The sequence below is a fragment of the Carassius auratus genome, chromosome 27, assembly GCF_003368295.1.
Source record: "Carassius auratus strain Wakin chromosome 27, ASM336829v1, whole genome shotgun sequence".
NCBI lineage: Eukaryota > Metazoa > Chordata > Actinopteri > Cypriniformes > Cyprinidae > Carassius > Carassius auratus.
Genome location: NC_039269.1, coordinates 29,071,946 through 29,202,502, shown reverse-complemented (window position 1 = coordinate 29,202,502; position 130,557 = coordinate 29,071,946). Strand labels below are relative to the sequence as shown.

The 130,557-nt window shown below is 38.1% G+C and overlaps 4 protein-coding genes across 6 annotated transcripts; 3 read left to right on the top strand and 1 right to left on the bottom strand.

Moving 5' to 3' along the window:
- Nucleotides 1-9,270: 9,270 nt before the first annotated feature.
- Nucleotides 9,271-23,420, bottom strand: LOC113046152 (laminin subunit alpha-3). Of its 2 annotated transcripts, none has more exons than XM_026207062.1 (31): nucleotides 23,210-23,420; nucleotides 22,264-22,374; nucleotides 22,055-22,173; nucleotides 21,097-21,177; nucleotides 20,702-20,796; nucleotides 20,049-20,102; nucleotides 19,786-19,937; nucleotides 19,318-19,428; nucleotides 18,674-18,785; nucleotides 17,330-17,497; nucleotides 17,038-17,231; nucleotides 16,839-16,955; nucleotides 16,575-16,729; nucleotides 16,283-16,424; nucleotides 15,694-15,793; nucleotides 15,465-15,581; nucleotides 15,055-15,225; nucleotides 14,826-14,968; nucleotides 14,440-14,643; nucleotides 14,179-14,327; nucleotides 13,387-13,549; nucleotides 12,892-13,019; nucleotides 12,602-12,758; nucleotides 12,370-12,480; nucleotides 12,136-12,278; nucleotides 11,609-11,726; nucleotides 11,188-11,325; nucleotides 10,380-10,510; nucleotides 10,007-10,138; nucleotides 9,787-9,892; nucleotides 9,271-9,703 (listed from the first exon to the last, which is right to left on the bottom strand). In XM_026207062.1, the coding sequence occupies exons 1-30, from the start codon at nucleotides 23,396-23,398 to the stop codon at nucleotides 9,805-9,807; spliced, it is 3,993 nt and encodes a 1,330-aa protein (XP_026062847.1). In that variant the 5' UTR covers nucleotides 23,399-23,420; the 3' UTR covers nucleotides 9,271-9,703; nucleotides 9,787-9,804. The 2 variants fall into 2 exon arrangements, with proteins under 2 accessions (XP_026062847.1, XP_026062848.1); XM_026207063.1 differs by having other exon boundaries at nucleotides 16,839-16,952.
- An 8,087-nt stretch (nucleotides 23,421-31,507) lies between these two features.
- cacna1eb (calcium channel, voltage-dependent, R type, alpha 1E subunit b) lies at nucleotides 31,508-110,534 on the top strand. Of its 2 annotated transcripts, XM_026207060.1 has the most exons (46): nucleotides 31,508-32,149; nucleotides 38,512-38,617; nucleotides 39,606-39,745; nucleotides 46,800-46,903; nucleotides 47,056-47,214; nucleotides 50,344-50,534; nucleotides 53,300-53,403; nucleotides 58,032-58,147; nucleotides 60,394-60,447; nucleotides 61,137-61,217; nucleotides 61,493-61,702; nucleotides 70,606-70,718; nucleotides 71,206-71,318; nucleotides 71,999-72,130; nucleotides 72,948-73,017; nucleotides 73,218-73,335; nucleotides 73,526-73,593; nucleotides 73,879-73,940; nucleotides 78,153-78,890; nucleotides 80,318-80,592; nucleotides 84,479-84,650; nucleotides 84,763-84,892; nucleotides 85,001-85,060; nucleotides 85,883-85,989; nucleotides 88,731-88,742; nucleotides 89,544-89,640; nucleotides 90,983-91,143; nucleotides 91,785-91,922; nucleotides 95,041-95,242; nucleotides 95,415-95,579; nucleotides 96,580-96,690; nucleotides 96,851-96,931; nucleotides 97,067-97,186; nucleotides 97,327-97,392; nucleotides 97,728-97,819; nucleotides 98,040-98,214; nucleotides 99,066-99,193; nucleotides 102,958-103,054; nucleotides 103,218-103,323; nucleotides 103,439-103,546; nucleotides 106,219-106,319; nucleotides 106,431-106,477; nucleotides 106,707-106,812; nucleotides 107,065-107,155; nucleotides 107,532-107,677; nucleotides 109,127-109,681. In XM_026207060.1, the coding sequence occupies exons 1-46, from the start codon at nucleotides 31,941-31,943 to the stop codon at nucleotides 109,679-109,681; spliced, it is 6,537 nt and encodes a 2,178-aa protein (XP_026062845.1). In that variant the 5' UTR covers nucleotides 31,508-31,940. The 2 variants fall into 2 exon arrangements, with proteins under 2 accessions (XP_026062845.1, XP_026062846.1); XM_026207061.1 differs by lacking the exon at nucleotides 88,731-88,742 and having other exon boundaries at nucleotides 109,127-110,534.
- Nucleotides 110,535-111,194: 660 nt separating this feature from the next.
- On the top strand, nucleotides 111,195-113,822 carry polr2d (RNA polymerase II subunit D). Its single transcript, XM_026207129.1, has 4 exons — nucleotides 111,195-111,398; nucleotides 111,884-112,064; nucleotides 113,235-113,330; nucleotides 113,642-113,822. Exons 1-4 carry the CDS (start codon nucleotides 111,329-111,331, stop codon nucleotides 113,718-113,720), a joined length of 426 nt encoding a protein of 141 aa, XP_026062914.1. The 5' UTR covers nucleotides 111,195-111,328; the 3' UTR covers nucleotides 113,721-113,822.
- A 3,016-nt stretch (nucleotides 113,823-116,838) lies between these two features.
- abcf3 (ATP-binding cassette, sub-family F (GCN20), member 3) lies at nucleotides 116,839-129,075 on the top strand. Its single transcript, XM_026207072.1, has 21 exons — nucleotides 116,839-116,973; nucleotides 118,063-118,204; nucleotides 119,495-119,571; nucleotides 119,729-119,784; nucleotides 119,860-119,960; nucleotides 120,042-120,164; nucleotides 120,284-120,550; nucleotides 121,045-121,125; nucleotides 121,288-121,347; nucleotides 121,487-121,543; nucleotides 121,699-121,721; nucleotides 121,808-121,863; nucleotides 121,973-122,173; nucleotides 123,256-123,332; nucleotides 123,460-123,504; nucleotides 123,582-123,714; nucleotides 127,072-127,160; nucleotides 127,238-127,329; nucleotides 127,745-127,877; nucleotides 128,270-128,357; nucleotides 128,658-129,075. Exons 1-21 carry the CDS (start codon nucleotides 116,898-116,900, stop codon nucleotides 128,814-128,816), a joined length of 2,136 nt encoding a protein of 711 aa, XP_026062857.1. The 5' UTR covers nucleotides 116,839-116,897; the 3' UTR covers nucleotides 128,817-129,075.
- Nucleotides 129,076-130,557: the final 1,482 nt, after the last annotated feature.

Genomic DNA, 130,557 nt, shown 5'->3' with positions numbered 1-130,557 from the left:
ATTGATGGCTCAGAGAGTGGGGGTACCATCTCGAGCGTATATTTAGGCCAATTATTACCCCAAAGTTGGGAAGAGCTGAGTTAAACGCAAGATTGGTTTGTAGATGGCCTGATCATACGGAGAGGATGCAGAGGCTAAATAGTTCAGGCGTTCAATGGTTAACGCAGGTTTTTGTTTTCGTAAGCCTTTATTAGTATGAATGTGTGAGAATGAGAGTAAGCTGTGCAACTGGAGCCAGTGATTGTTCATAGAAGTTGATTCTTGACAACTATGTTTAGAAACACACATGTGGACCTTAGGAAGGAACGACCGTCATAGGAAAAGTTGCTGCTTTTGACAGAATGTCTGATGCGAAGGATTTCCCTTGAGGAATTATCTGGATGGCATTGTTAAGGTGGCCTAGAAGTCCTTGTAGCTGACGCTTTGTACATCTATCTAGCTCAGAGGAAGTGTGAGGCTCTGAGGTTTCTACTGTAATAATGGAAAGCACAGTTCAGTGAAAACCCAGATTAGTGTGAAAATCCTAATATGGTGGTGCAGATGAAGGTGCAATGATTGGAAGTCATTGACGAGATGAAGGACGTAAAGGAGTCTGTGGTTTTTGGTAAAAATCTATCGTAGCTTCAGAAAGAGAGTCTTAAAATCCTAGAGCTGCTTCTGCAATAGAATATGGCTTACAGTCAAGTAATGGCACCTTCCCAGAAGACTCGCCAGATTCTTGATGGATAGGCAAGACTTGAAGGCATTAGTGGTGTTGGCTTTGGCGAGCTAAGCTCCGTGGCCTGCTAACTGAATGAGTTTGCTGGGATGATCGACAGTAGTGTATGGCATGGAGCATTCTGGGGCTGTGATGATACTGTTAATGGTTGGAATTTGAGTGTCGTGGGGAGAAGATATGTTGATGAAAAGTTATACATATATGGCTGATAAGTATGACAGAATAAGATTTGTTGAAGGGACCTTTTGTGAATTAAAAAAAATAATTTTTAGATGGTTAGATGACAGGGAAATGATGACAGGAAGGGAGGAAGAATGGATGTTGGGGTGAAAGGATGTTTGTAAGTGGGGAGTGTTGCATTATGGTAGGATGAGAGGGTATTGATGGAGTGAGGGAGGGGAGAACGGATAGATTATTTTGGAAATGGAATTGGAGGTGAAGGAGTCCACACTGGCCCATGTGAGGTAGTGTCTCTAGGCAGAGAGTGTCTTGCTAGGAGTTGCCAGAAGTGCTTAAAACTTGGAGTCTGTTGATACTGAATAAAGTTTGAATAATCTTGCTTGTTGTGAAGTGTATCTATCTTCGTGTAAAATATATAGATATATGAGTAGACAGTAGATTGTCTTTAACTCGCTTTATTTCTGTCATGACTTAGGTCTGTGTTGCTATATTTTTGTCTTGTTGTCTGTGTGTCTAGTCTCAGAACACATGGGTTTTGTTTTGACAGCTCATGTGTTCTGCTGTCAGTGTTTCTTCCCCCTCCCACTCGTTACCCTTAATTCCCTGTGTTCCGTCACACCTGTAGCCACTCCTTCCTCATTAGCTCTCCTCTATTTTAGTTCCTCTCGTGCTCTGTCTTTTGTCAGACCGTTGTGATTGTTTTGTGCTTCGAGTGTGATTGTTTCAACCTGTCTGCCTAGTCCTGCCTTGTCGTGTTTTTGGATTTGTGTTCTTTCCCCGGGTACTGCTCTTGTCAGTCTAGACTGGTTCTGCCTCCGGTCCCTGCCTCACCTCTCTTTTGGATCTTCTGAGACCTGACCCCCAGCTCCTCTCTGCACTCTGTCCTTTCCTTCAGGGATTTTGGTGTGACTTGACGCTGCGTTCCCCAACGACGCTCTGGTGGATGAGACCTGACGTTGCGTCACAGAAGACGCTTGGACTGGTCCCCGCTGAGAGGTTTCTTTTGCTCTACTCTGAGGAGTAGCCATTCTTCTGTTTTTTCCTGTTTGCCCAGTGTGGGCTAATAAACTCTGTTACCTGCATCTGAGTCCCGCGTATCCCTGACAGAACGGTCTGACCACGATGGATTCAGCAGGTGCAGACCAAGTAAGAGTCGCAGTCAGTCAACAAGGCATTCTTCTGGGACAGCATTCCAGCCAGTTGACCACCACCTCTAGGGAGGTTGAGGGCCTCACAGCCCAGGTAGCGGACCTCAATCTCCAGATTCAGAGGCTCCAGCTTGAAGCCTTGGCCAGCAGATCGGCTACTCGTTCTGAGCCTGAACCCCATGCCAATTGTCCACCGCCATATGATGGGGACCCTAACTCCTGCCGTGCCTTTCTGTCCCAATGTTCTCTGGTCTTCGCCCTCCAGCCCCGGCGCTATGTTACTGAGGAGTCCCAAGTCGCATTCGTGATCACCCTCTTGAAAGGAAAGGCCCGGGACTGGGCAACAGCTGTGTGGGATGCCCGTGCTCCATTCTGTGCCACTTTCCAGGACTTCAGGGCAGAGATGATCAAACTGTTTGACCGCTCTGCTCAGGGCGATGAGGCAGCTGCCCAGTTAGCGCGGTTGAGCCAGGGCAGGCAATCAGTCACCGATTACTCCATCCAGTTCAGAACTCTGGCAGCCTCCTGTGACTGGAATGAGGCAGCGTTGCGTGCAAGGTTTCGGGAAGGTTTGGATGATGACATCCAGGATGAGATCGCCACTCAAGATCTACCGCAGAGTCTGGACATCCTTGTGGATCTGGCCCTCCGTGTGGAGGGGCGCCTTCAGCGTAGACATCAGCGGCGTGGTGCTCAGTCCCCCTGGATGCTGGTGGAGGGCGTTCCTAGTAGTGCTTCCAACTCCTTGTCACCATCAACAGACCCTGAGCCTATGCAAGTGGGGCGTCTTCGCCTCACCCCTAAAGAGAAGCAGGATCGTCTGACTCGGGGCCTGTGTCTGTACTGCGGGAAGCCGGGCCATCGAGCTATCCAGTGCCCGTTAAAAGCCAGAGCCCATCAGTAGTCCGGGGGATCCTGGTGGGTGCTACTCCTCATGTCGACTCCCCCATCTCTCGTACCATGTTAAAGGTCTCGATTCAGCACAAGGACTCCTTTCATTCCTGTTCTGCACTTGTTGACTCTGGTGCTGAGGGCAACTTCCTGGATGCCTCTGTTGCAGCACGGTGGGGTATTCCTACTATTCCTCTTCCTTCTCCTATTTCTGTTCGCTCCCTAAATGGTCTCCTCATCTCTTCCATCACCCATTCCACTACCCCTGTAAGTTTGACTGTGTCCGGCAATCACTGTGAGGTAATTGAGTTGTACCTCCTAGATTCCCCGGGTGCTCCTGTTGTCCTTGGGCACCCGTGGCTGGTGCAGCACAACCCTCATGTGGATTGGTCCGGCAATTCTGTGTTCTCTTGGAGTCAGTCATGTCTTGCGTCTTGTCTTGGTTCTGCTTTGTCTCCTGGCTCTGTGTCTCCTGTTTTTCAGGTTGAGGAGGGTGATCTTGCTGGGGTCCCGGAGGGGTACCGTGATCTTTGTCAGGTCTTCAGCAAGTCCCGGGCCACATCCCTGCCTCCTCATCGGCCGTACGATTGTGCCATCAACCTCCTCCCAGGCACTTCTCCGCCCAAGGGTCGTTTGTATTCCCTGTCTAGTCCTGAGAGAGAGGCCATGGACAAGTATATTCAGGACTCCTTAAATGCCGGCCTCATCCGGCCCTCTTCCTCACCTGCTGGGGCTGGGTTCTTCTTTGTTAAGAAGAAGGATGGCTCCCTGCGGCCCTGCATTGACTACCGTGGCCTCAATGACATCACTGTAAAAAAACGGTATCCTCTGCCTTTGATGTCATCAGCCTTTGAGTTGTTACAGGGAGCCAAGGTCTTTACCAAGCTAGACCTCCGTAATGCCTACCACTTGATCCGTATACGTGAGGGGGATGAGTGGAAGACAGCATTTAACACCCCGACGGGACACTTTGAATACCGGGTCCTACCCTTTGGGCTTACTAATGCCCCAGCTGTCTTCCAGGCCCTGGTGAACGATGTGTTGAGAGACATGGTGAACAGATTTGTCTTTGTGTACCTTGATGATATTCTCATCTTCTCTCCCTCATTGCAGGTCCACACTCAACATGTCCGTCAGGTGCTACAACGGCTGCTGGAGAACCAGCTGTACGTCAAGGCGGAGAAGTGCGTGTTCCATGCCAAGTCGGTTTCGTTCCTGGGGCATATTATCTCGACGGAGGGGATCAAGGCCGATTCCGCTAAGGTAAGGGCCGTGGCCGAGTGGCCAACCCCTGACTCACGGAAGGCGTTGCAGCGGTTCTTGGGGTTCGCCAACTTCTATAGGCGATTTATCAGGAACTTTAGCCTGGTTGCTGCACCCTTAACTGCACTCACCTCTCCTAAGGTATCGTTCAAATGGAATGTACAAGCTCAGGAGGCCTTTGGTGCTCTCAAGTCCCGTTTCATCTCTGCTCCTGTTCTTTGTCTCCCAGATCCGGAACGGCAATTCATTGTTGAGGTGGATGCTTCTGATGTCGGGGTAGGCGCGGTCCTGTCCCAGCGGTCCCCCAAGGATGGGAAGGTGCATCCTTGCGCCTTCTTTTCTCACCGTCTGAGCCCAGCCGAGCGAAACTATAACATAGGTAACAGGGAACTGCTGGCAGTCAGGCTGGCCCTGGGGGAGTGGCGCCACTGGTTGGAGGGCGCAGCGTTGCCCTTCTTGGTCTGGACGGATCACAAGAATTTGGAGTATATCCGTTCGGCCAAGAGGTTGAATGCCCGCCAGGCCCGCTGGGCACTTTTTTTTGGGCGGTTTAATTTCTCCCTCTCGTATCGGCCAGGATCCAAGAATGTTAAACCTGATGCCCTTTCTCGTTTGTTCGAGAATCCCGGTGAGGAGGTGAGCCCCAGTACCATTCTCTCCAGAGAGGTGGTGGTGGGGTCCCTTTCTTGGGATGTCGAACGACGGGTAAGAGAGGCCGTGCGGGAGGGGGAGGTCCCGGGGGGTGTCCGGGGGGTCGGTTGTTTGTACCGGCTGCGCTGCGTCCTGAGGTCCTTCGGTGGGGTCATGAGTCCAGAGTTGCTTGTCATCCAGGGGTTCGGAGATCGCTGGCTGCCATCCGTCAGCGATTTTGGTGGCCATCCATGGCCCAAGATGTCAGGCAGTTTGTGTTGGCTTGCTCAGTTTGTGCTCAGAATAAGACTTCTAACCAGTCTCCTGTTGGTCTGTTACAGCCTCTACCCATTCCCTCTCGTCCATGGGCACATCTGGCCCTTGTTTTCGTCACTGGCCTTCCCCCGTCGAGGGGTAACACTGTTATTCTGACGGTGGTGGACCGCTTCTCCAAGGCGGCCCATTTTATCCCCTTACCCAAACTCCCCTCCGCCAAGGAGACAGCTCAGGTGGTCGTGGACCACGTCTTCCGGATCCATGGTCTTCCGGTTGATGTGGTCTCCGACAGAGGACCACAATTCGTCTCCCGGTTTTGGAGAGAGTTCTGTAGACAGATCGGGGCCTCTACGAGTCTGTCTTCAGGTTTCCACCCCCAGACCAATGGGCAGGCCGAGCGAGCCAACCAGGATCTTGAGCGTGCTCTCCGCTGCCTAGCATCACAGAGTCCGAGCTCCTGGAGTCAGCAGTTGTCGTGGGTTGAATATGCCCACAATTCCCTCCCGGTGGCGTCTACGGGTATGTCTCCTTTTCAATGTTCTGTTGGCTATCAACCACCCCTTTTCCCTGCACAGGAACCCGAAGCTGCGGTCCCGTCTGCCTTGGCCTTTGTCCGTAGGTGTCGGCGCACCTGGAGGAGGGCTGAGGAGGCCTTGGCCCGGGCTTCCAGACGGATCAAATTGGCGGCTGACCGTCACCGGACTCCGGCTCCCCGGTACGTTTGCGGACAGAAGGTATGGCTTTCCACCAAAGACCTGCCCATCCGGGTGCCTTCTCGTAAGTTGGCACCCAGGTTTATTGGGCCATGTCGCATCACCAAGGTCCTGAGTCCGGTGGCAGTGCGGCTCAAGCTTCCTCCCACGCTTGGTCGGGTTCACCCTGTCTTTCACGTGTCCAGGGTTAAGCCTGTGTTTAGATCCCCCCTTAATCACATTGTCTCTTCCCCCATACCCCCTCCCCCCCTTCGTCTAGTGGATGGTACTCCTGTTTACACTGTGAGAAAGCTTTTGGATGCTAGACGTCGTGGTCGGGGTTTCCAGTATCTAGTGGACTGGGAGGGCTACGGTCCTGAGGAGAGGAGTTGGATTCCGGCTCGGGATATTCTGGACCAGACTCTGATTGAGGACTTCCGCCGGCGACGTAGTGAGACCCTCCGGGTTGCGCCTGGTGGCGCTGCTGGAGGGGGGGGGTACTGTCATGACTTAGGTCTGTGTTGCTATATTTTTGTCTTGTTGTCTGTGTGTCTAGTCTCAGAACACATGGGTTTTGTTTTGACAGCTCATGTGTTCTGCTGTCAGTGTTTCTTCCCCCTCCCACTCGTTACCCTTAATTCCCTGTGTTCCGTCACACCTGTAGCCACTCCTTCCTCATTAGCTCTCCTCTATTTTAGTTCCTCTCGTGCTCTGTCTTTTGTCAGACCGTTGTGATTGTTTTGTGCTTCGAGTGTGATTGTTTCAACCTGTCTGCCTAGTCCTGCCTTGTCGTGTTTTTGGATTTGTGTTCTTTCCCCGGGTACTGCTCTTGTCAGTCTAGACTGGTTCTGCCTCCGGTCCCTGCCTCACCTCTCTTTTGGATCTTCTGAGACCTGACCCCCAGCTCCTCTCTGCACTCTGTCCTTTCCTTCAGGGATTTTGGTGTGACTTGACGCTGCGTTCCCCAACGACGCTCTGGTGGATGAGACCTGACGTTGCGTCACAGAAGACGCTTGGACTGGTCCCCGCTGAGAGGTTTCTTTTGCTCTACTCTGAGGAGTAGCCATTCTTCTGTTTTTTCCTGTTTGCCCAGTGTGGGCTAATAAACTCTGTTACCTGCATCTGAGTCCCGCGTATCCCTGACAATTTCAGCATGAAGCAACCGCATACACGTGAATCTCTCTCTTGTGTTATCTTCCTGAATCCGTCACGCATACGTAAGCTCTGACGTATATCCAATCACAGAGCATAACTGGTTCACGTGACATCTCCCCCCTTTTAGTCTAAGGATTCATACAGTATTAAACAAAGCAACTGTTTCTCAGAAACATACCTTGAAATTACTTTTCCGTATAAAACACAATATTTTCCATATTCTCTTTTTTTCAAAAATGTATTAAATAAACATAAGAACTCTTATTCTATTTATCAATATTATTTTTAAACTTGCTGTTTAAGTAGACATTAACAAAATACATCTGAACAAGCAAATATAAACAAACATTCTTCTCAGACCTTCCCTTTTGTCCTTCAACATAAGTGGTCTGTACTCATTTGTGAACATCACTAGTTAACTCATTTCTTCTGACTAGTAAGTTAACTTGACGGCAGGTTTCACAACACGTCCAGAGCGTGTTCTCAAAACTCTGTTATGACGATGTTATGCTACCAGTCTCTGAATTATTTTGAGTTGGACAGGTAGCTGATGTTATGCTGCCCGGCGGGTTGGACACTTTTGGTGATTGTGTTGGAGAGTCGTTCCTTTCTTGGTGGACAATCTGCAGGTGCCTCCAGTTTCGTCTGATGGTGTCTCCTTGTGGCGTTTTCACCACAAACGAATGGGGAGTGGAGGCCGCTATGTAGCCTCATTTATTATTGTCGTGTCAGCACCAGAATCAATCTTGAAGCTGACTGGAGTGTGGCATAACACTAGTGTTGTGCGCCATGGTGGCTCTGTATCTGTGATGACTTCATCCACTGTAGCCTCATTCTTGGTCATAGTCTCATTTATTGATCCTAAGAATAAGCTGTCAACTTCTTCAGTCACTTCTTGTATCATTCTGGTTTTGCATTTGTTTGCGAAGTGACCAATTTTGTGGCATTTGTTACATTCTCTGTCTTTAGCTGGACATTTGTCTCTTGCATGTCTGCGCCCACATCTACCACAGTTTTTCTTTTCATTTTCTTCTCGTCCTCCTGCTGCCTCATATTGTTTTTTTCCACTTATTTTTATAAACTTTTGATTTCCCTTCATCAACGTGCCCTGATGCACCAGCTTCGCTGTTCTGTTGCTACACTAACTCAGAACGCCTGGCCATGTCAACTGCTTTTTTCAGAGTAAGGTCACTTGTCATTTGCAGCTTCAATGAAAGAACTTTGTCTTTAATCCCTATAACAAGTCTATCTCTTATTTCCTCATCCTTTTTATGATACCGTCACGCACACATAAGCTCTGACGTATGCCCAATCACAGAGCATAACTGGTTCAAGTGACACTTGTTATCTGAACGATTGAATTGGATACCTTTAGATTTAAGTGCACGTTGAAGGTGAGCCGTGGTTTAGTTTCTGGTGTTGACCTCGGCTCTGGAAGGCCTCAACAGGAGCGCTGGAGAAGGCTAGCGGGAGTTGTGTGCTGGGAAAGCAGATCACAAGGATTCTGTTCCATGTCTACTATGGATATGATGATCTCTGTTCGTAGATCTTGCTGACAGAGAGAACAGAGCATGGAAACTGCTCTGAACATTTTGTTGAGATGAGTTCGTGTTAGAATGCTCAGAATGTTGAGAGGTATCCCCGAAGTAGTGGGACTGAAATCAAGCAGATGGTCATCTGGACCAGTTGAGTTTATCGGTTTCTCTAGATCAGTTGTCTTCAAGAGAAAGAGACAACCAGTACGGTATGAGGTGACCCAATATATGGACGTTTTGGGAAATCAGGTGATCGTTTGGGGCGTGGCCATCTGCTCCCGAATGTCAGCTCACAAATTAACCCTCTTTGAATCCATAAACAACCAAACTGAAGGCTCAAGATTATCTAATTTCTCATATTTTGCTCAGTTAAAAGTCTCCATAGGATTCTATAGGCCCCTCTAGAGGCTGTTACTATAAAATGCAATTTTATGCCATTGTTTCCCACCAGATGGCATCACAGACACTCAGTGACTCAAAACCCAAGCCATCTGTTCATTTTTCATAAGAGATTTTGATAAAAAAAATATATATATTTTTTTTTGGTGAAATAATGAAAAAAAAAATGCTTATTTGCTTATATTTTCTTAAAGAAATATTCAGACTAAAAGGTAAAAATAATAAAAATCACCTATATATATATATATATATATATATATATATATATATATATATATATATATATATATTATCATTTATACAAGTTTATTAAGTCTTGTCGATTGAAACATTCAAGCAATTTTTCACCATTCAATTGCAAGAGCACACAACAGAGGTAACTTTAACCCTGAATTCAGTTTTATTTCACATCTGCTTAAACTTAAATAGACAAATACACAAACAATTGTCCAAAAAAAGCATGTCTTTGTCGAGTTTTCTTGTTTACACTTTTATGTCTCTATCGAATGTGAACAGTTACGAAATAAACCTGATGTGTAAAAGTGCAGGCAAACATTCTGAAGCCAATTTAGATGAGCTTAAAAACACAGCAACCCTTTACAGTACTGCAAAACTGTTATTTGTTAAATGCAATTTTTATATCTCTATTGGAAGCATGGAATGAAAACTACCATAGATATGCCATGAAAATATCTTTATTTTAAATCAAACAATGAAATGCAGCAGCAGGTTAAAGTGAGTTGGTTACGCTGTAATATAACAGCATTTCTTCCAAAGATCTCTATGTGGAACGTCTGCATCAGATACTCCTCGCCTCTGGAAGCAAAGAACACAAAACAGACACTAAGTTCGCTGTCAAATCCAGACACTGTGTTGTTTACTGGTGATGATAAACCCACCTGCTAATAGCTGCACTGCTAGATACTCCGTGTGCATGTGTTCAACAACACGTCTCCTGTGGAAGAGTAAGCGCCCAGATCTTCCACTCTGTAAAGAGAATCAGGTCTGCAAACACACAAACACACACATGAGCTGACACACTGGTGTAAACCAAGAGACCATGTACACATAGGTTTATGAGGAGTTTAAGCAAGCGGAGGCATAAACGTGAATAATGACCTCCTCAGATACAGGTTGGAGATGCAGCCCTTGAAGGTGTCTTTGCCCAGGATCATGCTGGAAGAATACGGTCCAGATGAAGACCCTGTCACTATCTTGCCAAGATCATCTTCATTGATGCGCAATTCAATGCTAAAACCAAAAAGAGAACATCAGTATGAAAAAAAAATTAATGAAAAATGCTTAATTACATGTGTTTTTGAAGTCCCTCAGTTCATTCATTTAAACGAATGAGTCCCTACTGGCTGGGACTTGTTTTCATTGCTATTTTTCAACAAAAGGCAGTAAAGAATAATTTGAGTAAATGTTATAAGATGCTAATTATATTTTTTATAATCATATTAATAACTGCAATCAGGCAAATGAATCTTACTTTTGGCCCTGATTGAAAACAGTGAGATAATGCCATTTCCCATCCTGGTACTGCTTAGTAGATTTCCAGACGCTCTTCTGGAATCTGAGGAGCACATATCCGTTCTCCATGGAGATCTCCATGTCTTTACTCTGCCAAATACACAGAGATATATACAACAATAAAGCCACCAGTGGAATGTATTGGATTATGTAACTTAAAACTGTATATTAAATAGAAATCTCAATGAAATATACAGTATATTGTATATTTCTTACTGAATGTTATTCAAATGTGTCAAATGTTCACATTTCCTATAGACGACAGGTATTTCTTCAGCTGTGACAAATTTGAATACATTTTCTTGGACTGAAATATATGGAGAGAATATATATATTTTTTAATGCTTTAAAAAAGATTTCTATTTTTTAAATATATTTTCAGAAATACATTTTCTATTCCATATTTCCATTTTTTTTTTTTTTTAAGCAAATGTATATTTCATGTATTTTTGTGTATGTACTTGTTTGTTGGTTTGCTCTTCTGAACATTTTAATTTCCTCACAAACCACTAGAGCTCTTCACAATGAGAGTTAAGGTCCTTGCACACTGAGTCTCAAATATTCGCATCCGTTTTTCGTATTCGTCATCTTTCCGATCAAAATGCTTGCTATGGATGCGAAAACCCGGAAAATCTAACCTTTTCCGATTAAAAAAAAAAATCGGACAAAAGTTTTGGAGGCAACTTTCGGACTCAGTGTGCAAAGGCATTTCGACTTCTACATGCTTTTGACCATGTAGTGTGTGTGACTGTGGAAGAGATACACACGTTTTTGCTGTTCTGCAGCAGGATGCCGTCTGGTTCTGTGCTCCTGAAGCCCAGAGAAAGACTGACGCTGTCTAAGCTGAAGTCTTCATAGAGTTTCTCCAGTGCACCGCCGAGGCCGAACTCCGCTTTCCTCAACATCTGGAAAATAGCATGATGGTTAGGTGCCTTTCTCTTGTCGTGAATGGTGAAGAAACCAAGCTAGCATATTACATGCACATTTAGTCATTTAGCAGACGCTTTTAGAATAGAAGCAATCAAAATCTGACTGCATAACATGTTTACATATAATTAACTCAAAAATGAATAGAGAAGCTAGAGTTAAAGGGTCAAATAAAGATGGAAGAGATGTGTTTTTAGCCAGTTCTTGAAGATGGCTAAGGACTAAGCGTGTCATTAAATGTAAATCTGGATGATTGATTACCTGCAGCTCTTTAGTGCAGCCTTTTCCGACTCCCACTTTCTCCAGGACGTTCGGGGTGAGGGTGGCCGCTGTGCCGATCTTCACACAGCCTTTCAGAGCCGGGGTACTGATGTTGTATCTAGAGTAACATGACATCAGGAAACTTTAGAAAAGAGCTCCAGACGATAGAAACGATACGATAGACGATGCAGCGCTGAATCGGACTATATCTGATTCAGTGTCGCATTGTGAGTAGCTGTGTTATTGACTCTGTTCCTGATTGTTTGATCAGGGTTGATTTTTAACCCAAATGACCCAAGCTGATTGCAGAGTACATCACATTATATTATTGTAATATGCGAAACTGTTAGTTGAAATTACAAAATTGATATTGAAATTTGTGAGTAATCTACCCAGCTCTGTCTATTACTTCTAAATGATGATGTTTTATGGTTTATAATTCTTGCTAACATTATAAGCAGACTTTAGAGAATGCTAAAAATGTGCAGTTCATGATCACTGCAAAGGGAAGACATTAAGACACGGACCTCTCACGCAAAGAGTCGGGAATCCCGCCGATGTAGAAGTGCTTGAACATTTGTGGAATGACGTCCGTCCTTTTGACCTCCACCTTCCCTACTCGGACTGTAAACTCTCTTCCTGCAGAAATGAAAACTTTCACATCTGTTCCCTGAAATGCAAAAGACAGAGTGCGATTTATTTGTCACCGCTGTGACTTTGGACAACATCTTAAAGAAAAAGTCAACTTGGCTCTTCCTTACCGGAGGAAGGCTTGCTTTATCTTGACTCATGACGGGCTCCAAAATATTAGTTTTGTCTTGGCCACGCATAACGACGTAGCCGTTCTCAAGAGAGATGCTGTAGAAAAAGTCCTGATATAGGGCATGAAGAAAACAAGTGTGAAAAGTGTGAAAAAAATAACGAACTAAAATAACAATTACTTTTATGGGAAATTTGTATGAAAGACACATCAGGAAAGGTTCAGACTCTTACATCCTCCTCGTCTCCTAAATACAGCAGAAGAGCATCCTTAGCTCTCGTTTCCACTTGCTGTAAGATCGACAGATAACTGGGGAATTTTCCAAGCTCCACTTTGGCGTAACCGGTGCCTTCATAGTATTCTGAGTCTGAGATCAACAGTGGGATTTGTCTGAGCCAAAAGAAACAGATTTTACTGAATGTGATGTTCAAAGAAACATCTACACACAAACCAACAGTGAATGTGAGTATATTATTACTCATAAGTACATCAGCATATCTGCAGTCACGTGTTAAGAGCTTACCTCTTGCAAGGGGTTTCTAAGTTAATATCAACCGCGTTCTTAAAGTTGTACAGACTGATGAATTTGTCATTGAAGGTGGAAAACTCAATGCAGCCGTTGTATTTGCCGTAGTTGAGAGAGTCTGGTGGCTACAAAAGACAGAAATGCTCTTTTTAAAAAAACGAATATGTATTTAAAAATGCACCAAGAATTAAAGAGCGTATCACCAGTTTTGGGTGTAACGCTTTGGGCAATTAACACGAGTCGCGTAATCAGATTTCTTTTTCAAGCAACTAGTAAAGTATTGTATTACTTTTGAATTTACAACAAGTTGTTGTTATTAAAAACAAATAAGCAAACTCAGCTCAAACAGAAAGTAATGCAAAAGTAACGTAATACATTGCTTTCCATAAAAAGTAACTAGTAATGTAATCAGTTCGCACAATATCGTATGCATTACTTTGAAAAGTAACTTTCCCAAACAGAATCCTACAGAATAAAAGCATGCATATTTACAGTGAAGTCATCTGGATATCCTCCGACATAGAAGACCACTTGATCTGGGCTGAGGTCCAGCAGGTTTTGTGTCAGTTCACCCAAGTATTCCTTCAGCTGTGAAGGCTTCGGATTAATTGACGTGAATTGATTTGTTTGATTGACTTGTGCATCTTGATAAATTCTAGATGACATATGGAAAAAAAAAAAATAGGTATGGTATATAAGATATAGTTCAAGTACTAATTATATAATATAATGCAACTATACTAATTTAGATGCACCAGTGGCTCCAGCAAACAAAAGCCCCAAAACGGGTAAAACATGCTTTATTCCTTTAAATAGGAGCAAACTTTAACATGTTTAACAGCAGCTACTTGTGACAAAACATTATGCACACACGCAGCTGTTTGCATATAAATTAATGCACACATGATGCATTCAGCATATTACCAAGATCATAAACCTTGCAGATGCTTTCGGAGATACTAACAGATACATTTACTGTACATTCATAACATAAAATATATTGCATTTGTTTTTTCTTTGTTTCTTTTTTCAAATGATTTGTAGTACATGTGTGGCAAAGTGGATGCAATAATACAGCAGCAACTCCACCTTTACTGCATCTAAATAATCACACTTACTATGCAATACTGAAAAAAAAAATATATATAAAAATAAATCCTTTTAGTGACAGCGATAGCACACAGTTTTCAGGAAGTAATGGAGAACGACCGGAATTCAAACCAAACCTAAAATAAACAATCTTAAAACAGCAGTGTTTTTTGTGATCGATGCATGCTACTATACCTGTAAAGGTCAATTTTGTCGAAGAAAGACACTTCAGATGAGGACTCGGTGATGCTGGATGCCTCGATATCATACTCCTTTCCACTGAGCTTATAGATGACGTGCAGGATGTTACTGCGAAGAGCCATGCCGATGTAGTCTCCGAATGCCTGCGAGAACATTTAACGAATGCATGCATGATGCTCAAGCTAAATAAAACCCTGATGTAGCCTGGAAAGATCCGAATGAACTGTAGTTGATGCACAGTTAAAGCACACTCACGTCCTTGTTTCCGAGGTACATCACAAACAGATTGTCATCAGCTGTCTGCCGCCGCCGCCGGCTGCCCCCATCGAGCCGATTGGGGGGTTTCTCGGGCCTCTGGAGCGACAGGCTGAGAGCGGTGTACGCCCGCAGGTCGTCCAAATCCTGTGGAGGACGCAGCTCTACGTACCCTTTCCCCGTGAATTTCATCGGCACAACAACCTGCACCAGATTGAAACATTAAGAGGAGAACCTGACCATTTTTTCAATCCACGTGTCCTGTCACAGTAATTTCTACTCTAGTTGATTTTTCTCAATTCTAATGCGATGTCGCTTTACACTTCAGCAGTTATGCTTTATTTTCAATCTACTGTTGATTGAATCTATAAAATGAATAGCCTTACTCTGTTAGCAGCTTCCCTCGCTTGCTCGATCAACTCCTTTATCTTTTTAATATTATCAGTCACGTTGTTCCCGGTGCTTAACTCAGAATTTATCTCATCTATTTTATCCAGCAGGGATGGGATGGAGCCGCTCAGGTTTCTGACTGTCAGACGAGAAAATAGTGCATGGGTTAAAGATGTACAGTAGATGATAAAGAAACGGATTAAAAACTACGGGTGCAGCGCTTACCGGTCATTTCGACATTATTGAGAGCACTGTCCATGTTAGGGAGAGTAGGAGTAATGGAGATATTGGTAACTTCTGCTCGGATGTTGTTTAGCTGGTCCATTGTGTCATTCGTGGAGCGAATGGCCGCCGCTGCCGTTTTCTTAGCCGCGTCGATAATCTTACCAATATCATCTGTGATAGGACAGAATGAAAACATATATTGTTCAACTAGAGAAAGAAACTCAAGCAGGTTTGGAACAACTTGAGAATGAGTAACTGATGAGAGTTTTCATGTTTGGGTGAACTGTCTCTTTAAGACTAAAACAGGGCTTGTAAATCAAACGTGCCAGCACTTGTCATTTCAGAAAGCAAAGCTCTCTATGAACGCGTCTGTGTGAGGAATGGGCTTGTTTTGTGGTCTGTTCTCTCACCTCTCTGAATCCCCTTCAAACCCTCCTGAACCGCGAGCAGATCCTTTCCCAGTGCCTCCTTCTTCTTTTCTGCAGCTTGCAAGCGTTTCTTCTGATTTTTGAGGTCTTTCGTTGCTCCTGATGAAGACAGAATACAGTGTTTAAATGACACATGATTGATTATGTAAAAGCAGATTCAACATGTAGCTTGATCTTCACAGAGTTAGGTTTTTATTGAATTCACACATACCTTCAAGATCTTTAGTAGCAGTTTTGGCATCTTCAAGGAGGTTATTGCTATCGTTTTTCAGATCTATCGCTCTGTTGAATAAGTCCCCTTCAATGACGTCCTGGAATAAAATTATTATAATAAAAATCCAAACACATATTTTTGCCATTGTGCATTGGCCCAAAAAAGTCCTTAAAAACTTTTGAAAACAGTTCCTCAGATGATGACCACATTATTTTATTTTATTAATTAAATATAAATTATTCATTATTTTTTCAATTACATGAATGAACTGTTTTAGTTAATTTATTATTTAATAATTTATATTTGTAGTGTATTTTATTGTAGTTCTGATCCATTTCACAGCTGCTAACAACTTTTTAAGCATAGACCAAATAAAGTTTTCAATGTAAATTGTCTTAAATCTTGATAGTTTAACACTCTAACTTTAACACTAATCTTTGTTTTATTATTTGAAGCTTATTTTTGTGGATGCTTGGCTTGAAAAGCATGCTTGTGCTATCTTTTTTTGGCATCAAATGCAATGATATCCAGTCATTTTAAGCACACAGATACTTAACATCCTAACTTTGACATGAATGTCTCCTACATTGAGTGCTTTGTCAGCCGCCTCTTTGGCCCTCTTCGCCATCTCCTCTGCAGCGTTGACGGCGTCGGTGATGTTTTTGTACGCCTCTATCCCAGAGAGAGCGGTCTGCACACCAGAGCGTCCACTCACATTCTGTACAGCCCTGTCCGGGACAAAAACAGCACTTACATGCCATATATCAGCAATATATCAGCAGATTCTCAGCCCTCTGGGGGAAGGAATATGTATGAACCAATGCAACTGGAATTATATTGAGATGACAATCGAAGTGAAAGCGACACAAGTGTCTTACTCTTGCAGCTCTTTGGCCAGTCTGTGCATGTTTTCTGCATGTTCTTCTGCCTGTTTCACGATCTTCTCTTTGGCTGCTGCTTGTGAGAGGATTTGGACTCTGTCCTGGAGTTCAGTCTTTGATCTGTTGAGCTGCGCCGCGAGCTTCTCGTATTCCTGTGGGATCATGAGAGGCTTTGTCACCAGCGAAATCACTAAAACTGGAGCTGATCATACCAAAAATACCATATCAAAATGTACCGTCTACGTGTTTCTGAATGCTCACCGTTCTGCTGTCATTGAACATATTCAGAGCGTCTTCAGTGTCCTTCAGATGTTTGACTGCAAGAGCGATCTGATCCTGTACGCGGTCTCTCTCACGCTCCAGATCCTTCACTCGCTTCTGAAAGATCAAACCCGAATGTATTCTCTGTTGACAGCATGTGTCTTTGAGTTTCCAGGATTGTGAGGTTCTTGATTCTCACCAGAATGTCTCGGAGGCCTTCTGCGTTGATGTCGTTCTGACCGCTGGCGTTCTTCAGCGTATCACCCGCCTGTTTGAGCAAATCCTCCAGCGCTTTGAGTTTGTCCTCGTAGCTGCTCAGCAGACTGTCCACACGCTTCGACGCCGCCTCGTTCTCATCGCACCGCTTTGTCATGTTTCTAACATCCTCCAGAACTGCAATGAGAGCCAAACATTAATACGGCAGCTGGCAGTCACTGTCAATACAGATCAGCAGCTGAGACGTGCTCAGGATGAATCCACAGTAAATGTACATTTGTTAGCTTCAGCTTGCTCTGTCTTAGCTGCGTCCTTCTGCGGCGTGAAGCTTCTCTTCTGCATCTCCTTCACCATGCTCTGAGCCTGCTCCAGGAGTTTGGCTAAATCAGCGTGAGGCAGAGTGGATCCACTGCTCTCGGAGTCCATCAGCTGCTTCAGGAGCTCTGAGGAACCAATCATGTACACACACGTCACCCTGGAGCACACAACCAGTCATAAGAGTCCATGTTTCCAAACTGAGATTTATACATCATCTGAACGCTGAATAAATCATCTCTGCATTGATGCGTGGTTTGTTAGGAGAACAATATGTGTCTGAGATACAACTATTAGAAAATCTGGAATCTGAGGGAGCAAAAAATCTAAATATTGAGAAAATTATCTTTAAATCTGTCAAAGTGAATTTCTTAGCAATGCGTATTACTAATCAAACATTAAGTTTTGATATATTTACTAAATATCTTCATGGAACATGATCTTAACTTCATATCCTAATGATTCGAAAATTCGATTTACAATCGAATACAATGCACAATACACATATCATAAATACATTACTGATTTCTTTAGCATTAATAAACACTTTCTTTTTTATTTATATCAATTCTAATATGTATTATTATTATTTATTTTTTTAATCTAAAAAGACGATATTTGCCTATTATAAATGTAGTGTGGGTGTTTAACCAGCATAATGTGTTAACAACTGGTACACTATTTTTGCACTATGGGTCCATTTGGACCCGAAAAAACTATATTTTATAAAACATTAATGACGTAATACTATAAAAACAAATAATAATTGTTTTAAAAAAATAGTAAATGCAGTAATAACATGGTAATAACATAGTAACATTCAAATCTTTTAAATATTTTCACATTTTTCAAATTCATGAATTCATGAGAATATCAATAAGAAGTTGCTTATTAATGAGTGAATGTTATGGGTTTTGAATGTTTGAATGATTACCATGTTATTACTACATTTATGTATTTTAATGTACTAAAAAAAAATTAGTTAACCCCACTGGAACAAATATAAGTTAATTCAATTCCTTTGAATTTATAACTCATGATTGCTACATATTTTTTTAAACAAAACAACAAATAAAAAAAATAAAAAATATTTAATAAGTTTTATTTATTAAATGATTTTACTTGACTAAATTATTACTTTCAGATTAAAAACAAGTGTTTAATTTGTTATGCTGCAATATCTCATCAATAGGCAACAAAAGATTCAGTTCAAAAAACATCTACAAAACATCTGCTTTCATATACCACACAGAATTACAGGAAATTAATATTATTAAAAAAAATCTGTTTGTGTTCCTTCTTACCCTGTATTTTTCTGAGGAGGTTCTGTGTCTCGTTGTCCAGATCTTTTGCTCTTTGGTGGCTGTTTTCAGCGTTAGAAAGAGCCTTCTGTGCATCCTCAGATTGCTTTCTGACCTGGACATAAAACAGTGCATGAGTTATTTGATCCACAGCAGCAAATATCCCATACGAAAAAGTGAATATATATATATATATATATATATATATATATATATATATATATATATATATATATATATATATATATATTTGTCCAAAATGTATTTTAAATATATGTTAAATATGTTGCAAACTTTGAAGCTCAATGAACTAAATTTTTATTTAATATATTTAATTTAAACATATACAAAAAAAGAAAAATAAGGAATAATAATATAATAATATTATATAAAATTAATAAAAATTTAAACTGCAAAAAAAAAAAAATAAATAAATAATTGCTTTAAAAATATGAACATATTCCCCCAAGGGAAAAGTAAAAATCTATGTAAATTTATTTTTACACATTTAAACAAATACAGTTTGCGGCCCTTTTTTGTATATTATGAAATTACTTGCAAGAATATAGATATTTTCTCTCTGGCTCATAAACAGTATTCTTTATGAAACCTGCATATTGTGCATCAGAAAACACATCTTCTAGTACCTGTTCTTTCAGCTTGTCCATATTGTTGGTCACACTAATAACATCTTGCTCCAGCTGGTTAATTTTAGGCACCTGGCTGTCGACGGTGAAGCTGAACGTGTTCACCAGATCCTGAAAGAAAGCCATCACGGATATAAAGAGCAGAAGGAGATGTGTTCATGTGTGTTCTTCCAAACATTGGATGACAAAACAGACACTTGGCCATCAGATTCTGGGTCCATCAGGAAAACATGATATATTTAACTGATAAACGCTATGATATTTTAAACTACATTCTTATTTCATGCGACAGCAAGAAGAAGAGAGTGTGTGTGTGTGTGTGTGTGTGTGTGTGTGTGTGTGTGTGTGTCAGACCCTTAAAATGTGCATGATCACACTTGTTTTATGTGCAGTAATAACTGTTGACTTGATATAACAATTTCATGTGACTACAGGAATAAGACAGAAGGAAAGGAGATGGGGGAATACCCTTGTGGCAGTAATGGCTTCTTCAAGCTTCCTCAGATGCTCTTTAGATGAAGGTCTGAGAGAGTCGACATCCAGCTGATCTTTAATTCTTCTGAGCTCAGCATCAAACTTTTCCAGATCGTTCAGCAGTTTCTGTGCACAGTTATCACACTCTGAAAAAAATCACACACACACACACACACACAGTTACAAAATAATAAGATAATAAAATAATGAAGACATTCAGAGCCAGAGGTTTGTGAGATGCTAGTAACATCCTCTACCTTCACAACGCTCCTCTGTGTTTGTGTCCTGGAGCTCCAGAGAGTTCTTGCACACTACATCGTGAATGGAAATATTCTCTGATTATTATGAAACTGATTAGTTCAACCCTATTATGATTTCAATATCCATAAAAATCTACTCATTAATACATTACAAATCTACCGCAGAAAACAGTTTAAATTAGCAAAAAGAGAGAGAGAGAGAAAGAGAGAGAAATAGTTTATGGGTGAATTTCACATAGAAGATGTTCAGGTCTTATTTGATATTTACTATAAGAAATAAAATGCTACTTAAAGAATCAAAATATTTATTTATGTCTATTTTTCTAATGTATCTGCATTAGGACATAGCAGAATTTTTTTTTTTTTTTGTATTATCATTTGGTTTACATGCTAATTAAAAGTAGCTATTATTCTAATAACAATAATTGTTAAGAATTATGAAAACTTAAAAAGTAAGAACTTAAAAGTAAAACATCCATATCCATTATGATGTTTTTTAATATTTTTGCAGTGGTATTGAGAAATAGTTTGTGTTGGGAGTTAGAATTGAATGTTATTGTGCTATGTTTTTGCTAGCATTTTGAGTCGAAATGTGATAATCACCCATGAAGAGCTAAATGCATATAATACACACACACACACACACACACCTCCAGTGTTAGAGTCACACAGGTTTCCAGGACAGCTGCACAGACGACAGCGTCCACCGGAGACCAGAGGATCGCCGTAATATCCCGGAGCACATCTGAGGAGACATGAGCACAGACAGATTCATCTCTGCAGCGCACAGATCCGCACAGGTTGTGTATTTCCTCTAGGAGCTGATCGATCGCAAGCTTCAATGATCTGATATCATGCACTTCATTTTTTGAGCAAAATAACATCGTTTGTGGATCATTTTTGGTCACATCCAGCTGGAGTAGAAAACCACGCAGATTGACCAATACCTGATCAGCATGAACCAGCCTGGACAAGCACAGAAATGCATGCTGGTTTGAGCTTGTCTTTTCAGCTCTGATGTGATCTGTACATACTGCAGACTCACCGCTCACATCTTTCGCCGGTGTAACCGTCTTTACACAGACACAGAAGTCTGCCATCGCTTTGAGTGCAGCCCAAAGCAAAACTGAGGAAAGAGACGCCACCATTACTTCACAACATACATCGACCGTTATTTACATTTAAATAAACAGTGGGCACAATATATCACCGTACTTCCTCAGCTGATCGATTACACTAAGGATTGCAAACATGTTTTCTGAAATGTTATGTCTGAATATGCAAATAAGGCATTAACCCATTAAAACAAAACAATATGAATTATTTTATTTTTTATTTTTTATTTTTTATTTTTTTTTTACAAAGGGGATTTTGGATTTCTCCTTTTATCACTCCATAAATCTCTCTCACACACACATACACACAAACACACATTTTTTAAAGGTGAATGCTATATGAACAACCCCCTCAGTAAAACCCTTCGGAAAGTCACTTCTGCTCACAAAAGCTGCATTTATTTGATCAAAAATGCAGTGAAAATAAATAAATAAATGTGAAATATTATTAAATTTTAAATTGTCTGTTTCCTGTGTGAATATCTGTTAAAGTATAATTTATTTCTGTGATGCTCCGCTGTATTTTCAGCATCATTCCTCCAGTCTTCAGTGTCACATGATCTTCAGAAATCAGAATAATATGATGATTTACTGCTCAATGTTTGTGACGATGAATATTTGAGAAATACCAAAAACACACACTTCCAAGACGGAGAGAAGATACCCAAGCCATTTGTATCAGTGTTGTTTTGGTAGGATGTCAGTGACCAATTCTCACCATTAATTATTAGCACGCGTAGCCTACTAGCATACTGGCTGTAACTGAAATCTACAGATGCATATAGCTAAAGTGCATGAAAAGGCAAAAAGCCCCAAATATTGAAACGTCAATGTTTTTGGCGGCAGTGTTTCTGTCAGGGCTGTGTCCATCACAGATGGGACTCTTACTTGTTGGCGAGGTTGCTGAAGGGACATGGGCATGCGCTGCATCTCCTCTGAGCAGCGTGTGAGTAATATCCGTCTCTGCAGCGCTCACAGTGATCTCCTGCTGTATTATCACTGCACTTCTGTTACACAGAGCACTCGTGTTACTGAACTACACACAAACACAGGAGACTAATCCATGGAGCAACACTGAAGACCGAGCACATTCTTACCAGACACCGGCCGGTGTTCTCCTCACACTCATCAGAGAAACCGTTACAGGAGCAGCGAACACAACGAGCAAACGCACCGCTTCTGTCCAGATAGAAACCAGCAGCACATCTCTGAGGAGAGAGATACTGAGTTAACAAAACAAACCACCTCCACAAATCATGACATGATGAAGATGAAGTATTTGGACATGTCCAATCCAGTGTAATTTGAGTTGCCTCTGAAATATTGTTTAAGTTATATGTATAACATATTGTGAGATGTGGCAATGTGCATAACAATTATAGTTAGATGAAAGAACTCTGTTCAAAAGTAAAAGCACCCAGGCAAAGATTAACTTACAAAAGTGGAAAAAAAATAATTTACTCATTAAATTAAATCACAGTTCCCAATGCCAGACTATCAGATATTGGGTAATAATCTCAATAGCAAAAATAAATGTCATATGAGCATATCTGACTGAAAAACAAAGCATATAGTTTAAGTCACGACTTTGATACTCAAGTGTTTTAAATAAAATACCTCCTATTTAAAATAGTTTTTTTTTTTCATTTTAATTAGTTTTTTTTTTTTCTAAAATCTAAACGAGTGTCTATATTGACGTATCAACGAGTAAAAAAAACACTTATATTTGACAATGTCTAAAATATGTGAAAGGTTATTTTTCGAGTTTGTAAAAAAAAACAAAAAAACAATTGAGGTAACATTGTTTTACTTGCCATTTCTTTGTAATTGTTTATGAGATTTACTAGCAATTTCTGAGTGAAAACTGGTACTACACTATTTTTCCAGTGTCCTTATACTTCATACCTCTGTATACAGTATAGAAATGAAACAAATCGGTTTATAGCAATTATGAAAGCTGAATGAAATTATAGACAAAACGCATTTGATTTAGGCTAATAAGCTGTTTTCATTCACACAGATGCATCAGATCTGTCTCTGTACCTGTGGGTCGTCCACCGATGGAAACATGACGCGCTGAGCGTCGTCCACCGCGGGATACTGAACTCTCTGCGTCCACTCGGCGTGCTCTCTTCTGTTCTCGGGTCTGGGTCCTCCATAAACCAGTCCCAGCAGGGCCCCGAGCGCGAGGGCCCTCAGCGTCCCGCTGCTGCACGCGACTGATCCTGACATTCCGTGAAATAACGTGCGTCGCGCTCAGGTGCGCTTTTAAAGACGGAGAGAAACGCCCCAGACGCGCGCTGACGCGTCAATCCTCAGATGCACCAGGATCTGAGTCAGACGTGTGTACTGTACTCAACACCGGAGAAATACCAAAAACACACGCTTCCAAGACGGAGAAGACCAATTCTCACCATTAATTATTAGCACGCATAGCCTACTACCACACTGTCTGTGTATCAGTACTTATAAACATATTAAACTACTTTGAAAATCTGGAGTCTGAAAAAAAATAAAGACGGATAAAATCTCCTTTAAAGTTGTTCAAATGAAGTGCAATGCATATTACTCATCGAAAAAAATATGTTTTAATATATTTATAGTAGGACATTTACAAAATATCTTCATGGGACATGATCTTTACTTAATATCCTAATGATTTTTGACAAAAAAGAAAAATCGATCATTTTGACCCCTACAATGCATTGTTTTATATTGCTATGAATATACCCCGGAGACTTCAGACTGTGTTTGTGCTGCAGGGATATTAATGCATCATTCTTCATGACCATATTCTAGATCCATATACTAAATTAAGAGTTTATTGAGGGAAAAATCATAAAATAATAGTGAGAATTGTTCCCCAAACTTAAATATGCAGAATAAGGCATAAAAATGTGCTTAATAAACAGCCAATGTTGTTAGTTGTTAATAGTTCTTGCATGTTAATTCTGAGAACTGGTCCCTAAACTAAAGTGATTTAATATTAATATTTCTTCTCATCTCCCCATGCAAGAAGCTCTCACAAATGCTATTGTTGTTATGTCTTTCATTCGTCAGCTGTTTTAACTTATCATTGTTCGTAACGATGACAAACAGTGAGTGTTTGAGATGCCGCACACTGATCAGAATGATTCACGTGTGTTTTCTCTGCTTCCACACCCAGTCTAGAGAAGTCTCCACACGTCCCGTGCGTAAGAAAGCATGTCCTCCGGTTACAGACTTCAGCTCTTCACTTCTCTTTATGGACATGTCACAAACACTAAATGTGTTTGGGTGTGGTGAAGGATATGCATTCGGACAGGACTCTGGAAATGCAGTACACGCTCGGAAAAAAGGGTCAGCTGTCAGTGGGGCAGTACTTATTCAGAAGGTACAAATATGTACCATTTAGATACTATATATCTAATACCTTTAAGGTACTCATATGTGCCCTATAGGGGTTAAAAAGGTACAGATGTTTAGCTTTTGAGAGGGTTCCGCCCCGGTTTGTACCTTTTTTTTTTTTTTTTATGAGAGAGCTAGTTGCTTAACAATCTAACAAAACAAGTTCTTATTTTGCTGTGGTTAAAGCCTATTAAAATGGGATTGTTCCACTCGTTCTGAATTAACTTGATGATATGTATTCAACAACTTGAAGGGCTCTTATTTATTGAATAAAAAAATATGATTAATGTGGACAATGAATTTAATACAATGTAGCTCTTTATTGCTGTTCTGGACAACTCTCACAAGATTTGCATTTGCTGCTGTTGAAGCTAGGTTTAATACACATTTAATACACATTAATTTAATAGTGTTTTACTTAAAAATAATCACATTCTTTAAAAAATACAATGGAACAACATGTTGATCCACAATGAGTAAATGCATAATTTTTTTTTTTTTTTTTTTTTTTTTAATTGTACATCCCATACAGTAAAAATATATAGAGAGGCTATGTATATATAAAAAAATAATAATAATAATGAATAATTCCTATAGGCCATTGTAATATTGGATATGTATTTTCTTGCTGCTGAACGACATTTGGAAATATATTTTTTACTGTATTTACTTTGTATATGAAGATTAAAATAAAATATCATACATGATAAAACCAATATTATATGTGTGTTAAAGAACTAATAGGCTACTCATTTCTGTTGCATTTCCAGAATCCTGTCATAAAGGAGTATTATTTCTTTAACAAATGGAACATCATGTAAACACAATAAGTAGCCTACAGTAATCCAATATTTCCTTTATTGTAAATGCATCAAAGAATGTATTTAGAAGTGGCCAGGCCGTATTGTGTATGTAACCGCTGACTGTTACATCCGCTGTGTGTGTGATTCAGATAAATGTTGTGCTCAGTATCTCAGAATTGCTGTATGATATTAGTGTACATGGGTGTGATTGGGCATGTCAGTACAGCAGACTGTAATTACCAAACCTAACCTGTAATTTCATACAAAAAATACAGAGTGTTTTGATCTCCATTCAACATTCCTGCCAAATACATAAAATTATTCAGCCATCCCTTAGCTTTCAAATTATTTTAGGTAATAACTGGTTTGTATTATTATATATTATATTATATATTAGTATTATATATTAGTATTCTATATATATTATTATTAATTATTAACTAATTATTATTATTAGTAGTAGTAGTATTATATAAGATCAAGGGAACCCACAGGTGCTTAAAAAGTCTGTTATGGACCTCAGTTTATATACACACACACAGTACAGACCAAAAGTTTGGACACACCTTCTCATTCAAAGAGTTTTCTTTATTTTCATGACTATGAAAGTTGTAGATTCACACTGAAGGCATCAAAACTATTAATTAACCCATGTGGAATTATATATGGAATTATATACATAACAAAAAAAGTGTGAAACAACTGAAAATATGTCATATTGTAGGTTCTTCAAAGTAGCCACCTTTTGCTTTGATTACTGCTTTGCACACTCTTGGCTTTCTCTTGATGAGCTTCAAGAGGTAGTCACCTGAAATGGTCTTCAACAGTCTTGAAGGAGTTCCCCGAGAGATGCTTAGCACTTGTTGGCCCTTTTGCCTTCAGTCTGCGGTCCAGCTCACCCCTAAACCATCTGGATTGGGTTCAGGTCCGGTGACTGTGGAGGCCAGGTCATCTGGCGCAGCACCCCATCACTCTCCTTCTTGCTCAAACAGCCCTTATACAGCCTGGAGGTGTGTTTGGGGTCATTGTCCTGTTGGAAAATAAGTGGTCCAACTAAACGCAAACCGGATGGAATAGCATGCCGCTGCAAGATGCTGTGGTAGCCATGCTGGTTCAGTATGCCTTCAATTTTTAATAAATCCCAAACAGTGTCACCAGCAAGCACCCCCACACCATCACACCTCCTCCTCCATGCTTCACGGTGGGAACCAGGCGTGTAGAGTCCATCCGTTCACCTTTTCTGCATCACACAAAGACACAAAGATCTCAAATTTGGACTCATCAGACCAAAGCACAGATTTCCACTGGTCTTATGTGCATTCCTTGTGTTCTTTAGCCCAAACACGTCTCTTCTGCTTGTTGCCTTTCTTTAGCAGTGGTTTCCTAGCAGATATTCTACCATGAAGACCTGATTCACTCACTCTCCTGCCAAGAGTGTGCAAAGCAGTAATCAAAGCAAAAGGTGGCTACTTTGAAGAACTTTTTTGTTATGTATATAATTCCACATGTGTTAATTCATAGTTTTGATGCCTTCAATCATGAAAAATAAAGAAAACTCTTTGAATGAGAAGGTGTGTCCAAACTGGTCTGTACTGTATATATATATATATATATGTGTGTGTGTGTGTGTGTGTGTGTGTGTGTGTGTGTGTGTGTGTGTGTGTGTGTGTGTGTGTGTGTATTTCAATGAAACTACATGGAAAGAAAGAAAGGAAAGAAAGAAAGTGCCGTTCTTCTTATGCATTTAAAACATACTCAGTTGATTCTCATAAAATAATCTAATGTTAAATCTAATGGAACAGAAGAAAAATATATATTAGATTATTAGGTTACTTATTAAATAAGTACAATCTACAATCTATTTTTTGATAATGTGTAAAAAAAAAAAAAAAAAGCTCTGTCCAGTTTCACCAAAATTCACTTATGCACTAGCGTATTGTTTTACTGTTTTCTGAGTAAACCGTAGAACATGCAAATTGTAATTAGCTAGAGTGCACATGAACTTCAGTAGATGTAGACCCATCAACCACCAGATGTCACCATATCATCACTTGGACACTAACACCTCTCATCTGTTGCACCACACCCAAACTACATCTCTCATGAGTCACTGCCTCACTATCACCTTGCCACACCTGCACCTCATTCATCAACTAATCCCCTTGCCACACCTGCACCTCCTTTACACACTCATATAAACAGCGCTCACACACAGTCACTTTGAGAAGTCTTCTTTAGCCTGTCTGAAATTTCTTAGAGTTTTTTCCCCATGTTTGTTATTCCTGTGTTTGACCTTTGGACTGTGTATTCGACTCTAATTTCTCTGCTGCATGCCCCGATCTCCACTTGTTTCTGTTATCGATTCTGATTATCCTACATACCTGACACCCTTACTGATCATTGCCTGTCTGACCATTCTCATAATTAAAGTTCTGCATATGGATCCGAAAATCTCTGGCTCATCATTACACAAATCATAGGCTAGTCAACATGTTGTTTGCTCATATCAATAAAAACAAAATCAATTAATATTAAACATAAGTCAGTTTTCCCTGCAACCAACAGATGTCCTCATTGCTTCAGTTCATTCAGTCAGTTTCCATGGTAAACATTACTGGTCATAACTTGGTTAAATCTGTTAGTTAAGTAAGAATCTGTTTTAAATACAGTTTGTTCTGAGAATGTCTAGGTTTGATACCAGACTGTGCTTTGATTTATGTTTGTCCCATCTGCCTTTTTGGATCAGAGCTTTTGGACCATTTGTCCTTATCAATCTATTTATTTTTTATTTGACAGATGAAACTGAGGCTACTGTATATAGGCACTGAAGTACAGTGTGTTCAAAGGATTGTACTATTGTTTAGTAACACACTAACTGTTCAGCTTTTTGTAATTATCCTAGACTTTAGTATATTTTTGCATGAGTATTAGTAATTTTTTGATTTACACTTTACAGCTTGAATGTGTCTTTTAGCACAGTACGTGCGTGTTAAATTGCACGTTTCATCTGAAACTGGATCAGTGGGTCATCGGTGTGTACTGTACCTGTCGCTCTCATACAGTCCTCTGTTTACCATCAGTGAGGAAACCTCTGAAAGACCACACTAAAGCAAGCCTAGGAGCATTAAAAACACAAAGGAAAAAAAAAATTATCTGTAAAGTTAAGGTGTGACTATTTTTCTGTTAACTGGTTTACTGATATAACTCCTGTGGATGAAGATTTTCTCCTTTAAAAAAAGTGCTAATAGATGTTTTTATGAACTGAGGGATGACTCAAAATAATTGTGTGTGGTAGATGACAGCATGCTAGAGATGCTGTAAAAGAGAGCGCAGCTCAGAAAACAATGGGGCTAAAGCCTGTCGATTATCTTCAAAAATAGCAACAAAACCCACTGCAACACTGTCCTCAATACTTTGTCAATGTGAAATGAATATGTGATCCTCCATTAACATATTAGTATGAATATTTGGTGTGTTATGTGTTGAAAATTCACAATAAAATCAATAGGTTTTCCTCAACTGTTAAAAACTGGAAAATGTGGTACTTGCTATGATATGTTATTGGGGTCAAAGGCCATTCGTTAAAAATATAAAAGGAGGAAGATGCAGGATACTTTTACTGTAACAGTTATTTAATCCAAAATAATTATTCAAAAAATGACAGATATGAGAAGGAAATTGTGAATTCGGGGGTGATTTGTGGAGCAAATGTGTCTTTTGATTGTGGATTAATCTTATTTTCAGATTCTTGTGAGCACTAGAATATAGTATAATATAACAACTCCTACAATAGTGTCTTTAATAAAACATCACGCTAATAATAATAATAACAATAATAATAATAATAAATATAGAACTCTAGAAAAGAGGCTTAATGTTCTGACAAAAATAAAAATAAATGAATAAATAAAACCCAATGTAATGCATAATTCAAAATGTGGGTAAAACACCTTTTACAAAATCGATACAGAAAATGTTTTCATATTAACATGATACATTTGTCTGACTTTTCCTAGAGTGAATAAATTAATGAAAGTGAGCAGAATTACAGAATATTAGTATTTTCCAAACTATCGTTGCTTAAATTCTAAAGCTGATAACATTTGTGAGCCTGTGCTTTCTGTGAATTTTTTTTTAAATATGATATCTCATATTTAATATTATTATTCATGATGTTTTATTATTCATCATGACAATTTTAATATGCAATACTTCCTGTTTGAATATTATTGTTTCCTCCATGACTGTATATTGCCCTGCGATAAGCAAAGGAAAATAAAAGCGAACAGAATGAGAACAAACTGTAATCGGTGATGTACTGTAAGCACATGGAGAGAAAGCCTATGATGCACATCAAAGAAGATGCCTTATGAACTAACAGATGAAGCTAACTGTGGTTCTATGGCAACAGAATAATAATAATTTAAATGATTGTAAGTTAACCTGAAATGTTTGCAAATGATGAACACCAGTATATGAATTAGGCTTTAAGTCAGTGTTGTGACAAATAGTGTCTTAAAGCTTTGGCCATTAAAATATGTTGCTGACCGTATTTTTCTTCTTCAGTGTTATTCATGTAAAACATTATATATATGTATATAAGACAAAGTATGTGTGAACTGACTACTTTTGGGTTACTTTTGATCAAACTTAAATAGTTTGGGATGGGATCATTGTTATTATAGAGAGAGATAAAATATATTCTGTTCTTTGTTAGCAACATCATGGAATTCAACAGACATTATATCACCTCCAAACTAGGAAAAAAAATTAATGGATGAAAATCTAGTAATTAATAAAAGCATAAAAATGTAAAAAAAAAATTAAGATGAATAAATTAAATCACATCTGAAATACTTTATTTGTTAATCAATATCAGAAACTGTAAACATGCAAATTTGTCAAATGGTTGAAATATGACTTTTACATTTCAGTAAATTCAATTAAACCCTTCAATTAAATATTTTAGGTCAAAGGAGATTGACTGACAAAAAAAAAACCTACATGAACAAGAATTAATAAATGTGAAAACAGCGGTGACATCTACAGTCAAAGTATTCTAGGGATTAAATATTTGTTTCAGTTATATACCAGCAATAACTTTATTAATTATTCGTCTGAATCGTCTCATACATGAAAGGTGCTCGTGTTTCTGAAGGAGTTTGTATGACACTGATATGTTCTATAAATACTGTGAACATTCGAAGCTAAACAATATGACACTGTACAGATTTATAGAAAGAAAAAAATAATAAAAGAGAAAAAAAAAGAGTTAGGGAGAACCGATAAATAATGAATCATTTACTGCCACTGTCTCAATAATTTGCAATCATGCAATCCATAAAGTGAACTGTAATCAGATGATGTGCATGTTATAAAATGTAATCTAATTACATACTACATTGTTGGAATATGATGAAGTAATCCAGATTACATATAATCACTACCCAGCACTGAATATGAATGTAGTCAGAATTATCAAGTGCTAAAATGAGAGAAAGGCATTTAGACAAACTCAAGCTGAGACTTTCCAGGACGGCTGTCACAGTTTGAGTACGAAACACACTGTGCAAATGATAATACTGCCAAACGCCTGAAATTAACCTACATTTAGCCTGTTTCAATCACGTGATCACTGTGAAGTTACTGTGACACTTGTTCCAGGGTAAGATGAGCAGAAATTAATGTAGATTTTCCATATTCATTTATGCATACTGTGAATCAAATTATGCATTTATTAGATGCAGGTGTGAGAGCAACATTTCAACTTTAAGGGACTGTACCTTTTATAAAATTAAAATGACAAGGAGCTTCTCATTTCATCCTGGCCATGATTTCGTTTTTGAGTTACTCGCTGATGATCGAATGAGGGAGACAAATATATTCATTGTTGAGGTTACAGACGCTTTAACTGTGCTACAAATCTGTTTCAGCTCATCATCTGACAAACTCAATGATAAGCCACTTTCACAAGCACATTATAAGATGTAAAATACATTTCCATGGTAACCAGTTTTCCTATGTCCTGATTTCCCATAGTGTGTGTGTGTGTGTGTGTGTGTGTGGGAGGGGGAGCATTGGGGCAGAGAGAAAGAGAGAAAGAAAGAGCGCGAGAGAGAGAGAGAAATGGGGGCGGGTGAGTGTGAGAGATGAGGCAATATGTGATGGTTAAAGACCACATTCACTGTTATAGAGCACAGTCCTGGTGTAACAGGTAGTACACACCATTCATCTGCGCATCGAGAAAATGGGCTGCTTTTTGCCTATATTTCACATTTTATAGCCTAAGGTTTAGAAGTGTCATTTGAAAAGAATTTCATGATCAAGAGAAACATGGCAGAACACTTCCAAGAAAAGGATACAAGGCTTCGGAAAAGACATGCAGGCTTCTGAGAAACAGGACTGTATTTTTTAAAACATTTTTATTATTTTTTTTTAAATCACAAAAAGTTTCTTTTGCAGCGCAACAGGCAGGACTGAGCAAACCTCGTGAGATATTCTCCGAGCTGGTTTGCCGTTGGAAGCATGGAGTAAAGCTGGGATCGTCTATGAAAGCTGGGATTGATTATTCCAGATCTTGAGACATGGCTCAGTCTGAAGAGATGCCTAAGGAGGTGAGCGCCGAGGAGAAGGCAGAGATCGCGTCCGCCGGGGAGATCAAACGGGCTCGGACCATGGCTCTCTACAACCCCATCCCAGCCAAACACAACTGTCTCACCGTCAACAGGTCTCTCTTTATCTTCGCTGAGAATAATATGATCAGAAAATATGCAAAGAGGATTATAGAGTGGCCATATCCTTTCATCAGCCTTTCGTGAATAATACAGTTCAGAATTGCATGCCATTATCACAGATTTATTGATTTGTTTGATGGTTGTGTTGTCGTACCTGTTGTGTCTTTTGATTGAAGTGACCGGATTCATTTAGTAAAAGCCAGAAAGAAACATTTACAAAAAGCATCTATTGGCATCTAATTCTGTATTAAAAGACACACTTGCTTTTTCTAGGCTTCTCTATACTTTCTAGACACTTAGATAAATGGTTAGCATTTGTACCGTTAAAATAAGTAAGACTTTGTAGTAGAGACTCATTCTGGGATACAACAGTTTAATAAATTATAGTTCATAGTCCAAACAGCTTGTGATAGCTTTACATAGTTAAATATTGTATATTGTATAGTTAAATATTGTATGAAATACTAAAATGAGTTGGGAACATATACAAACATACAATTAGTACATTAAAACTGTATTAAAATATTGATATGCTTGCCACTAGACAAGTTGAGTGAACAGATCAAGGTTAATCTAATCTTTCCGAAATGAAATGAACAAGATGAGATTAATTGAAAGCATGTGGAGATATTCATCTTCTCAGGTTATTATTCTGAAAACAGAGTAATTATCATATTTGCTAAGCATTTAAAATAGAGACAGTTATATACAAATGCAAAAATGTCTTGTTCTTCCAAAACCAAATAATCTGAACTATCTGTACATCTGACCTTGACGTGAAAATGTGAGAAATGTGAATTTATTTGTGTGCTGGATGAATTCATGTCCAATAACAAGACTAGATTAATCCATAAAACCTACAGACTAATTACCAATGACAAGACACACCTAAATATATTTATATACCAAAGAACAGAACTTTAAAATGACAAATCAACAAAACATTTCTTCCCCAAACCCTCAGAAAAAAAGGTACATGTTTGCATCTCATTTAGCCCTAAAGAGTGCATTAGTACATTAAGCATAAATATAAGTACCTATCAGTTGTGTATTAGTACTTTAATGGTACATGTAAGTATCGTTTTGAAAGTGTAGGGGTGGATTTTTTATGGCCAAAACATAGCATAACAAACTAAACTTAAAAAAAAAATACACAGTCTCAATGATGGCTTAAGGCTGGTGGATGATGACAGCGGTGATGCTAAAGTGGACCAGGACCACAGCCATCTGACATCTGGACCGGGACATTGTGCTGGTGCTGGATAGTGCTCCACGCTGACTGTAGAAAGTGACTCTGTGATTGCAAACACAAGCAGATGGACTGCGGTATCAATTATAATGACATGATTTGACATGCAGAACCGCAGTGCCTGCGACAAGCCTTTGTTCAGAACTAGCTGACAAGAGTGCATGGGCAGGAGAGATCCATTGGTTGATTAAGAAGCAGTGGTGGAGATGAGAATGGGTGGATGTGGTGACATGAACACAGTCTATAGCGGACTGCAGGGTTGCTCTCACTTTGACCTGGGACAAGAGTCGTCACATGTTACCCAGGGACATAACCAAACTACTTCTGAACCACAAAATGTGCTCTGATTGGTTAGCCGGCCCAGTGTGTCGTGATTGGCGAACTGCTTAAAACGTGTTGCAGAAAAGTCACGGCCTTATCATAACGGCGACATTGCGACAACACGCTACTAAAGCAGCTGCTCTTTATCATCTTCTCTAGTGCAGCTCACCCAGGCCCCGCCCACTTTTACTGTATACTGTGGGTGGGGATTATTTAAATTAGATACTTTGTGTCCAAACATGCCGTTTGTTGGATTTCTTGAATATCTCCTTTCAGATTGGACTTTGAGCTTTGGGTAACCTTCTTAATGCCCAAACAGCAACATTACACATTAATGCCGAAAAAGCATAATAGGAGCTCTTTAAGTTGTGTTGTAGTCAATCCAATCATGAGTGGACAATGCTAAATACAGTGCAGGTGGAAATGGGATCTGAAATGTTTTGAGCGTGTCCACTTATGCCCATGTTTCTTAGATGGTTGAGAATGCATTCAACCGGATTGCTTTCTTAGTGGAAGTGTTGAATGTGTAAGAGCAGCCATGAAAGACCACATCCTCTCTGCCTAATGAGTGTAAACATTAGGGTATGTTGTTGAAGCACACTAGCCAGGTGAGTTTTAAACTTTGCAACTGAAACTGTAAGGTTGGTTTGATGGCCAAAAATGTAAAAAGTGCAATGCTCTCTTACCAGTCCTGATTCTAACACAAAGCCACGGCGTTCCACGTAGTTTTGAGGCCATCAGAAAATAAACGAAAGCTATTGCTGTCTCTTGTCATTTTCTCTCGTCTTTAGTGAACATATGTAAACTGCACAATTGCTTGTTTTGCAATATTATTTTGAAAGATCAGGAAAAGTCCATTCATAGACCCTACCTTCAAAGAATCAGAAAAGTGCTTTAAAAGAGAGCGATTAAAATGGGAATGTGTCTGTCTGGTCTGGTTATAATCCAAATGAACGAAATGCATCTTAAAAGACATGGCTTACGACAAGGAACCCATAACATAATCTTCTGGTTTGAGGCAGGGAGTTTGAGTAGATGTGAACAGCTTGGGTGCTGATAGTACACCAGTTTGGTTTGAGATGGAGATGAGCTCATCTGTAGCAGATATGGGTGCTGATTCAGGGTCTGTGGTGGGCATGAGCGTCGACTCGTGGCTGTGAACGTGACAGCAGATGGAAGTGAGAAATCTGACGTTCTTGAGCCAAACTGAGGGAAAATTGTGATCGTGCCTGTAATTAGACTGGCTCATTTAGTCAAATGTTTTTGAGAGCAGTCTCCTTAAAATCTATCAAATGAGAAATCTCACAAAAACCAGACCCATTGGAAAAGCATGCCTGTGGTGCCCCAAAACAAACAGTGCTGAGATTAGAGAACATATTTTAACATCAAATTCAATTAAACTCGGTACTATAACAAATAAAATCCATTTATGCTATGCAAGGTGTTTCCATCATGTGACCTTATGTTGCATTGCATAAAAAAATACAATTTACAGCACATTAAAGACTTAAATAAAATATATTAAAACCTTTATTTCCCTGAAGAAGTGCACCAAATTGCATTTTTAGAGTGTACACTAAACCTAAACGACAATACTAACATAAGCAATTCTGAGATTAAAATGCATTTGCTGAATCTACCATGCCATATTATCGTGCTTCTGCAAGTCTTTGAACTCTTTTATCTGGATTTGGGGATTCATGGGACTCTTCACATCATAAGTGCAATGCTGTACCAGGTGCACTACCAAGCAAGTTTACAACATTAGAAAAAGCATACAAATAGAGAAGGTTATGTGATACAGATATGAAAATGTGTTCATTTATAAATCACACACTATGGTGGAAGTATCATTCAAAAACATGCCTTTATTTATGGATAATCTGACCCTGTAATTATAATTTGTGTGAGCAGGAATTAAAGTTGTTGGTGAAGTATTGCCAGTAGTCTTAATTTCAGAAGGAAACTGCACCGAATTTGATGTATAGGTATTTTTTTGGAGCGGTAGAGAAGTAAATATCCATTATGGTACATATGTCTCTCTGTCCTTGACTAAGAAGAGAAAAAGGTTTGCTGGATAGTTGATGGTTATGAATTGTTCTGTAGAGTGACATGAAGTTGGAGTTGAAGTGCAGTTTAGTAATCATAAGAGCCAACACAACTGTTAAAGCTATCTGCATTCATTTTAACGGCACTACATTCTTATTGAATGCAACAATTATCCCATTGGGCTATTTTTTAGGACTTTTGGAGAAACATCTGAGAAAAAGTTGTTATTTAAATAAAAAGAACAAGTTCTGAATGAAAATAAAGATTGCTCTGGGCTATAGTGAGCATTTCATTATGATTGTAACAAAGCCTCTGAGATTGTGTTTGGGGAAAATAAATCGCAAATGTCTTTCCATAGCAAACTATTTTGGACAATTTATTACACGACTACATATTGCATTTATATTTTGAACACAGACTGAAAAATGTCTGTTATGCAACGGTAGGACAGAACCAAAGACACTGTACTGGTATTACACTCAAATTCATGCTGTTATATAGTGTATGCGGCGTATTACAGCCTATGCAGCATGTTAGATAGCTGTACATTTTTTTATTTTATACCAGTTTTAGGTTCAAAGTGGATAAATAGGCTACAACTCACAAATAACAGTCAGTTACCCCAATAAGAAACAGACTTATGGATATGAGGAAATTATAACATTTGACTACAGTTTTTCTGCTGCTAATCTAATAGTAATTGTCACTAAATTAGTTAATATTTCTTGTACATGTATAAACCCATCCTCTCTGTGTAGTCTATGTCTTCGGTTACTTGTTCTTTTAAACACTTGTTGAGTTGTTGGCCATCATGTCACTCAACAAACTGAACACATTTCATGTTTCCTGACATTCCTTCAACTTTAATGAATTAAATCCAGCTTAAATCAGCAGATTTCAGGTCATTATGAGGAATGCACTTGTTCATACTTCATCCTGAAAGCACATGACAAGCAGCACTTGAGATAATGTTTGGATGTTTCTCAGGTGAGCCAAACTCACAGTCAACCCTCCCTAGAGGAGGTTAAGTGTAGAAAGAAGGTTGCCATGGCAATCCTGGCTGCTAGAGAGATGCCAAAAATAAAAAAGCTGAAAATTCTAGGTTAGTGCATTCCTGACTGAACTGACATTACTATGCTTGTTACTTTATAATGTGTGTGTGTGTGTGTGTGTGTGTGTTTTTTTTTTTTTTTTTTTTTTTTTGTGGCTGTATTATAGCTTCCAAGTATCAAGTATTTTACCTTGCAACCATATTCTTGCCTGACATGAATGTTAAAATTAGCCATCTGGTTACATATATATATATATATATATATATATATATATATGGAAACACTTTAGTATAGGGTCCAACACACGAGTCTATCATAAATTGCTTCTATAAATGTGTAGTTTATCTTTATTATCACTTGAAACGATTACTAATTACTAATAACTTATATTTTAATTAATTATTTTATACAGTGCACGTACTGTGTATATACATGTTTTACATAGTACTTAAATTTAAAAATACCTTTCTGTAATTACATTTCTAATCAAGTTATGTAGTTACATCTATACTTACACGATCAACCCTACCTTAACCGCTTAAACCCAATCATAACCCATCTCTAAACTTACTCTGTCACCCCTCAATAGCTTCAAAAGTCTATTGCATTTCAACATGAACACAACATTGTACCTTAAATATTTTTGGCTGTAAGCACACAGCAGTTATAAAACATCCGCATATAAAGCAGGACACATTTAATTAAATAATTTGTCATTTGTGATGGACGCCACCATTGTCCTTCTGTAACACCCACATCTAAAAACACACCACACCATCGCTATATGATAAGAGTTGCATCTTAAATGTTGTCCAGTCCAAGAATGGCTGCAGTAAAATATAAAAGATCGTATTACTGTGCTAGTTGAGAAATGCATTGAATACATACAAAAAAAATGTACATTATTTTTTTTTTATGAAATGAAACTCTTAATATGAAACTAAAAGTCACTGCAAGTTGTAATGAGTGAGTCACTGAGTCATTCATTCAATTGATTCATTTAAACAGCTGATTCATTCTGAAACAATGTGACTGTTCTTATGAATGGGTCACTGAGTCATTGACTCACCTGATTCGTTTAGTGAAGTGGAATCATTCGCTAACAAAACGCTGCTGTGTGTTACTCAAGGCACAATCAATGTAATTTATGCTGGCTTACTTGAATGTGCTGTTCGGGGTGGCACCAGTCAGTAATTAATAACTCACAGTAGGTCGGTGGACAGTGAATGACATGTTGGGTCACAAAGCTTTTACAAGCGAACCGCACAGCTGGTTCTACAGATATTGTCTGTTAATAAGAGTGTTCACAAATGATCCAAAATACAAGGGAAATCAGGGCTGACAGGAGCTAAAGCAATACAATACAGCTATACAGCAGTCTGTCAGTGAAGATACTGTATGCACACTTCATCCACTCACACTCTCCATTAATATAGCACTGACTCATTTACATGAGCTAAACTGAACTGGTCAATACATAGACATCAAGGAAACACAGTGTATTTGCAGAATTAATGCAGGCAGGTGTACAAGATTTTTGCATGAGTTAAGTGAAGTGTACAGTAAAGTGTGCCAGTCGTGAAGAGGAGAGACTTCAATGCTAATATGTGAACTTTTTTTTTTTTTTTTTTATTCAGTAATTCTCATTTTGTCACGTCAGAGATGAAGATGCATTGATGAATTATTTTTATTTATTAGTCTTTTTTTTCTTTCACTGATGTAATATTATCCTTGACCCCTGTGCCATTACTCCATTTGAGTATATGATCCTGGCCACCATCATAGCCAACTGCATCGTTTTATCCCTGGAACAGCATCTTCCTGGTGAAGACAAGACACCTATGTCCAAAAGGCTGGTAAGCTTATTTTAAATAAACATAACTAAACTAAATTATTGGATTCCCAGCATCCAGAGAGTACAAATTAAAATGCATACTGTTTCCCAGAAGATATTGGCAAAAGACAACACTGGGAAATCTCCTGTATCTCTGCTACGGTTTTGCAGTTCGCCCCCTCAGTTTTTTTAACCATACTCACAAATTCTTTGCAATCCATTCCCACGTTAATGCATTAATGCATTATAATACAAGACAAATCTCAGTATACTATATCTTATTGACACTACACACTATATACAGGCAGAAACACTTATGTGGCTTAAAGGACAAAGACAGTGATATAAAATAATGTTTTTATAAAAGTTTTTTTTTTTCATCATCAGTAAGGCGTATGCTGAGTTTTAGTATCACTATCTGAATGCAATGAGCCATGTAAAGCGTTTTCCTTATAATGATTGTCTATGGAAGGAAAATGCTTAACATGCAACTTTGCACATTGCATTAATATTCTAGCCACATCTGCTTGTCTGTATATAGTGATTAACATCAGTAAGGTGTATAGTGAGTGGTATTTTGCTTTATATCACTTTATTTTGTGACATTAAGCGTTTTCTTGCAGTTTTCTGTGGAGGTTTAAAATTATTTCCTTCACACTTGGGTTATGGTGCTATTGACTTCGAGTAATGAAGTGTTTATGATGAGAAATGTGAAAGAAATATACCAAGAAATATATCTGCTTTAAAGAATGAATGATGTAATGTATGCAATTTGTTATAAAGTAAGCATACTTTATAACTTTACTGAAAAGAAGACCATTTTTATTGTTTCTTTATGGCAGTGAAAAATATAAATCTAATGCCATCTCTACAAACCTTAATGCGATTCATATTAGAGTTTGATATCAGTAAAAAATCTAAACTAGAATTTGCATTTTTTTTAATGAATATTTTCTATTGATTGTTTTGTTGAATTATTCGATCTGTTTCTTTCTCTTTGGGTCTGTTAGGAGAAGACCGAGCCTTATTTCATTGGGATCTTCTGTTTTGAGGCTGGTATCAAGCTGGTGGCGCTCGGTTTTGTTTTCCATAAGGGTTCCTATCTCAGAAACGGCTGGAATGTGATGGACTTCATTGTTGTGCTAAGTGGGTAAGTGACATTTATATTTTCCTTCTCCTGATTTTTGATACTTCATTGCTTGAGATTAGAAGCGTGTGCTACGGCTGTGGAAGGCATGGCCTGTACTTGCTATCTGCTCCTTGGTTTCCGCTTGCACAATCAGAAGTTCCCTAAGCACTTCTCCACTTCCTTCAGTGGGCGAGGAGCGTTTCTGCTGATCGTCAATCATTCCATTCTGAAGCCTTCAGGCAGCTCTGTATCCCAAAATTCATCTATTTGTATGTCGTACTACATGCTTTATTGTGGATTATTTATTTATTTATTTATTTTATTATTTATTAGTTTTCCAAGCATGCACATAGGTATGAAAGCTTGTTTCCTCTACTGAGTAACAAATAAAAAAGGAAATTGCAATCACATATCTTGCATTTTTGAATTATAAACTCACAATTGTAAGAAAATAGTCTTTATTGTCCCTCAGAATTGGAATTATAATTATTATTTGTTTTTGGTTTTTTGCCCAAATATGAGAATATATTTATTTCTTGCAATTCTGACTTTATTTCTTGTAATTGCAAGTTTAGATCTTGCAGTTCTGACTTTATAACTCACAATTGTGAGTTTATCTGAGAAAATAAGTATGAATTGTGAGAAAATAGAATTGTGGGATATAAACTTGTGACTGTGAGAATAAAAGTCAGAATTCTTAGTTTATATCACGCAATATGGAGGGGGAAAAGTCAGAATAATGAATGAAACATTGCAATTAGCTTTTCTTTCTTTTCTTTTTTTTTCTTTTTTTATGCTTCCACACATAGGTCTGTAGAATGATGCAAAAAAGATCAATATAGAAAAAAACTGTAAATGATAAATAAGCTCCAAGTGATCAATGGCATAAGGTGTTCGTTTTAAAGACATTGCACAGCTTCTGTAAGCATTCATTCAATGTAAGCAGCGATGTGCATCCAGTTCCTTTGTTTGACTGGCAACATTTTTATTTTTAAATATTTATTTAAATATGGCAGCCTGATCCATTGTTGTCTGATATTTCTATGATTGAATGACTGACAGAGACCCCAATCACTGTGGACATAGCTTGATGACATCATCCATAGTGATGAGCTCAACCCCGTCCCTTCTCAAAGCTCAAGATTTCTGCCATTCCTTAGTGAAATGAGCTCTCTGGAGCTTTGTGAATAGATTTGAAGAGGAAACTCTTACCTAAGAACTTTTACTGCTGTTTAGGAGAACTCTTAGTGGTTAGACAAAATGTTTTATGAATATAGCTTCAGATTCATGGGCTAAGTCCATGTGGTCAGTGAAAGCGAGAGAAAGTGAGTCATTTTTCTGAATGGCAGTCGCTCAGGTTGATTTCTTTCATCGGCAGTCATTTCTAAAACATTTGTTAAGCAAATCACTTGAGCCATTAAGACTCATTGAAGCAAGGAAAACACCTTTTGAAATAACAGAAGCTTGTTAAGAGTCCCCCCCCCCCCCCCAAAAAAAATGGTGAGATGTCCACTAAAATATATTAAAATGTTTGGTATTTTGTGAAAATGCATGGCTGCTTTTGAATGACTGTGAATGAAGAAAGATGCTTTTCTGCACACATAATAAACTGTGCTAGCAGCCAAACCCTGACCCCTGTTGTCAAGGTCATGTGGGCGCCTGCAACAAGAAATGATTTTGCACCCTTAGCTTTTATCCATTTAATAGATGAAATTATGACAAATCAAGCAAGGTCTTTTTTCACATTTTAATAGATGTTGTTAAAAGGTGGGAAACGGTCTGACATTGATTTTAACACACATCATCAACGAAAGATGTCATTTCTATAAGGTTGCCTAGACATTTTTAAGTGCATCCATCGGGCTTTATTCATAAAACATGAGCAGAACATATTTCTGTGTAAAATGTTCATACATCTACTCTCAGATTAATTGAAGATCAGTTTAACCGAGAAATTTTTCCTGCTCGTGCTTTGTATTATATCTGACCCTATGTACTTGTTTGGCTTTTGAAATATCCACTTTTTATTACAAAATAATGATAATTATGTTTGTACACAACTTTTTTATCCATTTTGTCTTTAAATGCCATTTTTTCTCCTGAAAATCTATTTTAAAGTGGCTGCTAAAATCTGAAATGAAAGCGATTATCGCTGCTACATACAGCATCTGACACACTTCTGGCTCCAACATACCTGACCTCTTTAAAAAGAGCGAAAGTAAGTCAGACTTAAAAGAAACTACATGTGTCATTCCACTCATCTGGGAACTGAAACAAGGCCAGTAGGCCATTGCTTGTGGCTTTCATTTCATCTGAAATTAATGATTAGCTGCAAGCGAATCTGCTGGGACAGGGCCAATTTGATATTTTCTCCTTCACAGGTCTACTGGGAACATATGGAGAAACTTCACATTTGACATCATAAAACAAATATGAGTATGATAATGCTCACACACAGCTCTCTTGCTCCACTGCTGTATGTTTCCTTCTCAGGATCCTTCAAGTAGTGATGAAATACAGAGTTCCCAAAAAACATACATTGACATTAGTGTAGTCAGGGTGCCCAGTGGCATGTTGGCACTGGTTTGATTTTCATTTATTTGGTTCAAAATAGATACAATTTAATTACTGAGGCATTATATAAAATCATGCCTTGATAAGGTGCTCTTGGATAATAAAACGTTTTTAAGTTTGAGTTATAGGTTGGGATTCGTATGTAAAATTCCAAATGTATGTCATTAACCTGTAAAAAAAAAAAAAAAAAAAAAACGTATTTTATAACGTATGAAATGCTCGTTTTCACTAAATCTCCTGTTAATCTTGAGTACCTATGGAGTAGTACTGCATCCTTCATTACTCCAAAAAGTCTTTAGTTTTATTATATTCATAAGAGAAAGATAGTCTGTACCGTTTTTTCCCGGAAAAACACGAGCGGCTGGAGGCGTGACGTGTGGGCGGAGCTAAAGAATCACGAGCGTGAGTAGGCTTTTGAGTTGAGAGCGTTTGAAAGCTGTGACATTACCGTGAGGAAAAAAAAAACATCATCCAAAACAAACCAAACAAACAAAGGTGTACATGTGGAAAGTGCAGTTTGATGACAACATCGCATGTTGTTTACTTGATGTGCTTACGCGCCGATAGCTAAGTTAACAACACAGAGATATTTGAAGCAGTTTTACTCACCGCCGGTTCCAACACACGATCGTGACCCTTTTTCGTTGGGACTGCATCATCCTTAAGAAATAAACGATGTGCAAATCCGTCGTCAAACTGGGCCTTGTTTGTTTTGCATCTTTGAAATGCAGGGAACAAACACAAACACTTGCACAACTCCGTTGATGCTCTGTAAAAATAAACTCCATCCACTGGTCCCTTAATGCTGTTTCTCTTTTGGTAATCTGTGCAGGGTTGTCTTGCCCTGGCAACCAAAAACACACTCCTTTTGTGACATTTGGCGACGCTCTCGCTCTGATCAGTGAAGTCTGTTGTGCTCTCAGTGCTCTGCTATACGGGAGCGCGCGCTCTTCCGGGAGAAGTGCCTCAGGACCCATATAAGGAAATTCTGCTCCATCTAACGTCACACAGAGCCATACTCAAAAAAAACTTTCCCAAACTTGTGACAAACTGGAAGGAGTATTTTTGGAACAGAAATACTCCTTCAAACGTACAACCTAATTTTTGAAACTTTGTCCATGTTTAACATGGAAATCCAACTCTTTAACAGTGTAAAAAACTCAGTATGCATGAAATAGCATTTCACCCGCCCCTTTAAATAAGTCAGCTGCAAGTGACATTGCAATGTTATGTTTCAGCCACAGATGGCGATAGAGAGACAATAGTTGCGTAGTGGCAGTGCTGTAGTGTTGTAGTACTTAGTACGTAGTGTAGTACTTACGTCCATTTTTTGAAGTTCTGGCCTCAGTTGGTCTTAGACTAAGAGGACTCGGGATTGTGTTTCAAGACTGTGGGAATATCACTAAAGTGCTGGAGCATTGTCTGATTTATTTATAACCACCATTAATTTGAGTAGATTCCTACTTCAAATGCAACCAATGATTAATTAAATAACTAAATAACAATAATAAATCATTTCATTTATACCAGTGGAACTCCATTTTTTTTTTTTTTTACATCAAAGCCTCCTTATTTCAACAGTGTTTGAAGGCCACTCTCCACTCCCCCAAAATATCTTAGAGCTTAGATGGACTAGAAAGATAACCAAATATTAGGAAATATTTTTATTTTATTTTGATGCTTGTTTAATCTTATTCTAAGTAATTTGAAATTATCTTGAGGCCCCAGTGGGCTCCGGGCCCCTGGCTGATTTATACTGTTATGCTGAGTCAGAAAAGCAATTGTGTCAAAAATGTCACCAAGATTAATATAAATACCCACAAAATGCAAGAGTTTGTTGTTACATACTTACATAATTATATGAGATCTGTATTTTGTATAGTGAGTATTTTTTTATTTATTAAATAATTAAGCAATAACACAAGAGCAAAAGAGCTGTTTTCAAAAATGCGATATTACTTCTATACAAATATTTAATAAACAAAAGTTACTTTTTTAACAATGACTTATGCATTTGAAGTTGTCAGTGTTGGGGAAAGTTACTTTTAAAACTAATGCATTACAATATTGTGTTACTCCCTAAAAAAAGTAACTAATTACATTACATAGTTACTTTTAATGGAAATCGATGCGTTACATTACTTTTTAATTGTGGAGAGGGCTTGCTTGTTTGTTTTCGATATATAAAAAGATCAAATGTAAAAGCCCTCTCATGCCAAAAGTGAAATGAATAGGCCTCAGGCTGACGGAAATGTAAATTCACATTAGTACAGTAGAGAACGAATTGCATGAAGAATATGACGCAGGAGAAGAAAGTTTAACACTATTCCGGAACATAACAAGAATAAAACACAAGTGTGTCATTTTTGCTCATTAGTATGGTTGAATTGGATCATCGAAGGTCAGTAGTAAAGATATTGGTTAATATAATGGGTTTAAATATGAATGACATTTGTCTTATTTAACATTTAATTATAACAGGTTTAGAGCAGGTTCTGCTGCGTGTCTTGAGGAAACGGACAACTGTGCGTTGCTTCGAAGCTGCATGAGTGTACAGTGTGCTCAGATGTTGAGAATGCAGCGTAGACTCGGCATGAAGCCTTTCTTTCATAGTGTGTGAAACATGAAGCATTTGCTGCAGATATGCGGATGATTCATCACTAAGTGTTGATAATGTTATTCCTCCATCTTCCTCCCCGTTGACTGGCTCTCAGAGCTCAGTTCAGTGCTGTGTGTAGGTGTTGATGTGTGGGTGAGCCCATATTCATTTCATGTTTGCATTTCAGCTTTTTCACCAACAGGTACAAAGAAATCAAATTGTGAAATAATTAATAGTGTTTGGTCATGTTACACTGATTGATAGAAATGTGTGAAATGACACAAAGGTACAAGCGTAATTAATTATTATGACATGCACAAAACAAAATGGGTTCAGTAAGAAACAATCATGAATATATAAAACACTGTTAAGCCTAAGGAAGCACACGTTCTGTTAGATAAAGTTTAACAGACTGTCCTGTGGTTTAGACGCAGTACATTTTGTACACTTCCTCCATTGATTGATTAGGAAGCATTACATAAGTTCCTTTGAATCACAGATTGAAAGCTCCCGTCAGAAAAGCGGATGTTTATAGAAAGGCATAATAAAGCAGGCTCCTCTCTGCTCCTGATATGAAGGATTTGTTGATGCAAATCATGATGTACAATAGTACGGACGTGCTGCAGCTCTGGAGGCTACAGAAAGATTCACAACCTTGAATTTTCACACCATTTACACCCCCGAGCAATGCTTTCATCCACTCACCCACTCACTCGCTCCACGGCTCGCTCTCTTTCTGACGCTCGCTTTTTCCCTTTTTCCTCTTCCATACTGTAATTAATATTCTCTTGTTCAGATTTATCCCTGTGTTCATAACTTTGGGTTCCTCCTGAATATTAGCAATTGTCTTCGTTCTCACAGATGCTGTTGTGTGTTGTGTTTGTCAGCGTATGGTGTCTGGGAAGGGCTGCCGAAGCCCATGCCAAAGTGCCCACTTCCCATTTCTTTTGTGAGGTTGTTCACATGACCTTTTAAATGTAGCACATATTAGGATGAACAACTGGTGTGCATGTGTGAAACACCCTACCCTGGCATCTTATCATAGTATCAGCTAGTTTAAAGTAATTTTTAATGTAATATTGCAGTGCTGTTTTTTTTTCTAATTGTTTAATTTTTTATGCATTTGCCTTTGTAATATTTAATAATAATAAAAAAATCACATGAGATCCAGGAATATCAAACAAGAACAATTCAACTATCCAGTCAATTCCAGATTCACAAAATTAAGTCCCACCCTAAATTTTTTCTCATTCAAAAAGACATTCCTCTTGAATACAACGAAAATTAAATGCATTTTTAAAATTATTATTAATACAATTTTATAATATTTCCTGAGGTGTACTAGCAATCTTAGTATGATTTTATTTATTTTTTTATTTTTTTTAAACCCACGGTCCTAATTTAGATTTAATTTAGAATCTCTGATTTCATCGTTGTTGAAAGGGTGTGTCTACTGTGAGACTTCAGTGTAAACGCCCACAGCTGTGATTGGCTGACATCTTTGGATATGAAATTAGCATTATGTCTGTGACTCTTGCATTTTTACTATAACTGCTGGCTAGAAGAACTATTGGTTAAAAGTGTTGATTATTCTGTAGCATTATATTTAGCCCTCTTCCCGTCGCATCAAAGGTCACAGAGCTGTACAGTCATGTCTACTGAGCACACAGTACTTTCAATGATCCCAGTCTTTCATCAGAAAGTGTAAACATGATGTAAACAGGAGACTCATTGAGCAGTGTAAACTGTGTCATTGATTATAATGGGAGTTTTGATGAAAATGCAGAAACTTGAACAACTTGAGAATAAGTAAATGATGACAGAATTTCTGGGTGAATTGTCCCTTTAATGGTTATGTGGATGAAGCCTTATTCCCTGTTCCTTTTTCTGTTTTGTCTGCAGGATTCTGGCCACTGCCGGCTCTCATATGAATATCCCCGTGGATCTGAGGACGCTGAGAGCTGTGCGTGTGCTCAGACCCCTCAAACTAGTCTCCGGTATTCCTAGTAAGTGACTCATCTCATTATTTATCTACCAAATCAATAATATTTCAAATCATTTTGTCACATATGACACACAGTCTTTAGTATTTAAAAGTAAGTATTTTCGTATTTTAAAAACCTTAAATACTTTCACTAATCCAGAGGAATTCCTCCAGGTTTACAGATAGTACTGAAGTCCATTATTAAAGCCATGGTGCCGCTGCTGCAGATTGGACTTCTGCTGTTCTTCGCCATCCTGATGTTCGCTATCATCGGTCTGGAGTTTTACAGTGGCAAATTACACCACACTTGCCTGCCCTCTCCAGATATACTCGGTATGGAGGATCTTTTCAGCCTTTAACTCAAATGAAACGGGAATGCTGCAGTGTGCAGGAGCTGCCGTGCCATGTGAAATTTGATTCTGGGTGCTCAGTTCTGCTGCCAAGTTTTCTAAGCCAATCACGTGAGCCAAAATGCCATGTGATTTATCATTCAAACACCACTGGAAAATCCTATCTTGACAAATGTGATTGGTTGACAGCACCACTTTCCCAAGCTACTCACTGTGATATCAAAGGCAGCAGACAGAGAAATGCATACTGTGGATCTATTTTACACTCCCAAAAAGAACCAGAGTAGGTACAACATCTAATTTTATTAGTAATCTTATTTTCTCTGAAAAAACAAACCTTTTTGAATTGCCATCAGTGGAGAAAGATGGCAACATGTAGAGACCATCGTTCACACTGACTGAGATCAAATCTAGATTGTTTCTCAATCTGAAGTCTGTGGGCTTGTAAGACTGCATCGAAGGCTGGCTCAGGTTTAAGGATCCTTGGCATGCAGCCTTCATTGTGCGCCCTTCATTCAGCATATTTTGATCATTCAGTGTGTCCTCCAATCACCCACAGTCCTTAGCACATAATTATGAAAAATAATTTACAGAAAATGAGTCAGCTCTGAGCTCGTCCAATTTCATTATGAAATGCAAAACAAAAAGGCGTATGTTTGCTTTTGTTTTATTGTAAGTTAATCACATAAACCACTGTTTATGGTTGTTATTTACTGTACTGCATTGTACTGTAATTTTCCCATATTAATTTTTTAAAGTATTTTCCCACCCTGACTGTGGGGGCGGAAACATTTATGATTTATATTTATTATCTTTTTGGTTATACAAATGTTAAGGGAAAAATGCATTTTATCATTTCACAAACATTACGATAACAATATGTTCTTTGAACATTATGAAACAAGTTACATTTAAAACAAGTTACATATTTTGGGGAGGTTATATTCAAATATTGATAACATTTGATCATTTTGCAAACTTTATGGAAACTTAACTTTTTCTTAACTTAAAAACTTCTTAGTTTAAGTTAGAACGTTTTCAGAATGCCATTTTTCTGAATTACTGGGATGTTTTGTTATTTTGCAAACATTAAAGCAACGTTACTTTTGAAGGTTCTCTGAATATTCTGAAAAAAGTTGAAACATTTAAAAAGCATTAGACGAACGCACAACTACAACTTTTTAGAAAAAGTTCAAAATAATGTTTTTGTACTAACATTTCGAAAACATTATTTTAAAATCAGATATCTCCGAACGAACATTCTGTTTTTATTTATTTATTTATTTAAAAAATAATAATAATCTATTAATGTTACTGGAAGAATGTCCATCACCAAAATTCAGAGAAAGTTCCCTGTTAGCGGATATTCAAGTGCTTTAGATGAGGAGGATCACTAAGCAACTAACTGATGAATTTAATTTAAACTTAACTATAAAGAAAACAAAGCATCAGAAATGTCCTGTATTCACATTTGATTAAAATAATAATAATAATAATAATAATAATAATAATAATAATAATAATAATAATAATAATAATAATAATAATGCTGTTTATCAAAACGATGGCAGTCAAAACATGTTTACAACCATATTCTTTGTTATATACATGTGCATCTCTAAATTAAGGCGTTTTGGAAAAGTTCATTTATTGCAGCAATTCAACTCAAATTGTGAAACTTGTGTATTAAATAAATTAAGTGCACATAGATTGAAGTAGTTTAAGTCTTTGGTTCTTTTAATTGTGATGACTTTGGCTCACATTTAACAAAAACCCACCAATTCATTATCTCAACAAATTAGGATATGGTGACATGCCAATCAGCTAATCAACTCCTGCAAAGGTTTCCTGAGCCTTCAAAAGGGTCTCTCAGTTTGGTTCACTAGGCTACACAATCATGGGGAAGACTGCTGATCTGACAGTTGTCTAGAAGACAATCATTGACACCCTTCCCAAGGAGGGTAAGACACAAACATTCATTGCCAAAGAAGCTGGCTGTTCACAGAGTGCTGTATCCAAGCATGTTAACAGAAAGTTGAGTGGAAGGAATATGTGTGGAAGAAAAAGATGCACAACCAACTGAGAGAACTGCAGCCTTATAAGGATTGTCAAGCGAAATCGATTCAAGAATTTGAGTGAACTTCACAAGGAATGGACTGAGGCTGAGGTCAAGACATCAAGAGCCACCACACACAGACGTGTCAAGAGATTTACTGAACCACAGACAACTTCAGAGGCGTCTTACCTGGGATAAGGAGAAGAAGAACTGGACTGTTGCTCAGTGGTCCAAAGTCCTCTTTTCAGATGAGAGCAAGTTTTGTATTCCATTTGGAAACCAATGTCCTAGAGTCTGGAGGATGGGTGGAGAAGCCCATAGCCCAAGTTGCTTGAAGTCCGGTGTCAATGGTCCATTGTGTTTTTTGAAAACCAAAGCCACTGCACCCATTTACCAAGAAATTATGGAGCACTTCAAGCTTTCTTCTGCTGACCAGCTTTTTAAAGATGCTGATTTCATTTTCCAGCAGGATTTTGCACCTGCCCACACTGCCAAAAGTTGGTCATGGTTTTGGTGTGCTTGACTGGCCAAGAGGAAAATGAGAAGCAAGAGACCAAAAAAAAAAAAAATAATAATACAGATGAGCTGAAGGCCACTGTCAAAGAAACCTGGGCTATACCACCTCAGCAGTGCCACAAACTGATCAACTCCATGCCACGCCGAATTGAGGCAGTAATTATAGCAAAAGGAGCCCCTACCAAGTAATGAATACATGTACAGTTAATGGACATACTTTCATTAAGGCCAAAAGTTCACTAAAAAATATTTTTTTATTATAATTATTTATTTATTTATTTTAAATTGGTCTTATGAAGTATTCTAATTTGTTGAGATAGCGAATTGGTAGCTTTTTGTTCAATGTGAGCCAAAATCATCACAATAAAATAAAAAGACTTAAACTACTGCAGTCTGTGTGCACTGAATTTATTAAATGCACAAGTTTCACAATTTGAGTTGAATTACTGAAATAAAAGAACTTTTCCACAACATTTATTTATTGAGATGCACCTGTAAGGGTAGTCACTGAATGCATCATGTAATATTGCTGTTCTTCAGAAAATGAGACGGTGGACTCTTCTGAGGTGGAGTTTGCATGTGGAGTGAGGAAGTGTCCTGAGAAATACACCTGCCATGGCAGCTGGATTGGGCCCAATGATGGCATCACTCAGTTTGACAACATCCTGTTTGCAGTGCTAACAGTATTTCAGTGCATCACTATGGAGGGATGGACGGCTGTCCTGTACAATGTGAGTTCCTACAGCAGTAACTTTTAAATAAATGTCAGTTCTGTAGTTGACTGGTATTTCTTTTCTTTTGGTATTTTTGGTTACCAAAATTATAACAAATTGGTATCCAAAGAGTCTCTAGTCCCTCTCGGCTTCCATAGTACCATAGAACAATGCAGTTTTACAAATGGTAGAAATGTGGCACACCTATTGCGCACCTAGGTTCCTAACTAATGGCGACAAATTGACAGAGCAGCCATCAAGTCCGAGGCAGCGTTCTAGGTTATGACATGCAGAGTTTTTATGTTCTATAATTAACACCTCAGTTTTTTCTGATTTTAGCAGGAAAAAATTACTTATCATTCAGTTTTTTTTTTTTATATTGACTATGTATTCCGTTATTTTTTCAAATTAGAAAGTTAACACTGTGTTTCCTGATGATATCTCCCAAGGGTAACATGTAAAGCATGAAGAGTAACGGCCCTATTACTTAGCCTTGAGGTACTCCATACTGCACTTGTGATTGATATGATACATCTTCATTCACTGCTAAGAATTGATGGCGGTCATATAAGTACGATTAAACCTTGCTAATGCACTTCCATTAATGCCAACAAAGTGTTCTAGTCTATACAAAATAATGTTGTAGTCAATAGTCTAGAACGCAGCACTAAGATCCAATGGCACTAATAGAGAGATACAACCACGATCAGATGATAAGAGCGGGTCATTTGTAACTCTAAGGAAAGCAGTCTCAGTACTATGATACGGTCTAAATTCTGACTGGAAATTCTAACAGATACCATTTTTCTCTAAGAAGGAATATAATTGTGACGATACTACTTTTCTAGTATCTTAGACAGAAAAGGGAGATTTGAGATTGGTCTATAATTAACTAGTTCTTCAGGGTCAACTTGGGTTTTTTTTTTTTTATGAGAAGCTTAATAACAACCAGTTTGAAGGTTTTGGGGACATATCCTAATGACAATGAGGAATAAGTAATAGTCAGAAGAGGATCTTTGACTTCTGGAAGCACCTCTTTTAGGAGCTTAGATGGAATAGGGACTAACATACATGTTGTTGGTTTAGATGATTTAACAAGTTTATACAATTATTTCTCTCCTATAGGAGAGAATGAGTGGAACTGTTCCTCAGGGGGTCTATAGTGCAATGTCTGATGCGATACTGTAGCCGACGGCTGCATGGTTACAATTTTATTTCTAATAGTATCGATTTTAGAAGTAAAGTAGTTCATAAAGTCATTACTGCTGTGACATTTGTGTTGGGAAATGTCAGCACTTGTTGATGCTATATTTTTTGTTAATTTAGCCACTGTATTGAATAAATACTTGGGGTTATGTTTGTTTTCTTCTAAAAGAGACAAAAAGTAATCAGATCTAGCAGTTTTTAATGCTTTTATGTAGGATAAGTTACTTTCCCGCCAAGCAATACGAAATACCTCTAGTTTTGTTTTCCTCCAGCTGCGCTCCATTTTTCGGGCTGCTCTGTTTAGGGTGCGAGTATGCTCATTATACCATGGTGTCATACTGGTTTTCTTAACCTACCTTAAGCGTAAAGGAACAACTGTATTTAAAATGTTAGAAAAGAGAGAGTCACTAGTTTCTGTTACATCATCAAGTTGTTCTGAGATTTTGGATATGTCAAGGAAATCGGATACATCAGGAGGATTACTTACAAAGTAGTATTTTGTGGTAGAAGTGATGGTTCTACCATACTTGTAGTAAGAAGTAGAATTTACAGTTTTAGCTATATGAAGTTTGCACAAAACTAAATAATGATCTGAGATATCATCACTTGGCAGCATAATTCCAACAGCATCAACATCAATTGCATGTGACAGTATTAAATCTAGAGTATGATTTTGACAATGAGTAGGTCCTGAAACGTGTTGTCTAAACCCATTAGAGTTTATAATGTCTATAAATATTGATCCCAATGCATCTTTTTTATTATTAACATGGATATTAAAATCACCAACAATTAAAACTTTATCTGCAGCCAGCACGTACTCAGATGTAAAATCAGCAGACTCTTTAATAAAGTCTGTATGGTGCCCTGCTGGCCTGTATACAGTAGCCAGTACAAACATAACAGGGGATTTATCATTAACATTTGTTTCTCTGGATAATGTTATATGAAGCACCATTACTTCAAACTGGTTATACTTGAAGCCTGCCCTCTGAGAAACACTGAAAACATTTTTATAAATTGAAAAAACACCTCCCCCTTTGCCTTTTAGACACGGCTCATGTTTATTACAGTAATCTTGGGGGGTGGACTCATTTAAAATCATGTAATCATCAGGGTTTTCGCCAGGTTTCTGTCAAACAGAGCACATCTATATTATGATCAGTGATCATATTATTTACAAAAAGTGCTTTTGTAGAAAGGGACCGGATATTCAATAAGCCAAGCTTTATAATTTGTTCATCTGTATAGCATACTTCAAGATATCTTCTTTTGTGTTCAGCAGAAGAAGGAAACTCATACAGGTTTGGAAAAAATCATATAGGTTTGGAGTGAGTAAATGTAACACTATATATTGACAAGCTATAATTACTATAATAATAAAAAACACATTACCAAACATAAACTATAATATATATATATATATATATATATATATATATATATATATATATATATATATTTATATATATATATATAAACTGTATATAACAAAGCACCTAACCATAATAATTTTGAAAAGATTGTTTTCCACTAAAGCTTTACATTATGCACTGATTGCCGTTGTTTCTCCACAGACTAATGATGCTTTGGGGCCAACATGGAATTGGATATATTTCATTCCTCTCATTATTATCGGCTCGTTTTTTGTGCTCAACCTTGTTCTGGGTGTCCTTTCTGGGTAAGAGTTTCCACAAATATTTTATCAAAATCGGAACTGTCATTATTCCTGCTTATGCTGTCCCAAATTAGATTTCTGGCATTTAAAACAAAGGAGATATTTGTGTGTGTGTGTGTGTGTGTGTGTATTAGGGCTGTCAAAATTGCTCAAAAATGACGTTCCAATATTCCCTCTAAAAAATACACGAATATTCGAACTATTCGAACATCTGGTGCAAATGTTGTCAATGATGCACATTACGTAAATAACAGGACAAAATAATACAAAGAGACATAACTACTTGTATAGGTAGTCTATATAAGTTTAAACATTCATAACAACCTACTACCGACAAAAAAACAAGGAAATCAACTAATGGCCAAGACTGCAGTCCTCACACGCTCTTACTTATCTTGCTACTTGTGCCGCTTCTTGACATGGGTTTAACGACTTATAAAATTATATAATACACTTTTATATTAAGGGTAAGGTACTTTACAATCTGACTTGATTGGCAAGCAGCTGCAGTTACTTCTGTTTAATGCGGTATTGATTGCAATTGGTTTATGTTTTAAATTAAAAGCAACCTATCTACAATGAACAGAGAGAGAGAGAGTTAGATACAGAATATGATGGGGAAGTAACGTAAAAAATGGCACCAAGCCTCTCGTCAGAGGAACTTGAAGTTTTGCTGGACCTTGCCACCAGGTCAGAGATCACACCCCTATGGTCCACTATAACCTGCACGTTTTTGGCCGCGTATCCTTTTCGCGATAAGTAGCCTACGCCTGATCAATCACTGATGATTTGGCGATAGAGATGAGTGTGCCATCTACCAGGATGTAATCCCCGGCATGGCGTGAAGGGCGTTGGTGACAGTGTGGACGCACCTCCACACCGAGGTTTTGATTAGGCTGTAGCCCTCTCCCAAGACCCCGATGAAGCCCTCTGTAGCAAAAAAAAAAAAAAAAAAACGTAGCGCTGGGCTTCAGGGCTTAAAGCAAAATTCTGCTGCATTAGACTGGCAAGAGCAGGTCTGAGAAGAAAGTCGATTTCTTTTTTATATAGCCACGTCAGGCAAAATGTCAGAAGGGCTTAAGTTTTGCCGAATAAAAATTTGACGTGGACTAAATGGCTCTGCGTCCAGCTCCATCTTTGATTCAATACAAGGACACGTTGGATCGCTGCTATGGTCGCTTACTGGACACAACCATGATTACCCATTTAAAGGTCTTAGCTATTTAGAGCCAAATTGTTTGCCAGATTTTAATTATCAAAAAATTGTTTGCCAATTCGCTTTAATTAGTACATTACGAAAAAGCCTAGGCTAATTATCACCATATTAGTTCTGATACCACATAAAGTCAACTTCATAAATAGGCCTTTATCCATTGCGAACATAATTTATTATGAGTCTTAAAAAATAACATAAAATCATTGTTGAGCCACTACATTGTCAACATACCATAGTTTGACTTGTACTTCGCTGATTTCTAAAGACTGCTGTACAGTAGCGTCTTGAGCTAAAATAACGCTAAGAGAGAGCTTACGAATGGTCCAGACCAACCTTACGAAAGTGTGACTTACAGAAGGTATACTTAGCGTAAGAACGTGTCGGGAATCATACCATAAGGTTAAGAGAGAGGTTAAGGAATAGGTTAAGAACTACTTAGCGATGAGAACGTTTTGGGGAACCGGGCCCTGATCGGTCTCATGTCCTTACAAATGAACGAAATTATTTTATCCGTTATGGCCTCTTGTGGTGTTGCAGACAAAGATCTTGTGGCGGGCGATGCAAAGTAACAAAAAGTGTCAAGACGTGACTGTTTAGCTGGAGTTCCACACATTATGACATGCTCATTTGGGTGCACATTTTTGAGATGTGACCTCATGTTGCTAGTGTTCGAATGGTATGCTAACTGTATCTTAAATAGCTTGCATACAACTTTATCTCGCGGGTCAACAATTTTACCTCACTTTCTCTGCTGCAGTCAAGTTGGGCTCTGCACTTGAAGACGCGTCAACTTTCAGCAGTGATGCTGTGCCAGACTCCTGTGAGGCTGTGGCCTGTCACTGAACCCTCAGGCGCGCCAGCGTGCCCACTCGCAAAGCAGACAACCACGCCTCTACTACCGTGGGCATTTTATCCCACATTTCTTTTTATTCGAATATTAATTTTCACCTTCGAAATTTGTTTTTTAAAAACTATTCGAATACATATTTGAATTTAGAATATTCGTTGACAGCCCTAGTGTATGTATATATATATATATATATATATATATATATATATATATATATATATATATATATATACATACATATATATATATATATATATATTTACCCATGCAATTATTACAATAAATGTGAAGTTTTGAAGCATCAATGGGAGGCAAAAGTGATATATCAGTATTATTAAGGTCGTTCACTTAACTTGAGTTATATTCTTGAGAAATACAGTATGTTTGAACAATCACAATGATGTGAACTCATCAACCAGATCAGGGCTGCGTTTCCCAAAAGCATCGTAAGCCTAAGTTGATCGTAAAAACGATCGTACGATTGATCTTAATATTACGGTCTGTTTCCCAAAAGCATCGTAGCTTAAGTAGCACTTGAAAATCTTCGTAGATCTACGAGTGCTCTGGAGTAATCGTACATCCCCAAGTGCATCGTAAGAAGACAGATTTATGAGGACACCTGCAGGACAACCGGCAGATTACACTTTTATCTAGATTTAACACACTGCAACGCGAGTAATATAATAATATTTTGATTGTATTATTGTACACTTTATTGTACTCGTTTTTGTGTTTACATGAATTTATAAATGAAATAAAAAAAGGGGAAAACAAGATAAAAAACACATCTAAATTAAATGAATGAACAAAAGAACTGAATGAACTGAAGATGGAGGCTGTGGCCTGGGAGGGTTTTTTGGAGGACTAGGAGATGGTAGGTGCTCGGAGATGGCAGATGAAACTGATGGTTCCTCTGAGCATGAAGGACCTGACTCAGGTTCAGGCTCAGGCTCAGGTTGAGTTAGGGTCCCACCACCTGTTTTTTTAATTGCAGTCCTCTGCAGTGCCCTCTTCCTTGTTGCCAGGCTTGCAAAATCCTGCCACTTCTTGCGGACCTCCTTCCCTGACCTTTGAACACCCCTGGTTGCAGTTAGTTCGGTAGCAATGTCCTCCCAGATGTTTTGTTTTTCTTTATTAGTATGGTGTCCTTTAAATCTGGTTAAAATCACATCTTTGTTTTTCTCTATCTCCTCTAAGAGGACATTAATTTCATCCTTTTGAAAGGTATCTTTTCTTGTTTGTTTTTTGTTCAGCCATTTTGTCAGTGTCTCCGCCTGTATGTAGGTGCTTTATAAAGACTTGATTGTCTTTATTGGTAATCCAAAACAGATGACAATTATTAGGTTAAACGTTCAGAATACGATTCCATATAAGGTTAAATTTCAGCACTTCGCGAATGGACAGCGACTCGTAAGTAGCACGTAGAGCGCGTTCTCGCGCGTTCATGTTAAGTGCATTTTTGGGAAACGCTCGTGGAATTGCTGCGAGCGTTCGTAAGTTTGCACGTAGAAAACGCTCTTAAGAGCTAAGATACATCGTTATCGGGAAACCCGGCCCAGACTGTTTCATGAAGAAGCATTCACATCCATTTTGTGTACCAGATCAATTATTTGCTCATTAATCAGTAAGACTATTTCTTTAATGGACAATCAAAAATGCATAAAGGATAGTTATATTAGGATTTTTTGTGAATAAAGAAGAATGTCTATCTTATAGCTTTGTCTGATGTCTGAAGTGTTATCAACACTGTGGATCTTAGAAAGGTCTTAAGAAGTCTTAATTTACCCTTTCATGAATGAAGGGAATTAAATTGGAGCAAAAAGTCTAGAGTTCATAGTCAATGCATTAAATGTTTATCTCTCTGTGGGGCATGAAAATTTTTATTTTTCTGAGCACATTGGCAAATATTTGTTTAGAAACGTACTGCATTTTAATTTAGTTTCTCAGAAAACAGGATTTCTTATGTTTCAATAAAGCACTATATAAATGAATAATTCATTTATTCAATCTTATTTTGAGGAAATATATATATATATATATATATATATATATATATATATATATATATATATATATATATATATATATATATATATATATATTATTATTATTATTATTTTTGCATTAGAAGGTAGCGTAAAAGTTATTTCCATATTCTGGTTAAGCTGTTTTTTAAATTATGTGTTTACATTTTGTGAAATCAATAAAAAAGCAAAGTAGATCAGCTAACAAAATCTAAAACATAATAATAATAAATAAATAAATAAATAAATAAATAAATATTCATCCAATAATTTCAAGGTTTGATTTGTAAAAACGAGTGCTTATTTTGAAGAATTGACTGGAGGAGAGAATTATTGCCTTGTGGTGGGTGGGCTGGCAAGTGCACTCTCTGGATGACTGCTTCACTTGGGATTGATTAGTGTAGCTGCTCTTGCCTCCACAGTGTTTCTCGGCTGATCACGCCTTTAAGGTCAAAATCTGAGAAGCACTTAAATGATGTCCATTGTATCAATCGTTTATTGAATTATGTGAATGTGTGTAATTTCCTAAATCTTTCTTTAGGGAGTTTGCTAAAGAGAGAGAGAGGGTGGAGAACAGACGTGCCTTCATGAAGCTCAGACGCCAGCAACAGGTGGAGCGAGAACTCAACGGCTACCGGGCCTGGATAGACCGAGCAGGTACTGCCAATCATTGTAAAGGGGTCATGTGATGCTTTTTTAAAGATCATTATTTGGTGTAACAGGATATGTTGACATGCTTTAATGTTAAAAAAAATCACATAATTATTCAAGTACTGTACATTATTGTATGTCCTCTATGCCTCACCTTTCTCAAACGCATCGTTTTCTACAATGTCCCTCCTTAGCAAAGTCAGAAGTACCTCCTCTCCTGTGTTACTGAAACCACGCCTTCTTTCTTTAGTGAACATTTGGGCAGCATTACACAAATATTTCCACATAGTGATGTAGAGATGTGGGGGCGTGTTTAAACAAGGTGTTTATGGGGCATGAACGAGTCTTAACTTTGATAAAGAATATCTCTTTGGATTTGAGACTTTAGTCTTTGCAACTTTGCAGATCTTCTTCATGCACCAAGAGCTTGTAACACTCCAAAAGGAAAGAAAAAATTTTAATCGCATCATATGACCCCTTTCATCTAAAATAGTACTGGTTATGCAACTTGTGTTCAGATCTGGATTTGAGGACTTGGTCTGTGTTTACTAAATATTTGTACATCTGTACAATTTGTTGTTGTCCTGGTTAAGAACAGAAAAATACAATGTTTATAGATATATCTTGGAGATTGTAATGAAGGATGTACAGTATTTTTTAGCATGCAGTATGTGTGTTTATCACATTTTTTGTCAGATGTTGTGAGCTCAAAAATGAAAATTTGCTGAAAGTTTACACACCCTCAAGCCATCCAAGATTTAGATGAGTTTGGTTCTTCATTGGATTTGTATAAATGTAGCTTTGCATCAGTGTCTGATCAATGGATGCTCTGCAGTGAATGGGTGCCGTCAGAATAAGATTCCAAACAGCTGATAAAAGCATCACAATAATTCACAAGTGATACACAGCACTCCAGTTCATCAGTTAACTTTTTGAGAAGTCAAAAGCTGAAACAAATCCAATAAAGACATTTTTAACTAAATTATGGGGGTCCATAATCCATAACAATACTTCCTCCAAAAAAAAAAAAAAAAAAAAAAAAGTAATCTGGTCTGAATCAGGAGAGATCTGCACAAACCAAGCACCGTTTACAAGCCAAAACAGCTCTAAACAAATATGTGGCTGGTTTGTGATGTGAGAGCCAACAGGAGATGCACTGTTTCACTGGAGGAAGTGTTATTATGGATTATGGAGCCATATTGTAGTATTGTAGCCAGAAGCAAAGATTTGAAGTTAAAAATGTCTTAATGACAGATTTGTTTTTTACAAACACACCGCTTTTGTCTTCTCAAGACATTAATTTATGGACTGGAGTGCTGTGGATTATTGTGATGTATTTATCAGCTGTTTGGACGCTCATTCTGACGGCACCCATTCACTGCAGGGCATCCGTTGAAGACACACTGATGCAATGCTACATTTCTCCAAATCTTATGAAGAAACAAACTCATCTACATCTTGGATGTACTGAGAATGAGAGAATTTTCAGAAAATTGTCTGTTTTGGCTGAACTGTTTAAATAATTTGGGTAATTGAAATACCTTGAAAAATACAGAAGGCTTTCACTGTGGCAAAAGTGCTCTTGAGAGAAGAGGAAAGAATAAATCAAGTGATTTTTAGCCCGTTGATGTGGTAATATCTGCTGATGTAAACCTTACATGTTACAGTAGCTTGTAGAACAAACCAAATACACTGCTGCTATGCCAAAGTATCTACAGTTCACTGCTGTGGTATTAGGTGCTTGTTTTATGCAGTATTTGTTTGTAATCTTTGACTTTTTTGAAATCATTTATTTATTTAGTTCGTTTTGGCTCAGTAATTTCAGCCAGGCTAGCGAAGTTTCACTGTCTTTACCCAGGTTCAGTGACAGACCGTGCTCTGATTGTGTACTACACCTACACTACTCTTTTCACATTTCACCCTGCCACCCACCACCTGAACACTACATTCAGGTGAACATGAGTGTGTGAAGCTGCTCATTCTCCCACGCAGTGAAGGGTCAACGGAAAGGTGACACTGACTCACTGACTGGAGTGTTTGCATATGTGCCTGTCTGTGCTCAGAATAGTTGATGCTTCTACAGTACAGCAGATCACTTTTAAGGGGCCTACAATTTTTTTTATTTTTTTTCACAAATCAGAGTGAATAAACCAATCATTGATTTAATTGATGTTGAGTAATTTTATTACTTCATTGTTAATATATTATATCAATTCTCTCTCTCTCTCTCTCTCTCTCTCTCTCTCTCAAAGAGGAAGTAATGCTTGCAGAAGAAAACAAGAATTCTGGGAGATCAGCGTTAGATGGTATGAATTTAATTTTGAGTACAAATAAATGTGTAAAAACAAAAGTAAAAAAATAAAATAAAATAAAAAAGATTTTAGGACTGATGTTGTTAATTATTATGTTATTAATAATCATACATTTATAACATGGGGAAGAGTTAAAGATAGCATTAAATTATCTTCTATAAACATAGATGACCCATTTTCAGAAAATAATTTTGAAAATATGTCCATAGGAATTTTTTTCAGTAGAGAGACTATTCCTATATATACAAATTTAAGTTATAAAAATGTGGTGCAAACATTGTTACTGAAATGTTGAAATGTCCAGTTGTCTTGTTGTGATAATTTTTTCAAAGGTTTCTTACAACATTCTATTATAATGATTTTACCCAAAATATTATAAACATTTATTTTTAATATTCTAAGAATGTTAAAATGTCCAGTTTTCTTGTTATGATTGTAACATTATTTAATGGTTACAATAATGTTTCTTATAACGTTCATCAGGTACAAATAACATTATATATAGCTTTCAAAAATATTAAAGAAAGTTTTGGGAATGTTCCTTTTAAGCTGGGTAATAGCAGCTACAACAAATACTTCCAGACGGTAACAGCACATTTGTATATTCTTTTAACTACTAAACCTTTATAATAAAAAAAACTTAAGGTCAACAAGTGGTGCCATTTAACCCTTTAAATTTTTAGTTTTGAAACGGGCCACCAGCAAGAAAAATGCAAGGCGACGAGGACCGGGAGAGGAGAAATATTCTGAAGTCTCTACTGTTGGTGAGTATAATATAAATGCCACCTCTTTGTTTCAACTTGACATGTTTTACACTGTGTAATCTTATTTATGTTTGAGATACAATGCAAAATGTTTCATCTTAACAATTTGTCTGAAAGGAAATAAAAAACCACTGTCAACACATATTCCATAAAATCATCTTCATTTTTCAGGCTTTTGAAATAACACTGCTGACTTTCTAATATGAAACAAAGATTGCATTTCTAATGAGATTCTGTGAGACTATGGATAAATCTAATATTTTTGGGTGTGTCAGGTGGCCCCCGCCCGAGGGTTGGTATACGGACAGCGAGACGAGGGCCCGCTGCTTACTTGCGGCGCAAGGAACGCATGTTGCGGATATCTATTCGTCGCATGGTTAAAACTGACAGCTTCTATTGGATAGTCCTCAGTCTGGTGGCGCTCAACACCATCTGTGTTTCCATCGTTCATCACAACCAACCGGAATGGCTTACTATTATTCAGTGTAAGTATCACATTCACCCCACTACTACTACTGTTCTATTTGTAATAATCATTATGATAATTAATAAATGGTATGAATTTATTGTCATTAAATTTAAAGTCTGTGCAATCAGTTTTACTAATTTTATCATTCATAATACTTTCAGTTGTAGATGAGGTTTTAGGGTCTTGTTGATCAAATATGTTAAGCTGCATTTGTTTACAGATTTGCATCAGGTAAGTGTAGGAAGATGTTAATAGTAATAATGCATTCAAATAATGCATAAAAATCTGGTTAGTTAAAAGCATGCTTGGCCACAGCGGCCACTCCTGAGCTATACAGACATGCTAATTGGTGTTGCTACAACCATTTTGTCCCTATTAATATTATGACCTCCAGAATAGGAAAACTTAGGATGGGTTCCAGTGATGTACTGTATAGAGAAGAGGAGGGTTCCAAGAACGGATCCTTGAGGAACACCAGTGACCAGCTAATTTGATAGGAGGATCTGATGAGTCACAGTGACATAAGCAGCAGATAAATCTAGCAGAATGAGCACTAATTATTTGAACTTAGCTCTCGCCCCCATTGCATGTCGCCCCATTATCCCTACTTTGGGCATCTTTGGTTATATCTACATCAACTTATGAGAAAAATGTTCAGAGCATTTCTCCACCCCCACTCTATCTTCTTTCCTGCAGTGCAGATCCATGCGAATCAGCCACAAAATTAGTCATGACATCCATTAAAGTGTGCATCAGCTTCACCACTGATGGTTGAGGAGTATGAACCATTGTAACATTAACAGTTGTCTAGATGACTGTAACCATATTACTCAACTGGAAACTATGGATAAATGCCCAGGTCTTACTTGAGACACATTTAGCAGTTTTTTACAGATCTGGTGACAAAACAAAATAATAAATTTCAAGTGTAAATAAGTATAGACAGATAGTCAAGAATCTCTTGATTAATGACATCTCAGTCAACAAAGTGGTGGCTGTGCTGCTTCACACAGCTTCAAGACAGCATGCAGACATAAGGTGAGATACCTTTAGCTGTGGTGCAAAGACATCAATCTAGTTCTAAATTTAATTGAAACTAAAGCGATGGTTATTATTTCCAAGGTGATGTTGAGGTAAAGAGGTAAAATGGATACTACACTCAAAAATGAAAATTGCCTTATCATCACTCACCTCCAAAATGGATGCTTCAAATACCACACAAAGTGAACAAATCCATTCAACACCAGCTGACAAATCAGTAATGCAATGTACAGCCAAGTATGGTGACCCATACTCAGAATTCATGCTCTGCATTTAAACCATCTCAAGTACACACACACACACACACACACACCATGACCACACAACCCCAGCAGTGGGCAGCCATTTATGCTGCGGCATCTAGGGAGAAGTTGGGGTTCGGTGCCTTGCTCAAGGGCACCTCATTCGTGGTATTGCCAGCCCAACACTCGAACCCACCACCTTAGGGCTTGGAGTCAAACTCTATAACAATTAGGCCACGACTTCCCCTTGAGCCCATATGCTGCAATTAGTATTTACTGAAGAAATAAGAAGACTTCAATCCTTGTTACTATAAACCATAGCTTCCGGCCAACTGTCACACATGGATTGAGTTGATACATTATATAAATTGTTTCATTAAGTAAGGTTACCATCATGTTTACTTTGTGATGGTTTATGTGTGATGTCAACTGTAGTCATCCCATACACTTTCAGCATATGGACTCACAGAGATGGATTTTCTCATCTGAAGAAAGAAAGTCATATACAGCACATCTGAGAAGTTCCATTTTTGTATGGAGTATCCTTGTAAAAGAGAAGACCTCACATAGAACACCCCCATTTTGGTAAAAAAAGGACCAACATTGACTGCACTTCCTCAAGAGACTCAGAAAGGCTGACATGAGCACACTCAACCTCACAAACCTCTAAAGGATGTGTCATGGGAAGAACCTATTATACTGTTTGACAACTGTGAACCGAAAGACATTACAGCCAATGTCATAGACTGAACAACGCATCAGAAGATCGAGCCAAAGTCTAAGGCATTCACTCTATGCCCAAAGAAACTACACACATATTGAAAAACAGCATCCACCTCTGGTCTGTTCCTTCTACATCCATCAAGAGGAGACAGCAAAACAGCTATACATTATACTTTATTCTTTGTAGAGTCACAGGGGAGTGATGGAGCTGATCCCAACACGGGAAACACCTTGGAACTAAGAAAAACTCACACATTTACACTGTCACCAACACCTTCAGGCAATTTTAACATCTCTGAATAACCAGGCCCACATGCCTTTGGATTATGAGGGAAACTCGAATAGCTGAAGCTGACATTTAGAAAATATTCCCAACCATTCCTTTTAGCATCTTAGGGACAAATTTTATATACAGGGCACATTAGCATGAGAGCACAAACCCATAAAAGTGAAAAGATTAAAATTTTGTGGGTGATTTACTGACAATTTGCAAGAACACAGACACAACCAGCACATTTCCATGATGACCAATCCAATCTACCAAGAGCATGGGTTAAGATATGATTTTTTGGGGGGTGATAAACAATGGTGCAAATACCAAAATGAATTGACTGCCGCAAGATCATACTTACATTGCATGATTCATTTAAATACTCTCCTTCCATTAATTTAGCATCTGAAAGGGAAACTCCTACAAATGCATATTCATTAAGGTCAGCTGCTAAAAATAACTTCTCTTTTATTGAGTCTTTAGTAAATCCTGACTATTTTTTTTGTGTGTGTGTTTTTATTAATTTTTTTACATCAAAAGAGGGTTTGCAATGGCACAAGCTGATAGTAAATCTAAAAAAGAGCTTGTAAAAAGAGGGTTGCATTTTAACAGATGCATTAGACCAGTGTCATTTGGTTTGCTAATCATATTCATTGCTTGAAAATAAGTTTTGTGGAGAGTTCAAAAAATTATCAGTAGACAGCCTCAGGGTTGGTCTAATGCAAGTCAAACAGCCCATGGCGTATATAACTGGAGCACCATCTGTTACCCAGAAAGAAAGAATAAGAGACCAACGTCATGCAGATTTTAGTTCCATCCAGCTCCAACTAATGCTAGATATATCTAGTGAGTTTGACTAGCCCTTGATTAGTTGGTGTTTAATTAGGGTTGGAGGGATGAACCATTTTGACCAAGGATTTTGGAGTGTTTTTGATTTTGGAGCCAGTTTCCACTTGAAAATAAGCTTTGGCAGTAATTGTGCTCGTTGTGAGTAGCAATTGGTCTAGTTTTGTTACACAGACCTGACAACCCTGTTGCGCAGTGAAAAAAAAAACTGAGCGAATTGCTGGTCTCTTAATGGTAACTGCATTGCACATAAAGCCACAATTTAAGATTTGGCTTTATTCGGTTCAAAGATAAACAAAAAACTAACCAACTAATAGTGTAATTAGACATAGATAACGCTGTCAGGCACGAAAACACTGGATCCAATTGCGAATGAGAAAGGTTTATTTAGAATTCTCAAGAGAACAAGACAAGGCAGGATGGAAAGCACAAAGTCTCTGGTCGGCAGTAGGTCTTTGGCAGCACAGAGACTGCAGTGGGCTGCAGTGTTGGGAACGTTACTTTAAAGGGGGGGTGAAATGCTATTTCATGCATATTGAGTTTTTTACACTGTTAAAGAGTTGGATTCCCATGCTAAACATGGACAAAGTTTCAAAAATTAAGTTGTACGTTTGAAGGAGTATTTCTGTTCCAAAAATACTCCTTCCGATTTGTCACAAGTTTCGGAAAGTTTTTTTGAGTATGGCTCTGTGTGATGTTAGATGGAGCGTAATTTCCTTATATGGGTCCTGAGGCACTTCTGCCGGAAGAGCGCGCTCCCGTATAGCAGAGCACTGAGAGCACAGACATTCACTGATCAGAGCGAGAGCGCCACCAAATGTCACAAAAGGAGTGTGTTTTTGGTTGCCAGGGCAAGACAACCCTGCACAGATTACCAAAAAAAAAAAACAGCATTAAGGGACCAGTGGATGGAGTTTATTTTTACAGAGCATCAACGGAGTTGTGTAAGTGTTTGTGTTTGTTCCCTGCATTTCGAAAAAGGGTCACGATTGTGTGTTGGAACCACAGGCGGTGAGTAAAATGGTTTAAAATATCTCTGCCTCCTTGTTAGTGCGTCCGCCTCCCATCGGAGACCCGGGTTCGAGCCCCGCTCCGAGCGAGTCGTTGCTGCTGCTGCTCTCGTTCAGTTTCAGCCTCGGGATCTGATTCTGGATCATAAATAAATGGGTGAATCTGACTGTTAGCCATGGTTTGCTTTGGATGATGGTTTTTTCCTCAAGGTAATGTCACAGCTTTCAAACGCTCCCAACGCAAAAGCCTACTGGCGCTCGTGATTCTTTAGCTCCGCCCACACGTCACGCCTCCAGCCGCTCGTGTTTTTCCGGGAAAAATCGGTACAGACTATCTTTCTCTTATGAATATAATAAAACTAAAGACTTTTTGGAGTTATGAAGGATGCAGTACTACTCTATAGGTACTCAAGATTAACAGGAGATTGAGTGAAAACGAGCATTTCACCCCCCCCCCCCCCCCCTTTAAAAAAGTAATTAGTTATAGTTACTCACTACTTGTTCCAAAAAGTAACTGAGTTAGTAACTGAATTACTCTCTAATAAAAGTAACTCGTTACCAGGGAAAGTAACTATTTGCGTTACTGTTAGTGTTTTTGGCCACTAGCTTTGTAAATGCGTGTCACACATTACATGTACACATTACATGCACGTTCTTGCCTTTGACCACAATTAATTTGAAGTAGTGCTTATATCTTCACCTTGAAAATGCCAACTTTTCATCGGATTGCACCTGACTCGCCATCTCTGCTGCGAATCTCTGTGTAGCTGTTGCGTGTGTATGTTTGGCGCTGCTGGCACTGGCGCGTTTGCTGGCATGTGTGTAAAAACACTGGCTCTGATTGGCAACCATGAAACACATGACTCTGCCTTAGCCAATCACAACCGCTTATCTCTTCATTAATCCACCTGCTCACTCGCTGTGTGAGCCAGGAGTGCATTCAGATTGCATAGTTTATTAAATCAATGCATAGTAATGCACCGCATTTAACGTTCAGTAACGTTAACGGCGTTGTAACGACGGGAAAAGTAATTAGTTAGATTACCGCGTTACTGAAAAAATTGTGTCGTTACCTAACGCCGTTATTCCAAACACTGGTGGGCTGAATATCTTCGAAGACAGGAAAACAATGGCGAGAAGAAAAACTCAGGCAATAGTCCATGGCACTGGCAGCAGAATAGTCCAAATAGAACAGGAACTGGAGGTGAACTGCACAGAGCGAGACACAGAGAACCAGCAACAACGATCTGACAACGAACATGACAAACACAGGACTATATGTAGGACCCATAAACAAGATGCACCTGCCGCGGATCTGATTGCTCGTTAGCACAGCTGACGCTGATAGACAATCAGACCAGAAAAACCTGTGAACCATGACATTACCCCCACCCCCTAGGAGGGTCACCTGATGCCAGAGGGTCCTACCTGGCGATTGTAATCATCGATAAGGGAGTGATCCAATATCCCAACTCCTCTCCTCCGGACCGTAGCCTTCCCAGTCCACCAAATACTGGAATCCGCATCCCCTCCGCCTTGAGTCCAGAATACGACTAAGCGAATAAACTGGTTCTCCATCTACGATTTTCAGCGGTGGGGGAACGGGGGGTAGGCGGATTAATAACAGAACGAATAAGGGGTTTAATCTTTGAAACATAAAAAAAGCCGGGATGAATTCTCCGCGTCATCAGTGGCAAAGGATAAGTGTTCCTTACCGTGATGTTGTTCAGTCCTCGATAGTCAATATAAGGATGCAGGGAACCATCCTTCTTACCCACAAAGAAAAATCCCGCCCCTGCAGTAGAGGAGGAAGGGCGGATGAGTTTGGCTGATAGAGAATCAGAAATATATTTCTCCATGGCCTCCCTATCTGGAGCGCAAAGTGTGTATAATCTGCCCTTAGGCGGAGATGTACCTGGCAATAAGTATATAGCACAGTCATAGCGACGATGCTGAAGAGAAGCAGCCAAAACTTACTGAACACTTCCTTCAGGTTGAAGTACTCCCTGGGCATGTTAGACAGGTTCATCGCTTGTTCATCCTGCAACACAGAACAAGACACAGAAGAACAACCAGACACTAAACAAGACCCATGACAACTCTCACTCCAAGACATGACTGTGTACTGAAGAGATTTTATGTGAGGGTTATGTAGTGTGAGCCAGGGGTGCCCCAAAACCACAAGAGCAAAAGCAGAGTCAATGAGGAGGAACCGAATCTACTCCACATGGTTGCCTGACGTGACTAGACTCACCGGTCCGCTAGAATGTGTGACAGAAGACAGGAGTTGTCCACCCAGAGTGTTGACAGAGATATAATGAGTGATGGGCATGATAGGAATCCTGAGTCTGCGTGCCAGGTCTCAGTCCGTGAAGCTACCCTTCACAAAGCGTCACACCAATGATGTGATGTGGCCCACTGAGGTCTGACCGGGAGGAGCATAGATTCTTGGGTGGATTCATCCAAGGCAATGCCACTCATCAGTAACCTCCTCGCTACTGATGGGCCTTGACTTTTACTGGACAGGTCACCGCAAAATGTCCCACAGCTCCACAATACAAACAGAGTCCCTGTGCTCTTCTCCACTCCTTCTCCTCCCGGGAGAGGCAAGCTTTGCCCACCTGCATGGGTTCAGGATCGAATGAGGGACCGACCGTATCCATGGAGCGATGACGGCAAATCTCCGTGTCCGGAACCAGGCCTCTCTGCATCCGAAGGTTTTGATGCTGCATCCGTGTGTCTACTCGAATGGCCAGGTCAATCAAACCATCCAACGTTGTGGGTAAGTCCAGAGCATAAATCTCGTTCGGGATATGGTCGGCCAACCAATGCAGAAACATGTCCTATACTCCGCTGCCAGTGTCCGAAACTCAATGGAATAGTCTGAATAGTCCGACCTGTTGTGCTGCTGCCAGACACAGCTGCTCCAATACTGCTGTTCCCCACAGCGCTGCTCGTCCTGACAGCAGCATAATGACAAACACCACCTTGACTCCTCAGTAGGGATTGATGAATGCTGCAGAGCAAAGAACAGTGAACATTGGTTTAGGTGCAGTGGGCGCATGGGCAGACTCGACTCTCAGATGTTGCAGCTGGTTAGTAAGGTCAGAAACCTGCACTACCAAGGCCTGAACTGCTCGGTCGGTCGCCAGAATCTGCTCATCTTGATGATCAAAATGAGCATTGTTATTCAAATTGTCTCTCAGTTCAGTAACATTTGCTGGATCCATAACGGGTCAGATTCAACACTATGTCAGGTACGAAAACACTGGATCCAATTGCGAATGCGAAAGGTTTATTTAGAATTCTCAAGAGAACAAGACAAGGCAGGATGGAAAGCACAAAGTCTCTGGTCGGCAGTAGGTCTTTGGCAGCACAGAGACTGCAGTGGGCTGAATATCTTCGAAGACGATAAAATGATGGAAAACAATGGCGAGAAGCAAAACTTGGGCACTGGCACTGGTGGCAGAAGAATCACAATAGAACAGGAACTGGAGGTGAACTGCACAGAGCGTGACACAGAGAACCAGTAACAACGATCTGACAATGAACATGACAAAAACACAGGACTATATGTAGGACCCATAAACAAGATGCACCTGCCACTGATCTGATTGTTTGTCAGCACAGCTGATGCTGATAGACAAACAGACCAGAACAGTACACACCGAATGAATAGACAAACATGCGAACCGTGACACACTGATGCTAGTCACTAAAAATGTTATTTATTTATTGAAATCTGGATTCATCAATTTATTTATTGATTTATTGTTATTTATTCATTAAAAAGTGTTATATCATTGTTATGCGCAGCAGTCACATATCATTACATTTCAAGTTTTTCTTTACTTAGAATCCACAGAAAGAACATATTTTTATTTTCATAAATCAACATACAATATAATACAATATTTTAAATGATTCATGTCCTTTATTTATTAAAATACATTATATCAACATAAGGCAAATGGCAGTGATAATAGTCATTACAATCAACGTCTAATTATTGTCTGGAGGTTGCAGGCTTGCCTTCCAGTGGTTTTGGCTTAACCCTGCTCCCCTGGGGACTGGACAGCCCTGATCTACGGTGCTCAAGTTAGCTTTCAGTCTGATCGCAAACTCCTCAAAGTAAAAAGTTGTCTGAAAGTTGCTTCGGATAAAAACATCTGCAGCACTGTTTGCAGCTCTGAAATGCACATTTTATTCAGAGATGTGCTGCAACTGACAGAAGCACTTTAGGGCAACATTATGTTCTCCAGTGAAACTGCTGCTAATAAAATGACTACACAAAAATAGGCCTGTCAGACAGAAAAATGCCCCACTCTGCTGCTCCACATGTCAGAAACATTCTGTGTATTGATGACGGACATTCACTTAATGGTCCCTGCAGGTCTTAGAGTTGCTGAAATTACTCCATACGGCACAACAGGACATCCAGCACTCTGTAGCTCAAGGCAGGTGCTGTTGTCACGAAAGCTTAAGCTGTCAGAATCCCTGCATTCTTATTTAAAAAGACAAGCAGAGGCTTTTGTCTGAGTTGACATCATATGCAATTGTTATGAATAACAACAAGGATGTTCCTAAGGCTAAATGCTTTATTCTAAAAATCTAAAACAAATACCTATTTATATAACAAAACCCACCAGAACTGTCATTGATTATAATGAGAGTGATGTAGTTTTGGTGCTCGCTGCCTGAGTAGACATGATGTTAATACTTCAAAAACCAAGCCTACAGTAAGAGTTTACATCTTCAGAAATGTTTTGACACTTTCGGTTTTCAGACTACACAGAGTTCGTGTTTCTTGGACTTTTTCTTGCTGAGATGTTTCTGAAAATGTATGGTCTTGGTTTCCGTCTCTACTTCCATTCATCCTTTAACTGCTTTGATTGTGGGGTAAGTGAATCTTTTAGAGTTCATGTTTAAGTGTTACTGTAGATGTTTACGTTATGTGCTTCAACTTAAAAAGTTACATGGAGGTCCTTAGAGGACAAAATATGTGTGTCATAAAAATATTATATATTATAACATTATAAATATTAAACACAGTGATATAGATGTTTATGAACATGTCAAAAATCCATTGGTTTCAGGTTTTTTCCCTTTAAATGCAAGTTTGTTTACATTACGCCACTGTAATTTAATAATGTATAAAAATGCTTGTTTTTGGCCAGAATGATGCTGTTTGCATTTATTTTTTATTTTTATTTTTAAAAGAAAGGACGAAGAAACTAGGAAATAAAAAAGGCAAACATGTTCTTAACAACACAGGGGTTAAACCAGAGCATTTTCCAATAAAAAAAAAATACTAATAAAAATACTAATCCTACGGACCATAAGTCGGATGAATCCTTATAAAAGCGTGATGTTGTGTTTTGTGCAGGTGATTGTGGGTAGTATTTTTGAAGTGGTTTGGGGATTCTTCAGGCCTGGAGAGTCTTTTGGCATCAGCGTCCTCAGAGCTTTACGTCTGCTACGGATCTTTAAGATAACAAAGTACGTTTATAACATTTGTCCAAGTAGTATCATACAGTATATATTCTTTCAAGAATTGTTTTTGCAAGAGAGCCACCAGCAAATCCAAATATTCACAGTAAACTACATCTAAAGGTATCTACTATGAGAAGCACGTTACAGTCCAGTCATAAGTTCTTGCTGCTTATGTGTGAACTGTCCGAAGGCATTATTTAAATTAAATAGCATATGCGTAAATAAATGCTCAATTTAAAAAGAATATTTTTTTGCTTGTTTTGTTAAATTTTAACTGTAATTTGACACATGTATTTAAAAAACGATTTATTTGTCAGTTTGAAAAAAAACAAAACAATCACATTATTTTTGTATTTGATTTATCAACAAAGGGTTGTTTATAAGTAATAAGTAATTTATTTTATTATTGAATTTGTTTTATTTTTAAGTAAGACTCAAATATCATGGAACATGTCTTTAAAATGCTGAAATATAGAAAAAAAAATATTTTATTTAATTTCTTCTCTTAAATATGGGATAATTCAATGTTATTCTGTATGGTTGGCATTAAATTAATTTTCACATGTAATTGTGTTTAAACAGTGAGGCTCTTGTGAGAATCCTGTGAGACACTTTAACAGTAGTTCACTGTATTGTTAAATAATGACAGTGTAAAGAAACGGGTGATATTTTGTATGTTTGATCAGGTACTGGACATCCTTACGGAATTTGGTGGTTTCCCTCATGAGCTCCATGAAGTCGATCATCAGTTTGCTCTTCCTCCTCTTCCTGTTTATCGTAGTCTTCGCTTTACTTGGAATGCAGCTGTTTGGTGGAAGGTGAGAATGTGAGAGTCATTCTTTCAGACAAACTTAAAAATATACTGTACTCAAATGTGAAAACAAAATGTTACAACAATTTACAACAACTAATATACAGTTCAAAGGACTCTGAAGGAAAAAAAATGAATTTAAATGAAGCCTTGATACCGACCTACCTACTCTAACACCTCACCGTTTTCACACACATATGAGTTACTGCATGATGCGGTGTGTGTCGCTGTGTGTGTGTGTTAACTAGCGGATTACATACTGTAACTTGAGCAGTGACTAAAAACGAATGACTCAGTCTCGTCTGACCGATATCCTGATCAGCCAGAAAATCCCTGTATCGGAGTGATACCGATACTGAATATCGGATCGGCGCACCCCTAATTATAAGCAAACCACACTGCATGCATGCAGAAATTTGAGAGATTATCTTGAATGACAATGCAAGCAGCATGCTTCTGTCAGTGGAGAAATGCACACTTTTGTTTCCCACCCACATCATCTCAGTTATGTGGACATTCTCTGCACTCACACACTTTTCATCAGTACACCATTGGACCTTCCAGAAACAGCAAAGACACGGATGCTGCATGACATATTGTGAGAAATTTCTATAAGGTACATTCTGACCCACTGAATAGTTGACTAGAGAAACTGCATAGATGTAAATTGCCACTGGCTCACCAGAGCGATGTGTCATGGCTTCAAGCTATAACAAATGGTTACCTTTGCAATCTGCATCAATATGAATGCTCACAAAGATAAAATAACAAGCACAAATGCCATTTTATCTAAAGCCATTGAAACACTTCTTTCTCTTGCACAGGTTCATCTTTGAAGATTACACTCCTACTAATTTTGACACGTTTCCAGCAGCCATCATGACTGTCTTTCAGGTAAGACTCCACAGATCATGAAGAATTTAAAAAAAGTAAATCATTTTGAACCATTAACTTCAAACTTCAATCATATTCAGCTTAATTATAGTATTTAGTATGAATACAAAATTTTTTTTCAATTAACATTGCATGAGATGCATTAAACTGTATATTTTTGTATTATAATTTTTTCATTTAAATTGGTTAATCCACCATAGATTCTTACTGGAGAGGACTGGAATGAGGTGATGTACAATGGGATTCGCTCACAAGGAGGGGTGCAGTACGGCATGTGGTCCTCAATCTACTTTATTGTTTTAACCTTGTTTGGGAACTGTATCCTTTTTAGCTATAACTAGTTTTATGTGCTAAAAAAAAAAGAAGAAAAAAAGAAAAATTAAAAGATTTTTTCCATTTACATTGATTTAATTTTGTAGTTTCACATGAAAACAGCTTTGCAAGCAAATAAAGCTTGTCATGTCATTCCATTCAAATCTACCCAAATTCTTGACAATGCTGTGAACAGATACATTGCTCAATGTATTCTTGGCTATTGCTGTGGATAATCTAGCCAATGCACAGGAACTAACTAAGGTAAGACAAAGAAAGGTAACATTTTTTAACACAGTTTTCTAATAAACTTGTAAATGTAGGCCTAATATTTTGCAGTAAGACCAATGGTGTACCAGTAATAATCCCCAAAATAACATATTATGTATGTTTCTTATTAGCATACCTTTAATTATGCATCCAGTGCATTAACTTTTGTGTGCATTTTATATAAAAGTAGTATTCATGCCCTTAATTAACAGTAAGTGCATAGTGTATTAATAGTGTATGCTTTTAGGGAGGTATACTGAAGAGTATTTTATGTGTTAGGAAGAAGAGGAGGAAGAGCTCTTCAATCAGCGTTATAAATCCAGAGATTTTGGCCTCTCAGAGTAAGTTTTTAAGTCACAACCTGTTTTTACAACTAAGAAAATAACAAGAATTTGGTGTCGATTGCTGACGGTTGCAACTGATCTTCTTGTGCTTGAGACATGCTTTTAAACCATTATGCCTCTATGCTATTATGTAATTTTTCAGTTCCATCAAACACACAAACAGAAGTTTCATATATGAATGTACCATTTGTCTGTCACGTTTTTGATCAGTCTTGGTTCTGGTCAAATTTGATATGGAACAACACAAAACACTTCGAATGGTGAAATAGACTGACTGGATACATTTCAGTTTGCCTTTAAATCTTGGTTATAGAAGAATGTCATTATTTATTTATATATTTATTTATTTAATCTTTAGTTGCTAGGAAACTCAAGTGCCTACACCACGGGGGAATGGTGTGTTTATTTCATAGAAGAAAATCAATATGATATTAGAGTGATTACAAGCTTTAGCTTGGTACAGTGCAGTTTAAAAGTACACAAAGTCACAGAGTCAGTACTGAGCAGAGGTCTTTGAGAAACTTGAATGTACCTAAGAATTGTGAAGTCAGATAGTTGTTTAGTTCCTTTTATTTAGTTTCTCCACTCCTTCAGTGCAGCACACATTGAAAGAAGTTTCTTATTTTCTCCAACAAGAGGGAATTTTGCACCATGTAATTACAGGAACTCAGTTATAGGAACTGGACACCAGGTTGGTCCCACTGGAACTAAAGTTTCCCCTAGGGCCATTTTTCTGGTTGCATTCACACCACCAGTAGGAACTCTTAAATGACTGAATTGGATTTCCTCCATAGTGTAAAAGTTGCGAACTGCCTGGACTTCAGTGTTGGTCCATATATAGTTGTTTCAATGTTCGTGGAGTAAGTATGTAAACTCTGTTTGGATGCCTTTTTAAAAATTGTGGGTGCCGGTGTTTTAAATGGCATCCGTCACTGGAACTTCATATTATGTTGGAATAGATCCTGCTCTGAAACAGGAGCTAATTTAGTCAACAAACGCCTCAAAAGTCATTTCGATAACTAAAATAGTTGGCAGTTCCTGTGGTGCGAACACACCAAAAAGCAAATATGTCCACCAATAGTTGTAGGAACTATGGAAACGTTCCTTCGGTGAAAAAGGCCCTTTAGTTTCTCTCAATGTTTAAGAGCATATGGAAAAGAAGGCATTGGACATAACCTGATAGTAATTAGAGTAACCTTAAGTACCTTGCTTAAAGCAGTTAACTCCTGGTGAAATATGAACCGTCAAATTTCCAATGATCAAACCTGAGCTGAGTTTATTGTTTTTGGTCAGTTAATTTTCATAGTGATCAGCATGAATCCAAAACATTCCTGAATATATGTGAAATGGTTAATGTCATCTTAGATTCTTTCTCTGAAACATTTGTCTGAAATCAGTTTAGTAAATTTCAATCAATCTAAAGAACATGTATGTCTGTTTTAACACTAGTCTGTTAGGTTGGTTTTGTCTTAATAGATCAGTTTCATTTGATTCATACAACCGTGGCAAGGGATAGACCCAGTGGAGAAACTTTTTTTTTTTTTTCAATTGTCAAATTCTGATAGTTTAAGATTGCACCTTGTGACCTCGAACTTGTTTCCACTTTAGATCTGTAACACAATGTAAATAATCAGAAAATATTATGAATCGGATAAATCAATGTAAGATTAAAAAAATGTAAGGAACTGTGTAAGAAAATGGCAGATTTTTGCACTCCAATTAAGAAACAATTCTAGAAAGATTTTGGAAATGAGGAAAATGGGTAGTGGCAGTGATAAATGGAAACCAGTTTAAGCTGTGTTTGGATGCAATAACAGCAGTGCCTTCATATGCATTTGCTCAGTTGCATGTGTCTAATCAGAGTTCTTCTCTGCAATGCAGTCAAAACCAAAGTGAACTTGAATTTTGTAGTCAAACTAAACTCTACAGCAGTGGTTTTCAACCTGTGGTCCGCGGCCGCGATGGTATTTCAGGTGGTCCGCGAATTATTTTCTGATCATTTCCAGTCCATTCTAGGGCTGTGCGATTAAAAGAAAACGTCCTAAAATCACGATTTGAGCGTGCGCATATGCCTAACTCCAGGTTCACACACTGTCTGTGATGCGCCTTTTTTCTGAGCCAATGTTGACGGATCAGAGCGTTCTCACTGCGGTAAAAGGATATTTTTTTAAAAAAAAATTTTTTGCCACAAGTCTATACATTTTTTTACATCTTCACTATAGTGATAATTTTGACTTATGTCTGTTCTAGAGATGTTACAACTTTTTGATAAAGCTCTGATTGGTTTTCTTTTGGAAATATGTTTCAAATTAATCCTGAATGCATTTATGACTGTAAAAGCACAATTGCAAAATTGATCGAAAAAATCGCGATAGTTTTTTTTCTTTTTTTTTTGTCCATATCGCACAGCCCTAGTTTATTCAATAAATATAGTTTAAAATCTAGCTTCTGAGTACTAAATTATTAACCCAACAATAGCGGGGTCAGTTGATTTTTTTGAAGTGGGCCGCGCAAACATATGTGTTTGGTTGTGTGGGCCGCGAGTTGAAAAAGGTTGGGAACCACTGCACTACAGGATAGTGGACCCCAAGAGCCAGAATTTCCCATCCCTGCAATACTGCACTGCAACCAATGGAACTTACCAACTGCACCAACTGAAATCGATCTCTATACTTGAAGCATTTGTTGTTTCAGTCTAAGATGTCAGTGTGGCCAGGTGTCTTGTAATATTATATGTGCTGAGGTTTATACTATTAACAATCAACCAGGAGGATATTTGTTTTGGGGTAGCCATATAAGCACAGCTTTGTACTGCTCAAGTCCACATCCATATTTTTTACAAATAGGGCAGGAGTAGCCACCCCTGCTCTTGGTGAGCTACGTGCGTTCTTGCAGACTTCTTCAACACACCTGCCTAATTTCAAACAACCCTCAACCCCTTGATTAGCTGGATAAGGTCTGTTTTATTAGGATTGGAGCTACATTCTGCAGGATGGTAGGACACCAAGAAGTTGTTTACCACTGTTGTAGAGTTGTTTATATTGGATATTAGACATTAGATAGTTAAAATAAGCTTGTCTTATTTAAGACTGTAGTCAGATTAAGTACAACAAGGCATCTTTTGTCTTCAGTGAAAATATTCACATTCTGATCAGAGTGATATCTGGACAAAAACATGGAATGTTTTGAGCCATGAAGAAGCACATCCATTTGATTAGTTTCTCTGGTGTTATTGTAGAAGTTTCTTCCATAATGGCAGCTTAAAATTAGTTACCAATCTAGTACAGTAACTGTCAAGTCCCAAGTTTTATGGCATTACATGTTGAATAGACAATGGTTCGAAAGAAAGAACCAACAAATTAATCAGTAGTCATTGCAACATTAAACTATACTACCAAAAACAATGGACAGAAACTATTTGCAGCTAAAACATCTTTTACATTTCACACAAATGCGTGATGTGGCATTAATGGTATTGAAATGCCAAAGAACCCTAAAAGAATTTCAAAGAATTGCCAAATAATTTCTAAATTTTGGCCCTTGGCATCCACAGTCTACAGAGTCTATCTCCAACCCTGATCTAAACCAACTGTTTGTAACTTTTTTATTAAAACTTAAGACCTTGCTTTGCTTGCTCAAGTGAGTTTGATTTGGGTTTGAGCCAAACTCTGTAGGACAGTGGACCAAGAGGGCCAGGTGTGTGAAACCCAGATTTAACCTTTTAACTAAAAAAATATTAACTTTTTAACTTTCTAGCCTTATGAGTTGACTTGTGTGCAGTATGCCATCTATGGATTGTGTGGTATGTCATATCTACAAATACACTAATGGCTTATTTTCAATTAATCATTTGTTTGGTTTCATGGACAACAAAAGAATACGCATAATTGTAAGTAAAACTGTCTATGTATCTTTTTATCTGTCATGTCCGCCATTAACATTGCACTGTCCATCTCATTAACAGTCTGAATTACCTGCTGACATCTTTCGTGCACTCTTTTTCTCAGATTTTCTTTCTTGTTTGTTTACTTTTATTACCTAAGAACTTTCCCTTGGTTTTCTCTCAAATTCTGTTTAATTTAGCCTGAATCGATAGCCATTGTTTTTATTCTAATTTCCTGATTTTTATCACACACCCTTGTGAATTGTGAAATCTGCATGCTGCAAACGATATCTCTCTTGTGACTGAGATGTTTCACATCCATGCAGAAGGAGACGGAGACCGTACTTGTACAGGAAGCGTGCCATCCACCGAGGACGACCGACTCCTGCAGAGGCAGAGGAGGAAGCAGCTGGGAAGCAAGCAGAAGAACAGCCCGTCAATGCTTTTGCTGGCCGCCGTGAAAGACGCAAAAAGATAAACATGTCCGTCTGGGAGCAACGGGCCAACCAGCTGCGGAAACGTCGGCAGATGGCCAGTCGTGAGGTGCTGTTTGGCAGTCCCACAGAGGACCAGTTAGACACTCCAGTCAGTGATCATCACCAACAGAGCTGCATATCCCCAGAGACAAGCCCTTTACACTTACCAGAATCACCAATGTCTGTGGGGATGCCCCTGCCAGAGCCGCCCATGTCTATAACCATTCCACTCCCTGAACCTCCAGAATCTGAGCCCTTGCCCCTGATGGGATCGGGGATGGAGGAGAGGCAGAGTACTAATAACCATCATTCAAATACAGAGAGGAGGCATCGTGTGGCAAGAAAGTTTCGGGCTGCTGCCGCTGCAGGGGTGGCAGAGGGTGGGCGGCACAAACGCCACAGACATCGAGAGACTAGAACAGAGGCCAGAAATGCAGAGAATCACCAGCAATTTGGATGCAGTGAGAAACCGGCTGAGGAGGGTGAGGATCAAATGGATGAAACACAGTCTAAAAACTTGATGCACATGTGCGAAACAGAAATAATCATGTCTAGCAAGCAGACTGAGAGTCAGGAGGAATGTCAAAGGTAAGAACAAGATCATGGCATACTTTTTTTTAGTGAATTGCGCAGTTGCTAGTTTACATTCAGTGTTGACATTCCGTAACAGTTGTAATTTGGTGAAGTAAAAAATTTTTTACAGTCCTAAAATGTGTTTCCCAAAAGCATTGTAAGGCTAAATTGATCGTAGCTCCATTGGTTTCAGTGGGTCTGCGATGTCTTAAGGTTACAATGGTTTTGGGAAATGCAGCCCTAGTTGGTAACACTTTATTTTGATGGGCTCATTCTGTTAAGGACTTTGAAACTACGTCATTAACCAGTAATTAGTAGTGCTGTTTAGTAACTGAATACAAGTAAACTGGATTATATAATCATATTGGAAAATTTTGATTATTATGTATTGTTCATACAATAGCAATAAATTATTCACATTTGAAAGATTCTCACAGATTTAATTTTTTTATCTTTTAAATTTTCTATTTTAAACATTTCAAAATGTTTTCCAGTTTTGTGGACATTCAACCCAAAGACCAGCCACTATTCAGGTGGATAATTAAACAGAAATTTCAGAGTCTACACTGCATTTGACCACTAGTTTTAAGAAGCTTTTCTCAACAGTTCAACATTGCATACCGTATTTTCCGGACTATAAGTCGCACTTTTTTCATAGTTTGGCTTGTCCTGCGACTTATAGTCAGGTGCGACTTATTTATCAAAATTAATTTGACATGAACCAAGAGAAAACATTCCAGTCTACAGCTCCTGAAGCCTACCACTGAGCATCATAGAGCGCCCTCTCGCGGCTGTAGACGGTAATGTTTTCTGTTGGTGCTTGGTTCTAAATAAATGCGACTTATAGTCCGGTGCGACTTACATATGTTTTTTAACCCGTCATGACGTATTTATGGACTGATGCGACTTATAGCGACTTATAGTCCGAAAAATACGGTAAATCATTATTAGAGTTTATCCATGGGATAAATGAGTTAGGTCAAAGGTAATCAGAAAGCAGTCAGATTATATTTCCTAAAATGTTTTATTTATTATATTATTTTACTAACTATTTTTGCCATTTAATTTGAAATCAGAAACGGATTACAATGTCTAAGTAATCAATCCAGCACAAGTAATTAGAGTAGTGGAGGAGAGTATTAGTAGACTATTGTCTTAGGGTTGGGGTTATAAGAAAAAGTTAATATGTACTTGCAAAGTTATCTATAGTCACTAAACTGTAAGTCGGGGTAATGTGTGTCTACTAATACTCTTATGAATGCTAGTTGACGTGTTATTGCTAAGTTACTTAAAGTCGACATAATATCAACTTTAATGGCTGAATGGAACTGAGGTTGATTTTCAATTTGACATTTGCTAGGCACAACACACAGCAAAGTTATGAAACATATTTTCATTATTTAATAAGATCAATCATTCACACCTGTGCGTTTGAATTTAAGGGAGTTTGTGGGAGATGTGACTGAGATTTCCCAAGCATCTGGCCTTCAGGAGCTTCAGACTGTCTGCACTGGAATGGAAGATCAAGCAGAAAGCCAGGATGCTCAATTCCTGAGGCACAAAGAAGAGTTTACATCAGAATCCAAGTACATGACAGGGGAAGTCTCAGACATTGAGAATAATGGCAGCTATCTAAACCAGGATGAGTGTATGGCAGAAACCAGCATTAAACGTGATACATCTACCCAGCCTTTGTTGGAAATGGCACCAATGACTGGTAATTGATCCATCCATTCCTCAATGTATCCATTCGACCATCTACCATTACATTTATCTGTCCATCCATCAATGCATCCATCTGTCAGTCCATTCATCCATCAGTGCATCCATCCATCCATCCATCCATCTGTGCATCCATTTATCCATCCATCCCTTCTTCCTTCCATCCATCCATTCATCCATACGTCCATCCATCTTCTTCTTGTTTAATTGGTACTTTGCTGTGTAGAGTATGTTTTCTCTGGATCAAACTTTTATCATACCAATTTATTTGAAGTTATTTTAGTTTCTTTGGAAAGTAGTACCAAAACAAAACTGTTCTAAAATCATTAAATGGTAAAGAAAAGTATCTTTACAAAGTTTTTCACCCTTTGCTATGACTAGTCAGTCACTTATAAATCTTGCCCCGTGGTGACGAATGCATTTTTTAAAATTATTATTATAACAAATAATCCAGTCTCTTAATTAAAAATCATGCACACATAATGACATTATATGTAGCATAGCATGTCAAGTCATGGGACATGCCAGTCTCTGAAAGTAAGTGCCTTGTTGGCATTTAACAGTTTTCACGGGTAATTTTATCAGAAACTCATTTCTATAACCCGATATGTATTTTATACAATGCATGGAATGAAGTATGGGTTAGAAATTGAGTAATTGAAATAAGCCATTTTCAGCAATGAGATGCTTATTGTCTTTGGTTTGATAGCAGTTTTTTTCAGAGGAAGATGGTCACAGTGCAACAGTGTTGATTTACAATGAAGTAGTTCAGCTGCTGAAGTCCTGAGTCCTGAAGGAAGGGGGTGGACAGCAGCCATTGATTCTGTTTGCAGAGCAGATAATTCACTAAAGTGAGGACACATTCATTAATAGAGACACAGAACTGGGTCATCAATGCCTGTGGCAATCTAAGCTTCTTCGGCTGTCTCAGAAAGTAAAGAGCAGTTTGTCTTTAGAGTATTCTGTTCCATTGCTTTAGTGGGTTTCGTGCTGGGTGTTGTGTGAAATCTAGGTTAACATTCACACTGCAAAAAAATCTACAGTAGAAGCCATGTAGCGCCCAAACCCAACACAAGAAAAAAAAGTTACTCAGTGGGCTCAGGTTTATGGCTTCCAACCTGTAATAAAAGCAAAAATCCAAATGCATTTCGGATGAAAACAATCACAGGTAATCATGGTCAAACAAAACCTTGGAGATAAATCATATAATTCTTTTCAGACACCAGTTTCTTGTCACATTCAAAATGTTTGTCATAGTAACAACACTAATTTGTGGAGATTCAGATTCAGTATTTGTAAATTGACTGTTAAGATAAACATTTTGCACAATTTATTAACTGTAATATTGTGTTGCCACTAGATGCCTGTATAGCCATATGTAACAATCCCTAAGACATTGCACATAAATCACATATAAATCGGTTTTATAACATTTGGATACGTTTAAATATTATCATTGGCTACTTTTTGTATTTATCTGTTTTTTGTTGAATTGTTTTGTTGTTGTTGCTTGAAACATTGATTTAAAGTGTCAGTTATTACATTATTATTTCAGACAACCATATAAAACCCTTTGTTTCTCCGAACTACATATAAAAGCCTGATCAGTGGCATAAAAAATAATCAATGCAGCTACTTAATCCTTTGCTAGACGTGAACTTCCCCACTGTCCTCCATGTGAATGACACTGTTCCCATTAATGCTGTTAGAAGTGCAAGTGAAAGTCATGAAATTTGCCAAGTATGGTAACCCAAACTCTGAATTAGTGCTAACCATTTAACCCATCCAAGTTCACACAAAGCAGTGAGAAGTGAACACACCGTGAACACACACCCGGAGCAGTGGGCAGCTATAGATTCAGTGCCCAGGGAGCAACTGGGGTTCAGTGCCTTGCTCAAGGGGACATCAGCCTTGAGTATTGAGGGTTAAAGAGAGCGCTGTTCATTCACTCCCTCCCTCCTACAACTCCTGCCAGCACTGAGACTCAAACCTGCAACCTTTAGGTTACAAGTCCAACTCTCCAACCATTAGCACACAGCTGCCCACTTGACAAAGCGGTTTAATAAAGTCTGTACTGATCTTGTTAATTAGCCAATTCTACAATACCAATATTTTTAACTGGCTGTTAAAGTTTATATGGGAATATTACGCGACATACTGATCCTATAATAATACAGTGATGCAAAAATGCACACCTTTTGGACAAATCTCACAACATGATTTATCAACTGCCTCAAATACTGCCTAAACAAAATACTGATTTTGTGCACTTTACTTACTGTACCAATATTTTAAATCAGCCTTTGAACCTAGCTTTATTGCATCATAATCAGGCAGCAACTGATAATGCTCTGATCCAATGGCATACAGGCATCGTCAGTATGACAGTACTCTAGCCCAATGATGTTGGGGGATCCAGTGGGGCAGCAGTCATGTTTCAGGATGACCATGCCACTCTTCATCACAACCCTGATAAAATGTAGCAATGCAGTTCCAGTATGAGCGCTCATTGGCACCACTTCAGCTGGTGGCACCCTGGACAACCGCCTAGCTCGCCTATGCCTAGAAACGGCACTGGCACCTAGCAACAGACAATCTAATCACACAACATATCAAACAGAAACATAAAGCACACTGACAGATTAGAAATAAAGTTTCATATGTGCATGTTAATTCATGTTTAGTGAATACCCAAACATATTAACTTTGAGACATGCAACACACTTGCCAGTCATTTGCAGTCTGATATATTTACTCCACTCCATTCACAGTTTCAGAGCTTGTTACATTTGTTGAAGGACTTATTTTGTTACTGCATGAAAGTACTTCCATAAAGTATGCATGCATACAGTATGAATACAATCCATACAAACTTCTATCATGTAGTCTACACCATCAGTGGTGATGCTTTAACAACCATGTTAATGCCATTAACAACTTCTTTCCTGTGGCCTCATGAGGAATTGTAGGTAGATAGGAAGTATTTGGTCATATTTACTTTGAAGCCCAAACTCTCCATGAACCTGAGACAATTTGCCCTGTCCAACCTGGTCAAAACTGTGAAATTTTAAGACAGAAACCAACACAGGCCCAAAATTGCACACTCTCTTTAAATTTCATCTTACCGCAAATAACCTGTAGTCAGTTATTCTCAAATAATAATAATAAAAAAAAAACATTTTGGTCTGGAAAAAGCTTCCATAATAAATTATTCTGTGACAAATCACTTTTAATGTTGTTTCAGGTCTTGTGTTAAAAAAAAAAAGAGAGAGAAGAAGATATTTGGTTTAATGTGGAACTTCTTGCCAACTGAAATATAAGTTTTGTCAACAAAAATGAAATGCTAGTTTAGTCAGAGCAATATTTACTGAAATTATTGAATATACCAATAACCATTTTTTTTTTTTTTTTTTTTTTTTTTTTTGCATTTTACACAGCTAGATACATTTGTGTGCCAAACGAGATGAAAATGAAAGCACAATATTTTAAATAATTATAGTGTTTTTCTTTACAACCCCAAACCTGAAGTAAAAAAGAAAAAAAAGGAAAAAAAAGAAAGATTTACACATTTTGTTATGCTTGGGTATGCTCTATCTACAATTACTAAAAAGCTACTTTGATGTGTGGTGCAATACTTTTAAATAGTGGGAACAACAAAGTGAATTAAGTTAAAAAACAGTACCCTTGAAAAAAAAAAAAATTCAATGGTGCTTACCTAATTTTAAGATGTCCTTGTTACACAGTCAGTCACATCTAATTTCACTACTCATTGCCAGAAAGTTTTACTGTATGCAAGTCAATATTTAAGTTTAGGATGTAAACCCTGCTGCAAATAAAATTCTGAAATATTTGTTTTGTTGTCTTGATTTGACTCGTCACAGTCAGCTTCAAAGACGTGGAGGCCTCCCACCCAGACAAAGCTGATAATGGAAACGATGATGATGATGAAGATGATGATGATGATGATGATGATGTTGAGAATGGAGGTGAACAGTCGACTGCCCCCAAACCCGACACACCAGACAGCATGTTCATTTTCAAAAGCACAAATCCGTAAGCTGCCATTTTTACATGATCCCACACCTTTACCTTTTGTACCGTATCCCATGCATGATAGGACAGGGCAAATCTAACATCTAAAATCATGTTCCTTGTCTAACTACAGTATCAGGAGGATCTGCCACTATGTGGTGACCCTGCGCTACTTCGAGATGACCATTCTCCTGGTGATTGTGGCCAGCAGCATTGCACTGGCTGCTGAAGACCCTGTTTGCGCCAATTCAGAGAGGAACAAAGTAAACCATTATATTTCCCATATTGCAAACTTAATGTCTCATGTAATGACTAATGAGTATTTTGACTTTAAAACAACATTGTGACAGGTTTGTTTACTGTGTTTACAGATCCTTCGATACTTTGATTATGTTTTCACTGGCGTTTTCACATTTGAAATGATTATAAAGGTAACTGCTTTGCTACTTCAAACGTTATTTAAAATGTATTTGTCTATTTATTTATTTTTGCTAAACCCTGCCTTTCAAAGTTGTCATTTAACTTTAAACTCTGTTTTACTGTATAGCTTCTACAGTCGAGTTTGGAGCCAGAATAGTCTCAAAATAAACTTATTTACAAAATAAGATCCATGTATGCATTAAAGAAAATAAAAATAAAAATTAATTATAAATTAATTATCCATAATCAATTAAGTTAATATTTTCATAATCAAATTGACATTCACAAAATGCATTTCACAAATGCAAAACATATATACAAGCATGCACACAAAGTTTTGGAAGTTTAAATGTAGAAAATGTTTGTTGAATCTGCATTAGCAAATCGTCACATGCGTGACTTTTCTTGTATGAGCGTGTGTATTTTAAGACTTTAATGGCAGGTCTTGATTCATTTGTGTTTCTGTCATACTCTTTTATCCAATCAGATTTAAGCATCTCCATTGACCAATCAGAACTCGCTGTGGGCATATGAAGCGTGTGCCTACCTGGATGCATTTTAAGTCAATTTGAATGTAAATTTGGTAATTAATATATGAATTGTTATTTGGAGATATACTTGTTTTATTATGTAATAATCTTATTTTGTATATTCATTTATTTTGAGACTGTTCTGTCTCCATAATCTATGGCTGTCACAGAAACAGTTCATGTCAATGATATTTGAAAGTATTTGAAGTATATACTGTAGACAGACATACATAGAATTTTACATATAGGTAGAAAATATAGAGACAAATTCTGTATAATTGTGCATTATGCCATTTTACACAGATGATCGACCAGGGCCTCATTCTTCATGATGGGTCGTATTTCCGTGATTTGTGGAATATTCTAGACTTTATTGTGGTGGTTGGAGCTTTATTTGCCTTTGCACTGACGTAAGTATTTCAAATGAGATCCATCTTCCTTGTGTGATAAGCCAAGTTGTTTACATACAGTCAGATTCATCTGGACTTTTTAGAGACATATGAGAATGCCAGACTCCAGATACCAGATAACTTTCAGCACAGGCTCATTTTTAAAAACTGTCTAATTGCAAAACTTCAAAACTACCAATGCATACGATTCACTGCAGTTTGCAAAGGAACTGTTGAGGCTGTAAAGCATCAGCAACGTTTTTTGCATCACATACCGAATGTTTGGCTTTTCTGATGTAAACTTGCTCGGTCGCTCACCTAGTACAGTATTGCACTTGCGATACAGAGCATGAGGGTACAACCTTTTAGCATCACTCACCAGAAAAAAACTAAACATGGGTTTTTAAACACCACTCAGTTTGAAAATGTTGTGAAACATGCAAGAAGCATAATATCTAAAGATTTGCAGAAATGTTGCAACAGATTTGTTTTTTTTCAGTGAGCCTGGGTTGATAACATAATCTGTATAATAAAATTTTACTGTGACCTGTAGATCAAATGTGTCTACAATGTGTGTGTGTGTGTGTGTGTGTGTGTGTGTGTGTGTATGTATATATATATATATATATATATATATATATATATATATATATATATATATATATATATATATATATATATATATATATATATATATATATATATTAGGGGTGTAACGATATGCGTATTCGTATTGAACCGTTCGGTACGAGGCTTTCGGTTCGTTACGCGGTACGCATTATGTACCGAACGGTTAGTTGGACTAATTAATTATATTTGAAAAAAAAAGTGAAATATAATGATATGCGTTCAACAAGGTAGCCCAATAACCCAAACGACGTAACAGGCAACGCCCCTGGCCCTGACACCCCCGAAGAAGAAAAAAACACCAACTTATATGTTTATGTTAGGCTACTCAGCAGGCGCTCGCTCACTCAGTACGCGCTGAAGGCTCGTTGCAAAATAGCCAATGCGTTTAACAGACCAGAAATAGAAGATCCTCCAGTAACCAACAGGTCTGGTGCTTGGGTGCACTTTGGATTCCCTTTAAGCTATAATGGTGATGGCAAGAGAGTGGTGGATAAAAAAACAACAGTATGTCGCATCTGCTACATGACAAGGGTACACCAGCGGGAATAAAAAATAAAAATAATAAAAAAAATAACACCAGCGGGAATACTTAAAACATGTCAACTCATTTACGCTGACATCACCTTAGTGTGTCAGTATCTGGGAAAAGATGGAAAAAAGGAGAAACATACACGCAGCAAACTATCCCCGCAGCATTTAGACAGATATTTCCAACTGACTCAAACAGGGTGAAAGACTACATTTACGTTACATTTACGTTATAGCCGCGGATATCTTACTATTTACCATTCATTCTATAATCACCATTATAGCTTACAGGAAATCCAAAGTGCACTCAAACACCAGACCTGTTGGTTATTTCTGGTCTGTTAAATGCATTAGACATTTTGCAACAAGCCTTCAGCGCGTGCTGAGTGAGCGAGCGCCTTAGGGGCCGTTCACATATCGCGCCTAAAAACGCGTGGAAAACGCTAGGCGCGTCTTTCTCCTCCTTTCCAAAGCGCTCGGGCAGAAGCGCATCGAAGTCAGTGTATCGCATCGAACCGAACCGTGAATTTTGTGAACCGTTACACCCCTAATATACTGTATATCTATATATCTATATATCTATATATACTGTATATATACACATGCCACATGTGTAAATGTAAATGCAATCTGGGCTTTGATTATAATCCATTGTGCACTGGATTTGGCTTTGTATAAACTCTACAGTGTGTGCAAAATACAAGACTGCTTAAACCTTTTGGGACACAGAAAGGCTCTTCATATGCTGAAAGTTATTTATGCAACCATTTAGAAAAAAAGCTTCTTCTATGGCATCGTGAAGCATTTTTATTCATAGGATTGTATGCAAAAACTGTATAGCATATGTATGACAAGGCAAAGAATGTCTATTCTTTCTGTGATCCGCTTCACCGGTGAAGCTCGGGAGGCAGAAGAAGAAGCCGGTGGCGACTGCACTAGTGGAGGTGGTGTGCTGTGAGATTTGGCTGTATGTGGTATAGACTTATAAAGTGCAGTCTATGAATTTGATTTGCTTTCTTAATAGTGGGCCAAATCCTGGTCTATTTTTAAAGCATCTTGCGGGCTGATTCAGAGCAGGCCATGAGCCCGTGGGCTGGACTTTGGTCGCACCTCATTTAAGTTATATAAGTGAAACTCTTGAATGCTTGCTAATAAACTAAAACTGTGATGGAAGTCACACATATATAGTTAGAATACATGGTATCGTTTGGAGGAATATAGATCTTAAACATACATTTAAATAGCATCAGTTATAAAAATAAAAAATGATGGTGTCCTAAATTTAATAATCTATTTGGGAAACCCTTGAGAGAAGCTCTAAAATCATGCAGTCCAGGCTTATTAACATGATCTGAAAGCTGCCTAGCATGAGACACATGCACCAGATAACACCATTATTGCTCAATAATTGATCAGAATGTTACGGGTTATTCTTGTTATCTTGTTAAGCATGTGTGTGTTGTTATTCAAGGAAGTATTTCTATAAAAGGATTTCCCAGACGTTCATAAATCTGCTCTGGTGCATTGTTTAATGGCTTTACATGTGTTCTTTCTCTTTTAATGCTTCTCTGTTGTTGTTTGGATTGTATCTCTGTGGCTGCCAGGAATTTAATGGGGTAATAACAGATGCTTCTCATTTGTCACATTGTCTGTCCATTCTAATATGAATTCAGTTCATCATTTATTCATGTGTGTGTTAATATTGTGATGTCTGATCCATGTTTGTATTCACTGACCTAAAATGTTCACTCATTCACTAACTATTTCAGCAATGCCTACACATTCTTAGGTTATGCACTAGGTTGCTGTCAGTTTAACATGAATAGTATGATTCATTATTTAAATATGCAATTAATCATGCCTTTTTACTCATAAGTATGTACCATAATAAGAAATGTTCCTACCATCAGTGCAGTTCAAGCCTGAAGAGCCACTTCATGTTTTGTTCATGTGAATCATGTGAAATGCTTTTAATATCCAAACATTATAAAAATGTCTTTCATTGCATAGTCCCTGAATAACAGGTTTAAAAATATAATACAAATATACTTTAATGCATGCTTAAAGTCCTTTGATGCATGTAAAGGACATTATTAGTTTTTTTTGTGAGTCTGGAAATATAGGCCTTGGGTTGTTCCTTCACTAAACATCATTTAAGATTTAGAAAATGTGATGCTGTGGCTAATTTGTAGTACTTAGGTTTTTATTTATGATGTCAGTCAGCTTATACCGATATCTAGCAGCAAAGATGCTGCATCATGCAAAACTTTTTTTTTTAATTAATCTTATATTTAATTGATTTTAAATATTTGGATGAATTCGATATACATCTCTAAGTTATTGACAGCTGTGCAGGTTGGATTTCTCCCCCCAAAACATACATTTTTTTAAAATATAATATGTTTTGTTATTCACAGAAACAACAAAGGCAGAGACATCAAGACCATTAAGTCCTTACGGGTTCTCCGAGTTCTCCGTCCCCTCAAGACCATCAAAAGACTTCCGAAGCTCAAGGTTTCTGCTCTTTCACACTTCTTTTCATTTTGTAGCTAAAAATAAATAAATAAAATAAAACCTGATTGCACAATTTAACTCTCTTCTCACTTATGTTTACGTGTTTTATCACTTATTTGTGACTATGCCTACTCTGAATATTAAGAAAAAATAAACTTTTTTATTCACACTTTTTCATTCCACATGTGATAATTGCAAACAAATTCTTCCAAAAGACTAAAACTCAATGCTTTCAATTCATTGCATAGTCATTATGTAACAGGTTTAAATTTACTAAAGGATGTAAAGGACATTATTAGTCATTTCTTTGAGTCTCAAAAGTTAAGTCTTGGGTTCCTCCTGCGCTAAATCTCATCCCACATTTAATGTGATTCTGTATTTATTTATTTTTTAGTCTGTTTTATTCTTCCATCTACTTTTGCTGTGGCAATAAACTAATGTACCATAGACTCACATAACATATGTGATGTTATGTATTTCAAACACAGAAACTCTAGGTAAGAAATAAATGTCTTATTCCAATTATATTCCTTTGAAACAGTCTCACAAAAACACACACAATTTAATGAATGAGTGAATTAATCAGGATGCTCCGCTGTCTAAATATGAGTAATCCCTCTGTGAATAATTAAAAGTAGGCTAAATATAACATGCAGTACTTGACATTTTTCGTTTTAAATCAATATGCAGTCATTTACAGAGCCAGCATTATGATAATTATCATCAGACGATTTAACTAAACCATAATTGAATCAGAGATCTTGAGAGATGACATAGAAATGTGAAGTTACAGGCCTAGTGCCCTTCAGATCCAACCCCATCCCCTGAGAAAACATATCTGCTTTACAAGAAGGTGATTTTGTACAAATTAGACTGGTTTGGAAGTGAAAAATAAGCATGAGGTCCAGCAGATCAACCCGTAAACCTAACTGTTAGTGAAGCATTCAGAGATCGTATGAAAGAAAGAAAGCTTCATCTCTGTCAGCTTTCAGTTTCCAGTCATTGTAGAGCAAAGTCACATGGGATTGACTTGATACCATTACTATAGCAACCAGCATGCTAGAAAACGACTGTACTGCCTAAAAACCCCCATAAACGTTTGATTTGATTACTTGCAAATAAAAGTCTAGACATGTGCATCATGATCCAGTTTGCACGAATTTAATGACTAAACATGAATTTAAGGCTTTAGGTAAAATTGTGATGTTGATTGCATTGGATAATATACTGTTCTGGAATGCATCATTGTGCAAAATATGAATCTTATCTCATTTGCATTGCCGGTTGAAGATCTGTTTAAGGAGGGATGTGTGATATGATGGTTATTTCTGTTGTCCTGCAGGCTGTGTTCGATTGTGTGGTCACATCCCTGAAGAACGTCTTCAACATCCTCATCGTCTACCAGCTCTTCATGTTCATCTTTGCTGTGATTGCAGTGCAGCTCTTCAAGGGAAAGTTCTTCTACTGTACCGACGGATCGATGGGCACGCAAAAGGAATGCCAGTAAGAGCTTTATATATACTGTATATGGGAGGTGGGGAGTGACGAATTAATATTTTTACTGTTACAATTATTAGTTGTGGAAAATGTGTACTTTCAAGAGTAAATGAAAAAAAGTGGGTAAGTACTTTTCTAATGAAAAAATTGAACTTTATTCTTGTTGCTTTATTTAATGCAATATATGTAGCATGCCTTAATCAAGGGACAATGGCTAATAATGCAAATGTAGCTGTATACATTATTACATTAAGCAAAGGACCTGCAATGATTTTGGGGAAACATATAAAATGCCAAAATTAATGCTTGTCTCTGCTGTGTTTGTTGCAAAGATATATAATTATGCTAATCATATAATCATTTAAATCAATTAAATATGATCTGTCTAAATAATATAGAATGTTATTGTAAGATATATGATCTATGCTTTTGTAATCTTACTCAAGTAACTATAAAATTTTTTGCATTTACAGTACTAAGGAAACAGTTTACACTGATTACTATTTGATTTACATTTAGCCATTTAGCAGATGTTTTTATCTAAAGCGGCTTTCAAAGTAACCCTGATAAAACTGTGCATTGATTCTTCTTCTTCCATGGATGTCTTGTTTGTTTGTCTGTGGTTTGAATGGTTTTGTGTGGTGTAGAGGCTACTACATCGACTATGGCAGGGACAGGAAGGAGGTGAAGAAGCGGGAGTGGAGGAGACACGAGTTTCACTATGATAATGTCCTCTGGGCTCTTCTGACGCTCTTCACTGTGTCCACAGGAGAGGGCTGGCCACAGTATGTCCATCCTTTATATACTGCACCAGACTTTTGTATATTTCATTACAATTTAAAATTAGTACCTCGGCTTGTCTTGTTATTAGGCTTCAGAACACTTAATAAACATGTTAATATATCAGGTCACAATTCCTAATGGCTGTGTGGAGTAGGGTTATAGAGTGAACAGTTGGGTTATTCTTTTTCTCCATAGGGAAACTGATTTGTTAAAGTATCTTATAACAGCTTGAAGACAGACTTACTGTGGGTTGAAGGAATATGCTTTTGTTGAAGCTGTCAGTTTGTGTTATTTCAACTTATGTTTAAAATAATCTAAAACCCTGGTGAAAAAACTACACTACCCATGATGCAGTACAGAAAATTCCACCAATCGGAAAGTTAGATATTTAGCTCCACCCACTCACATGATGCACTTCAAATTATGTAATCACGATTCGTTCAAAACCCTCAGATTCCAGATTTTCAAATAGTTGTATCTCGACTAAATATTGTCCTATCATAAAAAACATAAACCATTGGAAAGATTATTTATTCAGCTTTCAGAGGATTTATAAATCTCAATTTCTCAAAATTGATTTGGTTTTGTGGTCCAGGGTCACATTTAAGTATGCATACATATTTTGAGATAGACTTAAAATATATGGTTTCTATATTTACGAACAACTTCTTCGAATGGATTGTTTTATTTTTGCTCAATTGCTTTTAAATATATTATGTCATTCACAGTGCTTCATGGGAATTGTAGTTTCTGTCCATGATTAAAGACGTTAATGCACGGTCTTATTTATTTGTGGTAGATTTTCTCAATATTTTTGTTTCAAATCTAAGTTTGAAGTGTTGTGATTCTTCTTGTTGATGTTTGGTTTGATTCATTGCTTATAGCTCTTTAAAACAAATCCCTATGGGACAAGTGAATTAGAAAAATACTTCCAGAACCAGCGCTGCTGAAAAGTGGCCTGGCAGTAATGCACTCAATAGGAAGGCCTGGATGTTTCTTACTTTTTTGAGCATTTGGCAACATGATGCATTTTTGGTCAGCTCCAAAGATTGTTCTGAGAGGAATAGAGACTTTCCTGCAAGGACCAGTTTTGTCAGTGCTGGGCTATTGATGGAAGGCTGTTCTCCTGTCTCCTCAAGTATCTGTAACACATCTGCCAAGGAAATGTGTGTCAGTGGAGATTTATCTTTCTATGGTTTGGTGTCAGACAGGTTTCCTAAACCTCCTCTGGTGAATGGCCATGTAGAGGTGAATACTTCTGATCAAATATGTTGATAATGCTTTTCACTGTGCATACTGTAAGTGCCTGTTTAAAGACATAATGGTGAATGGAATATAATGACCATATTCAAATGAGATTTTAAATAAATTAATATGTTAACAAGGTTTTAGTGCTTATTAAACTAAACGAAATCAGAGGAGTGAATGCCATCAGAATAAAGCACTGGGCTTTGATTCCAGAAAAAATGCAGTTAAACTACCAGACAGCCTTCTGTGGAAATGCTAATCGGATCCAGAATGCCAGAAATGTTGGCAAATGTCAAACGTGAAAGAGCTGGGCTTCTCGGCGAGCACAATAGATGTCACGTTGTGAAAGCTTTCGGGAGTGTGAATGAACAAAATCACTCGACAGTTACCGGAACCTTTCCAGAAATGTTCTTAAACCTTGAAACATTTAAGAACTATGCGACATCTTCTGCACATTAGATGTGACATAAAAACATTAGTTTTAAGACGGTTTTCATGTTTAGGTATGCCAGTGTTTTCCTTTGCAAATATTGTTATAATCCAGTGAAATTCTCGTATGAACAAGGAGTCCCACAACAGATGGTATGGCCCACGCAGATCTGATCTCACCCTCTTCGAGTCAGTCTGGGGTTCATCCACAGAAGATCTGTGGCATCTTCTCCAAGATGCTTGGAACGAACTACCTCTGAACTAAACTGTGTGCGAGCAAACCCAGGAAAAACTTCCAGACTTTTAAAGAAATGGAAATGTAACCAATGGTCTTTTCTTCTTTCTATTTTTCAATCCAACTTCAAACCCGTCAAAAACAGAGAACTATAGTTGTTGCAAAATGTTGCAGGACCGGGCAAGCAATTGTATTTTTATTAGCACTGTTTTTTAAAAATGATTTTATTCCATCATTTGATTTATGTAGGAGATTCATAGAGCTTAGAAAGATGAGCCTCCCCTTCAACATTTCTTCAAGGTTATGCAGTTATGAGAGACGTGATGCTGCTAATTGCATCCATTAATAAACTGTGTGCACAGTCTGGATAACAGCTGTTTAAACATCTCCTGAACCCACACCTTTGAGCAGATTTCATAACAGATCGTATCTTGTTACAACCATTTTCTCCAGCTTTGGTAATTATTGGCATACTATCAAAGCGGTGCACATTAATCTCTATAAGCAGCCAGCCAACTTATTTTCAGAAAGTATGGATTGTCTGAAGACTTGTATTTCTGGAGTACATTAATAAGTTTAGACCCTGTATTGGCGAGCCACATCTGTTTGTTATGATTCGTATGTTACAGTGTTACAGCTGAGACTAATGTTGAGTTGGGATCCATGTGGAAAGATGTTTGTTCAATAGCTGATGCCAGGAATCGGTGGTTGAAAAGGCAGGGAAAATAATGTGGACTGTCATTGATGAATTGAGTGTGGGTTGAGTAGCATGTCTGTGAAGAAGCAGGACGAGATTTAATGCTGCAGATTTTAAATACTGAAAATGGACCCTTTTCACAGACTGTGATGATGCGTTTCCATCATAAATTAAGCAATTAACAAAACGTAATGTACATTTGTAACACTCTACACTGAGTTATGTTACTTTGGCACACATTTACAGAAAGAGTGTGTCAATGGCATCTTTCTCTCTTCTGACCAACACATTCATGTATTTGTTCTTTATTTGGAAAGCCAAAAATGTTTCAGTTCACCACAATAGAATTTACCCAGTGCCTAGAAATGTCCTCTGGTTTGGTAAACGAGAACAGAGCCATGTTTTGGGAAAACAAACATCCTATTGAGTTCATGTAGCAGTAAATAAACTGCAAAAGGTGAGTTTTTGTTGTTGGTGTTGTTGAATTCATTGGATGTATTGCTTTCTACAGAGTTCTCCAACACTCAGTGGATGTGACTGAAGAAAACCACGGCCCAAGCAGAGGAAACCGAATGGAGATGTCCATTTTCTATGTCATATACTTTGTGGTTTTCCCCTTCTTTTTTGTCAACATCTTTGTTGCTCTCATCATCATCACATTCCAGGAGCAGGGAGACAAAATGATGGAGGAGTGCAACTTGGAGAAAAACGAGGTGCATATACAGTACATTTACGACTCCAATATTTGGTATACTATATTACACATCAAGCTATTTCATATTGTTTCCTCATAGCTAGGTTTTATTAACATCATTAAGTAATGTTAAAGGCATTGAGAGTCTGATCTAAGCATGAAAAAATAACAAACTTATCTCCCTCTTCCAGCGGGCATGCATTGACTTTGTTATCAGTGCAAAACCCCTGACGAGATACATGCCTCAGAACAGACAGACCCTCCAGTACCGATTATGGCACTTTGTGGTGTCGCCATCATTCGAGTACACGGTTCTAGTCATGATTGCACTCAACACAGTAGTGCTCATGATGAAGGTACACCTTTCAACATATAATATCCCAGCTAGGAATGCATTCTGTTAAAGGGTTACTCCACCCCAAAATGAAAATTCTGTCATTAATTACGCACTCTCATGTTGTTCCAAATGCGTAAAAATTTAAATTAGGATATTTTTGATGAAATCCGAGAGCTCTCTGACCCTCCCATGTAATTAACCAAATTAATTAATCAAAGTGCAGAAACGTACTGTAGCAAGCAGATTGTTAAAGTAATCCACGTGACATCAGGGGTTCAACTGTAATTTTACAAAGCTACAAGAATACTTTTTGCACGCTGTCACGTACGGTGATACAAGAAACACAGGAGAGATCCAAATGCAGGTGCGAGGTTTATTTGAGGGGCAATCCAAAAGAGTAAACAGTCCAGGCAGGGTCAAAAACCAGAAATTCCAAAAACATAAAAACAAACAAAAACCCACGGGAAGAGCAGACTCTGGAAAGCATCATTCATACGACAGGACTCCGTGACAAAGACTCAGACAGACCGGGTATAAATACACAGAAGGATAATGGGGAAACTGGAGACAGGTGGGGAACAATCAATTAACTAAAACAAGGAGGAAGGTGACCAAATAAGGGAACAGGAAGTGATGAGATGACAGACACCGTGGGAACGGAGGACACCTAGTGGACACCCAGGGAACACAACCCAGACACTGTGACACACGCAAAGAAAAAAAAAACTTTATTCTTTATTATTCTTTATTATTATTTAGCTTTGTAAAATTACAGATGAACCCCTGATGTCACATGGATTATTTTAATGATCTCCTTGCTACTTTTCTGGACCTTGACTGTGTTAATTACATTGCTGTCTATGGGAGAGTCAGAGAGCGAGTCAGAATATCTTAGTTTAAGTTCTGAAGACTCTGAAGTGAAGCTATGTATTTGGTCTTGGTTTTCATATCTGATTTTGCTTGAATGAGATATTTTGTGGTTTATGCATGTGTGATTTATAATCGTAAATGCTTTTCAGTACCACTCGGCTCCAGCTGCCTACGACATCGTCCTGAAGCACCTCAACACTGCCTTCACTGTGCTCTTCTCTCTGGAATGCATCTTAAAGATTTTCGCCTTTGGGTTCATGGTGAGTTTTATGACATCACATTCATGTTAAAAGGACAGCAAATTTTCTTTCTTGATCGAACTATCCCTTTAATGAGTATAATTAAAAGAAGAAGCATTTTTAATGCACCTGAATTGATTTACTTGCTTTTCATTACTGTCACTCTGGTCTGATCTCACAGAACTACTTCCGTGATACATGGAACATCTTTGATTTCATCACTGTGCTGGGCAGCATTACTGAAATTGTGGTAGATTTACAGGTAGGAATATTTCAAATGTAGTGGTCTTAGTATATGAATCAGAAGTGTGTATCAGTGCTGGGGTTTCTGGCCATTTTTTACTTGTCTTTTCAGTAAATACATATCTAAAGATCCTTAAAACATTTTTTTATTCAGTCTTTGAACACCATCAATATGAGTTTCCTGAAGCTTTTCCGGGCAGCTAGACTCATTAAACTGTTGAGACAAGGCTACACAATACGGATTCTGCTGTGGACATTTGTTCAGTCCTTCAAGGTAATATCATATTTTGTACTGAATGCATATATAATATATTTGAATGCATATATATATACATAACATGTAATGAAGCAAAGAAAAATAATGAATAAATAAACTATTTGTACAACATTCTTTTCACTCTCTTCTTGTTTCAGGCTCTTCCATATGTCTGCCTTCTCATTGCCATGCTTTTCTTCATTTATGCCATTATTGGCATGCAAGTAAGTTTTTCATATCATGTATTGGCAGTTATCAGAATGATGTAAACTTTACCCATAAACTTCATAATTTAACGATATTGGATGAATACTTCCCCTAACATCAGAATGTACTTGTATTTTGGCATTATTTAAATCCTAACCAAATTCTGCAGTCTTTCTTTTTTCCCCAGACTTTATTAGGGCACACATTTAGATGATTATTTCTATTTTTGACAACATGCCAGAAATTTAGAAGAATCAAAACCCTGCTAGTCTGGGTTCTTGAGTAGTAATACAAAATCATTTCTATATTTTTATAGATTGATTCTAATAATCTCTCTTATCTTATTATTTAGGTTTTTGGTAATATTAAATTGAATGACGAGAGCCACATTAATCAACACACCAATTTCAAGACGTTCTTTGGTGCCTTGATGCTGCTCTTTAGGTAAGATCACCAAACATAGAGAGAGGGGGATTTTTTTTTTTTTTTACTTTTTTTTAAAGTAGAATCAAACCAGCATTCTTTCTTTTGTTTATAGTTAATGAAATGTGGAGTTAACCTCTACCTGAAAATTCCGTCAGTTACTAATTCTTATGTTTCTACAAGACTAGAGAAGTGTTTGGTGACTGATTCCTGGGTAGATATATTACCTTGTGTCTTGCAGGAGTGCTACAGGAGAGTCGTGGCAGGAGATCATGCTCTCGTGTCTCGAGGGGAAAGAGTGTGAACTGGACCCTTCAATCCCACCACCTTTCATCTCTCCAGATCATGAAGGGGGCTGTGGCACGGACTTTGCTTATTTCTATTTTGTCTCATTCATCTTTTTCAGCTCATTTTTGGTGAGACTTAATCAAGTCAATGTGTGTATGTATAAACAATATGACAACAATTTGTCATAAAAGCCAACAATACTGGTAGCAAACAACGCCTAGTTTAAAGACAAGATAATTTATTTAGTAAATAAGAGATTTTAGTAATTGCCTTTGTTTATGCATTTGGTAATTAAGTGTTTGTTGAGGTAGTTTCTCATGTGCATCTTTCAATTGAGTCTTTGTTTACAGAATAAAAAAAACATTGTAGCTGACTCTCCCTAAAACTTATTTACAGTTATGTTTTAAGGGGATAGTTAACCCAAAAATTCTGTCATTAATTGATCACCCTCATGTCATTTCGAACCAATAAGACCTTCTTTCATCGTGGGAACACAAATTAAGATATTTTCGATGAAATCCTAGAGCTTTTTGGCCCTGCATTTACAGCAATGTAATTATCACATCAAAGGCCCAGAAAAGTAGTAAGGACATTGTTAAAATAATCCATGTGACATCAGGGGTTCAAACGAAATTTTACGAAGCTACGAGAAAACTTAATGTGCGCAAAGAAAACCAAAAGAACAACTTAATCTCTTTCACGTCAGTCACAAAAAAACAATCTCATATAGCTTCATAAAATTACGGTTGAACCTCTGATGATGATTTTAATGATGTCCTTACTACATTACTGGGCCTTGAATGTGATAATTACATTGCTGTCTATGGAGGGCTGTCAAAAAGCAGGTTTGGAACGACATGAGGGTGAGAAATTGATGACAGAATTATCATTTTTGAGTGGACTATCTCTTTAATATTACATTAATGAAATTTTTGCACTTGGTCTACATCCAGAATATTTCCACTTTATTTTTCCTAAGATGCTGAATCTGTTCGTGGCTGTGATTATGGACAACTTTGAGTATTTGACCCGAGACTCCTCCATTCTCGGACCTCATCATCTGGATGAGTTTGTGCGCATCTGGGGAGAATATGACCGAGCTGCATGGTAAGTGCAAAGTGTTAACCTACTGGAATTCCAGATATAATATAGTTTCTCATGATTTTTACTGTTTTTACTGTCATATGCATAGAGTCACTTCACTAGCACCCGCTGCTCATTAACATCCACAATCATGTTTCTTTGCGATTTCACTTGGTTTAATCATTTATACAGATGCAACTCTGTTCAGTTTCATGGCATAACATTTTTTTGTGCTTGAATCAAATTGAATAGTTGTTTGAACCAAAAATGCACAGAACACTTGGGTGCATTGCTCACCGCATCAGACACGGATGGATGTTTTCAGTTTTGTTGAGGTGAAATTGCTGAAAGTCTCTGACGGGCCTTGAATTCCTGTGCGATGGCATGACAAAAACTGGCCAGGACTGGATTCAGGACTTATTGTGAGCTCTTCAATTAGGCTGTCCTCAAATGGCAATTAGTGCACATCAGTATGTCGATACTTAGAGAGTAAAGAATTCTTCTAGGCTAATGGATGCCAATCTTGTGGTTATCTTGGTGCATCCTCCAGGGCTGGAGTTGAGATGGAATTTAGCGTAGTGTTTAGAAGTTAGTGGATGACTGTGAGCAAATAGGCGACCCTTGTAAGTAAAGCTGAAGGCCACATCCTTCTGTTTACAGGCTTTCAAGGGAAGGATGATGTCATGTCAGATGAAAAGGAAGACAGGGCCTTGATTGTTTAAAGAAAAGTTGGTTTGTACATGCCTACCTTAACATACTTCTGTGTGGTGTTAGTACTGTATATATCAAACAACGCATTAGCATTCATTGGGCTGCAACTAATTATTTTTTTAATTTAAATTAAATAATCAGTTATTCTGTTGAAAATGTATTTGATTAATTTCACAAACACACACAGACATGCAAAGATTACTAGATTTTAATTGGCCTTATATTCTTTTTCAGATGCAAACTGAGGGCGATTAAATCTATGAATCTATGAATTTAGACTACTTTTAGATTTAGTCATTTAACAGATGATTTATCTAAAGCAGTTTACAAATGGTGACAATAAAAGCAATCAAACTAGCATAAGAGAAACTATATGTAAGTGCTGTGACATGTATCGGTTAGCCAAACGCAGTAGTTCATTAGTGATTAGTCATTGCAGCCCTAATTAAAGGGGTGGTTCATTTTATACATAGGCTTGATTGTGTTTATGGGGTGCAGTCTTAACATGTTAATGTTTCTTTTTGTAAAAAACACATTATTTTTTCACATAATTTACTTTTATTCCACACTGCCCTGTCCCTTCCTTGAGAAATGGGCTGATAATTTCTTTATTTTATGAAGCCCCTCCCTCAGAAATAGGCAATGGGCTCTGATTGGTTAGCTTGCCCAGTGTGTTGTGATTGGCTAAACCGCCTCTAGTACGTGTCTAAACGTCCCACCCCTCACCTTCAGTAGCATGTGCTCTGGTTTTATTGTAAACAACGGCATCGTTAATATCGCTTATCAGTTTGAGCCCGATTGAGAAGCAGAGGATATTATTGAGGAGGACTTCACGCCTTTTAATGGTAGGCATGTTATTTTTTATATATTTGTTGTTGTCTCATACTTTTATATGCGCTGTTATTCGTAAGTTCTACTTCTTCTGTTAGCTTTTATCCTGGTTAACTCTTTAATACAGTACGGCAACTGCACGTGCATCCATGTTTAATGCTTCACGTGGTTATGTGAAAATAAGAGAGAGAGAGAGAGAGAGAGAGAGAGAGAGAGAGAGAGAGATGCAGAGCAGGGGAACGTGTGAAACAGTATTGAGTATTGACTGCTGCTTTAAAACATTGATTTTGAAACTTGTGAATCCATTAGATTTCATTAGAAGACAGAATCACGACTCATATATGAACAGATTTTTATGTGGACCTCTAGTTTTCTCTTCCTCTTCTCTAAAGCAGCACAACATGGCCTCTCCCCCTTTCCTGCCTTTTCCCGAGGGCGGGGTTTATCTGGGTTTGTGACATCACAAACTCGTGAAGTAACTTGATGTAGTCCCTTAACATCCATTTTTGTATGCATTAAACTGCCAGAATGGTAAAAAACGATATCTCAGTTTGCATTGAACTTTCAGCTTTGTAAATGTGCAGACATTGTTTATGCTCAAACAGCAATATTACACACTAACGGAAAAATAAAAAATAAAAAAACAACCCTTTAAAGTTGTCTCCTGAAAAAAAAAAAAAAGTTAAAACACTTGAACTTCGTTGTAGGTTACTAGAATATAGATGGTTTCAGTTTCTCTACGCTTACCACCAAAGATCGACTGAAGGTAATAAAAGTAATATCTTTCCATGCCAAAGCTAATTAAATATCAGTAAGGTCAAGAAACTAAAATATTATATATATTTTTTTAAAAGTAAGATGAAGGAATTCATTAATGCATGTTTAGTCACCTCAGTACCCACAGATTTATCTTTTGACAAAGATAAAGTACTTTGAACTGTAATTTAATTTTTATTCATTCATTTTCAAAAGATTTTTGTATTCATTAGTTTCCAGTACATGGTTGTTAGGGTTTTGTGTGTGTGTGTGTGTTAATATTGTATTGTACGCCATATTGTAATTACCGTTATCATAAGATATCAACTTGTAAAAAGCATTCACGTCCTCGTAGAGCTCGTAATTACAACTTGTGGGAGTTTTCTGAGAGCTACGACTTGGGCCACCTGACTACCTCAGATTCATTAGAGGTTATGTTTAGGCATGTAGTATGGTTGTGATAGTTCTGTGTCCGAGTCCAAGGGTGTGAATAGTTCCAAGCCGAACTATTGTAATTCTACTGTAATTCGTGACGTGTTTCCATCTCGAAAATTACAGTAATTATGATATTTATTGATTGTAGTATTGGTTGTTTAGGACCACCGAAGATGCTAATTTAGATTCTGTTTGTTTAATGCTGTTACATTTCAGATAAAATAAACATTAAGGAAGGTGTTAATAGAAGAGTGGGTATAATGCAGAACTGAGCATAGGCCTGGAGAGATTTGTTGTCTCTTGTAAAGATATAGGTGTATCACGAATAAAAACAGAGTTTGCAGAGTAAGTGCTCTGAATAGGGTATATTGTCAAACATGGCTTGGGTTCTGTGGAGATTTTTTTCTTAAAGGCTTTATTGCAGTCATAGGGTAGAAAAATGATTCACTGATTTTTACTGTGATTTGTTTGTTCTTTTAAAAAATGTGATTAATTTTTATTGTGTATCCAAACATTACTGTTTTCGTAAACATACCCCTCTTATTTCACTTTCATAATTATCATATTAGTTTCCATGAACTCATTAAACTCATTATACTATTATCATTAAATAGAGGATATTTTTGAATTTGAAATAACTCAGGATTACTTGAAAATTAAAGGCAATTGTTTTGGTGCAGTTAACAACAGATCTGCAGGAAAAATAGCTCTCCTGTAGTTATAGTTGGAAACACAAAGTTGTGGTGTTTTGTTCCTGAATGAATTGGTGTTTTTGAGCAAATCTTTTGAATTAATGACTCAAAGACTTACTCATAAAAACAGTCACTTTCATTCTGGAGAAATTATTCATCACTGTTTTGTAACTTATGTTGCATTTACTGTATTTTGTTTTGTGCACATTCAGAAGTTTAGAGGAAACGGCAAAAGAATGTGAAATATTTTGATAGCATTTTTTTTAGAAGCGAGGTATGTAAAAATAGAGAAGAATAAATGCTATTCTCCATTGTTCATATGAGAATCACAAAGAACTGAAAACCATTGCTTTTCCCCTCCAGTGGCCGTATTCACTACACAGCCATGTACGAGATGCTAACCCACATGTCTCCACCTCTTGGATTGGGAAAGAAGTGTCCTGCCAAAATTGCCTACAAGGTAGAAAAGTTGAATCTTGCAAATGTGTTTCATTGTTAAATAGTGGGATTTGTTGCATGCTACTGAAATACAGAGAAAAAACTTAAACAGTGTTAGTACTAATAACTAATAAAATCCAAAGTATTTTAGATTATTAATTATTATGCTGTGCTGCTATTGGCAGAGACTGGTGCTGATGAATATGCCAGTGGATGAGGACATGACGGTTCACTTCACCTCCACACTGATGTCTCTGATCCGCACCGCACTGGAGATAAAAATCGCTAGAGGTCAGAATTGTAAATCGGTTCTTTAAAACAACAGTAGCATGTTGACAATTATAGCACTCACACTCATGCTGCTACTGTACTCATCTCTTATTTGACACCATGTGTTTCCTATCAGGGGGCGAGGACCGGCTACAGTTAGACATCGAATTGCAGAAGGAGATAAGTGTCATCTGGCCAAACCTGTCCCAAAAGACTCTGGATCTGCTGGTACCAATTAACAAAGGTGAGACTCCGTTGCAATGGAAAATAATAATGGGGCTCTCAGAAGTTGTACTGCTGCAGTACTTAAATCAAGGTGTAGCCTTTACCTACAACCTAAAAGACATAGACAACACTTCAGGCTGTCCTGTACCCTTTCCACAGATGGAGTATAACTACAGAGGACTCGGGAGTATACTCGAAACAGGGTCTCTTAAACAAATAAGCCTGCAGATCATCAATACTCTTTACAGAAGCTAGGATCTGTAGCTGCACAATCTTCAGTAAGAGTGCGCAAGCTAACTGATTTCAGCATTTCAAGAGGAGAGGATTTAAGGCAATAGCCAAAACATAGTTCCTACAGAATCAGATATGCATGTCCACGAAGATATCAGAGCAACAATCTTTAAAGAGCACTAGGACACGAAAAGGCACTACTTAGGACTGTAAAGTATGGTAGAAGGGGCCATAGAGTTGGCCACTTCCTGAGGAACTTTGGTCACGCAGGGTAAAATGGAGGATCTGATGTATCCTGAGGTCTATAGTTGATCACGAGGCTTTACCTGGTATTGGGTGTTAACCTTGTTGGTTTGGTGTCCAGTCATGTTCCTGGAGGGCCAGTGTCCTGCAAAGTTTAAGTTCAACCCCCCAAAAAACACACTTAAACCAGTTAATTAAGGTATTACTGGGCAAACTGGAAACGTCCAGTAAGGTGTGTTGAGGCAAATTGGAGCAAAACTCTATAGGACCGTGACCCTCCTGCACCGATTTTGGACACCCCTGATCTTGGCCTATACTTTAGAGTTTTTGTTTGGAGGGTCTTTTCGCACAAAATTATGTTCTGTTGTATTGTTGGCCATTTATGTGTTTATTAGACAGGACACTGTAGATGAGAAAGGAAACAACAGGAAGGAGAGAGAGGAGAGCAGAAGAGGCAAATGCCCTTTAGCCATGATTTAACCTAGGTTGACTGTGCTATTTGTTGGAGGGCTGCCCACAAGGGTTTTACTCTGACAGAATAACATTTTCTAGTTTAACCTGTCTCCATTTTTTGAATCTGTGTAGTCTCACTATTGACTTGCCTTTGTTGCCAGCTGCTATGATAAATGTGCCAGCATTCTGTTTAGTTTTTAAAATAGTTTATCAAATCTACATTTGTGCCCAGAACCACCTTGTTGTCAACCTGTTATCAAATTAATTGAGGACTTATACTTCCATATACACTCACTTGCCACTTTCCCTTACCAGATTGGATCCCCGTTGCTTTTAGAGCTGCCTTGGAAAAATTCCCCTGAGATTTTGGTCCATATTAATATGATAGCATCACAAAGTTGCTGCAGATTTGTTGGCTACTCATCCATGATGTGACCAATAGGTACTCTATTAGGTTGAGACCTGGTGACTGTGGAGGTCATTTGAGTACAGTGAATTCATTTTCATGTTCAAGAAACCATGTATCCATCACATGATCATACACTATGGTCATAAAAGGATGGAGACGGTCATTAACAATACCCAAGTAGACTGGTGTTTAAATGATGCTCAAATGGTACAAAGGGTCCCAAGATGCAAGTTTCCCACACCATTACACCACTATCATCAGTCTGAGCCATTGAACAAAGGCAGGATGGATCCATGCTTTCAAGTTGTTTTGCCAGATTCTGACTCTCCCATCTGAATGCTGCAGCAAAAATTGACCAGGCAACATTTTTAGTCTTCTGCTGTCCAGTTTTGGCGATCCACTGTGAACTGTAGCGTCATCGTCCTGTTCTCAGCTGAAAGGAGTAGCACCCAGTGTGGTCTTCTGCTGCTGTAGCCCATCTGCTTCAGGGTTTGACGTGTTGTACATTCAGAGATTATTCTCCATAGCTCAGTTGTAACAAGTTACTGTTGCCTTTCTATCAGCTTGAACCAGTCTGGCCATACTCCTCTGACTTCAGCAAGGCATGTTCGCCCACAGAACTGCTGCTCACTGTTTATTTTCTCTTTTTCAGACCATTCTCTTTAAACCCTAGAGATGTGAAAATCCCAGTAGATCAGCAGTTTCTGAAATACACAGGCTAGCTCATCTAGAACTGTGTCCTGTTTGACTGATGATCCGATCTGCTTGATTGGATTGCGGTGATCGCATGTTAATGACAAGTGTAAATACACCTTAGATCACCTTTCTTCTCCATTCTGGTGCTCGATTTGAACATTGCTTACATGGAATTTGGCTCATTAGATATTTGCATTAACGACCAGTTGAACAGGTAAAATAGCCAGTGAGTGTAATTTACAAAGACCCTGATGGAACATAGTGATGGGGAAAATATAGGAGATAGGAGGAGGACACAATTAATTTTTCAATTATTTTACAAACGTATTGCATTCATGGCAAATTATTATTTCAAAATATGGCATTCTCTGGAGAAACTTTGCATTCATTCACAAAAGTTTACAGTTTTTGTTCCCGCTTTGTAGTGTTTCCATCAAAAGTTTTGCAAGCACATGCAAAGTGTCTTGTGGAAATGCAAAAGCATCACCATATAATTATCTTGGCATCACCTTATTCCTTTAGTGGCTCTGTAGGTATTGACACCTTTCTATTCTAACAGTGTTATGACCATTACACTGGCCAATGTTAAAAGTTTGGTTTGGTTGATGTAAATGAATCTGCTGTACTTCCATAATGACTGTGAATATGTGTATCTCCAGACACGGACATGACGGTTGGAAAGATCTATGCTTCTATGATGATCATGGATTACTTTAAGCAGAGCAAAGCCAAGAAGTTGAGGCTACAGATTGAGGCACAGGTAGGCTTTTTATGTGTTTATGTTATACTTTTGTGTATACTACATACTGTATAAAGCTTTGTCCTTCTTATTATTTCACACTATTTTATTTTATTTTTTTCTTTTGTACAGAAAAGTCCCACCCTGCCCCTGATATCTCACAGCGCTGGATCAGCCTTGTAAGTCCTGTTGTCTTCAGAGAAGGGTCATGTTCAAAATAACACACAACTGAACTGTCTTAATATATACTCTCCAATGCATCCATAATATAGTGAGTATGTGGCTCGATACAAATGTCCCTTCTATCATTGCTGCTTAAAAACTATTGCATAAACTATACTGTTATGAACACTGCATCCTGACTTACATTAAAGGTGTTCACTCACAAAATGTGGTTGTGTATTGTAGGACCAGTGGAGGGTTTTTGGCTTTAAGCCCCATATCCCCAGCAGAGCTGTTATTGCAGCCCATGACCCACCGTACAGACAGCAGTGAAGACTATGATGCCTCTCAGGTACCAAACAACATTCTTCCTATTTAAATAGTTGACAGGGGAAAATATATTCTTCTCACCTGGTTTTCAGGTTAAGCAACACAATATATTATCAGGAGTTTAAAGATTAAAAAAGTGAAAACAAAACAAAAAATGATTGGAATAGATATTATGAGTCATAGTATTTAAAGAAGATATGTACTATATAGAATGATGAGTTATAGACTGACAAGATGTTTTGCTGACTGTAACTCGTGTGATGCTGATGCGCAGGTTGATGAATCAGGGTTGAATGGCATGTGGGGGGAAGATCGCCCACCTGAACATGCGTTCAGAACCAGACACAAGAGCTACAAAGCTGCAGGTTGGTTACTGCGTTTCTCTTGTAAAGTGAGAAGACTCAGCACAACTCCAGAACACACAAATACACCAGCCAACGCTTGTTTAATGAGTCACGCTGCGAGAGACGAGAGCTGATCAAATGCATGCTCATGCGTCAAACACTCAAGACCAGGAGGAAGTTCTAAAAGTTTAAGAATGTTACTTAATTGGAAAATATGATTTTAACAATTAAAGCTTTAAATCACACATACAATACACACATAGCACAAGGACTTACCCTTTGCTCTGCTTTGGGCCTGAACAGTTCTGTAGTCTGTACCCATGAGAACACATGCAGTATAAGATATGAAGTCTCGAGTGCTTTGGTTAACCTAGTGTATCTGTTTCACAATTTACAGTGTCCCACTCAGACCAGACACAGTACATGGAAAAGGTGCGAGGACGACCAAAAGAACAACGGTTCTTACTTTCCCCGGATAACTCGAACCCAAAATCTCGTTCCCGCTCTCCCAGTGAGGAGCGCATACATGGGGTCACCAGACAGGTAAACAAACTGCTCAAACATTTATTTGTGAAGGTTTTTTTCACATGATCTCTCACCGTTTTAGAGAAAACTAAAAAACTAAAAGATGTTTGATTTACATGCAACTTAAGATTATGCTACAAATGCTGCCCCCTGCTGGACAGATAGATATTAAAGAAGAAAGAACTGTGCTGTGTTTAGGTTTCGTCAGGGACAATAAACCAAAATCCTGATCCGAATTGAGACACTAGGCAGTGAGACTCAGATCCAGAGCAAGACTGGATAAAGCTGTTTTTTTTTTGGAACTGGTCAATCAGCAGATGACTTGCGTTGACCATCTAGAAACAAGCTATCAGCTTAAAGGGATAGTACACCTCAATAATGGAAATTACACCATGATTTACTTGCTCAAAAGCTATCCTAGTTGTACATGACTTGCTTCTTTCAGATCAGAGTTCTATTAAAAAAATGCCCTGTCTCTTTCAAGCTTTATAATGGCAGTGCATGGGAGGTGATAGTTCAATAGTCCAATAGAGGTCTAAAAAAATGCATCCATCCATCATAAAATCCACTGGAATGGCCCTCTTTCCTGAACGCACATTCATTAGTTAGTGGAGATTAGAGACCACTGTTTATAACATTTAAATTTGCATATTTTTCTTACAAAGACTTAAAATTCTCAACCTAAAATTCACTGCCATCATAAAGCTTGGGAGAGCCATGCCATTTTTAAATATAACTCTGATTGTATTTGTCTGAATGAAGAAATTCATAAACACATAAGATAGTTGAGGATGAGTAAATTATGGGGTGAACTATCCCTTTAAGATACTATAAAACTGGTGATACACGGAGCAACTTTTTGAGCAATTTTGCCGCACAACTTTTTTTGAGCGATGTTGCTTGGACACTTTCCTATTGAGGAAGAGTAACATATTTCTATCTGGCTACTTAGATTGCTCAAGTGCCCTGTGTCTCACATGTTGCCCGTTGAAAGCAAAATTACCCAAAGTTGCCCGGCAACATTGCTCAGAAAGTATTGAATCATGATCTTTAGCTTACTGTATCTTAAAGGATTAGTTCACCCCAATATGAAAATTCTGTCATTAAATAATCACTCTCACGTCGTTCCAAACCTGTAAGACCTCCATTCATCTTCAAAACACACATTAAGATATTTTTAATGAAGTCGGAGAGCACTCTGAGACCCCAACGCAACTGAAACGTTCCCAGGTCCAGAAACATTTAATACAACAGTGCATGTGACATCAGTGGCTCAACTTTAATTTTGCAAGGATCTACAATAATTATTTTTGCGCATGAAGGAAACAAAAATAACGGCTTTATTCAACATTTCATGTTTCCCGAGTTAGTCTTCTGCACAAATGCATCACGGCACTCTCCAAAAACAGAAGACGGTCTTTTAAAAACTAAATGAGATTAAATTCTTAAAATCTGATTTCTCCGCAGGGAAACAGCTCTGAAAGCCCCGTTCCCTCCACCTCAGAGTCCAGCACCCCGAGCGGCAACCGTCGCCTGTCCCAGACCTCCACCTGCTCACACCCTCACATCTCCTACTCACCCCTAGTGTGCCACACACAACCTTCATCACACGCTGATGATGACGACGATGATGATGCAACCGTCCAGCAGATGATAGCGTGCTGTAGTACTGCTTTATGGGACGCCGGTGCTGAAGACCAGGAAGCGAGACAGCAGGAAAGTACCCATTTTGAAGTGGATGAATATCTGGGTTCGTCTGCACGCCGCTATCCTTCCGAGTCCTTCCTCGCCCTACAAGAGGAAGAGCACAGCCCTGATTCTGCCGCTCCTATGGAAACTCTTACCTTTGAGGCAGCGGTGGCCACCAGTCTTGGCCGCGCCAACACGGTCAGCGCCTCGATGCGCACAAGGTCACGAAAAGGCTGGCAGGTGCCCAACGGACACTTCCGGAAGAGACTGGCACAGAGCGTATCTCTCGCTGGCGGTGAAGCCCTCAGTGATGCAGATGATGACAAATACTAGATCAGTCAGGAGAACAGAGACATAACAGGACAGATGTAGATTTCAAGGAGGACTCTGAGTCAGATGCTGATCCTCACAATATTCAAGAGGTGTTTCATAGATATACAAATGAAATGTGTTCAATGAAACGAGCAAACAGAAAGACTTCATATTTATATTATCTTAATTTCTCATCAGATATTGAGTTTGGAAAGCAACACATACATTTAAAGCCCAATTCAGGGATCAAGTGCTTTATTTCCAGATAGTGAGATGATGGCTTAAAGTGTTGTTTCTTACGTTTAATGGCATTTGTTCTCAGTTTCTTAAGTTTAATGTCTTTTTCTACCAAAATACAATTTGTTTCTAATTCATCTCTTCCACATTTGTTGAAATTCGCTGATAATGCATCTGCTTGGTTTGAAGTTAACGTTCACTTTCTAACTAAACTTGACTTCCAAAGTTCAGTTCATAAAACAATTTAAATTAAGTATTCGATTTAACTACGTAATTTGTCAAAAACAACTTTCATATGATTCCATAAAATGTTGTTATAGCTGAAAAGAAGAAAGAAAAAAATAAGATTTTAAAGCGGAGGCTTTAATTATTAAATGTTTAAAATTAGTTTAGATGAAGGTCTTGTAAAGGGGTTTACTAACGTAAATTCTGACAAAGGTAAAAGACATCACGGTCAAATTTGATGTCACAATCAGTTCAGGAAGTGTTTTTAAAAATAAAAGATTTCTTCTTTGACTATGTAATTTAATCTTTCTTTCAGGCTACTTGGAATTTGGATTTTTGTTACTGAATTTGAATGGATAAGCATCTTGATAACTTTATGTTTAAATTAATAAAATATTGTCTTTTTACCCTGTTTTACTTTTCTGCTGTTTTTGTTTCTTGCTAACTTCCCCATAGTGTTCTCTTGTTATATTACATTTTAGGCTAGTCCTACTGCAGAAGTGTATTACCAGCTGAGTGCAAACAGCCAGTCTTTTTAATTAACCCTATGCCCACCGTTGCTCAGATGTTTTACCTTTATAAGAAATCATCTGGCAATCAGTCTGGCCCTGGTCAAAGTCACTCAGATCTTTATTCCTCCCCGTTCCTTCTGCACACTGACTACTTGACTGCTCATTTAGCATATAATTAAATTGTCAAGACCTTCACATGTGACCTTCTCAGGAGATAATTAAGTATATTTACTTCACCTATGCATGGTCATAATGTTTTGGCTCATCAGTGCATATGCATTAGAAGTGGCTAGTATATTCTCTCATCTAGAAGAAAAAGATGCTCAAACTGAGATAAAACTATCTTCAGCACAATGGGATTGCTGTCACTGTACATGACTGAGGGAGTGCTTGAGCAGGTACTGAAAGCAGACAGGAAGACGAGGCAGCTGGTGCCACAACTGCAATACAGTAATGTAATGAAGAGCGAGTCCTGCTGACTGTACAGCATTTATCACAAGAGACCAGATTTAAACTGAGGCGCTGTTCGCCGACAGAGCGCTAGATGGCGCTGTGAGTAAATCCTCTCCTACTTTGACCGGAAGTAGCGTGTGTTTCACTCGGAGCCGCGCTGTAGACAGTGTGCGGTGTAGTTATGTAGTAAACACTGAAGGCTAGCTCACACTCACTGTATTTCGGCTGTAGTTGTTGAGTGATGGCGGCGGGAGGAGCAGCGCATGTGGGGGATGTGGAGGAGGACGCGTCTCAGCTCATGTTTCCTAAAGGTGAGAGGATTATAAACACATCATCATCATCATCATCAGCTCGCGCGTCTCTGAGCTCTGTGTCCTGTGATCACTCGCTCGGGATTCATCCTGTCACACACTTCGCATTACTTTCTCAATAAATGCGATCTTGTAAACGTTACCTCGTGTTTTGAATCGACTGTCTGTCAGAAAATGTATCGTCAGGTCTCGTGTTTGTCTGTTTGTATATAATTATTTGTATTCTCGGTGACTAGTCACTGTGGAGCTTCTGGCACTAAACTAATCCTCGTATGTGTAAATATACCTGGCAATAAAGCTGATGCTGATTCTGAGGCTCAGTGATAACATTAAACTGTACCTTATTCTTGTTATTGTCTCTATCACACCCCAAAGTGAGGTCAAATTGTCAGATGATCTAATGTTTTTTGAGTCGACTGTCAGAATGTTGATCTAGTTCAGTGTTTTGTTGTGGAGATGTGCTCATGATGTCTGATTTGTGTCAGAGTTTGAGAACGCAGAGACCCTGCTGAACTCAGAGGTGCACATGTTACTGGAGCATCGCAAGCAGCAGAACGAGAGCGCGGAGGACGAGCAGGAGCTGTCCGAGGTCTTCATGAAGACCCTCAACTACACGGCCAGATTCAGCCGCTTCAAGAACCGAGAGACCATCGCCAGCGTGCGCAGGTCAGCACACGCTACACACAGTGTGTGTGTGTGTGTGTGTGTGTGTGTGAGAGAGAGAGAGAGCGAGTGTGTGTGTGTGTGTGTGTGTGTGTGAGCGAGAGAGAGAGAGAGTGTACTTGTTTTTCTATTCTGGTGGGGACTTAAACCTGAATACACACAGACTCATGAGGACTAAATTGAGGTCCCCATGGGTAAACAAGCTAATAAATGACACAGAATGAAGTTTCTTGAAAATCTAAAAATGCAGAGTGTTTCCTGTGAGGGTTAGGTTTAGGGGTAGGGTTGGTGTAGGGCGATAGAAAATACGGTATGTACAGTATAAAAACCATTACACCTGTGGAGAGTCCCCACAAGGATAGCTGACCAGACATGTGTGTGTGTGTGTGAGAGAGAGAGAGTGAATGAGTGTATTGGTGCTTTTCTAATTCCAGTACCAGCTCAGCCCGCTCAGAACCTCGCTTGGAGGTGGTATGAAAAAAAAAATATCCAGAAGCAGGTACAACTTTTACACCGTGGAAAACCAAACAGAGTTGAGTCGAGGCGAGCTGGTAGTGTGTACCGGAAAAGCGCCATACGAGAGTGTGTGTGTGAAATCTATTTACAGAAAGTCTTGCATATTTGGATGTTCATACTTGGATTTTCTTTTTACAAAAACAAAAAAGATAAATAAAACCAATTTCAGTAACCAAAGTTAAATCTCTGTCCACTGTTTTGGGAATTTGTCCAACTTCAATGTGACTATACACTAATATAACAAAATAAATATATTGTAAAAAATACTATAAAATGAATAATAAAATGGTGTAAATTATAATGCTATTATTTACATTAACATTTTTATAATTTTCAAGTGTTAAACCACTGAGCATTAGATCTACATTTAATTAAACTTGACAATGGTATGAAGCCATATTGCGATATTAATTTTATTTCAATATATCTTGTAGCTCTAATTTAAAAACACCTCCGCATGCTCTTCTAATCATTGTACTGTGACTATAGAAAATAATGGAGCATGTGGACTTTTTTTTTTTTCTAAATCTCCATATGAACTAAATTGTATATTTCTGAGATTTAGTGTATTTTTTTCCCCCCTTGTACTTGTTCATTTTAGTCTCATTTAGTGAATCTGATGTTCTGATGATTGATAACTCTGACCGTGTTTCACAGCTTGCTTCTGCAGAAGAAGCTTCATAAGTTTGAGCTGGCCAGTTTAGCCAATCTGTGTCCGGAGGCAGCTGAGGAGGCCAAAGCACTCATCCCCAGGTCAGGCACGCTTCCCTTCACACACACACACACACACACACACACACACACACACAGACACACGGACACACAGACACAATCTCACAGGTGGAAATACATTCGTTTAACCATCAGTCTGAAACTAGACTCATTTAACTCTGTACTGTGATGTTAACAGCTTATCTGCTGTTTTTAACTAGAGGATTATTTTCTTCAGAGAACACATTCAATACATTTGGGCTGATGTTTTATGAGACTGTTGAACTGAATATGAGCAGTTTGTTTGCACTATTTGTTTATTGTATTGTTTTTTTTATTTAATTCTTTATTAGTTTGGAAGGCCGGTTTGAGGACGAGGAGTTACAGCAAATCCTGGATGATATTCAGACCAAACGCAGCTTCCAGTACTGAACCTGCATCCTTCACTCACTCATGATGATATACTGCTATCATTGTTCCCTTCTGTCCTTGTTTAATGTGCTTTTGTATGAAAAATAAAGTGTTTTGACCGTCTCAGTGTCATGCAGCTGCAGTCAGTAATATTATATATTATGAAATATGATAATATGAAATTAAAATTAAATTATATTTGAGAACACTGTACACCTTCGTGTATTTAACTGTATTACAAAAACCTCACTGAACAGGTTCCTGGAGCACATCAGTCACAAAAGAAGCAGACATACAGGTGCTGGTCATATAATTAGAATATCATCAAAAAGTTGATTTATTTCACTAATTCCATTCAAAAAGTGAAACTTGTATATTCTATTCATTTATTACACACAGACTGATATATTTCAGATGTTTATTTCTTTTAATTTTGATGTTTATAACTGACAACTAAGGAAAATCCCAAATTCAGTATCTGAGGAAATTAGAATATTGTGAACAGGTTTAATATTGAAGAGACCTGGTGCCACACTCTAATCAGCTAATTAACTCAAAACACCTGCGAAGCCTTTAAATGTTCTCTCAGTCTAGTTCTGTAGGCTACACAATCATGGGGAAGACTGCTGACCAGACAGTTGCACAAAAGACGACCACTGACACCTTGCACAAGGAGGACAAGACACACAAGGTGATTGCAAAAGAGGCTGGCTGTTCACAGAGCTCTGTGTCCAAGCACATTAATAGAGAGGAGAAGGGAAGGAAAAGATGTGGTAGAAAAAGTGTACACACAATATGGATAACCGCAGTCTGGAGAGGATTGTGAAACAAAACCCATTCAAAAATGTGGGGGAGATTCACAAAGAGTGGACTGCAGCTGGAGCCAGTGCTTCAAGAACCACTACACACAGACGTATGCAAGACATGGTTTCAGCTTCACATTCCTTGTGTCAAGACACTCTTGAACAACAGACAACATCAGAAGCGTCTCGCTTCATACAGGACTGGACTGCTGCTGAGTGCTCCACAGTCATGTTCTCTGATGAAAGTAAATTGAGCATTTCCTTTAGATATCAGGGTCCCAGAGCCTGGAAGAAGAGAGGAGAGGCACACAATCCACTTTGCTTGAGATCCAGTGTAAGTTTCCACAGTCAGTGATGGTTTGGGGTCCATGTCATCTGCTGGTGTTGGTCCACTGTGTTTTCAGAGGTCAAAGGTCAACACAGCCATATACCAGGAAGTTTTAGAGCACTTCATGCTTCCTGCTGCTGACCAACTTTATATAGATGCAGATTTCATTTCCCAACAGGACTCTCACCTGCACACAGTGCCAAAGCTTTCAGTACCTGATTTAAGGACCACGGTATCCCTGTTCTTAATTGGCCAGCAAAATCACCTGACCTTAACCCTATAGAAAATCTATGGGGTATTGTAAAGAAGTATATGAGATATGGCAGACCAAGGAATGCAGAAGAGCTGAAGGCCACTATCAGAGTAACCTGGTCTCTCATAACACCTGAGCAGTGCCACAGACTGATCCACTCCATGCCACGCCGCATTGTTGCAGTCATTCAGACAAAACAGCCACAACTAAGTATTGAGTGCTGTGCATGCTCATACTTTTTAATTGGCCAGAATTTCTAAAAATCCTTTCTTTGTATTGGTCTTAAGTAATATTCTAATTTTATGAGATATAGAACTTGGGATTTTCCTTTGTTGTCAATTAAAATAATCAAAATTAAAAGAAATATCAGTCTGTGTGTAATGAATGAATATAATATACACGTTTCACATTTTGAATGGAATTATTGAAATAATATTTTTGATGATATTCTAATTAGATGACCAGCACCTGTAGTGTGAAAAAAAATGTAGGATCGTTCTGCTGAATTTGTTCAACTCTAGTCCCACAGTGAAAGAATAATTAGGATATTAATTCAGATATTGACTGTTTCATGAGAATGTTATGATCCAAACCCAAAGCATTAACTGAAATCTAATTTTAAATTTTTAAATTATCAAAAAAAAGAAAAGAAAAAGAAACTATTAAAAATGTTCCTTCTTTCTTTTTCAAAATCACTTGTTTCTTCTGGGGGAATGGGTCTGAAAACAATCTTAACAGATAAACTCAGTATAATGTTTTATATAATTAGTTTATTGTATTCCAGTATTTCTAAAGTCTCTTTTTATAGTGTTTATAAATAGGATTAATTATTAAGTATTAGGTTTAAATAAGCTATGAATGTAATATTAAACTAAATGAATGGAGAGCATTATCTTGTGCAGCTAACACTGATGTTGACCACGTCCCAATCACACAGGCTATATTGAAAGAAAGAAATATACAATTTACTTTCAAAGCAAAGGATTTTAGCTAAAGCTAATTATTATTATTATTATTATTATTATTATTGAAGTATATACAAAATTACAAGTTTACAAAACAAATTGGCAAACAACTTGCATTTAAAGACATCAGTTTTTAAGAGGGATTTACACAGAATACAAAAAAGTAGTAATCTATAAATCATTCATATTAATAAATACAGATTAAACGGGATAAAAAAAGTTAAATAGATACATTATATTTATAAAATCTAACAAGATTCCAAAATTATAATTTTTGACACATTTTTGAGTATTCCTTAATAATTGAAAGTGTAGATTTTACAGATTTACACTTCAAGAATGATGAATTACGATCATCAAGAATACAATTCTTAGCTAACAAAAGTAAAATATTAATCTTTATTATTATTATTATTATTATTATTTATTTATTTAATTTTATTATTTTTTGCCACCTTCTTCATAGTTTCCAGGAATTGTGTTTTGTGAACTTATTGGTGTGTGCTAGTTTCCAATATCGCAAATCTTGATGAAACGCAGATCATTTCAGCAGATGTTTATAAAGATTTAAGTCACATTTAAGTAAACATCCAGTCAATGCCACCACATTTCTTTAATAATGATGCTGGAATTTTTAAACCAAAAGCTCTCAGAATTGTATAAAAATGCTTGCAACAATTTTAACTTCGACACGCCATTCATCTGTTCATAAAAACTGATGTTTGAACCACCGACGTCACTGCTTCATTTTAAGCTAAGCGTTTATGAAACGTTCAGAGGCGACGTGACGTGCACGTGTTATTGCCGCGCCGCTGCGCATGCGCGCTGTGTTCGGCCCGGTGCGTGTGAATGATGGCGGCGTATGTGCAAATACTGAAGAACGAGTTTCCACAGATCGACTCCGAACTCTTCGATTATATCACTGGTAACGTCACTGTACATATCTGCGACATTAATATCTCTGTATTACACCTTAAACGCGCTGTTAGTGTCAGGAGTTCATTCATTAGATCAGAGAGAGCTGCTGATGTGTTGATCATGCTAACAGACGAATCTGAGGACATTATCCTCGAAATAATTTAAGGAACAGACTCCGGAGTTAAAAATTCAATCAAGGCATAATTTCACAACGTGTTTATATCCGATAAATAAAGCAGCTGTAGTGAATTTTGAGTGACACGGTTTCATGTTTCCAGACAGACAGATATGATTTACCGTCTCCTCATTAATATACAATATAATATAACATAAAATGTGTAACCGTCTGTGCCTGACGTGTTATTTAACGAGCATTAAGAGAACCCATTAGTTATAGGTAGATCACGTGATCGGTTATATAAACGATGTCATTCAGAAAGACGAAATATACAAATATCATTAAAAGTAATGAAATGCAAAGATCAACTTAAACGACTGCATGCTTGTGAATTACAGATTATGCCTTCATTTACTTTGTCCAAAATTATTTTTATGCAAGTACAAGTGTAAATATAAATTGTTCTTATTAATTTCAGTGTAAATAGGCCTTATTAATGAAGTACGCAAGTTTAACGCCTGCTTTATTTGTTCAAATGGAAGATAGATCTGGGTTGACATTTACATAGAGTAAACTGAAAACGTCACTGAAAACGTCATTAATTTATGAGCACAATATGAAACAGTGGCATTCATGAATAAGTGCTATTTAACTTTTTCTTTATAGCAACATGACATGCATTATTAAATGTTTATTAAGAAGTGTTAATTGTACTGTCAATTTTATAGTATTTTGTTTGTTTAAAAATGCATGTATTTATATTTAATGTCCAGGGTGGGTAAATTAAACCAAGTGAAAACTAAATCCTATTTTTTTACAGTATGTAACACTCATATAACACTAAAAATAAGTTCTTGTTTAATTGTGCATATCTGCATTTGTTAAAGATGTGAAATACTCTAGAAGTGTAATGTGTCTGGAGTAAATCCTGTTCTTTGCTGAGGGTGTGTGTGTGTGTGTGTGTGTGTGATCCTGCAGGCGTGTTGGACAGCGGCGGCTCAGATTTCGAGGATGGAGAGGAAGTGTTTGATGCCATCGGCGACGTTCTGCAAGACGTCGGAGACAAGAATGAAGACGACATCCGGAAAATCTGCTTCCAGATGTTCAACACACTCCAGCTGTAAGAGATCCGGCACAGAGCTGTGGTTTATGATGTTCGTGTTCTGTCTAGAAACAGAGGATGTTGATGAGTGTCTGATGAGATGATGGTGTTTATGTACAGGAGCCATCTGTATGGTTTTAGGGTCCAGTTTGCCAGAGGAATTATGCAAATCAAATGGTGGACAGCTTGCATTAGGGATGTAGAAATGTATGGCAGGCCACAGAAAAAGAAACAGAAACAGAAATTAACCTTCGTCCGCTCCAGATAACAGTTTTGAAATAATTGTAACATTGTAACACCTTTCAGATTACTTTTGTTACATTTCAGTAATCTATAATTTTAGTTACCATTCCATTTTAAGAACACATTTCTTATTTTAGTTTAATTTGAGAAATTATAGTTAGGAAAGCAGTTTATGAACAAACAGAACTTTAGATGAGAAAGTTTAGATGTATATCTGAAGTATGCAGGACCTTTGAGGAAATGTCTGCGCTGACCCAAGAATCACAATCATGAGAAACAACACATGAGAAGAACTTTAACTTTAACAATATTTTGTGAACTGATATGTAGTGGTTAAACCGAGCGGCAACCTCCCGCTCTCTCTCGTGAAGCCAACAAGGAAGTGACTAAAACTTCAATTCATCGACTGGCCACCTGAGGCTGGCTCAATCCCATAGACTCCTCATGTTAAAATGCCCAACTTTACAGCAGGAAAAAACGTTTACAGTCTGGTGCAAAAAAAGAGTTTGGTCTAACAACTGTGAGGAGGGTGTTGTTGTTTTTTTTATAACTCATCCGTTTAAATTATATTAAGACTTAAAGTTCTGCATAATTAAGGGCGTGGCCACTTGAGTGACAGGTGGTTTGCCGTCGCGCTAGGTGGGCGTGGCTTCAGCAACCAGCTCCCGCCTTTTTGCCCATTTTCGATTATCCTGGAGAGTCAAGTGGTGATGCGCTGCCAAGATGGAGACAGCTCTGTACATTTTAAGCTTCAAAAACGCACTTCAGGAGTCTACATCTACATCCATGTTTTTATACGGTCTATGGGTTAAACTCAACAGCACTGTGCTGCTGCCATCTAGCGAATAATACATCAGGTCAGAATCATGTTATGACAGTAACGGCCAGTAGATGGCTGAAGTCTTCTAGATTTTATGCTCAGAAGTTAAACATTTGAATGTTTAAGTAGTTTTGTCTAAGCTTTTATATTTGTAGTAGTGCTTCAGTTCCCTGTCTCTGTCTGTGTAAGAGCGTTAGTGAATGTGAACATAAGGACAGATCCTGATGATCATGTGTTGTTGTCAGCACTAGATGTGACTCTGGACAGCAGCAGGTGTTGCTGGAGGCTCCAGTGCAGTTATCACAGGTGTCTGCTGACGCAGGTGAATGTCTTCATCTCATTACACTTCATTATAGGCTTTTAGTGATGATGCACAACAGCTAGATGGCATAAATCATACAAGAAATTGATTCAGGTTTTGGCAGAAATACACCACCGTGAATGAAGCTTCAGTGTAAATGCCTGATGATCTCTTTCAGGATCAACTGCTAACGATGTTCATGGGATCTGGATGCTGAAGAGGAATCCCAATACAGTGAGATCTTCCTGTCTGCCTCTTGATTACTGCGTCCAGTGCCTTTATCTCTATTAACCTCTCTTGTTCTGTTAGACTGTGGATGCCAAGAAACTCGAGAAAGCTGAAGCCAAACTGAAAGCCAAGCATGAGCGCAGGAACGAGAAAGACTCGCAGAAATCCTCACCGTCTCCACTGTGAGTACTGCTGATCTTGAGTTTGTGGAGGTGGGTGGATGGCTGATGGCTGGTGTCGTTGTGTCTGGATGTGTTTTAAAGGGTCCTGGAGGAGGCCTCAGCCAGTCAGGCGAGCAGTAAGAAAGAAAACCGCGTCGATTCGTCCGGGAAGAATCGAAGTTACGACATCCGCATCGAGAACTTCGACGTGTCTTTTGGGGAGAGGTGAGAAATCAGTGACGAGCATCAGAAACACTGGCTGCAGGGTCACACATGTGAATCTCTCGTGACTTGACTGCATGTTGAAGCAGGAGTGTGTTCGCAGCATGTGTGTGTGTTCACAGGTGTCTGCTGCAGGGTGCAGAGCTGTCTCTGGCCAGCGGGAGGCGCTACGGTCTCATCGGGAGGAACGGGCTCGGGAAGACCACTCTGCTGAAGATGCTGGCGAGCCGCAGCCTGAGGGTCCCTCTGCACATCTCTATTCTGCACGTGGAGCAGGAAGTGGCCGGAGACGACACCGTGGCCCTGCAGAGCGTCCTAGAGAGCGACACGGTTCGAGAGGAGCTGCTGAAGGAGGAGCGCACGCTCAACGCACACATCGCCAACGGAACGTACGTCACACACAATCATGTCTTTAATCTGCTTCACACACACCTGAACGTTTGCTGGAAATGCACTCGCCCTCAGACCGTCAGAGATGTGGAAGAGTTAGTTTCTTCGTCAGGTTTGGAGAAATGTAGCACTGCATCAGTGTCTCAGTGAATGGGTGCCGTCAGAATGAGAGTCTGATAAAAACATCACAATAATCCACAGCGCTCCAGTCCATCAGTGAACATCTGGAGAAGACAAAACCTGAAACACATCCTGCATTAAGATGATTTTAACTCAAAAACATAGTCTATAATCTATAATAACTCTTCGTTTTGGTATATAAAGAGCAAACAGGTGTTAAATGTAAGCACCTGATCATTTCATCATCAACTGAAAGTAATATTGGAGCGTACAGAACAGAGCTCATGCAAAGAAACATGAATGAACAAGATTAAAAGCACAAAACACATTGTGGTTGTCATTGAATCTAATGTTTCTGTCTTTAATCTTTCAGTGCGGATGGATTAGAAAGTGTTCGTCTTTCGGAAATTTATGCGAAACTGGAAGAAATCGAAGCGGATAAAGCGCCGGCCAGGTGAGCAGAAACTGATTTGTGTGTATTATCAGATAAAATAGAATTACTCTGCAGTTTTCAGACAGGTGTAAGAACGTGACACAAAGCAGTGTAAGCGTAGTCAAGCAGTCGAATGAAAAGATCATACAATATTCATTAATGATTTGTTTCCCTCTCTTTCAGAGCATCTGTGATTCTCGCTGGTTTAGGCTTTTCGGCCGCAATGCAACAGCAAACAACCAAGTGAGTGTGTAGCCATGCAGTAATAATCACGTATAAGTGTCTTCTCCACATCTCTTCAGAAACAAGAAACATTAGAAATGAAAACAGGCTGATTTCTACACGTCTGCAGTGGTTATTATTGTCCGTGTGTTTATTGTAGGGAGTTTTCTGGAGGCTGGAGGATGAGGTTAGCTTTAGCAAGAGCCCTGTTCGCACGGTAAGTTTATTATTCAGAATAAAAAACAACGTTGATTAAATAATAGTGCACTTTTATTGCAAATTAGATTACGATTATCACAACTATTATCACTTAACTAATCAGTACTGCTTAAGTGATTCGTTTTTTTTCTGTTTTGTGATTTGTTTTCCCAGGCCTGATCTGCTGTTACTCGATGGTGAGGAAAATGAACACAGTATGGTGGGAAATATTAAATATTGATAGAGTTACATCACTGCTTTTCTATTAATCTCTTCTGTTCAGAGCCCACAAACATGTTGGACGTCCGAGCCATTCTGTGGCTGGAAAACTATTTACAAGTAAGTATATTTCAGACGGCCAGACGAGTCTGCTTTAATGGCTGAAGCAGTGGCGTTAACTGGTTCTACAGTGTGGGAAGACACACTAATGCAAGTGTTGTTTGTGTAGACGTGGCAGTCCACCATCCTCGTGGTGTCTCACGACCGTAACTTCTTGAACGCGGTGGTGACGGACATCATACACCTGCACTCGCAGCGGCTGGAGAGCTACCGCGGAGACTACGAGAACTTCATCAAGACGAAAGAAGACCGACTGAAGAACCAGCAGAGAGAATATGAAGCTCAGTTACAGTACAGAGAACATATACAGGTACCAGAGCACATCCACACAACTGATGGAGAACTGGACCACAGCTCTGGAGGAGGAGGAAACCCAAGTCCTTACAATACTTTCATTATTTTTTCTGTATGGATTCACTTCTGTGCAACTAGGGCTGCACTATTAATAGAAAATAAACCAAAATCACAATTTGGCTCGGTGCTTTTCTGAAATCACAAAAGCTGTGATTTAATTACTCAAATATATGTGCTGCGTCTCTGAGTGAAGTGTTCGTTCACAGTGTGGTTTACAGTCAATATAAACCTGACTGTCTTATTTAGCTTTTTTTTGATGATGATAATTATTATTATTAAGAATTATATAACCATATTGTTTAAAAATCATAAAAACTAAAATGACCGTGAAGCGTATTTTATCATTGTACTGTTTTTAATGTAAATAGACCAGGTTTTATTCAGAGGTGGGTGTTAACGGATTTATTTAAAGACCTATCACCTGAATATATTCAAGATTTTTTTTTATTTTGGCCACTGTAGATCTAAAATGTCTTTTTATAACTTTTTGTTAATTGCATATCTTGTGTAATTTATTCTGAGATAACAGTTGAAATAGCCTTGATGCTGGCATGGCATTAAAAAGCGAATGAATAAATAAATAAAATATAAAATCACAGAATTGACCAGATGTTGCAGCCCTACAAATGCAAAATAAACTTTTTTTTTATTTTTATTATTATTCTTTATTTATTGTATTTTATTTTATCACAGTTATGATACATTATTGGAAAATTGCAGCAGTTAATTTTGTATTTAATTTCCCTCCTAATCTTCAGCCCTAGCTGCAACATAACATTTCAAAAGAAAGTTGCAGGGGTCTAAATAATTCCTGATGTCTGCTTGTGTCGATAATATTGTTAGCATTCTTTGATCAAAGTGGGTTTTTTTATTGACTGATGACGAATAACCAGAATTGAAAAAGTACTTACTTACACAATATTTTCTTAATATACAATTTTTATATATATATATATATATATATATATATATATATATATATATATATATAATTGAAAGCAGTCCAGTTGAATCCTCTGTTAATGTTGTGTCTCTCAGGTGTTTATTGACCGGTTCAGATATAATGCCAACAGAGCCGCTCAAGTGCAGAGCAAACTCAAGCTGCTGGAGAAACTGTAAGTGTGACATCCCTGACACATGTTCATTACTGATCAAACACACTCGCTGTAGGCTCACCGTGTGTGTGTGTGTGTGTGTGTGTGTGTGTGTGTGTGTGTGTGTGTGTGTGTGTGTGTCTCACAGGCCTGAACTCAAGCCCTTAGTCAAGGAGTCTGAAGCCGTCTTACGGTGAGTTTCGCTGTATGTATTTGTGTAACGGACTCCTCTCAGAAGTGAAACAGAGTTTTGTTCTGCTCTCCCTACAGTTTCCCGGATAACTTTGAGAAGCTGTCTCCTCCGATCCTGCAGCTGGATGAGGTGGAGTTCGGCTACAATCCTGACCAGCGAATCTTCAACGGCCTCAGCGTCTCGGCTGATCTGGAGTCTCGCATTTGCATCGTAAGTATTTACAATAGGAGGTCTGACATTTGCTGGCATAGTTATGATAATGTATGATGTGTGGTATGTATACATCATTTTTATATATTGTGTACATATGTATAAAAATGTATTTAGTCACCTTTTGTAGTACACTTGAACCATCTTTCATACACTAGCACACAAGTGGTGACCAAATAATTTTTTTTTTTAATATAGAGATCGAATGTTAAAAGTGAGTTTTAGTTTGTATATATTAATGGTGTCCAAAAACAGCAGAGTTGAGTACGATTAGATGACCTTAAGAAGTGCTAAAGAATAATTTTTAGTATATAAAGCACAAAATTAGTTAGAATGTAAACCTGGGGAAGCTGGAAATGTTTACATAAAAGCTTTTACTGGGAAAAAAAGAAAAGAAAAAAAAAATGGTAAAGAACTCTAAACTATCAATCAAGTGTGCAGGACATTTTGTGGGAAACAGGTTTACATTTACATTTATTCATTTAGCAGACGCTTTTATCCAAAGCGACTTACAGATGAAGACAGTGGAAGCAATCCAAAACAACAAAAGAGCAATGATATATAAGTGCTATAACAAGTCTCAGTTAGCTACAGATAGAATAGAAAAAGAATAGAGCAAGCTAGTGTTAGAGGTCTTTTTTATTATTATTTTAAGAATAGAATTATAATAGTGTTAAAGTTAGAGGGTCAAATAAAGATGGAAGAGATGCCGATTCTTGAAGATGACTAAGGACTCAGCTGCTCTGAGTTGGGGAGGTCATTCCACCAGGAGGAACATTTAAAAGTCTGTGAAAGTGACTGTGCTTCTTTGGGATGGCACAATCAAGCCACGTTCACTTGCAGAATGCAAGCTTCTAGAGGGCACATAAGGCTGTAGTGCTGTCATTTTTGTGAAAAAATCATTTTTGATTGTTAAGACATAAGTGTTCATTGAATTGATTGTAAAATAATGTCTAAAAAAAGTTTCCTTTTTCAACGTCAAATACCGTTCGAATGAAAAGAGTCAGCAATATTTCTTATTTATTGGCATGAAGTTTCGTGCAGAATAACAAACAGCAACAGGAGTGCAACATTCTCGAAAAAATGTATATGCAGAGGGGACGGCTGCCATAAGAAAAGAAAAACATCACTGCAGACTTCAACCCGGCTGCATTTATGATTTAGGCACAGGCCGTGTGTGTTTTTTTATTGAACGTAACCGACAGCTGGGCTAGGCAGCACTAGGCAGGCATAATGAAATGCACAAAAAGGTTAGGACCATTACAAATATATTGGACAGGAAAACAAGTCGATCAACATTCCCGGGGTCCAGAGCAGAGCGTTTTTTATTTACTATATGTCCAGCTGTTGAGAAGATGCGCTCCGACCGCACTGATGTCCCAGGGACACTCAGGTACAGCTGCGCAAGGTGGCGGTATTACTGCCAATTTTCCATCACAAAAGCCGGTCGCTGTCATATTTTTTAATTGTTTAATTCTTTTAAAATTAATCGATTCCCTCTTTTCATTTTCGAAACTTTTTTGGGTTGGTCCTATCAATTGTGCAATCGATTTTCGAATTTAGGTAAATGGGTGCAGAGCCAGTGGTAGTTTTGTAGGCAAACATCAATGCCTTGAATTTTATGCAAGCAGCTATTGGGAGCCCGTGCAAATTGATAAACAGAGGTGTGACGTGTATTCTTTTCGGCTCATTATCATAATCATAATCTTGCTGCCGCATTCTGGATTAATTGTAAAGGTTTGAAAGAACTGGCTGGAAGACCTGCCAAGAAAGCATTGCAATAGTCAAGCCTGGACAGAACAAGAGCTTAAACAAGGAGTTGTGCAGCATGCAGAGTCCCACAAGGGTCAATTCTTGCACCACTCTTGTTTAGCCTGTATATGCTCCCACTAAGTCAAATAATGAGAAAGAACGAAATAGCCTATCACAGCTATGCTGATGATACCCAGATTTACCTAGCCTTATCTCCAAATGACTACAGCCCCATTGACTCTCTCTGACAATGCATTGATGAAATCAATAGTTGGATGTGCCAGAGCTTTCTTCAGTTTAACAAGGAAAAAACTGAAGTCATTGCATTTGGAAACAAAGATGATGTTCTCATGGTGTCAGGAATCTTGGTGTGATTCTGGAGACGGACCTTAGTTTCAGTAGTCAAAGCAGTCAAAGCAGTAACTAAATCAGCATTCTATCATCTAAAAACTATTGCAAGAATTAGATGTTTTGTTTCCAGTCAAGACTTGGAGAAACTTGTTCATGCCTTTATCACCATTATGAATTATCATTTAGTATGAAATGTGTTTTATAAATAAACTTGCCTTGCCTAGCATGTTCCAATAGAAATGACCTTTTCTTCTTGATGTTGAATAAAGCAAATCTGCAGGACTGGACAGTTTTAGCAATGTGGTCTGAAAAAGTTAGCTGATCATCAATCATAACTCCAAGGTTTCTGGCTGTTTTTGAAGGAGTTATGGTTGATGTGTCTAACTTGATGGTGAAATTGTGATGAAACGATGGGTTTGCTGGAAACACAAGAAGTTCTGTCTTGGCAAGGTTGAGTTGAAGGTGATGGTCCATCATCCAGGAAGAAATGTCTGTTAGACAAGCTGAGATGCGAATAGCTACCGTCGGATCATCAGGATGGAATGAGAGGTAGAGTTGAGTGTCATCAGCATAGCAGTGGTATGAAAAGCCATGTTTCTGAATGACAGAACCTAATGATGCCATGTAGACAGAAAAGAGAAGTGGTCCAAGAACTGAGCCCTGAGGCACCCCAGTAGTTACATGTTGAGACTTGGACACCTCACCTCTCCAAGATACTTTGAAGGACCTATCTGATAGGTAAGACTCAAACCACTGGAGTATGGTTCCTGAGATGCCCTTTGTCAGGAGGGTTTGACGGGAGGATCTGGTGGTTAACTGTGTCAAAAGCAGCGGACAGATCAAGCAAGATAAGTATTGATGATTTGGATTCCTCTCTTGTCAGTCTTAGAGCTTCAACAACTGAGAGCAATTCAGTCTCAGTTAAATGTCCACTTCTGAAACCAGATTGGTTGTTATCGAGGAGGTTGTTCTGTGTGAGAAAGGCGGAGACTTGGTTGAACACAGCTCGTTTAAGTGTTTTTGCAATGAAAGGAAGAAGGGAAACTGGTTTAACGGCAAAGTTTTGATCATGTTTAACATTCATCCATGTATCCATGAAATCCATGTATCATATTTTGGTTACTTTTTTGTTTGTTTATTTTGGTTTTTGATTTGGTTAGTTTCTTTTTGGTTTGTTTTGGTTTGGTTTTCGAGAGCACTCATCCATTGGTTGTATGTATGTATGTATGTATGTATGTGTGTGTCTGTCTGTAGGTGGGTGAGAATGGAGCTGGTAAATCCACTGTACTGAAGCTGCTGATGGGAGAGCTGACGCCTGTCAATGGCACCAGATACGCTCACAGGTGAGCCTCACTCTGACGCTGACGACACTAGACCCTCTCTGTCTGCCTCTTACTTATGCCTTTGTCTTTTCAAACAGAAACTTGAAGATCGGTTATTTCAGCCAGCATCACGTGGATCAGCTGGATCTGAATGTCTGCTCAATAGAACTGCTGCTCAAAAGATTCCCTGGTAATTCCTCAAATTGGCACTTTACATCCTCATCAGAAATCATCAGGATTACATCGCTGACCCCTACAGAGACACTTCTGATAACTCAAGTCCTGTTCAGTAATGAAGATATTAGTCACATCATTCACAGCCACACACTGAGACAGTCTCTGTGATGATGACCGGTTATTCTAGCTCTTTGTTGCTACATGCAATCGAATGTTCAGTTTCTCTAATATGACACATTATGGAAGTTAAATGCACGGCTGATGCATAGTATCTTTAAATTGTATTTATAGTAAACGGTATGTTTTCTGTTTGAATGAACTGTCTACTATTAGGGAAGCCATAGATGCTGACGTAGCAATAAAAATAAATAGCTACTTCTGCTAATCTGAAGTAGGTTCAGCTGAACACTGCTGTTTTCATGCATCAGGTCACACAGAGGAGGAGTACCGTCATCAGCTGGGAGGGTATGGCATCACCGGGGAGCTGGCCACGCGGCCCGTCGCCAGTCTGTCAGGAGGACAGAAGAGTCGTGTGGCTTTCGCTCAGATGACCATGCCCTGGTAAAACACACATCAACACACTCTCATGGGCGCATGCTTTTGCTCCTGCTGCTTCTAACTAGTTTTCTTATGGTATCATGCAACTATCATTTTTGTTCATTAATTTTTAATCTGTTTGATGCTTAATTGTTGCTATTTAAATTAATTATATTTTGTGCATTTATAAATATGCAATATTATGCTATAACATAAGGTGTGTATGTGCGTATGTATATGTCAAATTTTGTGTGTTTTAGTTTGTTAACTGTAATACTCTGCCTGTAACCCTCATTTACACCCAGATTTTCACAGACTGACCTTCTGAAAGACACTCATTTGCATCTTCCAAACCTCAGTTAATCATTCTGTGCCTCGTTTTGACAGATGTTAACGAATCTGACTTTCTATTATAGCCCCAACTTCTACATTCTGGACGAGCCGACGAATCATCTGGACATGGAGACGATTGAAGCCTTGGGAAAAGCCCTCAACAAGTTCAGAGTAAGAGCAGAGTCTTCTCGTGTCGACATGTTTGTTCAGTCCGTGGTGGAAAAAGATCGCATTAGCATTTAATAAACACAAAACATGCTCTAGTGTCTGAATAATTTATCAAATTTTCTGGTAGTCCACTATATGAAGAATTGTTTGGGTATAATATTTCATAGTGTAATTTGTGCTATCCTCTCTTACATAAATGAACTATAATGTCTTGCATCCACTAGTAAAAAAAAATCAAAAATGATATCTGGCTTCTGAATAGTTTTTGTTTTGACTGTAACTGGTAAACTGGTTCTCTGTCAGGGCGGTGTGGTTCTGGTGTCCCACGACGAGCGCCTGATCCGGATGGTTTGTAAGGAGCTCTGGGTGTGCGAGGCGGGGCGAGTTCACCGCGTGGACGGAGGCTTTGACGAGTACAAGGATATCTTGCAGGAACAGTTTCGTCGGGAGGGATACTTGTGATGGGGATGCACCGAAAGTGCCATCTGATGAGAGCGTCTGTAGTCCCATTCAACTTCAAGCTCCCTAAATCATGCGGCTCAGACGAGTCCTGCGGGTTCACGGCCGGACGCTCCCCGAACTGTTGTGTAGATGACATGTATTAAAGATGATGTAAGAAAGGTGAAGCAGACATATGCACTAACAGATGTTATACTCCAAACCGCTTTTAAAAGATCACCAACATACGGTAATAAAAAGAAAAACTGTCCAACGTTTTTAATTTTGTGTCTGGTCACTATTATTCAAAATAAGTGTGTTAATCTGCATTAGTGCATTCATTTTCCAGTTTAATGCAGGGGCAATCCATTACTCACTCTTCTCAACAAGAAGTGCTTTTATTTAGACTCTGAATGTATTTATGACCACATTAACCCTTTAAGTCCCCCCCCCCCATTATTGAACATAGATGTGAAAGTTTACGATCCAAACCTAAATTTGTAATTATTCATGAACACATTAAAAAATGTTTTAAAGAAGACAATCTGCAAATTATTACACAAGTGGAATCATTTCAAAATATTAAAGTATCAAAAAGTTAAAGTAGTTTAAATTTACTGTAAAGAAAATGCATTGTTCATATAAAATAAATGATAAAATATTTTTTTGAATCTAAAATGGCTCAAATTAAAGGCTTCCAAATTGGATATGATTTACAAAGTGGATATGAAAAGAATTGAGGTTCCTGTGAAATTTTATTTTTATTAGGGCGTTATTCCACAAACAGCCACTGGGTGCCAATTAAAAATTTTAATGCATTTTTCTGTCACAAATGTCTAAATATCTCTGCAAATAAAACTAAATAACCACCAAATATGAAATCTTGAGACCTTTCGGACGATATGTATTTTGTCAAGATTATAAAAAGGTGTAATTCTTAAAGAACGTGATGCATTGTGTAATATGACACCTGACTCGGGAGGAGGAGACTGCCAAAAGATTTTAAAGTACCATTTCTATTTTAACACAGTGTCTGATTTCAAAATGGGTTTGACCGATGGCACTTAAACAGGACACTTTTAGACTCACACTCACCTCAGTGACAGGTGCAAGTCAAATGATTGCAGAACAACAGTAAACTGGTCAGATGAGATGTTGTCAGGCCATAGATCAGTAAAAGTGAATTTTAAGCACAAACCTGCTTGAGAGGTGATTTACTTCACATAATCAGGATTAAATCATGGCTTTATGAACAGAGCTGATGCACGAAGTCTGTCCCAGTCACTGCACCACTATAATGACAACTGGAGGGATAATAATTCAGCATTAAAATCATTTTGATTAGTTTATCATAAAACTTTTTTGTTGTTTAAAATACAGCAGCAAATTAAAGCTGATTTTACCACTTTGTATTTTTGCCTCACAAATGTGAGAGAGCGTGCATTATGTTACAGATTGATTCATCAGTGATGATTTATGAAGTGGTGTGATCCAAATTGTGGTCACCCAGACACAGAGCTTTACTGTAATGCATCTTTATAGTCCTGCGTTGTTCCTAAAATAAGCTTTTTTTATGCAAAATTAGATTTCTCAAAAGGGTGAAATAGGACCAGGCATGCTTTCAAAAGATTTATACATACAGTATAATTTATATTTAAACACACACACACACACACAAAACTTTTAATTTTCAGACAGCCTTTTATTTAACAGTAAATAAACTCTTAAGTGTTCTGTGGAAAATATAGCTTACATGACAATGTGC

What these genes read in the sequence shown, in the direction of transcription:
- LOC113046152 (XM_026207062.1), bottom strand. Translation starts at nt 23,398, where the DNA reads ATGTCAGGATCAGTCGCGTGCAGCAGCGGGACGCTGAGGGCCCTCGCG. An exon ending in CGGCTGACAAAGCACTCAAT is followed by an intron (nt 15,794 to 16,282) that starts GTAGGAGACATT and finishes ATTTTATTCCAG; the next exon opens with GACGTCATTGAAGGGGACTT. An exon ending in GACAAAATTGACCTTTACAG is followed by an intron (nt 13,550 to 14,178) that starts GTATAGTAGCAT and finishes TATGTCATCTAG; the next exon opens with AATTTATCAAGATGCACAAG.
- cacna1eb (XM_026207060.1), top strand. Translation starts at nt 31,941, where the DNA reads ATGGCTCAGTCTGAAGAGATGCCTAAGGAGGTGAGCGCCGAGGAGAAG. An exon ending in TTCATTGTTGTGCTAAGTGG is followed by an intron (nt 39,746 to 46,799) that starts GTAAGTGACATT and finishes TTTTGTCTGCAG; the next exon opens with GATTCTGGCCACTGCCGGCT. An exon ending in TTAACTGCTTTGATTGTGGG is followed by an intron (nt 70,719 to 71,205) that starts GTAAGTGAATCT and finishes TGTTTTGTGCAG; the next exon opens with GTGATTGTGGGTAGTATTTT.
- polr2d (XM_026207129.1), top strand. Translation starts at nt 111,329, where the DNA reads ATGGCGGCGGGAGGAGCAGCGCATGTGGGGGATGTGGAGGAGGACGCG. An exon ending in ACCATCGCCAGCGTGCGCAG is followed by an intron (nt 112,065 to 113,234) that starts GTCAGCACACGC and finishes CGTGTTTCACAG; the next exon opens with CTTGCTTCTGCAGAAGAAGC. An exon ending in GCCAAAGCACTCATCCCCAG is followed by an intron (nt 113,331 to 113,641) that starts GTCAGGCACGCT and finishes ATTCTTTATTAG; the next exon opens with TTTGGAAGGCCGGTTTGAGG.
- abcf3 (XM_026207072.1), top strand. Translation starts at nt 116,898, where the DNA reads ATGATGGCGGCGTATGTGCAAATACTGAAGAACGAGTTTCCACAGATC. An exon ending in GCGGATAAAGCGCCGGCCAG is followed by an intron (nt 121,126 to 121,287) that starts GTGAGCAGAAAC and finishes CCTCTCTTTCAG; the next exon opens with AGCATCTGTGATTCTCGCTG. An exon ending in ATGCAACAGCAAACAACCAA is followed by an intron (nt 121,348 to 121,486) that starts GTGAGTGTGTAG and finishes TGTTTATTGTAG; the next exon opens with GGAGTTTTCTGGAGGCTGGA.